Source organism: Amblyomma mixtum, chromosome 8 (genome assembly GCF_055824585.1).
Source record: "Amblyomma mixtum isolate Tamu chromosome 8, ASM5582458v1, whole genome shotgun sequence".
Taxonomy (NCBI): Eukaryota; Metazoa; Arthropoda; class Arachnida; order Ixodida; family Ixodidae; genus Amblyomma; species Amblyomma mixtum.
Window position 1 is genome coordinate 57,710,397 of NC_143019.1, and position 144,179 is coordinate 57,854,575.

The window sequence follows — 144,179 nt, forward strand, 5'->3', positions numbered from 1 at the left end:
AATTCTGCGCTCTCGTGTACGGCGCGAGTTATGGACGAAAACAACTCCGCTTCGATGCGAAAAAGAGTGAGCAGCTCGAACAATCCAAAAATTCCACGGTGATCGTTATTTGCGCAGCGACCACAGTCGTCCGAACGTCGCGCTTGCCACTAAACACGGCTGCAGCAGCCTTCATTCGCGCGTGATTCCGTCGCCCAGCGAGTTCTTAAAAACGCTCATGTAACTGGATCAGGGACGTAGACTTATCCAACGCGTCGGCGCTATCGCGATTTCACGCAGCCTGGTGCCTTGTAAAGGTCCGGCAACTGTTCCTTCTCTTGCTGCTCGTGGTCAGTTATTAAAATATATCCGGCAACTTGCGTGGTGTAACCTATCAGGAACAGTTCGTGCAGTAAATAAGTAGTGAGTAGTCTTGAATCAATGCCTGCATACATAGGCTGGGGACCCCCGTCTGCGAAATCTGTCTCCTGTCCAATGTAGCACACAACAGACGGTATATTTTACTTGCCGAGGCGTCGAGCACGAACTTCCAGTCTTTAGAGTCGAGTGCATTCAATTCTTTCCTCCTATTTTTGCGAGGCGATACAAATATGCCGTTCGGCTGCACTTGTGCCTACGGTGCGGAAACGTAGCGATAGCAGTGACACAAGGCAACGATAAAAAAATAATGCTGCGGGAGTATAAATTCCTGCTTACCTTTTTTCCTTCGGCATTCCTGTTTCCGCTTTGTTTACAGCACGGCACACAACAATATGTAGGCATCGTTGACAGCAAAGAGCGTGAAATAAGCGATGAGCACTTGCGCTAGCGTGCCTGCTGACGCGTGGGTACCCTTCAACATGGCGGACATGCGCGCGGCCGTCACTAGATGGCAGCAGTTTCGAATAAGGACTTTAACCAAGCTAAGCCTGGGCATCTTTTTTATTGCGAAAGCAATACTACTTGCACTTTGCGGGGTGACCACTATCGTGCCGCGGCGGTGACCACCATTGACCTTCATTTGACCTTGAGCTGTTGAACGCTAAACAGACTTGTCTACATTGCTTATCGTTAAATGGAGGGCACCAGGGGTCACCTTCATTTCACCTTGATTGCATTAGATTGGATTACATTAGATTGAATTGGATTGGATAAGAGTGGATTGGATAGGAGTGGATTGGATTGGAATGGATTGGAGTGGATTGTATTGGAGTGGAATGAATTGGATTGCATTGGATTGGATTCCATTGGAATGGATTGCATTGGAATGGATGGGATTGGATTGCATTGGATTAGATTGGATTCAATTGCATTACAATGGATTAGATTGGATTACATTGGACTGGATTGGACTGTATTGGACTGGATTGGAGTGGATTGAATTGGATTGCATTGGATTGGATTAGATTCGATGGGATTGGATTGAATTGTATAACCGATGCATCACCACAAGTCTAACCACAAGCACCACCACCAGCTACACTACCAGCTGTACCATGGCGTAGGTACGGATATTGCTTTCGCAATTACCGGGCTTAACCAAGCTATATAAGCCACAGCGAATTTTATTTCTCTCCCGCCTTCCTCTCTTTATTCGCGGCGCAGTTGAGGGGCCCTCCCAGAAGTGACACAATTACAGCGCCTCACTTCCACGAAAAGCAATCGAGAAGTGTGCCAGTCACGGCGCCTTTAATTTCTCTTCATTGGCAGTCATTTTTTTGCGAAGTTCGCAGTCATTAAGCTTCTAAAATAATTTTATTGGACGTAAGCATACAGAACGGCGACGAGGGAGTACTACCGAAATAGGAAAGCATACCGATGTCCCAAATCCGCTTAAACCGTTCACCTTAACTCCTTGTCATCCAAAAGAGGGCGAAAAGGCGTACAAGCCTTTTCAGTGAACCACGTTTGAATATTTAGGCTATTTCGATCACAAAGAGGTAAAACACAAAAATTCACAACACAGCTCCGCAATCAGTGGAAGTCCTTTATCCGCATTTTTATGAGTAAGCAGCGTAAGATAAAGTAAAAAAATTACCGACGATTACGTTACTTCCTAATGCGAAATTTGAGCGCAGCAAATAAGCTGTTTCACCTTTTCGATAGATTGAGGCAAAGAAATCGAGCAACACATGTATGCGCTATCACAGAATTTTTTTTTATTTTTCACACGTATTCCTTTAACAAAGACTCCACTAACAGTTCTTGACAGTCATGAAGGAAGCTTTGTGGTCGGAGAAATAGACTGATATATGTTCGACTTGGTACACCAATGCTTGATTCTCAAAGACGAGATCTATACAAGTGCCTCGCGAGGTTGTCACAGCCGTGGGACGCGTTACGAGCGAGAGGAACGGTATGTTCTCCCGCATAAGTGTTAAGAAATTGCTGTTTGTCTTTATGTCAACATTAAAGTCCCCCACTACTAACATCGGTGTGGATCGATGGACGGTTAATGCGAGTTGCAGGAAGTGCACGACGTCTTTCGTGAGTGCGGTAGGGGCGAAGTAGGCAGCTACTACCAGCAAGCCGTTGGGCAACTTTGCGGCGCACAGTTCGCCAACTTCATGTGACGTGCCAAACATTTCGACTGGTATTGCAGAGAGACCTGTGCGCAAGTAGATAGCGACTCCCGCCGCTCTGTTGTGGTCTCTGCGAGCACCACAGCAGTATAGGAAATCTATGATTTCGAGAGGCTCTTCGGGATCCATCTAGGTTTCAGCAAAGCAAAGTACAGAGGAATGGCGCAGAATGTGATCGTGGTGTACGTACTTGGCATGTGCGGCAAGGGGGCGTACGTTAAGAATGTGGTTGTGAATGATGAATCAAGTGCTGCCAGCGAATGACGCGTTCATTGGCTGTGTGCGTGTGTTACTGATGTGTGGTTAACATGTTAAGCTTCGCCTGTAAGAGTGGAACGCGACAGCGTCTTGCAACGCTGCCAGGGAGTCCACAGAACGCCATCGGCAATTCGGCTGTACGCCTTGCTGGACGGTAAATTTATTTTTTGAGGAAAGGAAATGTATCTCTCTCGCATATCTGGGTGGACACCTGCACCTCGCCATAAGGGAAAGGGGGAAGATGGGAGTGAACGAAGACGCCGTATTAGCTAGACGCGCCTTTGTTCATTCCAAACCATTCAGCTGGCATTACGGAGTGGCTAGCGTGCTCGTATCGCACTCCGGAGACCCTGGTTCGATTCCCCAACTCGACCAATTTCGTTCTCGGTTTTATTGATTTATGCGGTCTAACTAGAAAGGTTAATTAGGCTATTTCATATTTATATTATTGTATTTCTATCCATCGTGTTCTGTCATTAACCTGTCAATTGTTGGAACTGTCTAGGATGTTCGCCACAACGTATATGAAACGAGCAACGTCTTACTCAGTGGGGAAGTGCGTGGTGGTGGAGGGAACGCGGCTTCGTACTTATCTGTTTTTTTTTCAGCAGCGTCTCCTTCCGCGGACGCTGTTGTCGCTGCGGCGCGCGTCTTTCTTTTCTTTTCTTCTGACCTCTTCATTCTCCTCTATATTAATTAGTCTAATTGATTAATTAAGCAATTAACTAAACTCAGTCCAACTTAGTTGCAGAATCACTATACGACCGCTTTGATTGGTTGCATGGTTACTAGCCAAAGTACAATTGGCCCATTTGAAATTCGTGCACTGTGACGTCACGAGCATTTCGAGCAATTGAAAAGCACGTCTTTCTTTTCTTTTCTTCTGACCTCTTCATTCTCCTCTATATTAATTAGGCTAATTGATTAATTAAGCAATTAACTAAACTCAGTCCAACTTAGTTGCAGCATCACTATACGATCCCTTTGATTGGTTGCATGGTTACTAGCCAAAGTACAATTGGCCCCATTTGAAATTCGCGCACTGTGACGTCACGAGCATTTCGACCAATTGAAAAGCGTGACATTGGAGGCGGAGCTGGTTACGAGGCCGACGCCGACGCCGACGCCGACGCCGACGCGAAACCCAGGAACGGACGCCAAAGAGCTGCGCTCTAAAAATTGGTGGGGGCTTAGCTTTGGTTAAGCCTGGTAGGTTGCGAAAGCGCGCCGCTCCTCCAACTGAAGGAACGCAGTGCGCCGCGTCCACAGGTCACGCGTGGCTACCGGCCGGCGCTGCGCGACGACTGAAAGCGTCTTGGAACGCAGTGCGCCGCGTCTACAGGTCACGCGTGGCTACCGGCTTTTTGATGAAAGGAAATGGCGCAGTAATTCTCTGTCATCTCGGTGGACACCCTAACCGCACCGTAAAAGAAGGGAGGAACGCCACAACCCGTTCGGCGCGATGCCTTCTTGTTGCGACTGAAAGAAAGAGAACTTGTAGAGCGCCGCCGGGCTCGCCATTCTGCGGCATAGGCGCGTTGCTGAGCCAACCGCTCTTGCCTTTCTTCATCTGTCTGCTCGGCACGGCGCCGGCGTTTGCGCGCAGCACGTCGCTCCAGCGACGCCTTGTACAACTCCTCAGACATGACTAAGCGGAGCGCGTCTGCGGCGCCCCGTTTGTCCTCTCCTAGCGAGCGCCCTCACGCGGCGGGCCGAGGAGGCCGTCACGTGGTAGCCGCAGCGCCGAGCGAAGGAACGACTACGGCCGATCAGACGAGTTGGGGCAACACCAAAAGAGTCTAGGTGGTGTTGGTTGGGGCCCCTGCTCTCCTCCGGTCGTGACGTCACGCTGTCACGTGAGCGAAGGAACGACCTCCATCGATGGCAGAAAAGTGCTAGCAGTATTGCTTTCGCAATAAAAATAAAGCGCCGAACTGAGCAGAAACAGGGGTAAGGCACACTCATGACAGGACGGGCGCTGAAAGACAACGTAGCGACCGTCCGGTCCTGTAGTTGGCTTTATTGTGTCTGTGTTTTACTGCACTATTTTTTCGTTTGCTAAAGCTAGCGTACTAGGCGTTTGGAACAAGGCGAATCTAAGTTACTCAATGGATGTAAAATTTTGCGAACTGTTCCAGGTCGTATATCCCAGGATTATTTCTCACACAATTGCTTTCACCTTGCTATTTCTGCCTTTCCTATTACTTCTTTTTTGCTTTCTTTTCCATGTTGCTGTTTTTTGCTTCAGTGACTGTAATACACTGATGCATAGCGGCTTAAAAAATTTTCATAAAAGAACTTAAAAAAAAAAGTTTAATACTGGTCAATTTAAGTTCAACTCCGAACTGAAGAATATGCTTTCTACTTGTTTGGGCAGCCTACACAGGTCGGCCTTCAATGCCTAGTTGGCTATAGAGAGTGAAGAAATTCAGGTTTGACGTTATTTCGGTGTTATGAAAACTTTTGTGGACACCTGTCAGTCATCAAGTCACCAACAACAAAACTGTATGAGTATTTTGAATACGAACTTTTGTTTGCTTATTCACCATATTTTTACTCTGCGTTCTCACACATCAAATCATCCTCATACGCTATTTAGTAATGGCTCCTCCTGACAGGCTACCTTCAGTACCTCCTTCTGTGCTGCTAATTACATACGTAACAAATTACATACGTAACTCAGGACGTTCTACGTCCGCCGCTTATGAACGTGGGTGGCGCTGGTGAACACTCTCAAGGTTAAGTTACTTGTAAACATAAATACCCCCGAAAGCAGAAGAATTGACAGCCGTCGCCGTAGCTCAGAGGTAGAGCACCGGACGCGTAATTCGGAGGTCGTGGGTTCGGATCCCACCGGCGGCATGCGGTTGTTTTTTCTTCTGCTTTTCTAATCAATTAGCTTTAAGCAATAACATATTAAGTAATATTCTAAATTGATCAACACCACAAAGTAGATAAATTAATTAAAAATCCCCTGTGCCCCTTGGTTTATGTGGCTGTTGGCTTCTTTCATATTTATAACGAGCCCCTCATCCTCTTCCCTTTTTTGCTTAAATGTCAGGGAGTACAAGATACAAGTAAAATGTATGATTGACTCTCATATCAAGCAATTCAAAAACGTGCCCCTCCTCGTAAGTTTCTCACCATGAACCATGAAAGCTCTGTCACATGAAGCTATGTAGATTCACTCTGCGTGACCCCTAGGTTCTCCTTCCCTGCACAGAACAGAACCCCGCAGCCGCACCGACCACCCGAACCCCTCCGAGTGGGGGTCCGCCTCTCTCAGTACGCTTGCTGTCGAGCTGGTCGGCCTCCAGGCCTTGCAGCGCGCCCTCTGTCCTCTGCGTGTGTCAAACGCTCCCCTCCTGGGTTTTATGTCCCCGAAAGGCTATGGCGTGCCGCGCCATTTGGCGCTTCGGTCGCCGAGAGGTCCGCGCGCTGCCCGCTGGCCTGCGTCATGATTTTTATGCGATCGAGGAGAAAAGGCAAACATAGACGGAACAATTCTAGGATCGGGTGCGGACTCCGTTCAGTCCCTCCCTCTTTCTCTGTCTCTCTTCTATTTTCTTTTCTGTTTTTCTAATAACATCATGCTTTTTTTCTTTTCCTTCTGCCGTTTCTTTTAGCTCGTCCGCTCGGGCAGGTACTAGAAGTGCTTGTGGGGATCGTTCGGACTACCTCGCTGCCCATGCTTTTTGCTCCCTCTTTCCGGTTCTTCACCTCCAGTAATAATACTGTTGCCTTCAGCTGGTGATGTCACTGCGAGGGATCTCTGGTCATTTTCTTCCGCTCGACTGATTCTGCTGCTGAGAATAGGGGGGGGGGGGGGGATTTGTGGCCTAATGTGCGAAAGAGCAGCACGAAATGAAGACAGGCCGCCAGCCGAAACTCGCATGAAGCACCGGTTTAACGCATGCTCTATACGCCTCGAGGTCGACTTTCCCCCGTAGATGAAGCAGAAGGGCCGCAAGAAATTGCTTTGGGCATTCCATGAAGGCGACGAGTTCGTATTTCTGTTCTTTTCTTGCTCAACAACATAGCAACACCCTCATGGAAGTTGTGGCAAGGCAAAATGAAACTGAGGGCCACTATGGAATATGAAGTTGAGTATCAGAGAGCGAAAATAAGGAGTTTTAGAAAGGTACATTGTATTCTGATAACGCCTTATGCCACAACTTGTTGTACAGCTCCAGGTGGCGATGCTATCTCTACAAGGGCCACTTTAAAAGCTGTGTTGCTGCCCCTTAGAACAAAGCTAGGTTCGCTTGTGATCTTTCCTTATTTTGCTTGATCCCTATCTTTTGAGGTCGAGATTCCACAGCATTGTCTACAGCCAGTTTGCACTTTGGTGCTAGCTACATCAGAGTAGGTTACAGCAGGCTGTCAGAAACAATAAATGAAAAAATTAATTCATTTAATGTTTATGGACCGACCGACCAACCGACCGACCAACCGACCGATTGACTGACTGACTGATTGATATAATTTTTGACTAACTGACTGGCTGATTGATTGATTGGATTGATTTATTGTTTGATTGATTGATTGATTGATTGATCTATCGATAAATCGATCGACTGATTGAAAATGTTTCACAGACTTGCGGCAGAGGCGGTGATAGGAACAAACATGTGCCCTGGGAGGTCTTCGCCGGCAAAAATGCCCAGCTGTCTCGGCAGCGAGCAACTTAAAAGTGACTATATATATTCAAGATCAGGCACCTGTAGCACCTAAGACAATATCGAATATCGAAGAGAGAGAAAGCGATAACAATTTCAGATAAATCTAGTCGCCTCTGGAGTGGCAAGCAAAGTGATAACGCTGCGTCTTGGTGGCTTTATACAAGGAACGTTAAAAAATATTACAAAGACTCCCGGCAATATATTTTTCAAGGTTTATTGCAAGAAACGACTGTTGTGATAAAGTGAGCATGACGCCTTAATACCCCTCGGTTGCACATTGCGTGCCGAAGTGTTTGCAAGAATAGACCAGAAAGAAATCATGCGCGGTCTCTCTTGAGAGCTCACAGAATTTTGCTCTTCGCAAAGAGAAAGAGCGTAGAATTAATATTGGTTGAACTGTATTGAAAAAGTATGTCGCGGGAGGTCGCCGGAGGGTTTACAGAAAGCGGTTATTTAGAAAGTAGTTTCGTCATGCTGACGTATCAACGGCATCTATAAGCGAAGTTTACTGATATTTGATGAGCTAACCAAGAGGGAAAAAGGGAAGGCACCATTTATTGCAGATAAATTGCAGTTTGTGTTGTGAAAATTTTTTTCTGCGCTCTGATTCAAACTTACGATGCTTTTTATAACCTAGAATGCATCGAGAACTCCTTTATTGCGACTGCGAAAAGACAAGCAATGGTGTATGGCCCTCAGAGTTGGAAAAAAAAACATGCCTTGAAATCACAGCTTTTTCATTGCTAAAGCGACCCCTGGTGACGATGACTGTTTTCCATTTTTTTTATGTCTTTCTAACTTATGAAAGATTTGCTTTCCGCTTCATAAAGAATTGTCTCTGTGTCAATAGAACAGGGCTGATCAGTGTATAGAGGCCTACTTCACGAAACCCCCAGCCCCTTTATCAGTCTGCACATCTGCCGCTTAGTACACACTTGTGAATACAACAAATAAAGCAAGAGCAAAGAAGTAAGGCCGTGGTTCGGTCGCTTAGCAACTCCCAGGAAAATCTCTGGGGTCTAACGGGGTTTTCGGATCCAGTCCGGTGATCCGGGAGATTTGCTGAAAACAGATTTTCCCCGGTCGCAGAGGGACTTCCCTCGCTAATCCGTCTGTGATAGGCCAATCGTGAACGGCAGCTTCCTGGAGGGTTAAAGGGGTGGATTGTCAGGGTGCGCGCGAGGCGACAGAGCGGTAGCAAGGCTGTTTCGGCTAACAAGATGAAACGTGTCTTTCCAATCGGATTCGTGGCCGGTAAAATGTGGCTGCTTTAAGCCGGGTCTTCCCAAATTGGGCTTTGAAGTGGCGACTAATACATATCGAAATGATGTAATACGCTAATGGGCAGCGACAAATTTGTTTGTCTTCTTTCGGAGTTAGTGTATCCAGCAAGCTGGCGACGTGTCGCTTCGTCTATCACTTCTAATTCCAATCTAATTTTCCGCATCTCTCAGCGTCTCGAAATAATTTGTCTTCGACACCGCAATATCGAAATGAAGTCTATGTTTTGTGTTCTCTCCCCGAAACACCCGTATGACATTTTTTCAAGCTATGCCAGGTTGTTGAGCACACTTTTGTTCAAGCTGCGTTAATAGTAACCACTTCGGATGATGTCTTACTGAATGTTGCGTCATTAGGGTAATAGTTTTTTTCAATACTTTCGGCCCTAGAACCCCGAGCTCCCACTCTCCAAAGAAATCCTGAACACGGGCGTTTCGTTCAGCCATGTCCCTTGTGCGCTGGCCGGGGGACGATTGCTTCACGACAGCCGTGAATTTAGGAGCAACTGTAGAATAATCTTCCCTAGCTAGAGGCTTAGCAGAGCGCTAAAAAGTTAAAACGGGTCGAATCTGCACTATTATTTGTAACAAGAAGCTAAAGCTATCAGCGCAGACTAAGTTATGCAATTGAAGTGTAAAAGCGGGTGAAAATTCCCACTGTTGACGCAGTATCATATGCCTAATTTAGAGAATAAGATAGGGTTCAGTGGCCATCTCGTTTAGTTCCTGACAGCCACTTGGCGAGATCAAAAATCAAAAACGCACGATCTGGTTTTGTGGGGTTTAACTCCCCAAAGCGACTCAGGCGTTGAGGGACGCCGTAGTACGCATAATTTCAACTCCATGAGGTTCTGCCACGACCTGCAATGCCTTTATGTACGTGTAGGGTAGAAGAAACAAGAAAATTCGGTTTTACAGTAAGCTGTAAATTATGAGGTTTAACGTTCCGAAGCAACACATGGGCTTTGAGGGAGACTGTAGTGTAGAGCATTAGATAAATTTAAACTACCTGCTGTTCTTTAAAGGGACGGTGAGAACAAACTTAGTTTCATCTATATTGATAGAGTGGCAGGTTCTGACCCCGAATAGACCAATCTGACCAAAAAGAGAAAAGGACAAAAAAAAAGAATCCAGCTACATGTCGACATCACTGACCAATTTCGCAAGTAAGATGTATGCGTAGTTACCAATTTTGCGGCGCGGATCCCTGATGCCTGCATATATCGCCATTCAATTCAAAACAGCGGCAACCAGTCTTCAGTGGGGACGGCACGAGTTTTAATTGAGTGGCGGACAAATTTCCAAGCTCACTTTTCTCAGCCCTAAGTGCGGCTTTTGCTGCCAGATAAACGTTTACATACACAAAAAGCTTGAACAATTCCGTTCTTACTGAGACAGTTATTCGATGGAGCTGTCCTAAGTGTCATCACACAGCATGAGGGCGTTTTTCTACACTGCCTGTTTTGAACTGATGCCTCCGCGGCCGGGATCGAACAGGCTGCAGCGGTCATGGATCAGTAACCGATTGTCAATGCCACTGATACATCACGACCAGTTGTAGACGAAAGGAAGCGTTCTACTTCATATTGTTTTTATCCGTCTGCTAACAATGTACTGGATGACCGCAAGGCCTGGAACAGTGAGAAAAATATGTGCACGGCACAGTTCAGTTCAGTTCAGTCCAGTTCATTACCTTAAATGTCCCCCGTAGGGGCATTACATAAGAGGTCAACAAGTTTTCTGCATCTTTTTCGCTTTGTCCCTATGGCTCTTTGCCCACAGTGAGGAGATTTGAAGGCGCAGGCTCCTTTCCCAAACAATGTAGCCCTAGGAAGCCGAGCACCAGGCCGGGGCATAGCTTGTACCCATTTTGAGAAAACCGGTGGGTACCCGACCGGCGGCGGGAGTCGAACCCACCACCTCCCGAAGCCGAGGCGGGCGCTCTGCCACGAGGCCACGGCTGCGGTGGTTCGACCAACGAAGACAGTAGCACAGACTAAGAAATTGCTGTCAGCGCTTGTATCGTACTTTCTCAGTCGATGCAACCTTTTACAGAGTTGTCACCGGCTTGGAGTCCGCTGGTGTACTTTAGAAAAGGGCTTATTCGCTCTCCGAATTCTTCCTTTTCGTACTGCTGACCTAAACAACGCGCTTCCGAGATATAGCGTGCGCATTGGCAGGCCCGAGTGAAACGGCGTGAGAAGCACGACACCCTCCTCCACTCTTAGCAGCATTTCTCATTTCTCGGTGGGAGTCCTCGCTTAATGGTCCGTGGGGTGTTTTATTGCTGGGCTATTCTCCCTCGCACTCTAATCTCTCTCTCTTTCCCTACTTCCAGCTATCCACTGTGACGCTATGCATTTACACCACACACATTTTCCACCACTGTTGTCTTTATTTCGATGCGTCTTTCGCCTCCGCGACGCAGTTCGGCAATGGAGCTGGCGTTATAAGGGAGTTCCCCCCCCCCCCGGCCCCCAAAAGAAAAAAAAAATATTCTCGCCGCTATCCTGCTACCACTCCGAGCTTGTTTATTGTTTTATTGAATTTCCTACGTGTGTTCGCTTCCCGTGTTGCCTCGATCTTTCCTACTGAAGCCATTCTTCAAGCGATGCGGGTGGACGACCATTGAGAGGCTTCCTCCAAGGCGACGACACCATTCACGAGTAGGAATCCCGTCTCCGGTGATACCAACGACCGTTGGGAGGTCGTGTAGCGTCTCTCCGCCCCCTTGCGGGGAACTGCGTGCAAACAATTCCGCTCGTTCACGGTTTCGTGGAACATTGCTAGGCACCCATTCTTTCGGCGAGAAATCAGACACTTTGGTGTACAGAATTCCTCTCAGTAAACGTGTATGTGACTGCTCGCAGTTGTGTGCATTTGCGCATTTCCGACCCATAGGTCTACCTCGTTTCCTTTCCGGCAGAGTGCTGATCTCTAACGGCTGGGAAAAGACGGTCAGCAGCCCTTCCTGCCATTCTGAGGCAAAGCCCTATTGCAGAGGCAGTGAGAATGCGGTGCAAATAATGACAGGAAACTCGTGTAGAATTCGCAGATTTATTTTCACGGCGACAGCCGTTATTGGCAAGGAAAACCAATGGGCACGCATGTTTTCGCTTAGCAACATCCGAGGCATCGGAAAGGGAGAGACATGAAGTGAGCGGACTTCAAGAGACGCTGGCATGGCGGTAGCGAGAAAGAGCGGAGAGGGCCTGAAGGGAAATGGGTAGCGCTAAGCTTCGCTGCTTGGGCAAAAAATGTATTTAAATAAATAAATAAATAAATAAATAAATAAATAAATAAATAAATAAATAAATAAATAAATAAATAAATAAATAAATAAATAAATATCAAACGTATAATTAACTAGCTGCAGGAGAGTTCGTACTGGAAGGTTAGGGTACCAGTGAAATAGGACCAACAAAGTGCGTCCGCTTCGTTCAAACGCTAGGTGGCTGCTGCTGTCGTCAGTTTCAGCTTGCTGCTTCTTTGCCAGCGTCTACAGGCGAGGAACAGGTCCATGCAGAGTCGACAGGTTCAAAGTCATGACTGAGTGGGGACACAAGTTGACGCCACCACTAATCGGGACACTCCCGGGAAAAATGCCGTACTGAGCGCAATATTGATGTGCATGGCACTGACAGCATATGTACTACAGGATGCCACAAAACTAATTAAGAAAAACTGAAGTCCTTAATTTTTTTGTTTGGGAAGGGCCTTCCTAGCATCGATTGTCTGAATTTAGTGACACAGTTCACTTACCGTAAACCTACAGCGTGCTATGTGCGATAATAAATTTAGAATGGTGCATCGATGTATTCAGCAATGTGTGCCGGTATATGATCTGTGATCAGCACAGGTGTCACCGCTGCTCACTGCAGGATACGGCAGTGAAAAGTGAATTTTTAGTCGGTCCCCACCTGTCATTAGTAACGAGAAAGATTTAATCATGTACGCTGATCTAGAATGCTTGAATTTGCTTTTGTACTTTTTATGCTTGATTATTACGGTCTTCTGAGACTACATGCGTGGGGACGACCCGCTGATTCGAAGAAAGCAATCTCGTTCGCAGACAAACATATTTCGGGTAACTTGAACTTGCAACTCTTTACTTGTAGCGTCACCCAGCACTGCAGCTGTGATGAAGCAAGAGCAGGTTCAAGGGCGCGGGGCTCAGTCACTAGCTTCGACAACCACCTCCATTTCTGTTCTTCCACTTCTAAACAAAGAGCTTTCATTCGTACCACATTTAAAAAGAATACGGAAATTACAAGAAGCGGATTTTTAAGGCTGGCTTCGTAAAGGAAGTATGCAGAGTTGAAATAGTTTTGACACCTGTGCTTTTGAAGCTTAAGCATTTCCTGCCAGTTAGTCAACAACTCATTAGATTTTAAATGGGAAATTCTTTGAAAAATAACACACTTGTTAAATGCAAAAACTCAACTAGGGCTGGATAAGAAGCCCCCTTCTATTAACCAATGTACCAGAATTGTCTGCCCTCTGTTTATGCTTTAGATAGTGCTTAACTTTACCCACACGCTTCTGCCACGAATTTTTCTAAATAACCCATGTGAACTGTGTGAAACCATGCATCACCAGCGACCTTACTTTCGTTTCTTTTATCTTCAACTCACGTTTATTCATCAGTACGATTATGGCATGCATAATAGTTGTCATTTAAGCGGTGTCGTGTCTCAGCCGTCTAGATCTGTGTCAGTTTTTTTTTTCGGTGTACCCATTGTGTCATTTTGAATGAGACGCTTACTTAGTTAGCATACCATCGGTATTAGGCCCGAGAACGAACACTGGCGTCGCTGCGGTCGCCATAATGAAACGTCACCGCAAGGATTCCGTCAACCTCGCTGCCTATTGTTTTTTAACTTATTTTAACGACATTTTCTTTTTGTATCCAATCGCATAATTTAAAAGCAAAAATGCAAAAAGCCATTCTTATATACGACGCGCGAGGTCCAAGGAACGTCGTTTCAAGCTCTGCTTCAAGCGTTTAGAAGTCGAATAACCAGGACAAATATCTTCTTCTTCGCCGGGAAAACCAGGCATTCGACACACGCGAGCAATACTCACTGACAACCCCTCATGAATAGGCTGTCCAGTTTCGGAGCTCCAGTCTTAGCAAGCATCCTCAGAATACGCCTCCGAACAGCTTAGTAAGGGCGGCAAAATAAAGCACAAAAAATGGCAGAGAAGAATGGGACTGTTGCCAAACATCCTTCGTGCGAAGGAAGACGGGCATATGCGACAGCCCGTCTAGGGACTGAGGCCGCCATATTTTTTGGGGAATGAAAGCCACGCAGTCCCGAGATATCTCCCACCATGTGTAAACAAAGGAGGGACTCCAAGATCACGTGTCTCGATGAAGAATGAACGATGACTTGTGTAATCAAAAGAATGGGCAAATGCCTTTGTTCCATCCTCTTCCCCTGCTGAGGTCCGTTTAGTTACACCGAGTGCCTGACTGCGAGCACGGTATGGCAGCACACACTCAATGACGAATCTGAGAGGAGTCAATTCTCCCGGACAGCGTCCCTCCGCTTCGGGGCAGCCCACTTCCGGCCAAAGAGAGAGGGGAAACAAGAGGAGCGCAATCGGAAGTGAGCCCCTGCCGTCGTGCACGCGTCAGCTGGCAAGCGAACGTCGGTGGAAGAAACGTTGTACGGAAGCGTTCCCTGTTCTTTGTGCAGAGTTGATTAATCTGACCCAATTTGACTCTGTTTTTTTTTATCCCCTATTACGAGCGCAGGTCCCGATTTGTCCGAAACCGTTCAACATGGTGATGGACTTCCAATGGTCGCATTCACTCTGCGTGGTGTTCATCTCGTGGTAGTAGAGATTAAACAGAAACGTTGTGACTTGGTACATCGTACATCATGAGGCACCTGTGTCAAGTTAGGCCATCGTCAGTAAATTACATGTACGTTTTTGTTAGATAGAAATGCCACAAAAATATTTTAAACCTCGTGCAGTGAAATCTGCTGCGGGTTTGTATACCGTACTGTATCAAGACAAGTGTACTGGACATATTCCGCAACACAGTCAGTCCCGTGAGCCGATGTCGCTGGCTTCTACCATATGCACCGCTCAGTGTGGTTCACTACACGACGAACCGTAAACTAGTTCGGACATTCGCATCAGGACCCCTCATAAAGCGTTATTCTCTTGTGGTACTATGAGTCATTTCTTTAGAACGCCCATTCTTGTCGCTCAGAATTTATACCGACATATTCTGATCATTAAAAGACACAGTATTACTCTATCAGAATTTTCTGCATTCCTTCAGCTCATTCCAACATAATTACAGGTTTTCATAGCAAAAATTAGGCCGTCTTATGCTTTTCTATTATTGCTGCACGAAACTCTAAATACTGTTTTAATCATACGAGTAATTAAGTGCCATAAACGCAGTTTAATCATAGAGATGTGTAATAGGTAAAACTACCACCTAAATTCTAATTAACATCTTCAGTCCTCCCGCCTGCTGAGCATGTCAGAATTCTATAAACTTGAACAGATTACAGTTTTGGTGCTAATCGGTCTATCATTTCGCTAACAGTGATTTCGCTTTAGGTATCAGAAGATAGCGCTATCGACGTCTATAGGAAAACGATGCCGTCCTTAAAAACTTCTACACCCATTAGTATCTTCGGTACTATCTACGCAGAGCACCCACGTATGTAGTTCTAGGCAACTTCTGAAGCAAACCAGTTCTGAACTTTCCCATGGGCCCCCTCCATCAAACCTGGGTATATAGTATATATAATACAATATACAAGATATAATGCCGGCTGAGCTTTCTAGTGCTATCAAAGCCACCGGCACGCGGGCTGATCATATTTATTTTTTGATACGGGAGCCGAAAAGAAAGCCGATAGGGTACAACCTGGTGAGAAACGTCAATAAGTTTTCGGCGGTCTAGTTGGTTGGAGGTCTTAAGAATCCTACAGTTTGAAATGGCGGGAGAGCGAAAGGTTGGCTATTATCTCGTGTATTCTATAACTCACTGAGTGTCGCATGTGGCGCTGTAGGCTTCACGGCGCAAACAAAGAAGTTTGCGTTTATGGACGTCAGCATACTCCTCGCCGGAGTGTTGTTCCAACTTTGTAACAATATCATGGTCGATGACCAAGAGCATAGGTCATGAGCACTGCATAAATCAGTATTTAAACCTTTAATAAAGCGCTTCCCGCATATATCTGTCCTTGCCACTTGGCTCTACATAACTTTGAGGCGGGCTTTCTCAGGAGTCGCCAGCCATGTTTTAAAGCATAGCCGGGATCTCTCTGACCTCGGTCTCCATGCGCTGCAAACTTCGGCGGAAGACACTGCTCTGCAGTTACGAGGAGTGTGGTTGCTTTACCATAGTGTCGAATTTATTGAAGGAATCCTGATCTGAGTCAGATGTGTTTTCTGCTATATGCATAAGTAAGCAACGACTACATCGCAAGAATGAACGGCGCCATGGTCAGTAGCAAAAGAAAACCATCAATTTATGCTAAGCTCTATAAGGCCACCGATGGAGTTACGGCAAGTTGCGGCCCCTTTCGCCGAATTGGTCACTCCAAGCACTTGCAAGGGGCCTGCGAATATTCTCGTAGGAGGTCTTGGCTATCCGCGCCTGTGATGCGTCGGCAGGACTGGATTGGCGCTTAGACTGTGGGGAAATATCCGAGCTGCCTGGCCTAGACACTGATTGGTTTGCTAAAGCGCAACACCGTGATGCTCCTGAGCTAGCGGCCAGTCGCGTTGACGCTGGCTTGCAAAAGACCTCTTTCTGCAGCCGCTTCCCAGCAACATGGCACCTAACTACTGGGACTGGCCGGATATCGCTTTATAAGTAGAGCGAAGAGCCACAGTGTGATTTCTTAAACAACAGAGTGTGTTCTTTCCTGCTATTAGTGCTTGTACAATCCGAACAAATAGAACAAACGAAAAAAATGCCCTTCTTCATAAATAGTGCACTAGAGAGCCACAATAAATAGCTGTGAATAGCTGCACCAAATGCTAGTACACCAAACAAAAAAAGTACTTCAAAGACTACACATCAAAGCTCAAATACAGAGAGAGATTGTTCCGCCGTACTTTCTTTCAGCGGATCGGTTGTTTCTCTTCTCAATATAGAGAAAACACGTCGCCATCTGTTAAACACCAATCCCCAATTCGTTTCTAAAACAATCCCTTCAGCACATTTCTTTCTTCATTAATTTATGAGGCGCTCTGAATCTGGGGTCTAATGAAGCCGTGCCGGGCGTGCGGCACGCATGGATTGCAAAAAGTTTCCGCTGTGTCCAGGCCCTTGTCAGAAATGCAGATTTCAGAGTCAGCGAAGCTACTTTTCCCTTGCAGCTGATCTCGACAGACAATGTTCGAGGAAGGGCACATCGCCGTTCCCTGTCGCCCGCCACACGGGAAACGACAGGGACAATCCCAAACAACTATGACGGTTTCTTAGTCGGGGGGGGGGGGGGGGGGGGGGGGGCGACATGGTTATCGCTTTGAGTCCTGCGATGTCTTACGGGACACATGGGGTTGTGCATTCGCGAAGGAAAGAGCACTTGGGCTGAGAGCAAAGCACAGACACGTAAAAGCTCGAAGAAAATAAACACAAGCTACATAAAGCGAACACCAGACATAGGGGTGCGCCTAGTAACAGGGAAAAGAGCGCTGTTGGACGCTGCCGCGAGTATCGAACAGAACACGCGTATCTACTTGCAGGCTAATTTGAATATATCGGTGCCCGACTCATCTCACGGCAGTGGAGGCGGGACGGCGAGGATCCGAGGTGGAGGGAGGGCCGTTTAGAAGATTGTTTCCGGTGGCTGATTTTGGTCTGCCGAAATACAGGGGACGCGTGGGACGTTCGTGTCGATTTTGGAGGAGCACCCTTTTGGTTATTTACAATTGTGCCTCTCGTCGATAAAAAGAACGGGACGACGCTTCGTACACAGATAATCGATTAGGGAGCGAAGAAGGCGGGGTCTCGAAGCGGACTGAAGTGCACTATGAAGTACGCGGGGGAGAGGAAACATAGAACCGCTGTTCTTTTAGCATCCGCTCAACTTCAGTGTTTGAATTCATGTGTGCAAAGCTCGTCATTCATGAAAATAGCCAAACGTCTGAAGAGGTGAGCTGTAATTTTTGTGAATGATTTGTCCAGCCTTCCTGCAACATCGGTGAGCGTTGGTGAGTGAGTGTGAGTGTGAGTACGAGTGCGAGTGCGACTGAGTGAGTGGGTGAGTGAGTGCGAGTGTGAGTGAGTGTGAGTGAATGTGAGTGAGTGTGAGTGAGTGAGTGTGAGTGAGTGTGAGTGAGTGTGAGTGAGTGAGTCAGTGAGTCAGTGAGCAGCAGTGTGTATTCCCCTCATCAAGGTGGCAGCCATCATGTTCTCTGAAAGATGGCCTCACCGCGCGTTCTCTCGTTAGATTCAAGCCAAGGAAGCCTCAGGCGCGAACGCTAGTTAGGTGAAAGGGCAAAAAAAAATTCTCTCTCTTTCTTTACCTCTCAGGGCATCCTATTAAGCGGCATGGATGACTTTCGTCTACAGCGGTGCAGAAATAAGCCAAGAATGTTGCAAGTGAATGTTGTTATACACACCATTCACGGCCTGCGAAATATCACCATAACCCTACTCAAAAAAAAAAAAATCATCTGATATCAAGAGAAACTAGCCATAAGAGCTTTCGATTCTGAATACTCGCTCCAGCGTAGGAAACAAACGAAATACGTGGAAGACCCATGTCGGCAGCCAACGCCAACCCACTCCCGCCTCCAACCCCTAAGTGTGCGTATGTGTGTGCGGGGGGGGGGGGGGGGGGGGGTGCTAATACATTTCCATTCCTATCGAGCTATGCAGAATGCCCAGAGGGCCCGATTCCTACCGTCGCTCCTCGGACAGTGGGGCGCACACTGGAAGGGCACTGGAGACTCGCCACCAGTTATGACCTCGGAGCCTTGCGACTGAACAGCAACGGTTGTTCTCCCGCACAGGGCTTTTTGTTCACCGGTGGAATGAAAGGCTCCTTCTGTCCGGGGCTGCGGATGGCTGAAATTCGTTCTATCACCAGATCGCGCAGCAAAGGGGCAGAACACAAACGACAGTGATGCGGAACAAAAGGGTTAAGGATTTCGCTCCCAAGTTTCCCTCGCTAATCCGCCACTTCCGCTCCGCCCAACCTTTTGCCCCGCGCTCTCACCCGTTGTGTTTCGCCGTATGCAAATGCGGCGAAATTAAGTGCGAGTCCTCTTCTACTGCCCTACGTGAGCCTACATCCCTCCAGGGGATGCTGGAGGTGACGTTTGCAGTTGGGAAATGATAGAAAGCGATTCAAAGGAGTGGCTGATGGCGTGTTCAGATGTGCCTTCCTGTGTAGGTGTATGAAACAGGCTGTCTTCATTCTTATTTTGAACTCTTATTTTTAGCTCTGCCAAGGGTTGAATACCGGAACTCCAGTTTTATTGTCGCTTTAGCTGTTTGCTTCGTCATTAGTTTCTTTTCCTGCTGTGAAAGACTTCTTTTAGATTCGCAGACATGCGACAGATTGGAAACCAGAACTTTAGTAATTATTTTTCAAGGACAGCAGACGAAATTACGCGGGCAGGGTTTAGTGCCGAACGACAAATCAGGAAATGAAATAACAAAGAAATAAGACATAAACACGAACTATAATCATAGGAAGTAACGGAGCAGGATAACAGTGAGCAATAAAAGCTGCAAACGAAAAGTGTAGTAATAAGCAGTCAGGCCTCAAGTCAAATGTCTAAAAAGAGCGTAAGTTAAAATCTACAATTCCAGGAAAAAATGATGTAGCCAGCGAAATAAATTAAGAACGGTCATGTAAAAAAAAGTTCGCTGCAGTCTGTGTCGAAAGAGACCACAGTAGCGATGTTAAAAATAGCCTCGAAAAGCCTAAATTTATTAGTGGGATAAGACAGCGGTATCAAGAAGAATCAACACGAACTTCATCAACATTACAGCACGTGGCCTGCCTCAACATCAACCTGAAGTAATTACAGCTTCCTCTTCAGTAAAGAAGAAAATGCCCGGCGTGCTCACTGTGCGCGGTGTGCACCACACCTTTCAATTTTTTTTTTACCAATGGGTAAACTTTCGTACCTTAAAATACAAATAAACAAACGCCGTATTTGCAGTGTCTGTGTACGTAGGTTGCTTTACAATTATTGTGTAGCCATTTCTTCAACAAACCCATTTGTAAAAAACAACCCGCGGCCGGTGTTTTGAAGGCACTTAAATCGAAATGGTAAGTTCAGCTACCTTGAGTGATTTATAATCCCATATAATAAATACGCAATTTTTACTAAGAACAGTGCTTGGATTGGCCAGAAAATGACGTAAGACCGAAGGACCTACGGCGACGACCCTAGCGGAATGTATTCTTCACCGGCCACTAGTGGTCATTTCTGCGTCCTCTCGTGCAACACTATTTCTCAGTGAGACAAGCGGCGCTGAAAGTCCTACCGACAGCATAGAATAGAAAGCTTTGCTAGCTTCGCAGCCTGATCCCTGGCCGCAGTGGCCTTATAGATAAAGGCGAAACGGAAAGTCGCTCGCATAATGTGCCATGTTAGCACAAGTCACGACTTTTCTCCCTCTCTCTCTCTGTCGTTGTTGATGTTGAGGTTGCTCTCCTTCGATGTTGATGCGGAGTCGTAGAGGGCGGGTCTCGTGAGTGACCCGGGGGACGTACTTTGCGACTGGTGGGTTCAGACAGGCGTGCAGGTCTTCTGATGGTGAGGCACTTGGAAGGCTTCCATCAAGAAATTATTTAATACAAATATATACAAAACTGATTTACATATGCCGAAAAGATAACGGCCTCTCCGCTTCAACTAAAAGTACAAACTCAAACTTCCACGACTCCGGACCACCGCTGGCCACCCCACGGCCAACCCGTCCGGCCGCCGCTCAACCAACTCGCGTCTCCAACTCTACTCTCTCGGCCCCTGGACCACCACCGGCCACACACGACCGATCTGTCCGGCTGCCTCACACCCAACCCCGGCGCTCTCCTTCGCGCGTACCCATCTCGTCACATTCGCGCCAAAACTCCATCCTCCGCCAATAAACAATCCTCCCGCCAAAACTTACTTCTTAGCCAATAGACGACTTTCCCGCCGTCGTTTAGAAGTAAGAGGTCACAAGGCAAAAGACAAGTAAACAATATAAAACACACACCTCGCTGTAAGCAGCCATGGCTAACTAAAAACTATTACAATAAAAGGAAACAAACACAATTCAAAACACACGCTCCACTGTTAGCCGCTCTGGCCAGCTAGCAAGACGAAAACAAGAACAGCGCCTGTCCTCCCCAGCCGTCCTGTCGTCGTCTCGGGTTTCGGACCGACTTCCTAGAAGAAACCATTCCCCACTCGCTGGGGCCGAGAAGCGCGACCCTCGCACTCTACGCCGTTTTAAGTCTTTCTCCTTTTGTCTGCGCATTCCCCTGCTCCCTTTCGGCGACACTCCTCACACTTTACCACGACGCACGCTAGCTGCGGCGTGACACCTCCCCCCTTCTTCTCAATTCTTTCCCCCGACCCCCCTTTTTTTTTTTCGCCAGTTCCGAACAAAGCATGCTTCTCCTTTAGGCTGCCTCAAGCCGCCGCCTCTCTCTCTAGTGCAAGAAAGCACTAAATCTTCCCGTCGAGACACACCCTGTAATGCTTCGACATTAGCGCGCGAGCGGCGCGAACTTGATTACTTTTGTATTTTGTAAATAGTGTACAAAGCTCTCCCCTGTCCTTTCTTGCTGTCGCTCCCCTCTATACTTCTCCTCACTATCCTCTCCCTTTCCCTTTCGTTTCCGCCGGCTGCAGCTCGGGTGCTTAAGATATTAGATAGCAATTGCCGCGGCCGGCAACACTCTTTTGCTTCACTTTTTTTTTTTTTAAATAAACCACTACCACCACCAGACACACCCTGAGATACACTCCAAAAAAGAATACAGGCATCCAAGTACATGAAAGCAAGGCATACTTCTACACACCACACCATACGCCACAAGATTACATGTTTCAAGTGAACGTTAATGATACAAAAAGCATGCATGCAAATAGAAAGGAAAGCAACCACAACAACAGTCCACCAAGGCGAGCCTCGAACATCGCTGCTCTCATGTTTCGTGCTCAGGGGTTTCACTGCGCACAAGATGCCCACGGCTGAGCCCCCCGGATCGACTCTCAGCGGCACATACGCGAGCTCAGCCTCAATCTGGTGCCCGAAGGCTCCCTTCAATACCACTTTGCCTTGTGTATCTACCCTTTCCTGCGGCAGCAGTGGCTTCCCGACCACAGAGATGTCCGCGCCCGAATCCAGTCGCGCCAAAATGACTGATTCGCCCGAACAGAGAGAAATATCGCCCTGCTTATGTGTCTCCGCCCGCTGAGTGCTCGCTATTGGCTCCTGATCCTGGCACAGAATTTCAGCGTCATGAGTGTTCACCTCTATCACTGTGGCGGTAATTCTCCTTGCCTCTGTCTCTTGGCACTCCCCGTCCATATGCCCTAAACGGCCACAGCGGTAACAGAGAGACGACGCAGTGTTCTTTCCCCTATCCTGCTCCCATTTCTTGCCAGCAGAATGCCCCTCCGTAGCAACGTTACGAACACCTGTATCTCTGTTTCCGCTCGTTACTTCTGCTTCATGACACTCCCTAACCAGGTGACCTGAATGGCCACAACGGTGTCACTGGCGTGCCGTCGTATGTGCTTTAACTGGCGCATACTTCTCCTCCCTCTGTTCTTCCCTGTGAAGTGGCAACGTCCCAGCCACCTCCTCTTTTCTACATCCTTCACCACTGGCCGTATTCATGCGCGGAACGCCAGCCCCCAATGAATTCCCTTCTGACAGATCAGCTGTGCCTTGTCTGCGTAATTTCTCGATCTCGAATTCAATTTTGGCCCGCTCTAACCTCATCTTTTCAATTTCCAATCTCATTAGCATAATGGCTCCAGGTTGGCCTCTTTCCGTGCTTGGCTCGCTCATTCCCCCAGTCGTGCTACTATCCATCTCTGGCGACAGTAGTTTACTCTTTCCCTTCGTAAGCATAAAGCACAAAGTTGAGAGCAGCGCTGTTCGCTCACCGTTTTTCTTTCGCCGCCTTCTCTTCAAAGATCGTCAATCAAACCAAGTTCGAGAGTTCTCTCACAATGAACTTCACGCTGATACGCCACAAGTCTTGTTACGAAACGCCGCCGCACTCTCAAGTGCCCTTCAATTTAAGTCCGTCCTGCTTTCTTCTGTTGGTGTCCACGATTCCTATTCCCACCTACACTGGTGTCGAAGCTGCGATGATCGGTGATGATCGTCGAAGATCCGTCTGCTGTCTCTTGTGCCTTCTTTTTTCTTTCTTGACGTCCGGTTTTCGACTTCTCTTCGCCACCCAAGGGCAAACGTTCCCTGTGAGCTCACCACCTTGATGTCTTCTCAACCTGGGCTGCCTCTGTCTTCATCCTTCCCATCGCAAAGCAGCGGTCCCTTGTCTCGAATCCTGTCGGCTGCGCCAGTCACGACTTTTCTCCCTCTCTCTCTCTGTCGTTGTTGATGTTGAGGTTGCTCTCCTTCGATGTTGATGTGGAGCGGTAGAGGGCGGGTCTCGTGAGTGACCCGGGGGACGTACTTTGCGACTGGTGGGATTAGACAGGTGTGCAGGTCTTCGGATGGTGAGGCGCTTGGAAGGCTTTCTTCAAGAGATTATTTATTACAAATGTATATACAACTTATTTACATATGCCGAAGGATTTCGGCCTCTCCACTTTAACTAAATATAAAACCTCAAAACTTCCACGACTCCGGACCACCGCCGGCCAACACACGGCCAACCCGTCCGGCCGCCGCTCAACTAACTCGCGTCTCCAACTCTACGCTCTCGGCCCCGGGACCACCACCGGCCACACACGACCGATCTGTCCGGCTGCCTCACACCCAACCCCGGCGCTCTCCTTCGCGCGTACCCATCTCGTCACATTCGCGCCAAAACTCCATCCTCCGCCAATAAACAATCCTCCCGCCAAAACTTACTTCTTAGCCAATAGACGACTTTCCCGCCGTCGTTTAGAAGTAAGAGGTCACAAGGCAAAAGACAAGTAAACAATATAAAACACACACCTTGCTGTAAGCAGCCATGGCTAACTAAAAACTATTACAATAAAAGGAAACAAACACAATTCAAAACACACGCTCCACTGTTAGCCGCTCTGGCCAGCTAGCAAGACGAAAACAAGAACAGCGCCTGTCCTCCCCAGCCGTCCTGTCGTCGTCTCGGGTTTCGGACCGACTTCCTAGAAGAAACCATTCCCCACTCGCTGGGGCCGAGAAGCGCGACCCTCGCACTCTACGCCGTTTTAAGTCTTTCTCCTTTTGTCTGCGCATTCCCCTGCTCCCTTTCGGCGACACTCCTCACACTTTACCACGACGCACGCTAGCTGCGGCGTGACAGCACACATTAGAGAAACTCAGGTGGTCGTAATTAACCCCAATCCCGCTGCCATGGCGCCTCCTACAGCCAGCGTGCAGGTTGGGAAGGTCGAACCCCTCATAGGACGCGAAATGATTTTCGTTTAGAGCGGTTGCCCTCTATATGGACACGAGTTGAAGGTTTTTGATGAATAATAAACGTGAGAGCATTTGTCGAAAAAGCGACATGACTTGACTCCTGCAGATAGTGAATTTCGTACGGAAGATTTCGTTGCGCGATGCGGTGCACATAAGCGCGTGTGACCATCTGTGTCATGATGACCAAGCATGCCTTTTCTCGTGCCACCTGTAAATTTCTCGAAAAATTACACGCCAACCACTTTCACATTTACATATTTCGTGATAGATTTAATACTTCTGGAAATGAAGTCTGAGGCCTGAAATCGTTTACAAGACCAATAGTTCGTATTCTCTTCGACAGCAAGCGTCTCATTCATTTGGAGCCTAACCTAGGTGCGTAATGAGGTTCTGGCTTTCCAGTAGAACATCATGCTGCTGCTGTAAAGTAAACAAAAGGCAACGTCGCAGCAAATTCTCCGACAAGGCCAGGAGCCCCGTTAACTCCACCATCAGTTTCAGCCGCCGCAAATTCGCGTTCCGTATAGACTCCGAAACCTTGCTAGCAGGCGCCCTTAATTCGTGCCTTCTGATTCGAGTTAAGAAGGGCTCCCCGGGGACGCATGAAGCGTGCTTCACCGTATAAGACCACAGGGTAATGGCTAGTGTCGGGCACAAAGGGAATGACGACATGGAACGCGAGCGCGAGGACTGGCCGGAAAGCGGACTTGATAAAAGCCTGCCGCCAACCCCCACTTCCTCCCTTTTAATTGGATTTATCGGGTGCATCGTCGACGTCACGTGTGAAGAACGGTTCACGTCGTTGCATTCTCGTAGAGGCTAGATCCCAAAGTGGGGACGCCAGTCGCAGCGCAGAAATACTGACGCTGCACGATCTAATGACCGAGCGCAAGCTGGAAGTTGGGATGGCCCTCGCTTAGACAACTACTGGACAGAAGGTTAGTCGGAGCTCCACAGTGTACGGCTCTTGAACTGAGCTGGCTTCGGGGCAGGCCGACTGGAGTTACTTTATATGGTCGAGGTTAATGAGAAAATGCACACGCGTTTGTATGCGGCAGCATGCGGCTAACTCGAGTCCTCTGCCTCGGGTCAGCGCTCGGATTTGGAGCGCATCTGACATCGTGAAGGGCGCGTTGTTTAACGAGCTAACGAGCCGTTGTGATGGGGACCACTTCGACCCAACCCATCCCATTCGATCCCATCCTATCCCATCCTATCCCATCCTATCCCATCCTATCCCATCCTATCCCATCCTATCCCATCCTATCCCATCCTATCCCATCCTATCCCATCCTATCCTATCCTATCCTATCCTATCCCGTCCTATCCCATCCTATCCTATCCCATTCTCTCCCATCTTATCCCATCTTGTCGTATACGATCCCACCCCATCCCACCCCCTCCCGAGAGTTACCCTGTGCAGTTTTTCGTCACTCACGCAGGGTTGATATGCTGGTATGCCAATGTGGTCGCTTCTATACACACGTCGGGCCGGACATCCAGACGCCAGCTTAAGGTTGGTTTATGGTTTATGGGGTTTAAAGTCCCAAAGCCACTCAGGCTATGAGAGACGCCAGCTTAAGGGAGACTAATTCAATCTGGTCGCGCCAATGCGAATGAATGTCTGACTTTACCGCTAGATACTTATATGAAAATTTGCTTTCTATTAGTAAGTTTGTACTGTGATTTCGGACATCGGTTGCGCCAAGTTATCCTTTTAGAGCGAAATACTTTGTATTTCTGTTGGCTTCCTTCCCGGGTACCGCTATGTATTTGTTTTAACTTTTTGAGTCGCTTTTACTTTTAACTTCGTTCTGTCATATATCACATCACACTTCATATATCATATATCACATCACACATCATATATCACGCTTTTGTCTTCAGCGTACACCACAATACTTGAACAGCCGACCACTTGCGGTAAATCATTAATATACAATGAAAACGATTACAGAACGAACACAGATCCATTTACATAAATTTTATACAACTTCTTTATATAAATTCAGCAATGAAGATGAAATGCTATCTATCACCAGTACCTGTGGAGAGTCATGACCATGAATGTAATAAATATCATTGAATAATCTAATGCTTGTGCAAACTAAACCTATCGCATTACTCGTAGGCAGCTTGCAAATAATCAAGTGTATTTCTTCAAGCTAAATTTTGAACACAGAAATACCATTACGGATGCTAGGCGCATGCCGCTCTGTTTTAGACTTAACTTTTTCCTCCCCAGGAGTCTCTGTCTCGTCTTGGGCGCCTGTTGACTGCGCGACAAACAGCGATCATCTGCCGATTAGTTTCAGGGTTGCGTGTAACTTAACTCTTCCCGAACGACAACAGCGCACCTTCATTAATTACGTTCGCTTTAAAGACACTCTCAAATCAGCTCTCACAATCGATTCGGACCGAAACACCACTACGAGTTCCGAATGTAAAGCTACACATATATGCACAGTGTTGGAACGCGCAAGGCAAAAGTCTGAATTCATTGTCACAGGATCTAAGGATGCCATCACCAATAATTGGTGGAATGCAGTGTGCACGCGTGCCTATAGACGGCGGAAAGCAGCCTGGAAGAAACTCCTCCTAAATCAATGCCCCAAAAATTGGTTGCATTATAAGTATGTCGCAGCAACATTTAAGCGCACTATCTCCCGCGCGAAGGAGGAGTATATTACAAGTCATTATGATTTTCTTTCTCAGTCAGGAAATAAACGGGCCTTGTTTAATTTTATGAGGAGAAGGAAAGTGATTCCTCCGGCTGTCAATATTGAATCCCTCGTTCAATCCCCTGCTGACATCGCTAAGGCCTTAGAGGGAATTGCGGGTGGCCTAGAACGTCGATTCACATCTGCACTTCATTATCCACCTACATTCTCATGCATCTCAAGTGATTTCATTGAGGTCACTATGCCTGAGCTTTCGCAAATTGTTTTGCGCCTATCTCCCGCGGCTCCTGGCCCCGATAAGGTCACTACATCTATGATTAAAATTTTGTTTACCGAATCTCCTGAAGATCTGTTGGCTCTGGTTAACCATTCCCTTAAAGGTCCATGGATTCCCCATGAGTGGCGTCTTGCGGAAATAGTTCCAATACTTAAAAAACAATGGGAGGGTTTCACTTCTGACAACATACGCCCGATTTCATTAACATCGAATTTAGTGAAATTGGTGGAACGGGTCCTGCTTCGTCGTATCATGTATTTCATTTCTGCAAATGATATATTGAATCCTTGTCAAATTGGTTTCAGGCCGGGCTGTTCGATTTGGTGTGCTCATACTGACCTTGAGAGCCGTATTAAATTAGCTCGCAGCACGAAACAGTTTGCCGCGCTTGTCACTCTGGATATCAGTAAAGCCTACGACAGCGTCGAGTACTCGATGCTGTTACACAGATTACAGGTCCTTAATTTCCCAATCTATTTCGTAGCCTGGATCTTTGCTTTCCTGGAAAACAGAGAATTTTATTGCTGCCGAAATGGTGTTTCTTCAAAGAAATTTCGACAGACAAGAGGTGTTCCGCAAGGCTCAGTTCTTTCCCCTGTTCTTTTTAACATCTTTCTAAGCTCCATTCCATGCATCCATAATGTGTCAACTTACGTGTACGCTGACGACATCGCATTTTTTGCTTCTGCAAAAGATATTCACTCTCTGTATCAGATCTTGCAGGATTACCTCAATATTCTTGACAACTGGTTAGGAAGTATTCATCTGTCCCTCAATGTGAACAAATGCGCCTTGTTGGTCTTCCCGGTTTCTCATCCTGTACATATCTGCGTTTCTTATAGAAATCATATAATTCCTCAGGTTCAAACAGTGAAGTATCTTGGAGTGATCTATGACTCTACTCTTTCCTGGCGGCCTCACATTGAGCAAGTTTCTTTAAAAGGAGCTCGGGCCATTGGCATCCTGCGTCGGCTTTGCAGCACTAGGTCAGGGATGAGAAGGCACACACTTCTGCTGATCTATAAAATGTATGTCCGCCCAATTTTGGAGTTCGGATGTGTTTTATTCTCAGGAGCTCCTGCCTATAAACTTCGACCGCTTGTGCTCTTGGAGCGTGAGGCGTTGCGCCTCTGCTTGGGACTTCCAAAGTATGTAGCTAATGTTGTCCTGCACCTTGAGGCGCGAATTCCATCTTTATTAGCCAGATTTCGCCTTTTAACAGTCCAAACCTTTTTAAATTTGTACGACTCTCCTCTCCACACATCCAATGTAATATTTCTTAGTCAGCCCGCAGTCTTTTTAGATGCCACCTGGTCTCGTTCGCATACTCCGCAGATATGTTTCGTGCAGTCTCTCCTCGATCCCTTAAACATTAAGCTCACAGATATCCATCCACTGCATAACATCTCACCTTCAGTCGAGATTGCATTTGATAACATTTTCCCATCGAATGCCAAGCTCCAGCCCTTTCCTCTCCTTCTCGGTTTGTTACAGGACCACCTAAGATCCTTTCCTTTTCATATTCTCATTGCTACCGATGCCTCGCAGGATCGTGAAAAGGCAGGTGTGGGCATTTTTTCACCTGCATTGGGATGGTCCTTTTCTCTCCGTCTCCCTGACTTCACTCCAATTTATCTGGCCGAATTATTAGCTGTCATTCTAGCCTTACGTAAATTAGATCCTGCCGTTTCCAAAGTCATGGTTATGACGGACTCTCTATCTATTTGCTTTTCATTATCATCACCCTCTGAGTCTCGGGCATTACGCCTCTTTAAGCAGCTGATCCCGCTTCATCTAAATTCGGTGAGGTTGCTTTGGGTACCGGGTCACGTGGGCATTCAGTTAAATGAGGTTGCTGATTCATTAGCAAGGGACTCTCTCTGTGGCCCAATAATTGCTGTCCTGCCAACCTGCGCATATACAGCTGCGGTGAGGTTTCGCAGTTACACAATATTTCAGGAATTTTCAGCCTCAGCGCTTACTTCATCCCCCGAATACAAGCATCTTCTGCACCCTTGGAGCAGCAAAGACTGGAGCTCGCGCAGACTGGAGGTCTCTTTCACGCGTTTGCGATGCCGAGTTCCTCTGCTTAATTTCTACCTTCACAGATCTGGTCTGGCGGTTTCTCCACTGTGTCCATTTTGTGCCGAGCCTGAGACAGTGGATCACTTCCTGCTGTTCTGCCGCCGATTCTCTTCTTTGAGGAGGCGCCTATTAGAAAATCCGTTTCACCAGCTGGGTCTGTCTGAGGTTGTTCTTTCCTTTGGCGCTACTTCGCTTGGACGAAGCAACAGGAGTGCGCGCTGTGCAGTTCAAAAATTTCTTTTAGAAACACAGCGACTACCATGCTAATATTATATTTTTTTTCTTTTTCTATTTGTTTTAATTTTTCTGATTCTCAAACTTTTAATTTATTATTATTATTATTATTATTATTATTATTTCTGTCTCTCTTTCAGTCAATACAAAATTGAATCATTCCATATGTTGCATTCAAATTTGCACATAATGCCGTCCTCCCATCTTCGATCTCCCTGCTAACAGGTCCCCTTTCGTTGCGTCGTCCAATCTGTCAGCCTATACCCTATTAATACTCCTTTACCTCTAAAACTCTTAATCATTCAAACAGTTCACCGCCTGTGTCTTGGCCACTCCCCCGTAGTGGGTATGTGCCATTCTACTTGAGGCCAACCAACCAACCAGTCCGCAATCTCTCTGACGATATCTCTTAGTCCTTTGAATTTTCCGTTGGCCCGCTCTGTATGGTATTTGAGAATTCCCTTTTGCAAGCACTCATCATCCCCACAGACTTATTTCGTATCGCCCTAAATTGATATAAGTAAAACTTCGTTGTATCTTTTGGGCATCCATTTATTGTAAAGGTAATCGATAGTTTTTTGGAACTTAAAGGGTGGGTTGGATAATCCAGGGGCAAATCGGTGTGTCGCGAGGACAAACCTTCATTATTTCAGTGCTCTTCGATACCGCACGCATAAACACAATAGTCAAATTTAATAAAAACTCAGTGCCAAATTCTCATGAAAACGCCCGCTAAATAAATTGATGAGACATTTCTTCATGTTGATATCGTTTAAGGTCGGAAAGTCTTTTTCTGGTGTGGGAAAATTATTCGCTGTAAAAAAAAAATGGAAAGATGGTCAGATAGACGTTTTTGAGAAATACGAGCAGTTATTCGAGCAGTGATGTTAACGAGCGCATGATCTAGTACTGCTGCTGCTCAATACCTAACAAGAACTGATTCATGATTCATTTTGAAAACAAAATTACCAACAACCATGCGTAATCACTGCTTGTTCCATTACACATATGAGTGTTTATGGTTCATTGTTAATTTCAGTTCATTGTATAGCTTCAAGTTTTTGGTTTGGCGCTCTCGTCTCTGAATTATCATCTCTGCTAGATTTCCAGCAAAGTCTTCCTTTGTGATCAAAACTCCCCATCTGGTCCTATGCAGAACTAACCGATGGGATGAAAAGGCTAGTTCCAAGGAAACGTATCGATGATCGAAGTTGAAAGCTCATCAATGATACAGCCATTATCTGAAAATGACGATACTGTTACAGTCCGGTTAAGCTGTTTCGTGCTTATTAACCACTGGATAGCAGCTACACACAGCAGGCGTGTCTTCGGTGAGGAAAGCCATGACCGGCATCATGAAGAAGAAAGGATTATTTAGCGTGGCGTTAGTCTTGCTGCTGCTATGCCCACTTACATGACATATGTCACATTGACGTACCATACAATATTAGCTCATTACGTATATAGCAGATATGATTACAAGAGCATGAAGAAGATTTAATCGCATAATGGCTTGCCATCAAGAGGAACACGAAACACACATTTGTAACGCACTGTGGAGATTTCGCGCGTTCATTTACTGATCCCGGGAACACTCACAGTTTCAGTATGTTGTAAATGAAAGCTTTCTTCATTTCTGCCGAATAAATATTGTTATGCAAATAAGATGGGACGGTGCGTTCGCCCGATGAGCGGACGGCGGGTGACACGTGCAGCGGAGACAACCGCGAGCGCTAGGGGCACTCGGTTCCTCATCAATATGCAAATGTGCGCGCAGAAATTGAAGATGAGATTCGAGATACAGCGGTACTTGGAAGCGCTTTTGCGCTATCTGCTTCGAGGTTGCGCATTCACTTCAAGCGCTAAAGACGTGAATCAATCACTGATTAACGATGCGAATATGTAAAAGAGGTTTATTAATGAGAATATTCACAGCGTTGGCTACGCGTGTTTTCCGGCAACAAAGAAACGAGAATGGTTTCCAGGCATGTTTCGTTTGATGAGATGACCGGAGAGCGATGAAGAGGTCCAACAATATCGTAGTTTTTTAGTGGCAATGACTCATTATGATCCCGGCTACTACCATAGGCATTAGAATGCTCCACGTAGCGAATGTAATGAGTGATGAGCAAGTGAGAAGAATGCTAGTTGAGAATATTTCTGGAGCACCAGTCAAGAAAAATGTGCGGGGAAGTACTTTCCACTCAACAACGGAGATCTATGAGCGAACCAAAAAGATATAACATTTTGAATTTCATCTTTCGTGTTCCAGAAAAAAAGTTGGAGTTCCATTACGAGCAATAAAAGAGGTAGTATTAGTATATATCTACTCATGCGTAACAATACCTCTGCGGGCGAAGCCCTCTTAAAGAAGCGGCTTTAATGACGGTTTTATATCACTGTACATTCCCAGCTTCTCGCATACGGGTTCCTTCAAAAGCAAGACGTGTTTTTCGTTTTGATCTTGAAGCTCGAAGAGGTCATTCGCCTGTGATAAAGATGCGCTGGCAAAAATTTCTTAAGAGCTTAAGGGCTTTGTACGTGAGAGCTACAGGGGCTGCTGTGGCTGACACACTTCACCCTGACAGTACCCGATGCTCTCTCTGCTCTCTGCTCTCTCCGATGCTCTCTCTAAGACCAGTTCCGTCTTCTCTGCGGGTGAAAAGCCCGTTAGTCTGAAAAACACGCTAATGGCACCTTAATAATGCGGGAGGCACACCATTTGAAAATGAGTTTCATAAATTAGAGCTTTGTTCATGTTCAGATAAAAAAAATGCGTTGTAGAAACCGACAACCAAAGTTTTGATGGGAGAGGCAAGATAAGAGTCATCTTTACTGTTGATGGCTCATTCAAGCAGAGAACTTTGCTACGAATAGTCGACAAAAATTCCGTTGGTTTTATTTTTTCACCGGGTTATGGCAGTGACATTTAATTACCATATCTAGAGAGCAGCTCTTACTTCTGGACCGGTTGGTACTCGATTTAATTACAGGCGCACCACATTGCCCTATCATTTTTCATCAGGTTTTTTTTTTGTTCTTCCCTGCCATTGTCCTGCCATCACTCAATTCCTCCAGCTGTGCTTTCTGGCGGGTTCGCTCGCTGGAGAGTCTCCCGCCAGCCAGCGAGCTTTTCATTTCATGAGATGAGAAGTTTGCTTTCGCTTTCTTCTCGAGCATACACTGCAGTCCTTCAAGCTGCGTTGTTGAACCAAGAGGTCCTTCGCAAATGATTACTTGACGTAATAAAAAAGAAGGCGCTTTCCAAGGCGGCTCATATAAGGTAGCTGCACTCTGGTATTCACCGAAGGTTGTATTCTGTAAGGTTCTATTTGCCCATTTCCCACTGGGTCATCTGGAAATGGGCAGTACTCGATGAATAAGCCGCGGCTTTCAAGCTCTGAGAGAAAAAAAAAACTGGCTATTGCTCACTTTGCAATCGGACCTGATTATTTTCTGCTTATCCCAACCAGTGACAGCCAACGATGATGAAAGCTTGTTTTTATCTTTGATTGTTTTATTACATTTTATGTCATGTAATTCTTGATTCATTTTATCACTGTTGATTGTTTCTTTACAATTTTTCTGCTTTTATTTTATTTTTGATTTTGGATCTGGATATTTCCTTTCATTTTGAATTCTTCTTGATGAACTCGTCAGCCACCCTCGACGTAGGGACCCGCTACGTTGTGATTTATGCAAATGGCCACTTGCTGCTTTTGCTGGCTGCTGCCGTCTGGCTGCCGCCTCGCTAAATGAAATAAAAATGGACAAATAGATCGTTATATGCATTACGTCCCCAGGCCCTTCGGCTGTTGGACGGGTCACTGCCTCCACCGGCTTCTATTTCTCGCCCGGGGTAACACACGTGACCTCCCTGGCTTGTTTGGAGGCTTGAAGAACTGCCGCCATCAGCTGCCTCTCGTTCCCCTGGAACCGCGCGACTTTGGCGCTGCCACTTGGATGCGGAAAACTAACAGGTGGAAGATGGCAAAGGTTACAGCAGTGGCACGAGGGACGCCGAGTTTGAACAGACAGCGCGTGATGCCGAGCAGGGGCATCTGGAAGCGATTTTTTGTGTGCACCGGCGGTAGTTCGAATACTACTCGGTGCTGAGAGTTTTACCTAGGGATGCCATTTGCACAGAAAAGCTCGGAAGTGTTGCGAATAAGTTCACCTTCAGGTTGAGCCTCGTGCTCGGCTTCAAGTGCACTCGCAGGCAGGGAACAGTTTAAGGAATATGTTGACTTGAATTCATACAGCATGTGTCTAAATGCAATTCATGCTTGATATAGCCTATACGTGCTGATGTGCCGGACACTTTCCGCCTGTTGACATCTTAGGCGAGTCGCGGTAATAATAGCGCCATGAGTGAAGGGGAACAACGACTTCTGGAAGATGCTGCTTATGACGGGGCATATAAGGGAGAGGCAAGAGCGCGAAATCATCAGCAAACTCAGGATGGCGGTGGTGGGACTGCCAGAACAATGGGCTCAATCGCAAAGCAAACACCAACTGAACGAAAAAGCAAATTAAAAAAGCTCGAAACGAAAGCAGGTAGTGGTGACCATTCGCATTGCTACGAGTGTAATCGGCCGTTCAATTTTTACTCACGATGGTGCGCACAGTAAGGATAAAGTACGAAAAGACATTACAGAGATTGGACAGCTGCTCGGAGGAACGCTTACTCAATAGCGAGCATTAGCGTCTCATCGCCTATGTTGGCGGTATCTTCAGTACTGAAAACCTATTGTTGTCTATTAGCATCACCGTCATAGCTGCCCGGTTCGAAATGAGTTTGCCGTCTTTGCTCAGTTTCTCTTCGCAGGTATGTATACCGGGCGTTGCAATGAAAGCCTTTGTTGCTATTAAGCGGTAGTCACGTGTGTCTTACGTGTCTCGATTTTTTGGGCAACTGTGCACGTCATGAACCGTTACCAACATGCTCAACTTTTAGCCCTGCTCCACATGGTTTGTGTTGGACACTGACAGCAGCTCTCTATAAAAGGCGGTGACAACGACTAAGAAACCGTATTGTATTCCTGTTGATTAGGCATGAGTCATCTCTATCAACAGCAGTGACCGTGTCTCCTTATTCAAAAACATAACAGCACTGATAAACAGACTAGAGTTACATCTTGGCTGGCGATGTTGAGGTGACACCCGTATAGGGGGCTCGAGGTGTAAGCGGTTGTTGTTGATTTATGCCCCAGGCCCGTGTTCATTTTTTTCTGCCGGCTCACGAAACAGTTTGTCACAAATGGACTCTCTGTATCAGGGTACTCAAGTTTCTTAATTTATTTCACGTTTCGCATCACTCGCTGGTTAGCGGTTTCTCATTCCCACTCTCTCTGGTCTCTGAAACGTGACCGACAGACCAGGATGCAAATGCGATGCATATCTCTGAGTCCTGCGTAGGAGCGCGAGCGGCAGCTGAAGATCATGAAAGACGATACAACTGTACCACAGAACTAATTAAACTCCGCCGTGTAGTTGTTGGTGTTTATTCGTCTTTTAGACGGTCCCGGTTATTGATGTGTGCTCTGCAGAAACGTGTTATAGGTGCGCGGGAGGCTCGGAATTGCATCATGCATCCCGTGCTCAGCGTTCCGTGCCGCGAACCGCGTGCATCCATCTCCGTGTCCTCCTTTGGTGGGGTGCCGAGGAAAGTAATTAATCTGTTCATTGGGAAGTTCGTTTTGCGGCAGCTTGTACAACTTTTTTATGGTTTGTAGACACTGTACTAAATGCAGTCTGTGACGCTTTTAGCTGTGCTGTAGTTTTCCTGGCCGCATAGAAAAGTTGCGTGTTGAGTCTTGAGAGTTTGATACTAACTTTGCGCAGCTATATTAAAGTGCCCACAGTCATTTTTCTGCAGAGTAACTCTATATGATTTTCTGTGCGAAGCCATGGGTTTAGCGACATATATCGGGTGTCCCAGCTAAAATACAAAAGTTTTCAAAAAGACTGAGTTCTCTAGTCGAGTGGAACCAAGCGACAGCTGTTGAGAGTCACATGACATAATCTGCAGCATTTTTCTCGTTATCAAAACTTAATTTACTCTTATACTACCTACTTTTTCCACATATCAGCTACATATCTGTTCAGAAGTTGTGGCCTTCTTGAAAAACAGGCGGTGGAAAATTTCACCCCGATCTAGCATTCACGTACCTTTATCTACCAACTTTGAAAGAAATCCACAAAATGCAGAAGATACCACGTGACAGTCGATGACGCATATCGCTCCCCCAGCGGCCAGGCAAAGAACCATCGGTGCTTTGAGGCGTATCTGGGGATGCTGAAGTTGCACCGTCACATACCTAATATTTATTCAAATGAGTGTAGTACGTACACGCGATCGTCAGCATGTTGTGTGATCATCCAAGCTGAATTTCTTTCTGCATACCGAGTTGAATTGCCGCAGTAGTCAAAGGAAGACCGAAAGTGCGCTGATATCTCACCGCTATGTAACGGAAAATAAGATGTTTTTTTGGCCGTGTACTTCTCGACCGTCCCTGAATTTTAAATGTGCCGTTAAGAACGTCGATTATTGGCTCGGTGGTGCCCATGTGCCTCTTTTCTTTCTTCACTTAAAATTACAAGTTCTTCCTGCTCGGGAATATGTCAGATACGCAGACGATATTTGAAGACGGTATTTGGCCCTGAACCGCCGTCCTCGAACTTCAGGGAACGACAGTTTTTTGGGCCGCGCCTGTTAGGCACCTTGAAGACTCTTGGGGAACCGAGAAATCATGGCCACATATGATGTCATTCCCTCAAGTTCGTTGTTGCACCTGGTATGCAACGAAACCGCGCAAAATGGATGTGGCCTAAATAGCTGTCGCTGCCGAAAAGGCTTGGTTGGCGCTTCGCTGTAGCAGAGAAAGGCGAAAGGCAGTTGTCTTCACATATGGACATGTGTTATGTACAAATTTACACACGCATTATATGCCAGGTGTTTTACCCAGAGCCTGCTTGATGTGCTGTTCTAATTCGCTATTGGGAAAAATCACCATGTGCACCAATTTCTGTTCAATGTATTCAATTGCTTGTTACCAGTCTGTGGTTAACTGTTGTAGCTGTCTGAGTGCCGCCGTACTAGGACGGTCACTTTCAGAATTAAATGTTATCAAAACATGACGGCAGCGGCGTACGACCTACTAAACAAGCTTAGGATTCTTGAACACAAATTTGAATTGTGAGGCAGCTGTTGAATAGTGTAAGATACTGTTATGGTAATATTGGAGGTAATGGTTCATTCTTGTGATGCGTAGCAAACTCTTTTTAAGTTTGTTCATCACTCGCATGGCGTAGTTAAGTCTGCCATAGAAAAGGATTCATATAAAACGTTATAATATCAAAACAATGCTAGCGTGTGGACGGGAGATTTGCGGCTATATTGATTGTTATAGTGGGATCTTATAGTGGTTATAGTGGTATCTTATGATATTGACACATGCCTTCCTTAGAAGATGAGGAAGAACGCAACGGGCCATCGGAGAAAGACGAAGTGACTCTGCTCCGTCTCGTGCTGACCTGACTGGCTGCCGGTGTTCCTCGGCGCAGGAGACTTCTTTGTAACGTTACGTTACAAATCTGGTGGAGGTGCTGGGTACGCTTCCAGCGCATAATCTACCTCTCACTACGGAGCTTACTCCGGTACATCAGCGCCTCGGCCGCCGCCTACGTGGAGAGCCCCCGGAATTTGGACCCCTTCCGGCCGCTACCAGGACGACGCAGCCACGGGCCCCTGTAACACCTGCGGCAATGACATCTGAGAGTAGGCTTCCCGCAAACATCCTCTGTCATCAGCCGCGAACACCACCGTCTTTTCATGGAGACGTGTTCGAGGACGCCGAGGACTGGCTTGAGGCCTTCGAGCGTGTGGCACGTTATAAGGGGTGGACCGATGAGCGTAAGCTCCACAACGTCTACTTTGCTCTTGAAGAGTCGGCGCGGACATGGTTTGCAAACCATGAGGCTTCCTTGCCATCCTGGGAAGCCTTCTGTCGTGACTTGAAGGCCACTTTTCCAAGCGCCGACCGCCGGTAGCGAGCAGAAGCTGCGCTGCACTCGCGCAACCAGCGCCAAAACGAGAGCGTGCGCATGTTTTATGAGGATATGACGCGTCTTTTCAAGCGCGCAGACCCACAGATGCCAGAAGACAAGAAGCTGCGCCACCTGATGCGGGGCGTGAAGCAAGAACTTTTCGCAGGACTAGTGCGCAGCCCACCGCGCACTGTTGCGGAGTTCCTCAGTGAGGCTACCACCATGGAGACGACGCTGCAACACCGGGCTAGTCAATACAATCGCGACGTGAACATCATTTGGTCCGACGTACTACCTATGCAGGGCGTTAGCGATATGGATGCACTACGCAACCTCGTCCGTTCTGTCGTGCGAGAAGAACTGCAAGCACTCCGGATGCCTTGCAACACGCCGTCCTTTCCATCCCTAGCTGAAGTCGTCCGGGACGAGGTGCGTATGGCAGCTGAGCGAGTTCCTGACGTTTCCTACCAGCTCGACGCGAGACCCACCTACGCGTCCGTCCTACGTAGGGCTCCCACGCAGGACCACAGTATCAACACCGCAGCTCCAGCAATGGAGCCGCAGGGTCCTCCTCGCTACACCCCTCCGCCAACCTATCAGCGACCCCGTAAGAGTCAAGTATGGCGGGCCCGCGACCGTCGGCCCCTCTGCTTCCATTGCGGTGAAGCAGGTCACCTCTACCGGGTGTGCCCGTACCGCCGCGTCGGCCTGCGGGGTTTCGCACCGGACGACCCCTGCCCTCAAAATGGCGAGCGGCCTACTGAAATCGCAAGCCACCTTGCTGCGCAACAGCATCCTGTTACGTCCGGCTACCAAGAGCGTCGGTCTACGTCCCCGACAAGCTACCGCTCCTCAAGTCCGAGCTATCCCCGACGCCGACGCTCTCCCAGCTCTCGCCGGGAAAACTAATGTCAGCGGCCTTCGGAGGCAGGGTCGCTGATGTCGCGAAATGTGAAGATCCTCCGTCCTCGTCACGCCGACTCGACGAGATTTCGCTGGGGTCAAGTAGCAACAGCATCCGACGGGCTACCTTCGACCGATCCGACGACATTCCGCTTGGGACAAGTGGTGACAGCGTCCGACACACTACCTCCGATCTGCGCGTAAAGATTGATGGAGCCGATGTAACGGCGATGAAAAACTTCGTTCATCAGATTCTTTAAAAAAAAAAAAAACCTGGAGTAACGCCCTACATCATACGGGCTCTGCCTGACTTAGGAAACTGCAAGATTTTGAGATATTTTTGAGAGCGCCGGCTTCACCTGTCGAAGAGCCGCAAGGTTGATCACCATGCAAAACCGCCGCTTTTAAGAAAATCTGTGTCCTGTGAACAGTATGGAATAGTGCGGGGAGTATATGCAGCGCAAAGTCGGCCTCCTTACTTTCCACCCTTTCTTGACGCGTGTTTGTGTCTTCCGCAATTGAGATGTGCCGGCGGGGTGACATCGTGATGGACGCGTGAGAGTGTATGACGGCTTCGCAGAATACGACCAAGCTAAGGAGGGCTTGAGGGGAGTTATTACTGTGGTTCTTGCATTCATCAACGACCTTAAAAAAGCTGACTCGAAAGATGAGTGCTATAAAGATTGGCAAAAGAAGCTTCTGTGGTCGCCAGTTGGTTCTATTCGTGCTCGGTGCAAAAGTGCTTTTTTAGAGCGCAGCTCTTTGGCGTCCGTTCCTGGGTTTCGCGTCGTCGTCGGCGTTGTCGTCGGCGTTGTCGTCGGCCTCGTAACCAGCTCCGCCCCCCTTTCATCCCCCCAGCGCTAGCAGCGACCGACTGATAACGACCGACTGATACCGCTGGATGCCGCTGACGCCGCTAGAGAGTCAAGATAACGTGACTGCATAGAACACCGTCGCCGCCATGCAGAAAGAGGAGGAAAGGGTCCCCCCCCCCCCCCCCCCCCCTGTTCTTGTGTGGCGGATAGGGTGCTCTTCAGTTGCCGACGCGCCGGTTATTTCACGTAGGCCCCGGCACGTCGACGAATACGTGACCACCTTCCCACGGCTAGACCTGGTTCTTAGCGCTGCGGAAGCGAGGGTATCATATTGTTTGTGTCGGCATCGGCGGCGTTGTCCCTGAAACCAACTCCGCCGCTGGGGTTGACTCACTATCGAAAAGGTGAAACAGCTTATTTGCTGCGCTCAAATTTCGCATTAGGAAGTAACGTAATCGTCGGTAATTTTTTCTGCTCAATATCGTTCGGGTGCAATATTTCGAATAACTTCGCCCTCATGCTTGACGTCAGGGTTGCCCTCATGTTCAGCTTCAGGATCACCGCAATCTACGGGGGATGCTCGCATAAATTTTCGCGGATAGAAGCTAAAAGCATTTTAGGCCTAATATCCGAAAACAACACATATGTCAGCGGAGAACCACAGACGCTCTGTGCTTTTATTCCGCTCATTGCCTGCACCTCCACATGCGGGGTAGCCTCGCAGATACATGTCTATTCCCCATCCCCCTTCCCCCATTGATTAGTCTATCTTTGTTACCTTTTGCTTAATCTTCAAGCCCCGTGGCCATCGAATCTACTTCCGCTGTTAATTTCCCGAGCCTCCACAAGGAACTGTATGTTCACAAAAGAAAGTGGACGAATACGCCGCTGTGTCGAGCGATAGCGGTGGGTAATTGTGTCTCTGGAGAGCCATCTTGTCACCGTTCCACCAGTGCCCACTGCCGACGACTCTGGACAGAGACACGCAACATGAAAATCACCCAACGCCTCCGGTGCGTCGGAAGCAGGGACCGGAACAGAGCCATAAATGTCAACCACGTCCATCCTAGGAGGGCTGGGATTCCTTAATTTGGTATTGAGGCACTGTACTGTCCGGAGAGCAATCAGGGAACGCGGAAGGGAGCGGAGAAGTCGAAAAAAAAAATGGAGAAACCAACAGTTGCTGAGAAAACAGGAAGAAATTCGGTGTTTTACGCGTTCCCCCGAGTAACAGGTCCAATGGACCAAGGGGTCTGCTGAAACGCACTTCTCCCGACGCATACAATGGATGAGCGCTATAAGCACGGCACAGAGAAAGGGCAAAGTGCGGGAAGTTATCGCGGCACAGTTGGCGGGGCACGAGTCGATCTCGAATCGCCCCGAATAGGGTGAGGCTATGAAGCGAGCGGTGGAAGGCAATAAAGATTTAGGGGAAAGGAACATCAACCACACGGACAAAGTTTTATCGGAGAAGGGATCTCATGCAGGAAGTTCTTTTTCTTATTTTTCTTTTGTCCTTGGTATTGTGGTTGCCGTGTACTTTTTCTTTCTCTTCTTCTGACTCGCCACTGTCGGTTTGTTTCTAAAGGTTCTTGTCGTATTCTGCGCCCATTTAGTTCCTGAGGACATTTACGAATGACCCTCAACTCTCCACTTCCTGGCATCACGTAGAAGATAGAGGATAGCAAAGAACCGGTTACATCTATCTGTGATGTATTATAATAGGGAGTAATAACTCATTGTCATCCACCTATAACATGCTATAAACAATATTTGGATGGATGTTTATTTCATTTCAAGACAATGAGATTGTTTTTATAGCAAAATCAGATTATTATACTCCGTCTATTTGGTTGTAGACTAAATTTAAGTGCGAAAACAGTCGGCGAACTGGTGCACACTCCAACTGTTTTATTTACTGGATCACCATAAACATGCAGTTATACCCTTCAGTGCCGTGCAGCGCCTTCAAGGCGTTTCATTACTTCCACTAGCACTTGCAATAATGTTGACAGTATACAATTGAGCGGTTTAAACGAAGCCACTCTCGGATTGACGGGATGAGAGAAAAGACTGAGAAAAGAGTTAATATTTGCTCGCAAGTTAAACAGAGCTGCTAGTCTAGACCACGCTTTGACTCTTGCTTTTTTTTTTTATCACCGTACACATGAAGGAGCAAATGGCAAGCATCTAAGATAGGTGTATTATGCTCATTTAGATATGCAACCTCTTGCATCTTCTCTCAGAGTAGCAATGACGGATATTTTGCACTTCCCTTCCGAAATGTCCACACAACTTCTAAGTGACCTCATCCTTGCCCTAGATAGCAACTTTGCAGATTTTCTCTGTGTGGCATGCTGACGCTACTCTGTTGAAATGTTCTTCAACGCTCGTAAAGGGCACCGTGTTAAGAATAACGCTCGCAGGTGCGGGTCCTTGACGGTGGGAGTTCTCGAACAATATCTCATTGAAATCCAATTAACGCAGCACTCTGCAGGAACTAACCGAAACTCAAGCTCCACTTTTGTTATTCAGTGCAGCGAAATTTTCAGTTTCAAGAAAGCTGCTATTATTTCTTCGTTATACAGGTACGGACAAATTCTGTGGCCCATCAAGAGAATGCCAGTGGCTGGGATGGAAGCAGAAGTTCTCTTCTGATTTAAGCACTTTTATGAAACAGTATTTTGAAATATGTTTCGTAATGTAAAGTGATACTCAAGATACTAAGGAGGAAGAATAAAATTGATTGCCTTCTGAGATTGTTTCATAAATAAAGAAATTGGACAACGAAATAAACCGACATAAACATCTTACCAAGAATACGTTATGAGGCGTAAACTTCACTTGCGTGTCCGGCAAGGAGAGACGCAAAAAGCCGATGTCTTAAATCATATAACTGTCTTGTCTGGCTGATCAGATGCTCTCGTTTCCTTCCATCGAGGTTCTTGAAGCATTTATTTCCCCGTACGTGGCCACCCTCAAAGACTAACCCATCTACTCCAGCAGCACATCTTAACGAGAGGAACCGCAGAGGGCGGTTACGTGGTAGAAAACAGTGCTATTCATTTGCAGGAAAGGGTCACCAGTGGTTACAATTGCCTGAGCGAGAAATGTTTCGTGCGAAATGAAATAATTTTCTGCATACTCGTAGAAGCATACATATATTACACACAATGAGGTCCCATACTTTAAATGCTGGAATCTATACTGAGACGCAGAAGCTTATAGCCCATATGAGCCAAGAATACATGATATACCCGCTGCAGCATTGTCTAAACTTTAAGGCACAGGCCAACAAGCTAAACAGAACTTTCCTCAGTTGGTTATGAACTAATGCTGCCTTGTATAGCTTGTACTTTGTGAGAGGACATCCCTTCTTGCAGAAGAGGAGGGGAAGGAGGGTAGTGAGAAAGTGAAGGAGACTGCGCAATCCATTAAAACGCATTTTGATTAGGCAGAAAGCAGTATGGAACAACGCCAAGGCAAGAATACAAACATCCCGTGAGTGGGGAAAGTGTTCCCCGCAATGCCTCTACGAAATTTCCATGGCACGGTCATTTCGACCCAACACCTCCTATTTTTCACTCGCAGCTCAGCTCGCAATGAGGACGGGCCATTGCTTTAGCGGGAAGCGTCCGACATACCCTTTCAGCCTCGTTTCAATCATTATATTATTGCACGGTTACCCATCAGCTGCGTCTGCTAGTTCTGTCTTCAAGCTTTAAAGCTGCAGACTGCCCAGGGGAAAGGCAATACAGTGCAAGAGGTTTTCGAGAAATTTATTGAATGCTTATCGCATATCCGTGTGAAATGACGTGACGAGTCACTGGGGCGGTGAAAAGGTAAGCTGAAGATACTCGCAAGCCTTATTTGCGTAATGGGCGTGAGAACTGCCTCGGAAGCCCGGCCGTATCGCCAAACCCCTCGCGCTAAATCCCATCCCATCTCGACCTCAGAAGGGTTGTAATGGTCTCATTTATACCCGCGAAATCGCCGCTGACTCTATTCTCCGAAGCCGGCTCTTCGGGCACATCGTCCCCATTCAAAGGCAGAGTGGCGAGCAGAGGGTATCCCACTGGGCTTTCTCTCCACAGAGCTGGAAAGGCGCGTTTGGAAATCCAGCATGAACTGATGGATTGGAGGCATTTTCAGAAGTGCATGGCTTCGGCCGGATTTGCCGATATTGTTCAGTCTTTTTTAACGTAGCTCCATTTATTTTGAGTGCTGAAAGAGCTGCGAAGCTCTCTCTACCCATCGGGTGAACAATTTGTAGCTCGGAACGGAAGCCGGCCGCGATCACATGACGAATGGAAGCGATCTGGCCCTAACCAATTGCGCCAGTGAGATTCGGGGGTGAAAACAAACGAATCAGTGCTTAACAGAGCCAGTCATGTGAATTCCAGCTTCAGCGTTTTCTCCGCGTCCAAACCATTTCGTGCACTGGTTATGCAATGGTCAGAATCCTGAATATTTGTCTTTTGCTTTCTTTTCGGTCCGTCTGGAGTCGGTCGGTCGGTCGGTCGGTCGGTCGGTCGGTCGGTCGGTCGGTCGGTCGGTCGGTCGGTCGGTCGGTCGGTCGGTCGGTCGGTCGGTCGGTCAGTCAGATTTTATTATCGAATGCCGATACACACATTTATAACATTGTTCAGCAGATGATCCTAAAGCAAATGCTTGGGAGGGGGGGGGGGGGGGGGAATCCTTGGAAGAGCTTCCGACAGAAACGGACTCAGATTACCGAGTGGCCTTCGTGTAATAGTGACCGCTATGCAGCTATGAATCATTGCACTGTACTAGAGCACCCCAATCATAAATAGCTGAAAGAGGATAAATATTCGCATCCTGAACGTAAATTACACTTCCGAGCAACTTTCCAAAGTTGCTCTCGTTCAGATCCCACTCCCTTGATGTGCTCGAAATCATACGGCACAGCTCGTGGCACTTGCAGATAAGTAGCCCAAAAAACGCTTTAGTGGGGTAATGAATGCTGGAAAAAACTTAATGATTGCTTTTTATTCAGTACATAACAAAGTATATAGAAACCTTGTGAAACCAGTGTGACCTATTAACCAGTTCAGCAGTTTGTCTATAAAAGGCCTGACTTTAGGCCATCTAATGATACTATCATTAGGATGGTGGTGTTATGGTTACTGCTTGCGCGACGTGTAGGATGGCCTACCGAACACCGATCACTTTCCGCACCAAGCTTCAAAGCCTCCATAAAGTGTCTATTTTAGCTAATCGCATTGAGCCCCTTCCTCGTCATGATGCGGATCGCATATTTTCGAGACTGTCTCATACAGGCTGTGTCAGAAAAGAATCAAATTTAACACAAACTCGAAATGTTCATTTGATTGTTCATGTTTATAGCTCGATATCGCTAGGTTAAATCCTAAATGCAAGCCGTAAAGATCAGGTATCAAATACAGCATAGCATGCAGCAGCAACACTGCATCGGCGCTCTACCGTTCTGAACGGACATTTCTATTCATACCACAGCAAGGACCCAGAGCTGTGCGTTCATTCGCTCCCTAGGGCAGCGAACCGTAAGGCACTTGGTATTGACTAGCGCGTGCTTTTTTCGGCTACTAATGCTGAATCAGATTACAGTGCGCGACAAGCTCGAAGCCGCAGTCGGAACCAGTGTTTGCGTTTTCTTTTCTTTTTTTTGAGGGGGGGGGGGGGGGGGTTGCTTTCTACTCTGAGATAGCGGCATGTGTTTATAAGCTTGCGGTCTTAAAGAAGCAGCAAAACGGATGTGCAGGGCTGATCTACTCGACCCGTTCATTTTCATCACGCTCCATCTTTGTTCCAGCTTTCAACAAAAGTGCCGGTGACGTTCTAGGCTTCCTCGCCACTTTGTGTGCTTTCCAATAGCCATGGAGTAATCGCATGTCTCTATTCTCCAAACTAAATGAAACAACCGTATAGGCTAGTTGAGACGCGAAGGCTGCGACCGGGAGCGTCTTTGTTTCGTCGAAGTTAGAAGCATTGTTTGCACAGTGCGATCAGAGTAGCCCGCCTTGTCATTTGTGTGGTTTTACGTGCCTGTTTAGTATGCGGGAGAAGCGGGGAGAAAGGTTTGACGTGGTTTTGCATTGTGTGGTGGCGTGTTTGCGGGTAATTTTCCGCCCTGCGCATAGCGTCAGAGATAAAACGGGTGCTTCTCGATGTTTTTGTTTCGCGAACTGTCAACACGCTAGTCCTTCGCCGTTTAATTATAGTGAAGATCGAAGCAGGAGATTGCAGTAGGCCAGCTGTATTTTATTTCTAACGTATACCCCTGCGAAGGAAGGCTTAGATGGATCGCTTGCTGAAATCCAATCGCATAGGAAAGAAACTTCACGTATCGAATACAGATAGCATTGAGAGCTTATATGTGGCGCAGAAGTGCAGTGAGTAGGGAGGTGCAACCTCAATAACGGAGACGGGTCAGACAAACACCTGACAGACAAACAGAGACAGCACATAGCAATAAGGACTGCTAGTCGCCTTGATATGTCGTGCTAAAGCGTTCGACCGCACCACCACCTTTCTGTAGGGGGGCAACTGAACTGCGCGGTTACCTTGTTGTGGCAAGTCTTTTAACAGAAGTCCAGGTGGTACTGGCAGATCAAATGTACTCGCTAAGGACCTCGCGTGCTGCAAGGCAAGATCTGTACCCATTGCTTCAACTTGCCTTATTGATTGGAACTAATAAATGATTCATTCCGCACGAACGCCAGTCAACGTGGGTGGCTGTGGTGAGCATTTGTTCAGATCTAGCTATAGAGGTACCTGCGATGGCGGTACGCTCTAAACAAAAAGGATTAAAAAACTAGTAAACTGACCTCTAGAGCACACCCTCTTTTAGAAAGAGAGTGCACTAAAGGGCAGCTTACTCTCTTTTTATTCCCATATAGGCGTATTAGTGTTTAGAGTGTACTCCTAGGCGTAGCATCTGCAAATCATACCGACAAGCCCTCTAAAAGAAGCAACCCAAAAGATGCAAACTACGTGTGCAGGCAAACGTAGGATATAAGCAAGTATGGAAAACATACGAGGCAAACATGGAGAGGCTGGCGACAGAAGACAGTATCTGAGTCATCGCCGACGCCCACAGTTGAATAGGAGCGTCGTATTGACTGTACTGCCATGGACCGCGGTTGCGCCTGTTACCTAGAGGCAGAATAACTGCAGTGAGAGTCAGCGAGCCTATCGGAACAGAGGATGGGAAACAATGAAAGCATTGCGCTTCCACAATCACGTTGGAAAAACGCCCTCTCACGAAAAAAAAAATGCATACAAGAAATAATGCCTTACCACACGAGGAAATTGATCCGCGACACTTTCATTACTCCTTACGAAAGGGCGAATGTGTTCGTTTTGTATTAACGCAAAACAATCGACGCCCGTTCCATCGACCGCCGCTGAAAGGCTCGGGACAACAGACACCGCGCAGCGTGCGGTAAAAATGTGGGAGTAAATGGAAGCGAAACCTGCGTGTGCAGCCATACCACACGTTTTTTTCCGCAAGCGTCTTTTGTGGTTGTTCAGGCGCGTTGTCAAGCGTTGCGTTCGGTGATTGCAACCTTGGGCAACGACGATAAACATTGCGCGCCTTTAATGCAGAAAAAATGGAGAACATTGAAGAAAAAAAATTAGAGTGAAGCCCGCTTCATTGGGATTATTTTTGTTGTTGCAAGATATGTCGCGTAAAACAATGAATCGAAATGTCGTGGCCTGTCTCCAGCGGTAGCGCAATTTCTTTTCTATTTTGACAAGGACAGGTGCGTTCAGTCCTTTCCATTAAGTAAAGGGCTCGTGCGCTACCGATCTGATGCGTCGAAACGAATAACGCCATCGTACAGACTGTATGATGATGATGATGATGCAATATGATGCAAGATGATGCATTAACCTCATTTGGTTTGTCATGCAAGTGGCATACAATTATCACACTCGTGCAATTGCATACAAACGTCTCTCATTTGTGCATATATTCAAACATTTGTTATACAAATGTAATATATGTCATACAAATTATATGACATTTATGTGACGAAGCATGTATGAGGTTATTGTATCACACAAGTTTTTTTTTCAGCAGTATCGCCATTAAAGGGAGACTGAAGACAACTCCATACGATTATCGTTTTTTAGCAATAACTGATTCTGTTGCATTTTTCGATTATGATGGCATTTGTACGGCAGCAAAACATTGAGTTATGTTTCAGAAAATTGAAAACTTTTACCGGCACTCTATTCAAACTCGTTACGTTCACAATTAGAAGGACTCGTTGCCAGCATGTGCCCATGTGGACTAGGTCAGCTAGCAAGCTCGCTGGTGCCTAAACGACTCACATTTTTTTCTTCTTTTCTTGGCCACACTTGAAAAGACACGAAAGTCTTTATTTTGTTTTACACCTCTGAAGTTTCGTTAGCTTGTTAATACCCTTCATGTATGCGTTGTATACGCTGGAAGAATCAGTGACCGCCAGAAATAGCATCCTCTAGTTTCGCGAAAAAATAAATTTATTGACATTATTTTGTGACATTTCTATTTCCAGTGATGAAAAAAAAAACGGAGAAAGAAGAAAAAGGGGGGGGGGGGGTCTGATTCAGGATGGCACATGCTCCAGAGCTTTATCCTGCTGTCATATGTGACTCTGCATATACATCTAAGCCACAAATAAATCATTATAGAAGCTATTAGTTCTGCCTGTCTTGTATAGTTCCAGGATACGGTTTGTTGATTCGAAAACATGAAAGGCACAGAAAGACAGCAAATGCAAAGCGGCTAACAAAGATGTCGCAAAATCAGGAAACCCAATATGAAGCAGCACATTGATGAAATCGTGGCCGGTAGCTAGCAGGTTTTTCATTTTTCCCTCGGCTCTCTATTAGGCCCGTTAATAAGAGAAAGAACTGAAGCATTAAAGGGACACTGAGGAGAAATTGAAGTTGGCTTGTATCGACAGAATACCAGCTCCTGATTAGAAAAACACCACTCATACTGACAACAAAGCTCTTGTAACGTAGAAAAGAGCAAGAACCAAAATACAGGTATCGCCGCCACAGGCCAAACTCGCAAGTACAAGCGGGATGACGTCATAGGACAAAACAGTGTTGCTAGAACCAATAGTTCTAGCGACACTGGGACACGAGAAGCTACAAACCACTGAGGCGCAGCCAATGCATGCGCAAATCTCCTTGACGTCGCCAGATGGCGCCACGTACCCGACCGCTACGCGAGGGTCTGCAGCATAGGGACCAATCAGCGCCTGCTCACCGGCGGTAGCCGGGCTCCCTGTATTCTGCGAAGGGTAACAAGGTACACGGTATGCTAAAGGTGTCTATTTGCGAGAACTTCGTTGACGACTTCGAGAACGGGATCCATCGTAACGCTGGCAAAACGCCGGTGCAAACGTAAACGAAGCGACGGTAGCGACGGCCGCAATAGCCGATAGATGCCTTCAACGTGCGGCCGGCGGTAGCTTTCTTTTCGGCTGCTGCTAGGCCGCACAGCTGGCCTTCAGAAATCACGGAGTCTGCGTTACGTCATGTTTCACGTCACTTAGTCCTGTGTCGTCATAAGAGAATCCCAAGTTTGAATCAGAGGGGCGGGAAAAACTTTTTCAACTTCGAATCCAAATTTCTTAGAAATAAATGCATCTTTCGCTGCCGGCAAAGTGGCAACAAAGCCATGAAATGCCGAACTATCGAATTTTTGTTTAAAAAAATATCAGTAGAGCTCTCCTCACTGTCGCTTTAAAACACCACTACACGCTAAAAAAATAGCAGAACGAGCAGATTGCCGCAATAACTGTTTTATGATTACGCCAGCCTCTGGGTCACAGCGTGTGTCCAACGGCAAATGTTCAATATAAGTCCAATACAGGCCACGTGCATGCAACCGAATAACAAACAACCTAGTTGCTGAGGCACGCACCCTGTAAAGCTTTGCGGTCGAAAACGGGCAACCTAATTTGCATGAGAGCCGTCGTTTGATAGAGTGCGCTTGTAAAGCTCTGCTCACAACAGTATTAAAAGGAAGAATCTAACCTGCAACAGATTTTTTTTCTGTGAGCAGAAATGCTGCTGCTTTTAGAATCTAAAAGTACAACACAGGAAACATATGTATATCAGCGTGGCGCATTTGTCCTGCGCTTTATTTCAAATATGACGGCATAATCTATCACTTTAAACCAAAGTGATTCCATTGAATTTAAACTGAATCCGTAGATAAAATTTAATACGTCTGGACGGCGGGTATATGAATGCATAAACCTACTGCTGTGTATAGCGCATGCTTGCAGGTTATGTTCTGGTCGCCTGGTTCGTTTTACTTGAAATGATTTTACTTTACATGGTGCCAAAATTTCACCCAGGTTGACCCTAGTAATTGAGGCAGTGAGCGGCGAAGCTCCCCCCCCCATAAAAAATCTTTGCCCAAACGCTCCCTTCCCTCCATTGTCACCCCCCCCCCCCCCCCCTTGAAGCGGTGGTCTTATAATTAATAGGGGTGACCGCCTTGTTAACGTTCTCTATCCGCACGCCCGGGCACCAATCAAGTAGACCAAATTATTGCGTTCGTCCGGGCACACGTGGCCTCCACCTCCTCTCTCTTTCTCGCTCCAGCGATGCGCACAGCATTCCCGCGATAAAGAAGCGCACCACGCTTCCCAATTACGTAACGCCCAAACGCCCGGCAGATTTCGTCGGCGCCGCCCCACAAGCGAAAGCCTGGTGGAAGGTTGGGACCCTGCTCTGGCTCCCTGCATTCTGTGCGGTTCAAAATGAACGTGGACCACATTGGCGCGGACGCTGGTGCCGCTCTGGCCTCAGAGCGCGCGCGCGACACGTGGCTAGCTCGTTAATTTAGGAGTGCGATGCGGGACACACTGGGTCGGGAAGAAACACTTTCATTCGCACGGCAGGCGTACGCAACGCTGCCGCTATTCAACATTGCGAAGATTCACTTAAGGGTTACGAGGCGTGTGGGTACGCGCATCATTTGTACGCTTCTGGCAACAATTGTGCAGTGCTGCAATCAAGGACCTGATGCATGTTTCTATTCTTTTTTGCACCTTGCTTACGCTTTAATCCATATTACTGCTTTATTTGTCCTCGGGGGACGTGATTCAACGTGGGAATCGGACTTGTCGCCAGAGGCGATAAAATGCAGCAGATTACGAGGTGAGCTCCCATCCGCACGTGCTTTCATGCTGCATGTTGGTTGTTGTCACTGACGAATTTGATGTTTCAACTCAATGAGGTCGCAGAGACAAGCACACCTTCCGTGATGTACCGCCGGCCATTGCCGGTGGAGGTCTTGATGCGGATGTAGATGCGGAGAGGCAGAGGGGCTATTATCACTGGCTTCTGGGGAACGGAGGCCTTCTTGGGGGTTGAATGAGGAGCTGGTGTTTTTGGGGGGTGAAGGCTTCATTCCTTTTCTCTCGCCCGCCAACGCTGGAGGCATGACTACTTTGCTCTCATGCGCCGACGCCGGGATTTTGCGGGAAGACTGCACTACTGCTGTCGCAGCAAAAGAAAAAAAAAGTTCGTTTGCTCTTCAAGGACCCATAAAGCCGAAACACTTGCAATGGATGAATGCAAGTCTTTCCAGCGCAGCATACAAGTAGCAACGCATATTGAGACAAGCAAAGGCTGTAATGGCTTCCTGCCCAAACGCAGTACTTTCTCCAGACACAAACAAGCCTCTAATGGCACTCCCCATTAACACCGCATTAGTACACATCGTACACAATGCAGGTTCGTTCAGATGTTCCCAATTTGCCACCACCATTTCAAACTAGACGCCCGCGTATGGCGGCGATTGGTTTGTCTAGTTCTCCAAACAGCCAGAGTGTTTTTTATCGTGACGCAGTGGGTTCGCATTCAGGTGTTTGCTGAAAAGCCGCGCACGAGCGTCTGGTGGAGTGTGCCGCGCGTGTCAACACAAACTCGAGACAGGCGATCAAACCTGAACACGCGAACTAACTTTTAGCTGTCAGATTTTAAGCGGCGGGCTCTTTTGTTGGCGCCGTTATACCCGCATAGCTCGGTGCATGTTTGCCTATGCGGTAGGCACGCAACAAGACACTCACGGCCACAGCGCCACTCACACCCCGAATCGAGGGGGCCGACCCCTGTAAACAATGACTACTGCAATCAAGGAAAGGGCGCTAGTAACACACATATCAATGTGTGTAAATAAGCTTTTCTTCCTCTCCGCAGTCTGAAAATTGCCAAGATGCATTTGGGTGCCGAGGTTCTTAACGTCTGCGTTATTGGAATCCGAGCGCACGTACAAGCAGTTGTACCTGGTGTGAGGTAAGATGAGGCCTGATTCGCAAAGTGCTTAACATGAAAGAATTTCCAGTACCCGAATGGCTACTGCCTTAGCTCTCAAAATGCTGGTTGCCGGTGTCACCATGCCGTCATGGCACAAACCTTACCATCCAATGCTTCGTTTTTTAAACCCACCAAACATAAAGAATGTTTTATATGCCACCATACATATTAGAAGAGAGGAAGGCAGGAAAAAAAAAACTTGCTCGCGGGCAGCTTGATGAGGCCTCAGCCCCTAGTTTGTTCATTCTTCAGAACTAGCCTAGCAGCACATCAAAAGCATACGTAAAACTGACATAATAAATGAAGTGTAACGTATACGGGCTATAGGTCGCTTATCGAACAAAAACTAATTTCAATGACAATACAAACCACGGAATACCATCAAATCGCAAAAATGGAAGTATTGAAAATTAAGAGCTACAAATAAGATGGACATTCTGGCAAGAAAACTAAATTAAATAAAAACCATCTAATTTGTAGGATAAAGGCTGTTGTCCGGTACAAAGAAAAGGAGTAGGAACTGACTAGCTTTCTTCATACCTAGTTAGATAACGAGGTGAACTTTCTGGCAAATTTCTAAAGTTCTGTAAACTACTGAGGTTTTGCTTTATTTCTCATTTGAACTTCAAGCTCTCTTTGCTGATTACTCTATCTCTGTGGAACAGTAGAGCAGTGTTTGATCGGCGTATGATGCATTATAAACATGACGAATGTATTTCTTCGGTAAGCGATGAATGCGTTATAAGCTAGAGGGCCCTTGAGTTCCAGTTCCAGAGGGCCCTTGAGTTCCAGCCCTTGAGTTAGCAGTAGTTCAGGGAAAAAAAAAAAGAGAGTTATATAAGCAATTTGCTTCGCGCAATAGTTCTTTTTTTATTCGGCACAGAAAGCCAGTGATTAGAGGTAGCTTTCTCATCATATAGTTTATTTGATCATCCAAGGAAGCATTTGAGGAGAAAATTACGCCTAGACATTTCAAACTCTCTACAATGCCTATATTACTGGTGCTCAGTACCATGGCATGGTGTGGCGGGAGGATTTTGTTTATTGGCCACAAAAGGATTGCCTTTGTTTCCTGTTCATTTACACGCATGGAGCTTGATGTTGCCCATTTTCCTAGCACTGTCACGGTATGGTTAAATACCGACATTATTTATGAAACAGTTTTGCCAAAGTGCGCGGCACAGTGTGGCGCTTCGGCGCAAAGTAGCGCAGAGCCGAGTATGCGGCGCAGTGTGCTATTGTTGTACTGGAGCAGAAAGTAGGAAAACAAAATAAACATGCTCTATATGTTAGATGAAGCATGCAGAGAAGCCGCTGACGCTCCCAAAGCATTGACAACGGGTTCACGAGCGCCATATGGTAAGCCGGCGATTTCCGTCTAATCAAACGGACCCGCGCATGGGCAACAGCTTCACGGCCCATAAAGCGTGGAACGGGGGGGGGTCTTTGCTATTTTACGGCAGTCGTCAGTGTAGGAACACTGGGGCCCGCTACCCCTCGCAGGTGCGACCGACGCAGGCGCAACCCTTTAATCTGGGCTCGACTCGAGGGGACAGATTAAACCCTGTCGCGTATTTCAGGCTCCCCTTTCTCCTGCTGCCCTCTTTTCGGCTCGTATCGCTGCTGATTTTGTGTGTGCTGTCTTCGGACGAATTTTCGGAGTGTAGGCGAACAGAGAAACAAAGAAGACAACAAAAAGCAAACCCAGACTAGCCTGTGGGCGTTGTTCTCGGCGAAGTTGCATCAAAAGGCAATGGCTGGAAATGACGGTCACACACGACGGGCAAGGTCGCTTTCGCGAGTCTTGGCATGTTACTTACGCACGTATCTAGTAGAATCGTTTTCTAGAAGGTTTAAAAACTTAAGAACCTGTACAACTTGCTGTTTCCTAAGCTGAAAATAATGCCTTCGTTTTAGTGGGCTCGCCTCTATCGTGCCACTTCGCATTGATAGCCAAAATAGGCGCTTCGTGACTTGTTAGGATGGAAAGTTATGCCAGTCGCAGTTCATTGATTGAATACACGGTGATTAACGCTTTAGGAAAACGAAGCGCGAACTTTTTCAACCACTGCGCCAATTTTCATGAAATTTTCAGGGAAGATGTATCCTTACGGCGCTAAAACAGAGCGAATATTTCAATATGCCTTGAGCGTTGATTATTAAAATGCAACCATATATATATATATCGCTGCAGAATATCTTTCGAGATGGTGAACCGTAATATTTAAGCGATGCAGCTTTGAGTAGCCAGTGTCCAATAGATTAGTAAAAAGTAGTTTAATATAGAACGAGTAGATTACTCTCCTCTATTTATTAAAATCTCCAAAGTCAAAGTCAAAAGTCAGTAGATTAGTTGAACATTTAAAGAGACATACCTGTGGACAGCCTGTTGCAAAGTTTAGAATGGTTATCTCGAGCACCCTATAAAGAAAAATGCTCAGGTGCTCATTTATAAACGTGGCGAGTCATTTCCGCGTTTCTGTGGGCGGGAAATCGGTCAGCATTAGGAAAAAGCTTTGAAGTATCCAGGATATTGACAAAAGTTTCAGGTGCAGTTGAATTTCTAGATTGCATAAGATCATTACATTCATAACAAACACACAAATAAGTTTCGTCATGAAGCACTGCACTGTAACGCTTTTAAGGAAATAAAATGGTCTTTAAGATGACAGCAGTGACCAACACGAACTTTTACACAGCAATGATTATATTATGATGGAAAAAATAAATGAGACAATGGTTTGGTTTGGTTTGGTTTATGGTTGGTTGGTTAGTTGGTTTATGGGGTTTAACGTCCCGAAGGGACTAAGGCTATGAGAGACGCCGTGGTGGAGGGCTCCAGAAATTTCGACCACCTGAGGATCTTTAACGTGCACTGACATCGCACAGTACACGGGGGGTTTGGTTTATGGGGTTTAACGTCCCAAAGCTACTCAGGCCATGAGGGCCGTCGAAGTGGAGGGCTCCGGAAATTTCGACCACCTGTAGTTCTTTAACTTGCACTAACATCTCACAGTACACGGGCCTCTAGAATTTCACCTACATCGAAATTCGACCACCGCGGCCGGGATCGAACCCGCGTTTTTCGGGTCAGCAGCTGAGCGCCATAACCACTGAGCCACCGCGGCGGTCAGAGTGGATGGGTTCAAGTCACAAGAAGTCTGTGTGTTTCAAGGTGACTCATTTGAGTTCGAACAACCCTTATGCGCAAGCTTGTGGGCAATTCCTCTGCGCGGGGACGCACAGGCAGTCACTCGAGGCAGGACTTCGTACAAACGTTTATTCTCACATGGCAGGGGGGCCGGTCGTCGTCGTGGCAGCTGGGTCAGGTGGTCCTTTCGGCAGGGCTGGTCCAGGAGCGAGAGACCGCGAGCCTCTCCGGTCTCGCCTTATAAAGGCTTTCTCCTCGCCTCTCTCCCCCCGCCCCACCACTCGGGAAGAAGGGTTCCAGACTACCCGCGGTGAGCGGCGCGGGATTTGACTTGCCCGCGAGCAGACCCTACATCTCCCCCCCCCTCAAACGTCCGTCCCGGGGTCCGCCAGCAGGCGTTCGATGACCTCCGGGTCCGGGTCCATAGAGTCGTCGCAGGGGGGAGGGGTGCTCGCCGGGGGGCCGCTCACCGCTGGCTGGACGGGCTCCTCACGAGCCGCCCGGGGGGGCGAGGCGCCTGGCTCCGCTGGGGGCCCTGCCGGCAGCGCCCTCCACAGCTCCTCGGCCGCCGGGGACAGCAGGTCTGGGCGGCTGGACTGGAGGATGCGGAGGGCCGCCTCCTCCGGGCTGCCCCTCTGCAGTGGCGCAGCGGGGGAAGGCGCTGCAGCCGCCAAGAGCTTCTCCGCCGCCTCCCTGCGCGCTCTATGCAGCGCACCGGCCTCGTGGCGGGGCCGGTGCACAACAAGTGTGCCGCAGAGGGAACACAGGCCGGCCCGCTCCTCGTCACTAAATACGGCCGGGGGCTCCTGGTCCCTCTCCTCCAGGGTCAGGCCGCGGAAAGGCAGCGGCACTTCCTTGAGGTCACCGCCGCGAAGGGGCTGCGCCTGGTCCCGCCACCTGGACCGCGCGCAGTAAGAAATGGCCGCTCCGTTGGCGACCGTGGTCCAGGTGGCCACGTGCCGCAGGACCCTGGGCCGCTTGGGTTGCGGCTGCTCGGCGGCCGAAGCGCCGGCTGGGTGCTGAGGGGGGCCCTGCGCCTGGTCGTCACTGGCCCTCTTGCGTTGTCCTGCACCACTGGGAGGTTCTCTCCAGTGGGCAGGCGCGCGGTTAGACTGGCGATGGGGGCCACCGCAGCCGTGGAACCGGCGCCACTCGCGTGGACCCTGCCGCCGGCCGGGTGGCGCGCCTTGATGGCGGCCACCGTTCGACGGTGGTCTGCCATCCCCTCCGGAGTCCGAGCCCCGGGTGTCGGACCGCTGGAGCTTCCTAGAAGGCATATTGAGAGGGCGAGAGCATTGCGAGTGATAATTGATCGAGAGACACGGGTGCTACCTGGTCCTCAGGTTGTAGCGTCGGTTGCAAACCGCACCGCTACCTGCTCGTCCTCCCGGGGGTGAGATCGCCGCATCGCGCTGATTTTCCACCGCTTCGCAGCCATCGTCCTTGCGAAGGTGGAAAGCCTTCAAATCAGCGACATGCACCGGACCGGCGGTTTCGCCGTTTGTCAACAACCGCAACTGGTAGGTGAGCGGCGTAGTCCGTGCCGTAACTTCGTACGGCCCAGCCCACTTGTGCGCTAGCGACGCGGCGAAACCGCGCGCTGCGTTACTAAGTGGGTGCGTTCTCTTGAGTACTAGGTCGCCCGTGTTGAAAACGACGTGACGGCGACCTTTGTTGTACTGATCCGCCTGCTCCATGCGCGCCACATCGAGGTTTTCGCGGGCTGCGCGCTGCGCTGCATCCAGGCGCTCCCGGAGCCTTGCCGCGTACTGCGAAAGCGGAGGGGGCGCAGGCCCCGCCGCGTCGAGTAGGGCATTCTCTAGCGGAAAAGCGATCTCTCTCCCAAAATTCAAGTAAGCGGGTGTAATACCCACTGACCTGTTCACGGTTGTCCTTGTAGCGAACGCCAGTTCGGACAGCCGCGCGTCCCAATCTCTGTGCTGCTCGGTCGTCGCGACCAGCATGCTCTTCAGATTTCGATTCACCCGCTCGGTTATGTTGCTCTGAGCGTGGTAGGGACTCGTTCTCCTGTGGCGGATTTGAAGCGCCCGACAGGAGTCTACAAAGACTTTGCTTGTGAAATACGAAGCATTGTCTGTAATCAGGTCGGAAGGGAAACCGAAACGAGTGAAAGTCTCCAACAGTTTTTCCCAAATTCGTTCCGACACAAGCTTCCTAAGGGGGAAAACCTCAACCCACTTGGAATAGTGGTCCGTTATTACCAGGATGAATTGGTTTCCGCGCGCGGACCGAGGGAGGGGTCCCATGATATCGCACGCGACCACTTGCCACGGGTAGTTGCTAACTACCGCCTTCATCATGCCAGCGGGCTTGCCCGCCCGCGGCTTGGCTACCTGGCATACCGGGCAGGTACGGGCGTATCCCAGCACATCCTTTCTCATGCCTGGCCAGGTCGCGACACGGCATAACTTGTCGTAAGTCTTACTGCCGCTGCCATGGCCTGCCAGCGCTGAGTCATGGAAGTACTGCAGGAACCGTTTCCGCAACCTTCTCGGGACCACGACTCGGAAAGGGGATGCTATCGCCGCTTCCTCGTCAAGTTGGGGGATGTAGCGGAGCAGCAAGCCATCATCGCCCAGCAGATACGCGTCGTACTTGCCCTCAGCGTTCCCGGTGCAAGCTGCGCTGCTCGCAAGCTCCTTCAGCACCCGCTGGCAAAGACCGTCTGCTTTCTGGGCCTCGATCAGCTCTTCTCTACTGACCGCTACTCCCCAAGACAGATTTCTTTCTGCCTCGCTCCTAGGCAGGCGAGCGGTCGCCGCCACGAGCTGCTGTGTTTCCCTTCCGTCACAGCACCGTGCGGGACCTTTGTCCGTCTCCTCTCTCTCCAAACAGGGCGCGACACTCCCGTCCGCCCTCTCTTCCTCTCCAACAGCGGTGACGCCGCTTTCTACAAAGCTGGGCTGCGCCTCTGAAGCGCTTCCGCCAGCATTCCATGGTGCGCGCGATAAAGCATCGGCCACCTTGTTCAAGCTGCCCCGGCGGTACTCGATGGCGTACGCGTAACGTTGCAACGTCAGCGCCCATCTCGCGAGTCTGCCTGCGGGGTTCTTGAGCTTCTTTAACCAAGACAATGCCTGATGATCTGTCTGCACGGTGAAGACCGCTCCGTCTAGGTACATGTCGAACTTCGACAATGCGAACATGATCGCCAGGCATTCCTTTTCGGTCACGGAGTAATTCCGCTCCGCCGATGTGAGCGTGCGACTAGCGAACGCGACAGGGCGCAGTTTGCCCTCGTGTTCCTGCAACAAAACAGCTCCAACACCGTAGTCACTAGCGTCTGTCTGCAAGACAAACTGCTTGTTCAGGTCGGGAAGGCGCAGACTAGCGGTATTCGCTATCGCGCGAGCCAAGGCAACAAATGCGTCACTCTGTTCCTTGCCCCAGACCCACTTCGAGCCTTTACGCAACAGCAGGTTCAGCGGCCTTGCAAGCTCCGAACAGCGCGGGATGAATTGCCTGTAGAACGCAACCATCCCCAAAAACCTCTGCAAGCTTTTCACATCCATGGGGCAGGGGTAGTTCAGAATTGCCTGCAGTTTGTCATCATTCGGTCTCAGTGTGCCATCATCCACGACAAAGCCCAAGAGGTTCACTCTCTTCGATGCCAACTGCACTTTCTTTGGATTTATGGTTAGACCGGCACGTCTCATTCTATCGAGAACGGAATTCAGGTGAATGAGGTGCTCCTCGAACGACTGTGAGAATATCACAACGTCGTCAAGGTACGCCATGGCGTAGTTGAACCTTGCATCGCCCAGCACGATGTCCATCAGTCGCATGAACGTGCTCGGGGCGTTAGACAAACCAAACGGGAGTCGAGTAAATTCGAAGAGCCCGCGGTGGCAGGTGAATGCGGTTTTCTCAATGTCACCTTCGGCCACCTCAATCTGCAGGTACCCTCTGCTTGCATCTAGGACTGTGAAGAACCTCGCGTTCCCTAACGCGTACATCACAGCCTCGATCGACTGAAAAGGGTACGCAACCGTAGGCGTCAGTGAGTTGAGCTTACGATAATCAACACACAGCCTGACCGACCCATCTTTCTTCGGCGCTAGAACCACTGGGGACGCCCAGGGACTTTGTGAGGGTCTCACCGCACCGGTGTCAATCATCTCGTCTAGGGCACAGTCGAGAAGCTGCCTCTTATGCGCACTTAACGGCCTCGGGTTACACCTGAAAGGGCGTGTATCACCCGTCTGAATCTCGTGCTGAAGCAGGTCGGTTCTGCCCGGTTTCTCCGTGAAGCAATCCGAAAACGGGAGTAAAGTTGCCGCGAGCCTTCGGCGCTGACTACTGGGTCCTGAGAAAGACGCAATAATCGCTTCCAACGGGCCACCGTCTCTCAGCGTCTCGAGGGAGCTCACCTGCCTTCCTGTCGCACAGGTGTGGACACCCACCTTTTGTGCAGGACAGCCGGGCAAGGATGCGCTTTCGAAGGGAATGAGGGGGGCGAGCTGGCTGTAACGATAGCCATTCTCCCCCATGTCGAGCACAATGCCTTCGCTCGAGAGAAAATCCCTTCCCAGAATTACTGGTATTGACAAGCCAGGCAGATAGACGAAGCGATGTCTCCGCTTTCTGCCGTCAAAACGCATCGTAAGACGCACTGCTCCCTTTGCCTTTGCCGCCCCAGCTGCTAAGCTTAACGGGGTTTCGGCCGGTCTGACACGGATGTTACCTATCCGGCAGGCCTCGTACACCTCGTCACCGACCAGTGACAGCGTTGAGCCCGTGTCTACGAGTGCAGAGTAGCATCGACCCGCTAACTGCACTAGCACAAAAGGGCTTGAGCGCGGAACGACTCCCTGAGTTCTACAGGCGAGCGGGACAAAGGCCTCCCCGTCGCCGGCGCGGGAGTTCTTTTCCTGACTAGCGCCTTGACAACCATGAAATTCTCCCGCTGACGGTGAAAGGCCGCTGCCACCAGACATCACCGCCAGCGCCTGGCGTTTCCCTGCATACGCCTAGCTTGGCATTCGCGTGCCACGTGGCCGGGCTGGTTGCAATTCCAGCAAAGCCGGTCATTCACCCGCCGCGTAGACGGAGGACCCCTCGTTCCACGAAGCGGTTGGGGACGGCTCTCCCCTTTCTCCGCGCATTCCTGACGCTCGCTCCGCGCGTGGCCTGTGAGACCGGCACGACGCCGCTGCTCGAATGCGTACGGGTCAAGCGCACGAGGGACAACAGGGGGTTCCGCCTGATTTTCCACGGCCATTACCTCGGCGCGCCGAGCCCTCATCGCGCATTCTCGGCCTCCATCCCATGCGCATCCCGGTTCCAGCGATTCGGCCGGCCTGGGGGGCGGCCGGTAGCGCAGTTCGGCGAGTAAATCCGCCTGCACGGTCTTGGCCTCCTGCGATAGGGCCTCGAGGTTTGTAAAACTGCGGCCCCGCAGATACGGCTTGAAGCGTGGATGGCACTGCCTGATCACACGCGCAACCTGATCTCGGTCGGTTGCCGTCGGGTCTGCCCTCTTGTACAGCTCTTGCATTGCGCGTACGTACTCGAGGAGGCTTTCCTCTGGGTGTTGGGTGCGCAACGCGAGCTCATCCAGCATCCGGCGCTCATAATCAGGCGGCAAGAACTCGGCGCGGAAACGATCTTTGAAGTCCGCCAGCGACTGGAAAGTCGGCTGGCAGCGCCTCCATCGCGCCGCGCTCTCGACGAGTGCTACAGGCAGGACCTGCCCTAGCATTACGTCATCTGGGGCGCCCAGAGCCGTCTGGTAGTCCTCGAGTTGTTGCAAAAACTCGTGGACTGATTTCGCGTCCGTGTACCCGGAAAAGGAGGGGACCTCCATATTTATCCGCGGGCGCGATGCTGTCGCCGATGCTACCGATGCTGCGGCCTGGTTGGCGGCAGCCACCGAGCCGAGCTGACGGGCCAATGCGGCAAACATCTCAGTCACCTGCCCCATTACGGCCGCCGCGTCGGCCGTCTCACTACCGGCTGCCCCGCCATCCAAAGCCGTGGCTGAAACATCCTTTCTGGGAGGCATAGTTCGCGCTAACTGTCCGGCCGCACCGGCTAACTGCTCATGGCAACAAGAACATTCACATGCACAACAATCTATCTACAAACACGCGGAAATACACAACAGAAAACGCCCGAAAACTACATAAATAACACAAGACCCCTAACAAATTTACAAGACTACACAAGTCGCTACGCTACCCCGCGAACATTCCGCCTGACCCGCTCCTTAACCCTATCGGTCCGGCGTGGCCCCGAACAAAGAGGGCCTGCCACGAGTCTGGCTGCACATCCCAAAATCGGCAGAGAAATCGTCCACAAGGTGTTAATTAAAGCCGCACGTTGGGCGCCATTATTTGTGGGCAATTCCTCTGCGCGGGGACGCACAGGCAGTCACTCGAGGCAGGACTTCGTACAAACGTTTATTCTCACATGGCAGGGGGGCCGGTCGTCGTCGTGGCAGCTGGGTCAGGTGGTCCTTTCGGCAGGGCTGGTCCAGGAGCGAGAGACCGCGAGCCTCTCCGGTCTCGCCTTATAAAGGCTTTCTCCTCGCCTCTCTCCCCCCGCCCCACCACTCGGGAAGAAGGGTTCCAGACTACCCGCGGTGAGCGGCGCGGGATTTGACTTGCCCGCGAGCAGACCCTACAAGCTGCAGATCACATTGTATCCACCGAGTATCTCCACAGGCGAAAACCATGGAGTCTCGTTTTATTGTGTGCATATTAATCGCATAACTTCATGCCGTGCCACTTAAGCCAGCGCTCCTTTAATACTCGTGGAACGTGCGCGTAAGGGTTTTTGTTTGATCAGAAGCCCATTGTGTACCAATCAGTGCCGATGAAATCCTTGCCACAAGCTCCTTAATAGGCTGCAACCCGTCCTGTTGTCCGCCACTACTGAACAAGACGCTCATTCTGTCTTCCGTTTCCCACTGCCAACCGAGAATTACTTTTTCTGCTTCCCATGTTGATAACGGTTCAAGGCATTCAGGATTATTTATGCCCCTTGTGCTCTAAAGTAAAGACCAGCCATTCGAGGCTTGAATTGTTCGACGAGTTATTAAAACCAATTGAAAGCGCTAACTCTGAATGTGGCCACCTAACCCTCTTCCCGATGACGTCACTGAAAAAGTGGAACTTATAGCGCGGTGGAGCAGGTCACCCGTTCAGCCCTATTAAAGCCAATTGCGATGTGGATGATGAATCACCCTTCCATCTCCAACAACGTACACGCTAACCGCTCTTGCTCCATATACATACGCAGCTGTGCGAGTGTCGGAGAAATTTCAAAATAATGGCCGCCGTGATGGCTGAGTGGTTATGGTGCTCAGCTAATGACTCGAAAGACGTGGATTCGATCCAGGCTCCGGCGATTGTACTCGATGCAGGCTAAGTTCAAGAGCCAAGTGTTCTGTACGATATCAGCGCGCGTTGAAGAATCCCAGGTGGTCGAAATTATCAGGAGCCCTCTATTACGGCGTCCCTTATAGCGTGAGATGCTTTCGGATGTTAAATTTAACAATTGCTGTGTTTTTTTTTAGGTTGTTCAACATTTGGAACAAGCACGTGCATTGGCGATGCACCAAGGGCGGCAGGTTCACTGCCTCTACCCACAGCTCGAACGTGCCCGCTATTAGTGCGATAGCATTATTCCGATGAATGCATAAACTCCAAGCAATGTTTTGCGTTGTTTGTGGGTTTTTGCCAAGTGACATCAATAAAAATCACCAAACATTGCCCCGTATGGGAGTCGAACCCGCGAGAGCGCGGCGAAAGGATCAGCTTCGCTGTCCACTGCACGATAGCATTAGGCTCCGCAGCCGATCACGCCTGGTGTTAACTGAAGCACACTCTCGCGGTGTGCATTGCACATCGTCGCCTTTTATTTTTTTAAAGTGATGTTTATTACCTCAGGAAATTAAAGGGTATGCAATTATGGATGACGAGGATGCTTATATAAATGAAAAAAAGTTCGCTGATGTAAAGAAGTTGAGCAGCGTCGCCTTCATCAACTTCCATCTCCGGCGCGAATAAATAGACAATTTTCTGTCTTCTTCTTTGTCGTAATCGTTCATGCAATTATTTCGCACGCTTACAGAATTAAGGCATAAATTCTATAACACTTTTTTTTCTCCTTGCCTTTGTTAGTAGACCACTGCGTTACTTGCTCTCAGCCCCTTTCACGACTCAACCATGGTGCTTTACTCTCACTCATGCTGCGACGTCAGTCTTTTCAATTTTATTTTTTTGTACTGTTATTCTAAGCAAAAAGAAATCCACGAGAAGGGTGACAACTAAGGCGTCGCGACCAATGGCCGTCAATAGAATTCAGCGCACTTAGTGCATCAGGAAGTGAAGTCAGCAGACCCGGCCACACGTGGACAAGAGAGGAGTGACGGGGTGGCACTGCGTTACGCAAGTGCTTGCACCGACCGGTGGCCCCAAGGTTTGGGGAAGTCACGTGACCAGGGCAGTGGAGATTGTTTCGTGAGGAGTACGAGCTTCACACAGTGGCATTTTGTATCACTCAGTATTTTATTACACTAAAATAATGAAGAACTAGAAGAACAAATTATAAGCTTCCATATTAGAAGTATAAGCATATAGACAAAAAAAAAAAAGGCCACTAAACTTTATCATTTTCCAAAATGACTGCAACCCGTTTTCAAAATTCGCAAGAAATTTATATGAAGAGGAGCCGAAGCCTTTATAAAGACATCAAAAGTGCTCACTGCATATTTGCGTCGACCACGAAACTTTGGATGCGCCGTAGAAAAAATTCCACGAATTGGAACTTCATGAAGAAAGTTAGCCGGCGAAATCCTATAATCACATGTTTATGCATCATGCACTTTTTCCGCGCCTTTAAAACTGTTAACTGTTAACCGCATAACGCCTGAATTGATACTAAATTGTGCCTCTCGAAGCTGCGCGAGGACTCTGTCGACCGTGAGAAAACAAATTTTCGCGTTTAAAACGTAGTGAAAGGAATCTGTCGTTCCCCTGTGCCGCACTCACCTTCGACCCCCCCCCCCCCCCCCCCCTTTTTTTTTTCGCAGCATTCAGCACCAAAACTGGTGCCATAGGGTCACCACAGAATAAAAAGAGAAGAGGGGGAGGGGAGGGGGGAGGGGGGAGGAGGCAGAGCGATAGTGTCGTTTCACAAAAGACTAATGACTTTTCAAACTGCGACAAGAATAAAAAAAGACGAACATAAGAGAACGGCGTACCCCACCCGCCCTGCCTTTGTTCACCGAATCCTATCCCTCGCGGTCTCTTTAAAACGCGTTGTGCCCTTCCGTTTCCATTTTTTTTTCACTGCACTTCCAAAGAAAAGGAAGGCAGTCAAAAGTGCTGAACGCTGCTCCATTTCTTTAATGGTTCATGAATGCTTTTCTGAATGCTTTTGAATGTACACGCGGCCCCGGAGGACCAAACAGGGCACGCGACCTCATCCCGAATTTTTCAAAGCTTTTAAAAAGAGATTAAGTGGCTGGTCGACAGGGCGACACGGACACGATGTCTGGGGTGTCGATGAAGCGATACCAGCGAAGAGCAGCGTTTCGGAGTGGGCGGGGGTGTTTTGTTTTATTCGCCTTAGTTGACTCGTCGCCTGTGAGAGAGTACAACCCGCAAGAGCGCGTTGCCAGCAGCAAATGGAACTTGAGTGATCGCGATGCTAGCCAGTGCGTGTCAGAGGCCCGCCGTTACAGATGGATCGCTGCGCGCTTCTCGTCGAAATTCGAACGCGCCTCTGCCAAACTCCTTCCGGTGCATGCTTTATTTAAAACTGGAACCTGTTCTTTGTTTACTTTAAACGAATTTGGGGCAGGCTCTACTTCCTGCACTCGCTATTGTGCAACCAAGTTTCCTATTTTTGTGCAGACTACAAGAACATGCCTTGAGTCATGGCTGGTGACGTGTCACCGAGCGCTTTAGTACATCGGGTGAAGGAATCACAGTTGGAGGAGCCCGTCGCACTAAACAAATTCTAAATAATTTCACTAGAAACCTCTCCTTCGGCAATTTCACCCACATTCCTATCCGCAATGTGTATGGTGAGCGTTTAGTGCAGTCTGCTGGAGTAAAAATCAGGAACGCGATACCGATTTCTCTGAATGACTCACACAGTTTTGCTGGTACGTTTAAGAAACAATAATTGATTTAATCTCAAATTTTTTTTCCCTAATCATTTTCTGTTATTATGTACTTCGTATGTAACACGTTAGTTTGTACTCACACTCAATGTCCGAAAGTTCTCTTTGCATATCATGTTTCAAAGCTATTTTATTTTTTGTGTTGACTAATGTTATCTACTAGTGTTATTTATACTGCTTTGCTTTTATTCTTGTTTGTACATTTACGCTATTCTAATTAAGTCGCTGTTTTTTAATTTTCTTTTACGTATTTTGTGTACTTGGACCCGAACTAGCCGTTGGCTGTGGGTCCAAAAACTGTTTTGTATTTTTTGTAAAAGAAATGAAAAAAAAATTGAGTGAGAATTAAAACCTCGGTGTCTCTCATAGCCTTCTGCTGCTTGGGGACGAAAAATCCCTTAAATGAAGTGTAATCCGTTACCGCGATCCAATCGGTCCAAACAGTTTCTTGCTGGTCCCACCGTTGACATTTCATATTTGACTTTTTTTTTTCTCATTCGACTTCTTATTTAATCAAGAAATTGTACAAAAGAAGAGCAAACAAATATATGTTCGGCCAGCAGCCGAAGCTATAGTGCACGCCCACGAGGGAATATTAAGGTACCTTGCGTACGGCACTGTCGACTCATGCACGGGAAAGATCCAATATGCCTTCCACGTCGAGTACCAGGCACACCGCTACTATGCTCACCAGCACACCAGTCGGGGGAGCACAGCGATGTTGCGCTTCCAGGATCGCTTCCCCCGCTTGTTCCTACTGGCCCCGAAGCCCCCTTGCATAGACGCGGACAGTCGCGTGCCACTTATGCCGCGACTCCTGCTCGCTTCACAGGAGTGGCTGCGCCTGCGGGGGATGGCGAACCCAGCCGTATCAAACTTTCGGACGCCACCCCGCACACGTGAATCCGAAACGCAGCGCCCCTTCCCCGGCCTGCACAACTAACTGCTCGCAGTCAACGCCGGAACCTTTTGGCGTGCTGCCACAGCTTACGGGAGCACCATCGTATTCTCACCCCTCCAACCGTTCCTTCTTCTGTCCCTCATTTTTTTTATCGCTTTTTAGTTTTTAAGAATCTTTGATTTAAAAAAATAATAATCGTTATCAAACACTGACTGCGATACGATGTGAATGCTGTGCACTGATTTGTGGAGCACTGCGATCTTATCGTGACTCTGCTTCTCATCGAATAGCGGAAACACTCGCAAGCGCTCCTGTTGACGGTGGCATTGAGGCTTCGACTTACTACCTCGCCAGCTTTTCTATCCGATGAAAATTATGCCAAGTCGCGCGATTCATATTTCAGTAGGTATTTCAGTGCTATAACCAGAGGGGAGTGGAAATCGTTTTCACTGGTGGCCCTCTGTATCTGCCATTTCGCTGTCTGTATTTGTTGGGCACGTGGTTCTGATTTTGTGACAACGGTGTTGGTGGGTCATTTTCGCAGGGAGCTGCTAACGAACAATTTCATGGCACAAGCTGGCTCGACATTTTTTTTTTGAGTGTAATAATTTGCAGGCAAAGAAAGAGCATAAAAATGGAGCTAAAACATTACAATGAGAACGATGGAGTCGAAAGTCTAAACATTAAATGAAGATTAGGGAGAAGTCCATGTGGCACATCTATTCTGGAAGACGAATACCCGGTGGTTTTGGAGGCGGTTGTAATTTGTTAAATTCAAAATTTTGCTTTCCTTTTGTGTACCTTTTTTCCAGTTTATCAGCCAGTGCTACTAATGTGAAGAGGAAAGGTATATATGCTACTGTATTTTTAGACCTTAGGACAATGACGACGATGTCTGCTGCTTGAGAACAGATCAGAATCATCGGATTCAGATCTCGCGAAAATGCCCATACCAAGCCGACACTGCGAAGTATGATGTGGAAAGGACTAAGTTTTTTAAGTCCGCTTCCAAAACTCGTGACTGAATACAGGTTTGTCATTACGGTCGAAAAATTAGGAATCAGCCTCAAGAAAACAGGCTGACACTCTTTTAAAAAGGGTGCCCTACTTCCTGAAGCCTTCTTTTGCTGTCCAAAATCATACAGAGAAACTGGACCTTCGCCATTATCTTGCTCGTAAACACATCGAAAGGGGACCCGTAGTTCGCATTTTCCCGTAGACAGTGGTTAAACTGCCTCCTCTCTCAATTCTCTCCATCCGTCTTCCGTTCTTCCCATCCCAAGACCACCTAATCCAGAGACCTCATCAGGGACACAAACCTCCCGCCTTCTTTCCACTTGAAGTTCCACCCTCACCGGTTCGTGCAAGGAAGAAATTTAACACGGCTGCGGCTTCCAACTTGGCTGTTTTCCCACTTGGGCCAAGGGCCTATATCTGGAATGTGTGAGGGTGTAGGGCGAAGGTGTGGGGCCCACGGGTGGGGTGCGGATGGTGCATGAGAGAGGTTGCGCTTTGCGAGGAGAGTATAATAGAGTAAGCTAAACATTCGTCTCCGGACGACCTGCGGCTCGCACGGCAGGCATGCACGGGGACCGTGTCACTTGTTCCCCCAAACAGAAGATAAATTGTTCTCAAAGTCATTTTTCCTGAACGTCGTTGTAAAGGGAAATAAAAGGGAACGCGGTACCCGTGTTCGTGAACGCTGACGTGAAGTTGACGGAAAACAGCAAAGAAAAAAAAAACGAAAGTAGCTTCACGCTGGCAGAAGGGCTACGCTGGGCCCGGAACAACCTGGTTGGCACGTGTTTCCTCTCTCAAGTGCGCCAGTCGTACAGAGACGCATGGCTATTGTTTTCTCGTGCGCGCTCCCTGTGCAGTCGGGCAACTTATACGCTTGTTAGGGTCAAAATGATCAGGGGCTGTCCGTTATTTTTTTTTCATGCACTTATGCATTGAGGCTTGCGGAGAGCAAGGGTGGCCTGTCCGCCTCTTTAAGAGCGGGTGGTTGCTGTTTTATTACGCGGATTCAGGGTAACTAATGATTTTAGGAAGTGAGTCGTTTCGTTAATGTTCTTTGGACTATAGGTCTTCATAACATTCAGAGGCGAGACTGATGAGCTTATTGTGCAGGCGTTTGTATGGATCATACCCAACAATTCCAGACAAAAGCATTTTTGAGCGAAAACTGTTTATGAACGCATTTGTTTCTTATAATGCAAGGTTTTTACTCTAACAATTAATAAAGCCACAGATCACCTGATGGCAGTCTCGCATCTTTTTTTCTATTAACATTTTTTGCTATCGCTAAAAGTGTTTCCCATTGGTTTTTTTATGGCATTCTTCATTGTTCGATGCGATCGATGGAAACACTTTAAAAGAAATATTTTGCCACATATCAGAAGAATGAGCCATTACCTTCAGTGTTTCTATAAGAGTATCGAACATTTTTTTCAAAATGTTGGACATGCTGTGTATGTAAATGTGTGCGTGCAAGCATGCGTACAGCAATGCGGCATGCAGCGCCAACCCACTTTTTTACACAATGCGAAACATGCGACTTAGGAAATTTATTGATGCTCATGAAATAACGCTATAAAAGCAATCTCCTTCAAAAATAAGACCGCACCTGCAGTTTTTTACAATGTGATGACAAGTTACCCGGTAGAATGGCTTGCTGGCCCCGGAATCTATGCTCACGTGACTGCCATCCGGGCAACGTTCAGATTAACTTATGTATGCACAATGAAATATTAATGCGATTCTATGCGCTGTTACTGACACGGAGCATCAAACTTAAGCGCACACCTGAGAACCCGAAAAATGGTGCCAAATTTTTAAATTGATGCCATTAACGGAGAACGAAATTTGCTTTGCGGTCACCAAAGATCGCAGCTTGCAGTACCGGCTGCTCCCCGGGATAACAATGGGACACACGCCAAATGGGGACAGTGATAGGTTTAACGGCCGTTCCCCACCAGATGTGGTCAAAACGGACGGCAGCCCTAGGGTGACCCCAGTACGCCTGCGTGCGGTCATTTTTGTTTTCTCGCGAAGAAAACAAGAAGAAAAAGCAGATTTCAAGAGAAGGGGAAAAAAAAGTCTGGACATTTCATGAACGAACGACAAGCTCAGTCCACACACTCACAAACTTCACCGCACTTGTGAACAGAGATGATCGATGGAGCTCATTGTTGTAAATCCTCGGACAACTGGACCTCTCAGCGACAGGGTCAAAATTCATCGACACGACCCAGTGGTCGTTGTTTGAGCAGCACAGCTACGGCTAACGTGCAGGTGGGGCCACGGAACGGAAAGATATGAAAGCGCTGCAATATCAAGACATCCGTTGCAACTGCACTGTAAAGGGCCATAGATGACCACAAATACGTATCAGCGGATATTCGCGAAAAATGCAGAGAAGCAAACGAGAATCATATCGTAAACCTGCCTTCCTCTTTGTCGTTTCTTTATTCCATCTCTTTCACTTCACAAACATACTCAGATCGAATAGACACAATCTTACACACTTGTGCAGCCCAAATTTCAACTAAACTACGTTGCTTGTAAACTGACGAAACCTAGACGAGCGAACGGAAGGATGCGGGTCACTTTTTCGGATGCTGGAGGGGTGTGTGCGTTCTGTATGTTTTTCTCGAACCAAGGAGAGCGTTAAAGAGTGCTAAATAAGATGTTTGACGAGTTATGTAACAGTTAAATTTAATCTGCGCGTCATAAATCACAAGCAAGTGGGACACAAACAGATGGTACTCGGCTAGAGCTGGGTGAGCCGGTTCTACTATCTGGCAACAATCGCAGCAATGGAGACGCGGCCGATGCATGGCGAAGTAGGGGAACTTTAAGATTCGTCGTGTTGAGTAACGTTGCGGTGAACATCCTCAGGTGTATTGCAGACTCTGTGGGGACCTTTTCTCATTCCGGCTGTTTATCTTCCCAGATTAGCATTGCTACATGTGGCAACTTGAACTGTCGCGGGGTTTAGAAGCGACTAGACGAAAAAAGCACAAAGTAATTCAACGCGTATAGATGGGTTCGGCTAGCTGGCTGTGCCAACAGTAATTTGATAAGACCCCATTTCGGCCACGGCTTCCCGCAGACCGAGCTCTGACCGAGAGGGTGAGGGAGGGTGAAGGGCAAGAGAGGCGATCAATATGCCCCTCAACAACGGATAATGTGCAAAGGGCATTCGTTCGCAGTGGTCTGTTTCACTATTGGCGAAACACGGTGTGGGACGAATCCGCAATATCTATCTCGACTAAGAAGCTCCCGCGGCACGCAGCGATATCATGGAGTTTCTCACTCATGCTCTAATTACGTCTGCGACGCCTGGATTTCAACTAGACTACGCAGAAGTTCGAACCAATGCTGTCACTACAACAAGCACTGTTACAATATAGTCAGGTTCCTTTACGTGGCGACCTACTTGAACGCTCTCGGCGAATTATTTGGGTTGGTTTATGGGGGTTTAACGTCTCAAACCGACTCAGGCTACGAGGGACGCCGTAGTGAAGGGCCTCAGAAATTTCGGGCACCTCAACGAATCATTTTTAGACCTAAGCCACACGGCACAAGAAACTGGGAGAAATGGCTGCCGGGTTAACACCATACGAAAGTCGTTAAGCAGCATCGACGCCTCTCGAAAACAACAGCTTGTGCGTTTCAGTTCTGCCTATCAAAACTAGAGACTTCAAAACAGAACCGAGAGTCGTTCAAACGTTTTTTTTTTCTTTACGCTAGTACAAGATTTTATCAAGACAATCTCCTCCCTCTCCTTCGTTCCCAATTTAAGTACGGCCAGAAACGACATAACACCATGGGCATACTGCAAGATGTCTTTAGTGCATTAGGTTACAGACTGCTCTGTTTCTCTTTACTTTTTACCAGGCCCTATGTAAAGCTTGGAGGGGAGGGGGGGGGGGGGGGTAGCGTTACTTGGCTGCTTGTTCCTCCCACATCGTAATGCACTCCCGGTCCGTGTGAGACTATTCTCGTCCAAATATGCTCGTATTACACTACTTGATACTTAGACGGTGCTTGAAGAATAACCGTCGTGACAAATGCGCCCCAGTGGGCGCTGCAGTCTCACTTTTGTATTTTTCATCGCTGGCAACTGTGGCGCCCCCTCTCGGCCAACGAAAGATACGGCAGTCACCGCGCGTTCGCGCCCTTTACCCCGATCTGTCCGCTCCGCGGCGTTGTGCCGCGCAGGGGAAAGCCGGCTTCTCGCGTGAGAACCCCATGGCGGTGCCGCAAAACACACGTGGTGCTGCCCGGGTACGGTTCGCGCTCTCCTCGATACCGACTGCGGCGAGTGCGGACGGCTAGTCGCAACTGCGAAGGCATGGTGTATTTGTTCGTGCGGCGTGCTATGGACACGAAAGACTTTGTGAAAGCCTGTGAATCTTGTCTCGCGACCACCCAGCTCTGTGGGGTTGTCAATCCGCTGCTGCTTCCCATGGATAACAGCCGCGTGTTAGGTCACCTGCATAAAGGTGAGCAGTCAGGTTTCTTGCACATATCACTAATGCGGCGAGGAAAGCGCGGACTGTTCTCATCGCACGTAAGTTTCCAAGGGATAGAGTACACTCACCAGATTGAAGAAGTGAATGTCGTTTCGAAAGCTGCAGTGAAGTTCGCTTTTCTAGTCCGGTTTTGACTGACGTTCAGAGTGAATAGTGGAGATTTGTCTTAACTACGTAAATGATATGCTGCTGCCTGACGGGAGGACTGACCATAGAACCTCTGGTAGTTGAGCAAGATTCAGAAATATGGAACATTAATATTTTGTGGAATCGAACATTAATGCTTATTATGTACAGAACTACCTTTCTTCGAACTCTTCGTTCGTTAGTTAATAGTAAAGTACTTTGTTCGATATCGCAGATATTTTCGACTTCGACGGTAATGTATTTCCGAAGTAAAAGACACGAAAAGTTTGCCATGGTGGCTTTGGTTAAGTTTTAATTGTTTTGAAAGTCTCTCTTTGATGATCAAGTTCAGCTGCCTAAACTTTCTATTAGCTATGCTCGCACCTTTCAATTAGCAATGCTCATTTCTTCAATGCGCTTGTAGTTGTCATACAACGCAATGCGTGAGGAAGGGGGGGGGGGGGCAGTGAGTGAGACGAAGATTTCTTTCTCTTCTACAGCAGGTTAACAATCCAAGAGTTGTTCGCACCCTTACAAAGGCTTGGTCTGCGCTTTGTGAAGGAAAAACTTTCTGATCAGAAAAATCTTCGTCTTTTACATTCGATGTCTAGACCTTGTGTAGTCTAGGCCGCATTAAATTTCTTCTTGTGGCCATTCGAGTACAGTGATTAAAGTAGCACTTCATCGTTCATCTTGTGCCTGATTAGGACACGGTCTTATAATCTGATATTGGGAATAGTTTTGAGATCAGATTTCATGGCTCATGTCTGCCAGTTTACATAGGTAATCGCTATTTTGAAACTGCTTGCCAAAAAACACTGCATCGATTATATATCCTGTTCTCACAAAATATTCTACCTAAAATTGATCCACTGGTAAAGAAAGAAGGAAAAAAAAGTTTGCGCGGCGCTATCGTTCAAATTATTGCGCTCAAGTAGCAGCAAGGCGGAATAAAAGACCTAAATAAAAATTTATCTTAGTGTTTTTGTTTCTTCGCATTGTGAAGAAATTTCCTCCGTTTTGCAAGTTTCGAGGCTTATATGTATATATATGATTGAGTGATTTGAGCGATGAAACTTCACCCAAAAGAACACGCTTCCCTATACTTTAAAGAGCGCCATTCTTGAAGCATAAGTCCGAAGGGAACTTCAAATGCATAAGCGGTCACAAACACAGAAGTTACCATAATTTGCGGCAACTCAGAGAGAGAGTGAGAGAGAAAGAGACATTAATGAAGAAAAGAGAGGCCTGCCTGCGGTAGCTCAGGTGTCCTTACATCATTTGTTGCTGCAATTCTGCTCCTTCTACGCCGCCTCCATTTATTATAATCACTTTAAAACTTCCTGCTGCGGACAGTCATGTTTTATGGCACATGAGCTACTTAAGGCTATCTTTTTGCAAATTTATTTTGGATATAAGATTTATTACTTTTGTTAAACTCTGTTCAAATCAAAGTATTAAAAGTGGAAAAATTGCTCTAGGTGTTTTAAAACTCACAAACAATTTTATAGTTCATCGATGCATCCTGAGGAATACTTGGCGTGTAAAAATCGGCAAAATGTCTCCGCATCGTCGTAAATGAACATACAAGCCAAAATGTGCCCCCGCGGACACCTCTATGCGACCTCCATCTAACTTTTTTTGTTGCGCTCCTCACGTTCTCCCCAATGGAAAGGTGTGTCCTGGACCTGTGCAGCCCATTAGGCGTTGATACGTATTTGCTCTGTAAGCATGATTTATTTTTCTTGCCATATGACTCCACCATCATAACTTACAAGCCGCGTAAATAACTCGGCGTGCAGGTGCTTCGACGCCCTCATCGCTTCCGGACCTGGTGACGTCCTGCGGCCGTAACAAAGACGAGTCCACCGTGGTGGCTGACGTCACGACGTGCTCAGCGACGACGGGTCGAGGCGGAGCCAAACATGTCGGCCGAAGGCTCCGGTACCTCTCCGACGAACTGGAAGCGGAGACTTCGGTGCGTGTCCTCTCAAGTCCTCTCCGCAACTGACCGATCTGCACGCTATACACCACAGTATAGCAATTTTGGGAAAGGACCTGGAATCGGCGTTGCCTCCACGCAGTAGTGCCTATGGCTTGGAACATCCGGACTGCTTACTAACTTCAGCTTTGAAAGCAATCGTACTTTTTCAGCGAAACGAACGAGATGGCTGTCTAGACAGGCCTTCCGTGATGAACGGATTTTTAAGATGGTGTGCCACTCAAGAGAGGAGATGCATTCCAGAAGACGAGGCGTAGACGTTACATTACCGTAACGCGAAATCTGGCCAGAATAATGAGAGAGCCTTGCACAGGTGACAGCCGTGGCCTGTGGAAGGCTCGCACCATGCAACCTGGTCATTTAGGGCAGCAGAGTTACGCCAGCGTCAAAGCCGCTGCAAAGGTACGCCAGCCTTACTTCCGCTGAAGCGCGCAACACAGAGCCCGCTCTCATCACCACTTAACGGCGTCAGTGACGCGCTTCTCGCAAGATGAGCTCACCGCAAAGCTTTATGTACTTTGTTTGCAACCATGGCAGTGAAAAACCGTCGCTTTAATTAGGAGAAAAGAAAATGGCTGTAACTCTCAGCAAAAAATTGGCGGAAATGCAAAAAAAAAAAATAACATAACAAGCTTGAGCGTTTTTGTTACCGAGGTTATAGATGACTTATTCTGCAACTGCGCTATCGTCGGTTACATCACGTGAGGATAAAAACAAGACATCTTCTTCCCAAAGGAACAGCTTAGAGTGTTACGCAACGGTTCTGTAAGGATCGAAACAGCAACACACAGCGTCGTACTAGACCGTGAATAATTCCTCCGGGCTACACTATCGGTGAATATTTTAGACGACCAAACCCCACGATTTCGCCTGCCCACGACACGCTTCCAGAGCAATGTAAGAGAATTGGGCGATGGAGGTGGCCGGACAGTCGCGGCTAGCGTGCAACAACCCACTTCGACGCGACAAAGCTCCCCCCGCGTTCAGTGGTCGGCCAGTATGGTGATCATGCGAAGGCGGGAGCTCTATCATAGCCTTACATACGATGGCGTTCACGCTTACGTGCGTGTGTTTGTGTGCGTGTGTCGGTGAAAGAGAAGAGACACGTAAAGCTAAAACATCTGTCCATCGCTCATAATTCGCACGAAGGTGTCTCGCCACATGCGTGAAACGACCAGGTGCTCATCCATCGCTTAATCGAGTTTGAAGCGAAGTGGCTCAATCACGCCAACCTCTAGTGTGATACGCGGCATAGAAAGAGCTACAGCATTAGTTTGTCTTTTTAGGGTGCACTCGGTTGCTGCTCTCGCGTCGGCAATCTCGCCGCCATGACAGTTGGCCCTTTGAGAAGGAGATGCGCTCTTAGCCACGCGACCGACTATGTCTGGCGAGAAGTTCGAAAAGCAAGCCTTGGGTGATTGACTAACTTTTTGCTAATGGTTCTACGTGGAGCTGCAAGGGTAACGATTAGCGCTAATAGGAAGGCATGACCGCAACTGTGTACGGACTTCACTAACTCGTTAAATTTCAGGATTGGAATTTAATTCAGGCAATATGCGTGGCTATTTTATTAGCGTACTTTGTGTAGAAGTATATCGAGTAAGTTCGCTGAGACGCGCCGCAAAGGCTTTCATCTTGTTTCGTTTTGAAGGAAAAGCACTTGTGCAATACTCGAGGCTGTCACTTTAGTTTTCTTTTAAAAAAGGCAATCCCGACTAGTTCTCCTTGAGATTTGTCTAAGGAACTTGCTTTTTCTCGCAGTGCCTGGAGAACTAAGAAAAAAAGATCATCGAAACACTTGGTAAGGGTTGACAGCTTATAGTTGTATCAATCTTGTTTGTGGAATAAGCATTCAATATAACGAGCAGGCCTTAGCATTAAGCGCTCCAGTTCTGAGTGAAGGCTTGTCAGCGTGGATTTCGTTTTCACTACGATGAGCACCACACCCGAAGGGGCTTTGATATCCGATAGCTCCCTCGTAAAGGAAATTCACAAAGAAACAGTGAAGAGGGGGGCTTGCTGAAGGCTGTCAAGAAATAAAAAAAAACGCACACCAGAGACATCACCACTCAGCCGAGCATGCATAGCGCTTGACAGCCAGCCGAAGCACTCAGAATATATGCGTGGAGATATCGTAGTCTATCGCCGCCCATGTGGCCAGGTTCCCACACTTCTCTGAGCGGAGAACAGCGTCACGGCGTGCTCCAGGAGAGCTGAACTGGGCGCTGTGGGCGTGAATGGTAATACCGCCGCCTACCTCAAACGAGGAGAGCGTGATGAGAATGAAAGGGCTGGAAACCGTCTGAGCCATGCCAGGGATGGTAGCAAAGGCGAAACAAAATTTGTGAGCGGGCAACGCGTGAGCGACTCTCTGCAAGGAGAGTGTGACGTGAACTAGAAAATAACTGCACTGAATAACTGAACTAAAAAATGCACTGTATGGAACCAACAGGAGATGTCAGGAAGCAAGCAAGGAGCATGGCTTTATATGACAGCGTTGGCGTAAAAGGGAGGTTCACCCTGCGTGTGTAGTTTTCTAAATAGTTTTTGTGTTGCAAGAATTCTTTTTATAGATGAAATGAAATTTAAGCGCACACGAAAAACGCACACAAGAGGAGGATACACACAGGACAGGCGCTAACTTCATCTGATTTATTCGCAGGTAAGAGAGCGAAAATATACACATAAAACGAGGCATGCGCAGTAAAGAAACAGATCGTCATATCACAATGCGTGCTCAAGGTATCTGTATTCTGCCTGCAAAAGATTAACTGATGTGTCACTCACACAGTCATGCCCCCTCTTCCTGATGTGAAATGCTTCTAATAATTCACGTGCCGTCTTATCACCGCTCCTGCCAAGTAACTTTATCTCCTTCAGCCGCGGCTCGCACGCTCTGCAGTTCGCGCAATGGTCTGCCAAATGTGTCCGTCCACCCCTTAATGCCCGCAAATGTTCCCCCGCAAATGTTCTTTTCACGACCTCAAAAAGACCAGCTGCATAGCGCTTTCTCTTAACAGCAATTCCTCATGCATCTGGCAACAAAGCAAAAGCGCATTAGTGCTGGTCGCTTCATCCAGAAGGAAACTATTGCGAGGTCTTTATTTTTGTGCCCAAAGCTGCTGCCTCCGCAAGAAACTTCAACAAAAGCCTGATCGTAAACCGCTGAACTTTCCTGACGGTTTGAACACGCACAGTTTTCTCTTGACGAAGATTACGTGCAGTGCTTTCGAAAGTTGCAAAGTCACTGGGCGTAATATGGCTTCTGTTAGTGAGCTGTGACAGGACGTAGCCTGGCTTTCTGCCTGAAAAGTAAAGGGGATGTCTTTTTTCAGCGTTTAAATTGTTATGAGCGCAAGGAGTTCAAAAGTCCGATTGATTGCCAGCGCGAGAGCCAAAATTGTCTCCTAGAACACGCACGGGAGACCTATTATGAGACCACACGGGACGGTGCGGTGAACTCCTTACGAGAACAAGTTATTTTGCCTGCGCGGCAGCCCAGCCTGGTCACAAAACAAATGGCGAAGCCTTTTTAGTCAAATGTAGATGTGCCAGATCGGGTTGTGCCTCACTCCAACTGTCTTTCAAATTCAGACTGCTCGGAGTAAGAGAGCGAGCTTTGTTACTAATGCAGCCAAGTGCCGGCGAGCGCGTAAAATAACCGAAAAGGTTCCCCCTAAGAAAGACTGCTGCCGCAGAAGCCAGTAATGGAACGAAAAAGCAGATCTCCTGCTGGCACACATGATGCGTACGAAAGTACACAGCGCGCGAAACACGAACAAATGCATCACATCCCAAGCAGCGGCCACGAAGCCCCTTACTTCGCAAAGAGCCGAAAAAAAAAAAGTTGAATGGAGCTAAGGAACGTTAAGAGTAGTGTACCGCTTGTACATACCTTAGCTGTTCATCCTGAGAAGATGGTGCAAGTGCTGACCCGCTGATGACGCAGGCAGAACTAGCTACCTTATCACGCAGTGCTTGTCAGCGGGTCCTCGAACAGTGATACATATCCACGTAAAACGCATCCTCCTGCCGTCAACCCCACAATAGCTAACCGCCAATCTTTGTACAAGTAAACAATGGGCAGCGCAAGCGTATCCGACGTAAAGAATGAAGCATATAATACATGCACTCAATACGAGTAGATTTAAAATGCATTCTTTACTAACAGCTTCTTTGCAATGAACACTCGTATCACTGAGGTGCGTAGTAGGACGAAGAGCCGACCTAACCCTCTACCCACAATGACACCTAACGGCCCGGCCTGAGCAAACCCGCGTAATTGATGCGTGAATGGCCCGCGTCCAGAATGACTTAACTGTGGAAAAAAAAACATGACAGCCTAGACCGCAACAACAAACGAGGGTTAAAAGTGTGGGATTCGTTATCCGGCGCTTTTATAAGAGCAGATAATGCGACTGAACACACCGATTTACCCTCCACTTCCGTCAACAATGCGCATTCAGATGCTCCCTTCATAACCCACTGCGGGACACGAAAGTGTTAATGCACTTGTGTGGTTCTAAAAAACCGGTCTTACCCTGACCCTTTTCTCAAAGAGTACTTAATGTTTCCGCCTTATCGAGAAAAGCCGGTTTTAGGAGCATCGAGATGTTACGGTCTCTCTTTGAAAGGCAGGTGGAGAGATGGGCCGATGCGGCGAGGTCTAATTAGACCAAGAGGAGGGAAGTTTTTCCCGACAAAATGTCCGCACATACGCACTAGAGACACGGCTCGGTTGAAGGAAGGCTCACTCGGCGGACGCCGCCACCAACACGACCCTAACCAAAGCCAAGCGGAACAAATGGGGAAGTAACGAGAAAGTAAGGAAGAACAGGATTCCAGTGCACAATGGCGGCATTTCGTGAAAAGCGCGGGAAAAACAACTGAAAGCAGAGAAGAGCGCTTCTTTATTTTTTTTTCCTTCAAACGAAACGGGTGCTCCCTCATTTGCCGAGGCTGCGAGTCATCGAGAAAGTGTTTGAGCCAGTTACACGATGGTTGCTCAAAAGAGCGGTAAAAAACCAAAAAGCAAAACAGGAAAGGGACATTGAGGATGAAAGACGCGCTCGAGTCGAGAGTCATCAAGCGCTGACACCCCGACGATGAGCCGCGTTGGACGGCGGCAGTCGGCTGACCCGCCGGGGCTGCTCTAGCTATACGGCGGTCTCACTCGGGCTGGGGAGGGAGCAGTTAGAGAGCATGGCCGCCGAACTGCGGGCTGGGCTTCTCTTTTTTATTTTTGCTAGCAGGCCGGGAAAGAGTCGTCCTTATTGTGACGAGGGCGTCCCCATTGCTTCGCCGCACTCTCCGTTGAAGTGGTAACTGGTTTTGTTCACTCCCACCCTCCGATTTCCATTTCCGTGCGTCGGGCACTGCGTGCGTTTCTGGCAAACCTGCGCATTTGGTTTTGATTTTGCTTCTACGCTCTGCTCTCTCCTATCGCCGCGTTCAGACGAGCCAAGTGTGTAATCAAAACACAAGAGCCTGTGTAGTTGGGAGACGGGTAAGGGAGGGTGGCGAGGAAAAGAATAAAACGAATAAGAAACATTCTAAAACAGCGCACACAAGACACGGACAACAGGAAGAGACGTACAAACAAGCGCTGTTTGTACAGCGCCTGTTTGTACGTCTCCTCCTGTTGTCCGTGTCTTTTATGCGCTGTTTTAGAATGAACACCCACCAACTCGCCCAAGCTTTCACCTTAGAATAAAAAACGTAAGGAATAAAGGAAAGAAAAGGAATAAGAAATGTACGCTCTTCGAGGTTGTGCAGCAAACAGACTGCAATGTTCGCAGCGGCGATTTAGCAGGAAAACTTGAACACGCTCTTAGCGATGCTTGGGTATTACCTCTGTGGAAAAAAAATATCAACTGGAGGAGGAGGATAGAGATTCAAGGCATATCTGGCTGCCGAAGATATCCTGATAGCTCCAGCTTACCTAAGGAACCACAGGATTTCGTGGCATACAAAGCTTGAAATGCCATGAGGAGGTCTCTTTCTCTGTTCTAATCAAAAAATCTTTAACGTACAGACATGGACAAATGCTTGCGGATGCAGGTTCGAAAAAAAAATATTCATTTCTGTGTGATTCAGCAGAGTAAGTCAATAAAAAGCAGTGAAGCATGAGAGAACATGCACGTTCCATGTTCCATATTCCAGAAAAACACCCCCTGAATAAGGCAACACAGAAACGTTTTCTTTTTCTCCGAATGCGAATTCCGCAAACTTTTGTCCATTTATGTACAGGAGCAATTCGACTAGGCATTGGAGTAAAAAAGGAAACTAGTAAGCGATGAATGAAGGCAAGCTGACATATATGTCGCCATCTATGCTACAGAGTTAAATGGCTCGCAATAGAACCACAAACTGGCTGTGATCACGACGCTCTGCGGTACTTCTCTCAGGTTGAAAACCATGTTCTACGCATTTTTATTCCTTCCCTCTGAATGACAGAGCTCAGCAAATTCTTCCGTAGGGTAAAACTCGGTACTGCTGCATTAAGTGTTATTAGTTGGAAAAACACCAGCTGATTTTTTTGCCGCCCTAATAGGGTGCTCTGCACTGCATGGTTTCAGGTATCAAAGACAGTTCAGACACGCTTCACGACAAAGAAAATGAGTAATAAAAATGAAAACAAAAAGAAGCGAAAGACGAAACAGGCAACACTTGCCCAAGTGCCAGAGTAAGCGAAGTACGGTTCATTCATGATTGATAACGCAAATATGATGAATTGTGCAGCGCTCTTTTTTCTTCATCAGTTGCGTTGAGTTGAACTGCGGCACTAAGCGCTGCTTTAGGTCTCGGTTTGCTGAGACCGTCGCGAGCACCGCCGGAATCTCCCACGTGAGCCCATTCGGCGAGCGCATCCATGCATGAAGCCCGGCAGAGCAGCTGGAGTCGATCGAGGCGCCCACTTGCGGCGGGGTCGGATGCCGCGGCTACCGCACGCATGGGCGCACGCAGTGATGAACTTCGGAACTTAAACACACCTTACGAGACAAGAAATGAAGTCGTAAAATAGGTGTGGCTTCACCCAGTGCATCGCCCCTTCCACATGCTATGTACGTAGTTTTGTACACAGTGAACTCACAGCTTTTTTCTGAAAATGTGCTGTAGCTAGCAGATATTTCTTTCTTTCAAACTAATCTCTTCATACTGAAACTGGGGTGCAGATCTTTAGGTGTTGTATTCCAGGAGTATAATATGATAGTATTCTGACAGAAAAATTTGCAGTTTGTGTTTTGCGGCAGCAGTGATTAGCGTTTCTTGTAATAGTGGTACCTTTGTCCTATACGCTTTGGAAACGGGAAAGTGAATGTAGCGGCTGAATACCAGCATTGATGAGTGTTGACATTAAAGGCTCGCTCTCACCCTAGATAACCTGAAATACTCGAATTGTCACTTGGATAAAATTAATAGTATCCCTAACGCTCAATTCACCCCTGCTTACGAGAAGTTGGGATCAACAGTTGTGACGAGGTCCTCCTCTTATAGCTGACCTTACAGTTCGGCGTGTTTCAGTGTTGTTCATTCATTGACTATCCATTGGCTACTCAACTAGCGATTTCAAAATCTACATTTTTTTTTTACCGCTTCCCAAGTAAGAAGACCACCTGTACTCTGCCTCGCAGAAATGTCAGTTCCTTATTCACCCAGCCTCCCTTCAGCCTTCAGCAACGCCTGCTTATTCCCACGTGGATGTTCTCACGTATGCCGACTCAAGCGAGTGGTCGGTTGAGCGATCGTACAATTTAGCCTTCTCACGGCGACCGCACGAGAGGAAGCGATGACCCTCCTTTCAGGCTCGGTTGCGCCGCTACCTGGACCACGCGATGAAACGCTCTGTGAGAAGCGCCGTGTAACGCCCACTCAGCACGATGAATGTGGAAAGCAAAGTGTACATACCCAGGCCTTCCCATCGCCGCGATCAGTAATAAGCGGTTGAATTAAGGGTGGCGGTTTGATGACGGCCTCTACCCCACGTCGTCTCCCTCAAACAGCCACATTTAGTTTGCAGCTTTATTCTTCTTCGTTCGATGCTGAAGCAAGTCAGCATCACTCGAATGAGCTTTCTCAGTGCGTCGATGTGAGTGAGACTTTCTGCAGCATTCCGTACCTTTATCTCTCTCCTGAATAAATTGCTTTGATTTGATTTTGATTTGATGTTTCTAGTGTTCAACACAACTCGTCCGCACAGAATATCTCGACGTGCACATCCTCTTTTCTAAGAAATTCAGATGAAAAAAAAACGAAGTCGTGTAGGTTTTAAAAGAATAGGAGAAGTGCTATAAAACTACTTATTTCCAATAGAATATATTACTGGTGTCCTAAAAGGACTACTCACGCTTGCCCACCACATCTGCAAGATAAAGCGGTGAGTCTCAAAAAGTTTCTTAACGTTTGTAATGGTGCCTCGAGGAAAAAAATGCCACAACTAATAATTTTCAGTTGTTATTCAGAAGGCTTTTTTTTTTTACTATTCGGTTACCTTTTTTCGCTGTTTGTTGACTGTCGCCATCTCCGCTACAAAGGTTTACCTCTTAAGCTTGCTCTTCAGTCGTTAAAAAAGTTCCTTTTTTTGCTCATCTGTTCTACCTCTCTTTGTCGCATCCCAAACCTTTATCTTATATCGGCTTCTACGCCTCAGTGTTGTGGTCTGTCCATTAAAAAAGGGCTAAGCCTATACGCGAAGAAAGCAACACTTAATAATTTGAGATTATTTGCATGTTCCGTGGCCCTGTATGACGTCGATGAACAGAACGCTTACTGGAGCATAGGTTCGATCCCGGCCGCGGCGGTCAAACTCAGATGCAGGCGAAACTCTAGAGGCCCGTGTACTGTGCGATGTCAGTGCACGTTAAAGAACCCCATGGGGTCGAAACATCCAGAGCCCGTCACTACGGCGCCCCTCATAGCTTGAGTCGCGTTGAGACGTTAAAGCCCCGTAGAATACATTAAACTGATGGAAACAAAACTTGGAGAACGTAGTGTGTTTGCGAGCTGGTTGTAATTCATGCCTCTTCCTCGGTCGTGGTACCTGCTGACTCATAACACCCCGCGACAAGGCACCCAGAGGAAAAAGCAAGCGTGCCAAACGATGAGCGTGAATTATGCTGCCCCCCCCCCCCCCCCCCCTCCTTCCTCCTTCCTCCCTCCCCATTCCTACCGCCTGGACTCCGAACGGGTTAGAACAAGCACCGTACACACCATCCTGCTAATTCGCCTGGGGTATGAACGCTTGGCGCTCCAGACACTGTCTCTCAGCCTGCCACGTAGCGTCAGTACCGCACCCAACGCTTCGCGCCTGCTTGCGTTTTACGGCTGTTAAACCTTTGAGCGCACGCTCTAATGGGCGCGAAAGGAAGGACCCGCCGAGCCCACCAGATGGCGCCTTCCCTCGCGCCGTTTCGGACAACCTCCGCGCTCTCCGTAGTACGCACATACCCCACTCGTTCTTTCTTTCTAAAACAGCGGAGCATCCACCACGACGTGCATGTGCCACAGTGACAGAAGATGTGTCACCGCATTGTTTCAAACTTCGGAGAGGGGATGCTGGGAGGGCAGCTTCCTCCCGGAGTCTCGTTAACGGGTGCACCTTTGCGGGATACGAATAACGGAAGCAGGAAGCGCATATCACCGTGAGACGCGATACTGCCACCTGGTGTCACGTTTCGGCGCAAGTTTTCAAGTGGCCACAGACGCTGTGATGATCCATCATGAAGCTCGCAGAGATGCATGAGCGTTGTCACTTTGCTTGACGGCATCCTATCCTGTTCAGACATGGTGAAGTTTTGCGGAAAGCACACACGAAAGACGGGACATGGCAGGAGTGCATCTGTTATTTTTGCCATAAAAATAGACCTAAAGAGTTCGCTTTACACTTTCCGATCACCTTAGCCTCTGGTCAGAGGGAGAGCATCTTTGCTTCTGGAAGACGCGTGATCGCACATAAAAAAAAAGAAAGATCATAGTATGCTACAGCATTCGTAAACAAGTCGATACAAATATTTCACTTGACATTCATGCCCTGTTCATAGGTTTCCCTAAGAAATTTTTTGTAAGGCAGATGCGACGAGAAACTGCGAGGTAGGGATGAGATGAATTTCATTACTGGCAAATCTTGTATAAATCCGTTTCGCTTATGGCTAAATTACTTATGAAGTGTTTACAACTAAAGCACGTGTGTGCTTTCTAAAGAAATCGAACTGAAAAACTGCAAGGCTTTGTGAGAGAAGCGTAACCACATGTTGGATCAAAATGTGAGGCAATCCCAATGAGACGTCATGCAATTAGATAAGCAGGCGTAGTGCAGTTTACAAATATCGCTTGGAATGAGTAGCACGAGAATTGGAGTGAGACACACCGGTAGCACACACTGAGATTGAAATCTCTCACGAAACTTACATCAGTCTTCCTAATTTTTTCTTCGACATGCCCTGAAAAACACCAGCCCTGGTCTTTATACATGGTGTTCTACTAAATTTCATTTGTTTATTCGCTTTCTTCATAATGCCGGCCACAGTACTATTATTATAGGAACGGTAAAGATCTCGAGTTTCCCTTGGTATGTTTTCTTTTCTCCTACAAAAGGCTTCTGAATCACAACTGGCCATGTTTTCCGGTGTCGCTTTGCTCCGTTGGGGGTGCTTCCCCATCACACAAGGATGTTTTTCCTTTAAGTGCAAGGCTTCGAGGGAAGATCGGCTCGCAGCAGGCGAGATCAACGTGAATTCTCCCCACCGCACTTGTCGGGGCAGTCGGATGTTGTCGGGGCGCGCCGCCTACTGTCAAAATATGGCCATAGGTAATCCATCAGGACACCCGGGTGGTGTCTGGGATCCCTTGCTTCGGAAGAGCAAAATTAGGGAGAGGGCGACGCAGGCAAAGAGGCGACGACAGCACCGAAAGGCAGTCGAGTTGTTTCGACTACACGGAAGTGTGATGCAAGGAGCTTTATCGTGGTGGCCATAGAGAACTCACATTCTTCGATCTGCTGTGGACGCTTCGACCTCGATGTGATGGTCTCGAAATGGGCCCTGTTGCCAGGCGCTAGCGAGGTCGCCACACAGTACCGAAGGCAGCCACTAGGCTTTCGAAATGTGCCGCTTTAAATTCTTCAATTCTTTTAACTAATATAAAGCACGACTACGCAACTCAAAAAAAGAATTGTTGTTGTCAGAAATCGAGCTATGCGCTGTATTGAAAGCCTTGAGCGGCTGGATCCCAAGGTGCTGGTCTACCTGAGACATAATTTTGCTTTATGTAAACCAGCTATGCGAACTAAAACTTGCGGTGCATATTAAGAATAAAATTATAGGACATCCGTAAGGATTGTGTCTCACTTGAGGTTGCCCATTAGTACATGTTATAGCCTGAAGCGTTTCTTCAAACTACCTCTCGTAAGAAGAAATTAAAGAACCCAAACACTGATTCAAAGAGATGCGACCGAGTGGCTATAAGATCGTTAGAACAACAGTAATTGTTCCTGTGAAATATTTACTACTCCAGTGCCGTCCATACAGGCGTAATAAAGACAGCATGTGCGCAGATGCTGGGAATGAATGGTGGCACGTTTTCTTATCTTAAACAAAACCGTCGCTGTTCTACTAATTTCAATGCTTTTTTTTTTAACGGATTATTCCCCAGACGCCCGTCGCCGCTGTGTATTGAACTTGCGGGCCCGGTCTCATTACTACTCCTTTTATTTACGGTCGTCGCGGTCCATTAGCGAGGCCATTCTCAAATAGCTTGCCTCGCTCAAAAAAAAGAAACACTTTAATTTTCGATCGCCTTTAAAAAATAAATCACCCAGGCCAGAAGGAATTATAAATGGATAGGGACTAAAGGTAGATTAAAGTTAGGAAATCATTCCAAGCGGAAACGCGGTAGATCTCTTGACGCGGAAGAAATATGGGTTGCTCGGCCGAGCACAGCTCATTTCCATCCCCGATTACAAACCCACACATGCAGGCGAGGATTTCGAAGTTGCGTGACGTAATTAATGTAAGTGCATTCACCGCTTCGTTAAGAGCGATGCGTGAAGCTCAGTGTCTCGGGGAGAACGAGTGGTGGCGGGCGGAGCCCAAGAAACCTGCACAAAGGGGGTACCTCTTCGTCGGCTTAGGTCTCAGTTATAGGCGGTGGCATTTGGACGAGGTTCGGTCCGTGCGTTCATTTTACGCGCGGAGCTAATTAGGGAGGTGCTCGCCGGCGAGGCCCGGGAATTCTGTTTCACGCCTCGATGGAGGCTGCAGGGAGGCACTAGCTCAAAGCGAACCGCCTGTCAACGAGTGTTAAATGTTGCCATGAAGCGCAGGCGGACTACAAGAACTGCTACGTTACCGACAGATGGCAGCACATACAGGAGATGGAAAAGCGTCGGGAATGGAGAGTAGTGTCGTTTTGAGGCAGTAGCAGAGCACAGAAACTCACAGGAGCGATGAATATTATGCGCAATGAACAAGAACCGTGCAAAAGAGAGTGCAGGGCTAATCTGTTACATGTAAGGTTAATTAAAATTTCAAGGAAGTTATCGCATCTCCCTGTTACGGGATTTTGATCGCAGAATGACGCCAGTAAATCAAGCGTATTTTGATCACGAATCAAGAGAACGTTTTGATCACAAGTCAAGAGATCACGAGTCAAGAGGGTGAAATCTATGCTTATCTCCCGGCTCCTCAATGGTCACCTTTCGCTTCAATTGATGTTTGTATCGTTCTGGGAAAGTTGCTGGAAGTCATAGATGTATCAAACAGTTGATGTCGCAGCCAGCCTTTGTCGGTTTGAAAAGTTACATACTACGTGACTTGCCACCGGTTCTTAAGTGTAGAGAGAAAGACAGTTACTATGTGTTTGTGTGTTGAGTGAGTTAAATATGTCAATCATAGAGCAAATGCACCGGACAGCGTGTCTCCCGTCCCAGTAGTGCACTCCACTGTCAGCATGGGCATTGAAGCATTCGACGTTTTCTGGATGCTCCATTACAGTGTCCACCAGTCGGAATACGCTCTTTTATTTCACTCAGGCTTTACACTGCGTCTTTGCTTAATAAGCTACAAGTAGCAAGCGGAAATAAGGGGACCAGTTATTGCATGAACATTTATGACTCTCTCAGATTACTTGAAGCCGAATTTCCTGTATATCCTTCCATATCTGACATCTAGTACATCAGGCACATCCATATGACATCGCCAACTTGAAATGTACACTGCCACTGTCATCCCAGATGTGCAAAATATTTTACTCAGGACTGAGAATTCAGCTAGTGCGCACGTTGAATTTCTAGCGTCGCCGAGGCAACCAAGGCGCTTTTGATAGCGCCCATATGTTGCAATGAGAATATCTTTTGCTAACTTTTTGTTTCTGCCCCCAAATATCTCAGCGAGGGCCTCTAAGCTATAAAACGTGAATACGGGGGTGCCACCTTCTAATAGAATAGGGCTACCGGATCAGCCCCGACCAGAATGGTTGATCACCTGACAAGGGGGCATCATGCCACAGGTGTCTGAACATAATTAAGTGGCCTCGCGTGACCATCAGCTTAATTGAGAGGCAACGGGGAAACACTGCAGATAAGCTGCCGCCCTCTAGATTAAAGCCGCAGTGCGAACTTTACTGCAGCGGAAAGGGACTCAACCCCAGATTGAATTTGACGACGCGCTTTTTAGCTAGATCGATTTGCGAGCCTCTCTAGCCTGCCATCGCCGCACAGGCACTCCGCTGCGTTTACTACGGCCCACCTTTTTAAAACCATGCACTACTGTAAAAGCTAAAGCCGCAGGTCATTTCACTTCTCCTCCAACCGAAATGGCTTTGCCACGTTGCAATGTTTCGTGATCGGCTGGTTCCCTGGCTGCTGTAAGACATACTGATTGGTCGGCTCCAATCGCGGACTTTTCATGTTGGCGAGTGCATTTATAGATTTGGCAGAAGCTATAAATCCATATGTGGGCCTCGCAAACACTTACACCTACTCCAGCGTCAACACCACTGCCTTCTTTTACTGAGAGAGAATAACGTAGATCTCGTTCGGACGGGCAGGCTAGCGATGCCAAGCGGTGACCTGGTAAAGCGGGTCGTGTCATACATGAGCGCAATTTTATTATTATTATACGCAGCGACGACGACACAACGTTGAATCAGTGGAAACCCTACCGAGAGCCCGCATTCCGCCTCAGTTCTTAGCAAGCGGGGCGGCTCGGCTTTTGCCGTGAATGAGCCGCAATCTAATTATCTCTGCCTTGGGCAGCAGGTGTTAACTAGCTTGTTGCCCGTGATTGATATGTAAGCGCGGCAGTTTTAAGCTCCTGCATTATGATGGCATACAGACAAGCACATGGTTTGAAATAATGGGCTGTGTCAAAGTAACTAATAAAAACATGAACTTCATACACTAGGCGTTTCAAGCTTTAAGATGCGGACAAAGCACTAATGGAAGAGGATTGGATAACGTGGTCCTTATCTTGGTACGCCGTGACGGAATTAGTCTGAGAAGAAAGACCTTGGCCAAACATGACGGCTTTTTTTTTTTCATCTGCATTCATATATTCGAGCGGTTCTGCTACAAGACAGTGTCCTGTGTTATTCTGTTTTCTTGTTTTGCGAGCTGCTAGTTTTAGTTTAAGTGGTGACGTAGAAGTAAAATATGCGGCGAGACCGCACATTAATTTAACTGCCGAGATGTATTCATAGAACTTTCCCGTTTTTCATATCTGGCTGTGAGAGTTGCGTAAGGAAGCCCACTGGATTGTATATTTATTTATTTCTTTCAGAGTACTCTAACAGCCCAACAGGGCATTACATAAGGGGAAGAGGTACTGATGAAAAAGCTGGATCATTAGAGGCTCCTTACCGTATCATTTTCTCTTCATATACGCAGCGCAAGCGATGCAAGCCAAGAGAACCCATCGCTCACGACTGGCTCACGGACCTGTTGGCGGCGTGCGTGTCTTCGGTGATGTGGTGGAGGAACACCACGTAAAGAAGACAGAAAAACAGAAGCGTGCCTGCGATGCTTGAGCGCATCAGACTAGAGGACCGAGAGCACGAACTCCTGCCTGTTTTGGACCCTGGAAGCATTTGTGCCTCAAGCCCTTCAAATGATTCTTTGCGTTTTAGTTTTCAAGCGTAATCACTGCCATGTACAGCTACTTTTTTTTTTTTTTACCAATCACCGGGGTGTGGCTTTCTGTACACCCTCACCAAACGGGAGACTGGAAACTTTAAAATGGGTGGTCCAGCAGCATACTGGCAGGTCAGCGGCATGTCAGCGGCATACTGGAAATGCTTGAGCTTAACTCTTATAAAAATGGTATATAGACAGTTTATAGAGACCTTATAGACTCTGTTGCCTTCCTATAGATATTTCTTTTTGTCTATTCATGGTCTATAGACAAAAGTCTACTAAAAGTCTATGGATAGATTGTCTGTACACTGTCTATCTCATTTGTATTGCCTATAGACTAGTGCATAGGATTTGTCTATAGAGAGTCTATAGACTTTACAGACAGAAATCTGTGGACAGTCTGCAGACTGTCTAAAAATTTTTTTTGTAAGAGAAATGTCCTCTGCATGGAAAGTGTCCTCTGCATGAAGCAAGCGCACTGATGAGTGCGGTTTTCGCCCTTTAATAGCGCAGTGTTTCATTGTTCCTTCTAGAATGCCTGAGGATAACTGGCACTCATAAAAACAATCCTGCCATTCTTTCGGCCGTGCAAAGTGCGCGGAGACTTTACAGTATGCTACCAGGTGCCGCTTGTTCTTACGCTGCATCCGCCCACTAGTGTTTTGTGGTGTTATCACGAAGAACGCATAGAGGTTCAAGTCAGTTGAAAGCTTCTGCTGCTGTATATGTTCCCAACGTTGTGATCACAAAGCCATATTGTTAAAACAGGAGCGCAGAGGATGGGAAACGTTGTGTTCAAGTGCATTTACATGTGCGAAATCAGCTCACGTGGTCTAGGGCAATATAACATTTTCAGGAACGTGACAATGGAAGCTCATTAATAATGTGTCCGGACGATTTCAGTTTCCAGCATTTCAGTTCCTCACATTAACTTAAATCTCATCTCGTATCAACAGGCTGCTCTCCGATATCGGCTGTTTTGGGGTTGACCACTGTTGGACCGTGGGCCCACAATTAACCAAGGTACCCTGTGTGTGCATTCACTATTATCGTACTGTAAGCCTAGTCTGATAAGAGATACAGTACTGCAGCTTACGGTTACCATACTAAATTTGGAGACAACTTACGAACAAATAAATTCGCACACCATGGAACTTTGTTGGCTTCCTTCACAATAAGCTGTGCTCGATATGGTTCTCATGAGGCATGTCAAAAAATAAAACATGCATAAAATTTTGTCGCCTATCTTATTCCTTATCATCTGTTTCTGAACACATCGCCTGCTCTGTGCTATACTTCTAATGTTGATGCCGAACACTTACACTTCCATAAAAAAAAAACCAAAAAGAAGGAATGGAAAGCAAGAACTCCGGCATGGTAGCGGGAATGTAACTCGAAGTTCAGTGACAGCTCGTGTAGGACGGGAATGTAGTAAGGTCAGCAGTCGGAAACACATTGTAGCGTATAGTGGGGTTAACTGACAGCAATGCCGTCAGACACTTGCGGAACTACAAATGATCACACTCGAAGAAGCTACAACCAATCAGGTTGTCTCGGCATTGACTGCAGAAAGCGTTCCTCGAGCTTCTGCTTTGCGTCTGACAACTCAGACACCGTCCTTCCTTCACTTGGGCGCCACGCATTGTGGGGTCTTGACGCTGTATCCGGCTTGCCTGAACACCGGCGGCACGCACTGCAGGGTGTTCACACCACATCGTTTCTGTGATATTAAGGGGGGGGGGGGGGGGGGGGGGGAGTCTTCATGCGAACACCTATTAGCCACACTATCTACGCTGAACGAAGTGCGAGCCACTTCATTTTTCGGTCTCGAGTGCGTCTTTAATCCTATTGTCGTCTTTAATCCTATTTAATCCTAATCCATCTGAAAGAGAGAACATAGCCTCCACGACCTACTCTAGCTTATCGACATACTTTTCGTACGCCACATGGCAAGTGTACAAAAAAAAAAAAAAAACGTTGCGCAGGTTAGAGGTCAGCGTGCATTACTTGGGCGAGCCTGCACGCGTGTGCAAAGGTGTTCACGGGCAAGTCGTCCCATGAGCTCGCGGCCACGTAAAGAATCTGAGCGCGATTGTATTTGGGATTTTTTTTTTATGCCACGCGTTCGGCACGCATGTGCCGACGATCTCGAGAGTTCCGGCAATCACAACGTTCGCTGCAAATAACGGCATTAAGACTTCAGGATCTCTAGACCTCTAAAGGAAGGAAACGTCCTAAATTTTACGCTTGGGCTTCGCAGAAATGATACCGGCGAAACCAGGGCTCTTGCAGTGCTCGAGCTCGTTTATATCGCATGGTGCAAGAATTTTCACAGGGAAAAAAAGTATGTCGAGTAGTATTCAATATCACAGGTTCCATAAGGAAAGAATACCGGTTTAATATTTTAACGTAGACAGGTCCTGGTTGTTTCATTGCAGAAAGCAGGTAACCGCTACATGCGGAAAGACATGTGGAGGGACTAAGAGCTAAGTGCCATAGAAGGCAGATTATACACAAGTGTAAAAAAAGCAGCCTTGCATTCCATAACCTCACAATTCCTCACTGAACCGAGGAAGCAGCGCTGAAGATTCGTTTTTGCACTTTCGGTGCACCACAACAATGGAGACAAAATGCAAGCACCTGGTAAGTGAACCCTGCACAAGCAAACAGCAAGGCTTCTTCCCTGCTCCCGTACAGTCGATGCATCCTAAATTAGTGCCGCCGCAATCCCCTTATTTATGGAATCAGAAATGCGAACGTGAGACCCACGACGCTGACCAATCCGCACGTGGCCTTTGTCCAAAGCACGACCGGCGTCACTGGGTCCAAACTAAAGACCCTTCTCTCGGGAAAGTCGGGGGCCGCCCTCGCCCTTCTGCAATTTGGGAGGCCGATCACGTACACTCACTTCCCCCCATGCTGCGCACACCTGCATGAGGAGACAGGAGCGTGCTTCTCGCGTGCACGGTGCTTATGCTGAGGAGAAACCGATGACCGGGATGATGCAGAGTCGTGTTTATTCTGGGTCCCCGGTGAAGAAGGGTCCTTTTCACGGCCTACGCCTTGCTTGTGTAGTTTCATGCACCGTTAGTCAACTTTACAGAACACGCAAGTGTTGCTGTTGCCAGGAAAACAGCGAAACAATGTCGACGGATATCTGCGGGCACACGAAATACACTACGCTCTGCGCTTTTTAATCAGTCACAGTTGTACTCTTGTTGCTCTAGCTTGTTAACGTGTTTCTCCCGTGCCAGGATGAGATGCAGTATCTGCCCGAGCTGGCTAACAACAACGTGTCAGGGAAAACGTTGCGCGCTGGAAAAAATTATGGAATTCGAGCACTATTCAGACATGGGCTCCTCACGACCTGGTTATAGGCTATAGGGATTGAAATATGAAAAATTTGTAACTGTTGCTGATGCTGGAGAGAGGAAGGGAGCGACAATGTCGGTCAGACAAATTTTCACATGTGACACTTCTTAACTGGGAAAGCACGCGGAAGGAAAACGGGAATTTGAATGTCCACTGCTTAAGACGAATAGAGCTGTAGCGAACTCCTCATGAAACAGAGGTATAAAGTTTATACTTCGCTGTAGGGCAGAAGACAATGGCACTATTTTCGTAGCGAGTGTGCATTTTTAAGACTACGTTCACGAAGGGTGTCTGAATTTTATGGCTACGCTTTCTACTGTATCTCCATGGCTATACTTTTTTTTTTTGCAGCAACTCTATGGTTGTAACAGGATCCTGCTAAGAGCGCCATGGCAAGGCTTAGCCGCACCGCCTCTAGGGATTCCGTAATTCCTTCCTCGTCCTTTTAATCGCGTACGGGCCACTCCATGCATGCGCTTTCAGACTGCCCCAGAATTGATAAGACCAACTTTTGAATCGGCGGCAAGTGGAGCACCTGGTCCGGGTATGACCTCAAGGCTTCGCGTGACCTCTGGACGAGGGTCAGCCGGGAGGGGCTCTTCGAACCTAATAAAGGATGCCCCGGTCAGCGGTGAATCCACATTAGGTAGCTCTTATCGGCAATTTTGCTGGAAACAGCCGAGCTTACAATGACTTCAGATCTCGATACGCGACAGGGTACACATTGCCATGGTAGCCCTAATGGGGAGGCACAGTGGTTGCCTTTGTTTTTCCCAGCCGCTCGAAACATGCCGTGTGCAGGATTTCTTGGAAGCTCTAGATCTGGCCTTAAATAGTTGTCCATGCCATCTTCTTCCTCCTCCTGACAGTGGATTCAATATGCGTGAATCGCGCAGGTGATCATAACGGAGCATCTGCTGTTCGAACAACAAGAGGATAGCTTTGTGTATCTGTGGGCATTTACCCTACTAAGGAACTAGCTCTAGTACTACTTGACCATCGATTAGTACCTCACGAGTGCATCACGTCAAATTCTTGCAAAAAGCTGAAGGATACTACACAGAAAACGAAGACATGTACAGGATATCTACAGAGTTGAAATGCTAATTGAAAACAAAAATGTGAGATGCCGTATTTAATGAAGAATACGATCAGAACCGATTTGGTTTTCAAGTCTCTTTAAAAGTTGCCAGCAGCTGCAGGTAGTTAGTCTATTTGCGAGAGGCCGCCGCGGTGGCTCAGTGGCTATGGTGCTCGGCTGCTGTCCCGAAAGACGCGGGTTCGATCCCGGTCGCGGCGGTTGAATTTCTTTGGAGGAGAAATTCTAGAGGCCCGTGTACTGTGCGATGTCAGTGCACGTTAAAGAACCCCAGGTGGTAGAAATTTCCGGAGCCCTTCACTACGGCGTCTCTCATAGCCTTAGTCGCTTTGGGACGTTAAACCCAATAAACCAAACCATCTATTTGCGAGAGACACTAAGTAATTCTCATGGTCGGTCTGGGAGCGGCAAGACATGTAGCAGACACCCAAAAACTGCGACGCGCTGCGCAACTGGGACCTGCGCTGATCAGTTACTCGCACCTGCTCTTAACTCTTTCGCTACCGTGCTATAGGCCATCGATCGCATATGATCGATTCAAATCGCCCGCGCAAAAAAGCTCATTTTGGAGAGTCGTGTACGTGCTCCGCCATCTAGCTAGCGAGCTCAACAACTGCTCTTTCGATTGCATCCTAGGTTTCAGTGTTTTGACATGAGGGGGCGCCGTGAAAAATAAAACTTTGAACGGCCGCAGCGGCGTCAGCCAGAGAAAATGGCGTCCGCGTCGCCGCGCGCTCCTCGAAAACGAAAGCTGACACCGAGTCCGTCGGCCGGTTTCGGTTTCGTTTTTTGCGACGAAAGCAGTGGTTATTAGTCGGGCAACAATGTACAAACGTTGGATTTTGGTTTCGACAGCGAGACTTCGCCTCTGGAGCCTGGAACGTCAGCGCGTACTTGCATGCAAGTTCTGTTTTCGTTCGATGTGGGTTTTCTGCGGTTCATACGGTTTGTAATTGATGAGAGTGGTTTATTTTTGTGCTTCAGGGTCTTGACAACGTATGGCAATAGCAGTTTGCCAAATGCTCAAGGTCGCGTCACGTTTTTCAACCAAGACGACAGCTAGGTGTCCATATCGGCACATCGCTGCGGAGCGGCGCTCGGAGATTAGCTCGATTTCTCGACTTTTTTTACGCTCTTCACGGCCGAAATGATGAAGACCGTGTGCGGAAACACTAATAAGTATGCATGGATGAAGATTTTCAGCAAGTTCGGCGCGACGGCTCATGGGAAGACGTGAATCTGTTGGAGATGCTGATGTTCATTATAATGATCATATACATTGGAATTGTTGACCTGCCGCGACTTTATTTCTACTGAAATACCAGAATAATCTATTCTGGCCCTCTGCCATCAAAAATCATTTCTCAAAATTGGTTTTTCGCTTTTTTGATTTTTTTTTTGCACGTAACGGACCCGGATGATTCGGTGGCGGCAGCATCTATTGTCAAGATTTGGAAAGTGTCCTGGCTTTCGAACCACATCGCTAAAACTTATTTCATTGATTCTGATGTTTTAGAGCTTGCCTAAAATGCCAAATTTTATCAGCTGGCTTTCAGGGAGCAGCTCTTTCAAGAAATCTTCGGGTGTGATGAGGGAAATGAAGTCCACGCCCCTAATCCTCCCATAGAATGCATTCAACACCAACCGAAAAAAATTAAAAAAAGAAGAAACTGCAAGCTCGGCTATCAGAGAACAACGGAGGAACAAAGATAAAACTTTATGTGAAGCACCTGTCAGTCTACCTCTGCTTCACATCTTCACCCCTGATTACTCTTCACAGTGGCACCACAGTCATGACCCCTGACCTGACAGGCCATGGAAAGTGCAGTAAATTTTTCTCATAGCTGAAACTGTGAATAATGACAGCTATAAACATGTGCAACAGTTTGTATATTCCAGTTTTCCTCTAATCAAGTTCTGGCTTAGTGCAGCCGGTAATTTTTGTTTTTGCTATATACTTTTTTTGTGTTTTTAGCAAATTTCACAAATAAATGTTCATTTACTTTCGCACACACAACTCTTCTGTTTGTTTCATTCAGAAGTGTAACTATTAAGCTACAATTTCATACATTGCAATATGTGCTGGGTGTATTAGTTCTTGTGAAAAAAATTTTTCTTTTCGTACACTCCAAATCGTCCATTTTTCTGCGGTAGCGAAAGAGTTAAACTGCTCATCTGTTTAATAACAAACTATTCCGTATTTCTAACGCCATTGCGTTAGGAAGGCGTTGATGGCGAAAGCTCTCCGGCGGTGGCGTAGGTGTCCGTGGGAAGCCTCTGCCTGCCAACCGAGGCAGGTGTTGTTAAGGGGGATTTTCTCTCTCCATCTCACACCTGCCAACCACCCCCCTCTCTTTTCTCTCCACTTGTAGCGACCCAAGGGAGACGCCGAACGAATAATGACTCAGCGAAAACTAAAATGACTGAGAAGAAAATTACACGGACAACAGCAGTCCTACGGGCAAAATAGACAGCCTCCCGAAGATCTATCTGTGAAAATATGAGGCAATTGCGGGCGCCATTCCTTCTCGCATTGCTCGGGAAGAGCAACTTGAGTCTCATAAACCCCCTTGGTGGCTGTTTGAATCAGCCATCTGTCGAGGCAGTGGCGCATAGCTTAATGACTGCGCCAGAACTAGATCACAGTCACAACTGGAAAAGAATGGCGAGTGAAAGAAGAATACTATAGCTTTTCCTCCGCATCAACACAATTGACCGCAGAAATATTTAGATATAGCATTTGGGCAACATGGATTAATTAACGCAATAGACGCACAGTATACACAAAGCAAGTGGCTGCTAGGCAGAGCTTCGAATTTAGTCGCTTTGGGACGTTAAACCGTATAAACCAAACCAAACCAAACCAATGTTTCTCTAGGCTGTTCGAGCAAGCGTACTAATTACCATGCACTACAGCAATAGAAAAACGGCTGTCTGTTGGTGCCAGAGTCCAGAATTTAGATGTTTAGATCCTTGAACGCCTTGATTTCCGTAAACTGCATGCCCTCTAACCATTTAATCCCAGGTAAAACTATGACAACGATAAACACCTGTTTTTTCTCTATGGTGATTAAATCGGTTTCCTTATAATTATTATTGGGTCAGCGTTCTCGTAAACACGGTTTCACTCTACGGTCTAAGTCGGATGTCTTATTTGTACGTGTCGTTTTATGATTGATTGATTGATTGATTGATTGATTGATTGATTGATTGATTGATTGATTGATTTTACCCAGCCCTACAGGTCATTCGATGCAAAACTTTGCGCCCATGTTCTGTGCATCAGTTACTAAGGGAGCACTGCCCTGCCCTGTCCTCTCCCCGCGTGGATTCCCCCATAATTTGGGCGTGTTCGCGTGCCCATCTCGCTCACCTCGTTTTCCACCGAACCCGCCTCACAAAGGACGAGGCTTTCGTTGTTCCGCGCTTTGGGGTGCTTTACCACCCGCCGCCGCCGTGTCCTCTGCATTCGCCCATTGATCGTACTCAAAGTGGCGTACACATGGTGTCACGTCTATTCGGCGTCGATATGCACACACGCGATGGAGCAAACGGTGGCGTGAGCGGCCCACGGGACGCGGAACCTGCGTGATTTGGGGTTGGTGGAACTAATCATGAAAATGCATTAGCGGGGATAGCATCGCTGCGGCGAGGGAAAAGACGGCAAAAGAGCGCCCTGGCTGAAGACATCCGATGGTTGAGAGTGGTGCTTTTGTACATTTTATCCGAGCAGTATGCTATTAAGAGGAGGTGAATAAGTACCTTAATTTATGTTACCCTAATGAATTCGGAGTGTCAGTACTCTATCCTTTGATGTTCAGGAAGCCATCAGTAAGGCTTTACGGGCTTTCTCTTGCTTTCCCGCTGGAGTAAATGGATTTCCTTTGCAAAGCGTCTCCCGGCAGGGAGACACGATCTCGCCAATGCTCTTCACTGCCTGCTTAAAGGAGGTATACCGGGGACTGGAATGGGAACAGTTGGGGATAAGAGTTAATGGAGAATACCTGAGTAATTTGCGATTCGCTGATGACATTGCCTTGCTAAGCCACTCAGGACAAGAACTGCAAAGCATGATCAATCAGTTAGACAGGCAGAACAGAACGGTGGAGCTAAGAATCAACATGCAGAAAACCAAAGTAATGTTCAAAAACCTAGCAAGGGAACAGCAGTTCGCAATTGGTAGCGAGGTGCTGGAAGTAGCAATAGAATATGTCTATTTAGGGCAGGTAGTGACCGCTGATCCGGATCATGAGAAGGAAATAACTAGAAGAATAAGAATGGGGTGGAGTGCATATGGCAGGTTCTCTCAGATCATTAATGGTAGCTTACCAATATCCCTGAAGAGAAAAGTATACAACAGGTGTATCTTACCGGTACTCACCTATGGGGCAGAAACGTGGAGGCTAACAAAGAGGGTTCGGCTTAAGTTGAGGACAACGCAGCGAGCTATGGAAAGAAAAATGATAGGTGTAACGTTAAGAGATCGGAAGCGGGCGGAGTGGGTGAGAGAACAAACGCGCGTTAGTGATATCCTAGTTGAAATCAAGAGGAAGAAGTGGGCTTGGGCAGGGCGTGTAATGCGAAGGCCAGGTAGGTAACCGCTGGTCCTTAAGGGTAACGGAGTGGATTCCAAGAGAAAGCAAACGTAGCAGGGGACGGCAGAAAGTTAGGTGGGCGGATGAGATTAAGAAGTTTGCGGGGATACAGTGGCGGCAGCTGGCAAAGGACAGGGTTAATTGGAGAGACATGGGAGAGGCCTTTGCCCTGCAGTGGGTGTAGTCAGGCTGATGATGATGATGAATTAGAAGCGGCGATTGTCCTAAAGCGTTCGATTCGCATCAGAGTATTTTCCTGACATTAGTTCTCGGACTATAAGTCTAAAAGCGGAAAATTTCGAGTGATGCGGACTATCTATGTGCGCGAACTATATACGATTTAATTTTTTAAGGTCATCTGACAGAGCATATGAAGCCTAGCGTGGCATTCGAAGCTAAAAAAAAAAAGAACCTGGTCCTGCTGCGCTTGCGGCGTTTTGCCGCGTTCAATCAAGCAACGAAGCCAACTTCCACGCAGTCCTTATGGCCAATGGACGTCACTGGAGCTAAGCACCACATGTGATGGTATTTCACGACTAACTATCCGTTATTTTTTTCTTTCCCTTTATCATGCTTTTTGCTGGTGGTTGTAAGCTTGCTCCCCTGGAGGGCAAACCCCCGGCTGCAATGAGGCGAAGAGGATTAAGATATAGAAGCAGTGGCGGCCTGTGAAACGCTGAAGTGCCCAAAGAAAAACATCGATGCTCAAAAGTGCTTACCCTGGATAACCAGACAGAGCGTTTTCGTCGAAAACCCCATTAGCAAAGAAAAAGGCAGGAAATGACTAGCAGAACCCATGCGGTTATTAGGAAAGCAAGGTGATAATGTATATTGAACAAAAACGGTATAATGGTTTAGGTGTAAATGAAGCTGGAATGGCCAACTTGTTTTCTGTCTGTATAAGGGTAAAATAACGTTTCAGTCATTTATCATGACACAACATTAATACAGAAAAAACATGCCATACTTATTGATAAAAATGTAAAGAGATATGCTCCCATAAGAATGTAAACTTTAAACAGAAGCTTGCTGCTTGTGGGCAGCAAATTTCAGGGCCGAACAAACCCTGCGTTAACTTTACTACGCTTTCCGGCTGCCATTCATCAGGCTCGGGACCAGCACTGGCAGTCAAGCTAGCTGAATTGTAGAGGTGTTTGTGTGACCGCTTTCCAATTAATGTAAGGAAAATGTTCCTTAAGTTTTCTTCAATTACTCCAGCCGGTAGCCAACCATGACCACCCTCTCTCGACAGTCTGCCGATTTTATGACCCTGCCTGAATCCCCGCTGACATCAGCTAAGTTTCAGTTCATTTCGAATCCACTTAATCTCCGTACCGCCTATGCGTTCCATGTCCTTAAAAAGTGTATTTTCTCTTTTTTATTTGCGCTGGGATATCGTACCTTCAGTTATTTTTTTTTTATTCATACTACTGTGTTTGCGCCACTAAGTTAAGTTGCCCAATTCATTTTCCTCTCAACAGCTCATGATCGGGTTGTTATCACTTTAAGCCTTTTCGTGTTCTTTCGAGTTTCGGCAATCCCAAAAAACATGGCAGAATACGAATCGCAGTGCGAAAATTGCATTATACAGTGTAGTGCACTTTTCTTTCGGCCGTATCCCTGTACCCCGTGTCCCTTTCCCTGGTATCCATAAGTTGCCGGATATAAATAACTGAAAAATTCCCGCGAAATGCACTTCAGTTAGTTACTACTTTTGGTAATTTATTTCTTACTGTGAGAACTGGTTGCCAGTGCATGATGTCAGTACCTACACTTTCAATTGCAAATCATCACCCAAGTTAGCAGCACAATGTCAAGAACAAATGAAGGTTTTCTACATTTATAGTAACTCAGAATAAACTCTCACATCTATTCCTTCGCAGTTTACCGCATAAACACCTTTTGTAAACATATAGCAAATAAAAGTGTAGAGGATCTGTCCTCTTACTTGACATCCTTTTTGAATGATTCTGACTGACTAAACTCTGTCATTCATGCTATGAATGACGATGGTCATTGTGCAATAATGTAGCTATTTTCAAGTCTAAACATGTGCGTTCTCGCCACGCCCTGATTGCGTTACGCTTGCGTAATTGTTGACGTTCCTAGTAAATCAAATGTTTTTTCATGCCCTCTGAATACGCTATAGAAGCGTTCGCCATATTCTGAATAGCCAGTCTTTATCTTTCGATTACCGGAGTCTCGAGTTGATTAGATTGCGTTAGCGATCACGTCAGGAAATATACTGTAAGCTGCATACATTACCCTATTTTGTCAATACGTTATGTTACGGGGCACATCATGGGGTAAATTTCATGGTTTCCTCACACGTCAGTGTTCTTCTGAAATAAGTACATTTGCTTGGCGGTCCCTAAACGCTTGGCTCATGTGGATTGTTTGCGCTGCTTTCCGAGCTTCCTCTTCGTTAAAAGCCCCATTACTATTCCTTCGGCACCTATTTCATTACTAGTGCCGTGATCACTCTGGTTACTGTACAAATCCGTGCCGAATCCCTTTGCTGGTTTAGTCATCTTGCTGAAATTCTTTTTAGCAATGCGATCATTGTCTTACAAAGTGCACCTAGATGTGATTTCTCTTCATTTGAATAATATCGGCTAGAGTTGTTTCCAGGCAGGCTTCCGTGTTTTATTTTGCATCTACGTATAAAGTATTGTCTGCTTCATCTCTTTAAATATGCTATACGGCAATTCATATTAATCACATACATTTCCGGCAGTTCCTTCAACGCTTTCCATTTCCATAAGACAGATAATGTCGCGCTATTGGTGTTCTCTTACCTAATTTTGTTTAGTTCTCAGCGCATGTTTTACATTTTCCAGCAGCAAAAAGATTGTGGTTTTGAATTTCGTTACGATTTGAAAGGTCATTCGTAACTGCATCATAATGCAGGTGGCAGGGGAGTCCGTATGCCCTTTAAACGATCCACTTTACCTTTCTTTAGTCTTTCCCCGCAGAGGTGATTCACTGAATTCGTTTTTTTTTTTTATGAAATGACACGTGCGTTCTTTTGCTTGTTATGGAGAAGGCTTACTCCGATTACCCGCCAGGGAGGGAAGGGGGGGGGGGGGGCAGTGAAGGGGTTGGCCGCGATGCTTTCACCTCATTAACTCCATTAAGACCCCATTTCTCCTGTCGCGCACATCAAGCGGGGGCGAAGTGCTGTCTCCGCACACGCTTCTGTGCTATCCATTGTCTCACTTTGCAGCGCTTCGTAAGACTCTGCGGCACTCATCGGAGGCTGATTGGCGAGTAGAGGGAGCCCTTCGCATTTGGTAAGCTCTGATGCCGTCGTTGAGGGGACCCGAAGGCGGACTCGTGGAGTCAGCGTAACAAGGCGTGCTTAATGACGACCAAAGTCTCTCCGGCTAATTCATTTTGCTGAGGATGAAGCTCCGGAACGCCCATGCATGCAGTTTCGACCTGAATCTTCTAGTTACTCGCTCACATCATTAAATTACGCTCGACCCGAGACACTCCTGGCCAACACCCAGAATGGAAGATCGCGTTTAGCTGAGTGCGAGTATATTTCCATGCTACGTGTTGTCTGCGGCTTATTTAATGACGCTTCAAAAGTCTGCAATCCCGGACTGACATCTGAGTGCCTTCGAGCAAGTGAACTTAGGTGGATCTGCTAAATGGGAACAAAGTGTGGTCAGTTTTACTCGATGGTATCACTTCACTATGACGTGCGACTTTGCTTAAGGTTTGGCTCTGGTAATGGCTGTAATGGTGTGTTAGAGGTTCTCAGGAAGAATTTTTGGCAAAAATTGCATAATCGCAACTCTCGATTAAAAAGAATGTGAAAGAAAAAAAATCAGTCCCTTACGGAACACTGAGAATCCCCTGCCCTTTTTAAATATGTTTGCCAAAAGTTTCATTTGGATGAGACCAAAGCATAATTTTTCAACGCTCCTGAGATATGATCAAAATGTCACAGAATTATGGAAATCCACAAATAAAATGCCAATATTATATCCGCACGCTTTTTTATTTTAAAGCAGAGACTCTAACAAAGCGAAATCAATTGACATTTGACTTTCAGGACGCATGGTAGAATCATTCGAAAGCAGCATTAACAAATATTGTCTTGTTTGAAAAACCTTGCATATTCATAATCAGCGAACCAGGAAAACAGAAGCAAGAGATGTATCAAACCGTAAAGGATTCACAAAAGGCGCATTATGAAATGTGGAAATTGCTCCTTGTTTTCTCTATCATGTTCTTGAGGCATATTCCTCCTCTACCTCTCAGAGCGGCTAAATGCTACTAAGGCGAGAACTCAGAGTGTAAAAAAAGCCTCTTGCACAACGCTCCTTTTCCTGAAATAAACACGATAATATCGACTCAGTGCTTTTTGCTGACATTGCTGTATGTTTGGGGCACCTTAGTATTGACCGGACGGCCATGTTGCCGCTTTGGCGTGCCGTCCACCAATAACACTGCGAGGAGAAATTAACCTCAGCGCTTTGCCGAAAATGCCTTTTCCATTCTTATCTTTTGAAATCGATCGCATGGCGACCAAACTGCTATCCCATTCATTGAGGCCGATGGCCCTGGCGTGCCCAGCAGCTTTCTGTCTCAAGCGGCGAGGACATGTCACGGGAGCGAGTGCAGATTGCTACGGTCGCTGCATCCTGATCCCGGAAAGAAATAAAATGAAGGGTGCGCGTAGGTTGTCATTTGTGTTTAGTTTTGTTTGGTATCACGCTTAGTTTTTTTTTTCTATCACGCTGTCTACTTTCCTGGTGTGCTTTTTTTTCTTTGTTATACAGCGTGTTTAAGCGTAATTCATTTCTTTGTGGTGTTCTTAGATATGCGTTGCTTTTTCACCCTCGATTTTACTTAACTCTGCTTTTGATCACTTTTAATCGTCAGGTAGTTTTATGTTTCTTCCATTCTCTATCGATCTGTTGTAAAGTGGTCCAATTTGATAGGCCCCTTGACTGCACAGAAGGAAACAATTAAAACCTCAAGGACAAAATAAAAATGATTTCAAGATGTCAATGTTCGCAGATATCTAATGTCTGTCTCTTAGCACCAATGCACTTAACATTTCCGTTTTGTAATATGTTGAAAAAACAATAGGAAATGGGGATGAATTATTTCAGACGCATTTATTAACCTAGAAATGGGTTTGTCGTTTTTCTCATTATTTAAAGCATTTTTCCCTACGGGAGGCAGCCGTTCCTCTGCAGCTCCTTTACTTGTTCTTGTGCGTTTATTTAATAACAATGCTTTATTTATGTACTTCTTTTAAAGGAACAGCGTAAGCATACTTTCGTTATTGTTGCAGCATCACTTGCGCGCTACATTTTGTTTAGTCAGTGGCATAATTAATTTATTTATTGTGTTTGACATTGTATTCTATTTGCCGGAACCTACGCATTTTACTGACGAGAGCTAACCACAAATTGTTTGCTTCACAACTTTTTCACTATTACTTGGAGGGTAAAGAGCGTCTATGCGCAACTGTCTATTGCAATAAAGAACGCTCCCTGTAGCGCGAAAATTCCGAGAAAAGTAAACTTAAGGTTTGCCTTCACTACTGCTTGGTCCAAAACTTTGACTTGGGCTCAGAAGTATGGCTGTACCCCGGGTGATATGCATAGATCTTTGTTATGCAGCAATCAGTAAAGATTCAGTTGTAGAAGGACACTGCAAATTGTAGTAAAAAGACGTCGCTGCGGTCTTAATGTTGTTGCGAACACAATTATTCGAAACTGCTGTTTTCTCTTCAGTATATTATGCCCACATAAACGTTGCGTCTCCAGGTTGTGAGGAAATAAATTATGAACGTTCCGTTATGCTGAATCAACAAAAAACCTGCATTTCTGCAGAAAAATAAGCATTTTCAGGCAAACAAAAGACAAGCAGAACGCAAAATCTACAATCTCCAACATTTCTGGTGTGGACGAACGATCGTTACGCCAGTTTTCCTAAAGGACACTCTGCGAAACTGTGCTTTTCAAACGAGAGCACATATCTATTTTCTAAGCCACAGCGCTAGGTGTTCTTAAAAGCTGTTTTTCTCCTTTGGATGGAGTCCCTAGTTCTTTGGAAGAACAAAGCGGTTGAAATTCTTGAAACTGTACAAAGACTCTTCGTTGAAGTGACATCAAAGAGAGCGCAGCTGCTACATGCTAATAGGAGAGTCACTCTGTTCTCTTTGTTCACCGGCATAGGCGCCAGCGAGATCCACCGGTGTATGTCTACATATTACAGAATCAAGGGGGAAAGCAAAGTCGTCAGATTACTTTTCTTTGTTTCTGGGCATGAGTGAGGCCTATCAAGGGATGTCCGCAATTATTTCAAGGATCCATTGCGGCCATTCGTTTACCATTTTTTCCTCCGGCGGTTCCTTATGAAGGGTCCTCAAATGTTTAAATTTCCTATAAATGCAGATTTACGTCGGTGAATGCGGATTGCTGTCAGGAATATTCGTTTCAAAATGGTCTTATGAAGGGGTGCGTAGAAATGAAAATGGTACTTTGTTTTATTGTGTACAGGAAGATTATACTGAGCGTAGTGTCACTGTATTAGAGCGGACGTAATAAGATGTAACGACAAAACGCATACTTGAAGCACAGAATAAAGAAGCATATACATTTTTTGACCATGACAACAAGTATATGGAAAAACGCATAATCTCAAGATTCTTTCTTTAGACTCCTTTCACAAAAATACAGGAAATGTGATTATTTGTTAGAATTGCAGCAGTTGTTTTTCTGACAACGGCACGAACAAGTGTTACCTAGCTGCGTTGACGTATGCCATGGTTTCAGCCCAGTTTTATTGCTAGCTAAGACACTTTACTTGGCAGAACAATGTTCCTAGTAAAGTATCTTCTTTGCAGAGTGCCGGCTCGTGCTGTGTTCCACTGTGTTCCACTCAAGCTTCATCATGAGTGAAGGCCCATCTTAGCAGAATTCATTCGAGAACCTAATCTCATCGTTGGCCTGCCACCGGATTACCGGCACCCAGACCTTCCCGGGAGAATAGCGGGAGAACCCCTTTTTCGTTTGTCTCAAGCCACTTCCGTTGGCCATCGAAAACGTGCCGGCTCTGCCGAAAGAGAGCGAAGCTTCGGTCTTGATAAATGACCGCGTCTCTCGCGCATGACTACTTCTTGCCATAGACCAACACTTTCTCCCCGAGTCGACTACGTGATGTGGATCGCGCCGCGGTTCCACACCTACCGAAGACGCTACCACTCTCGGGCTTCCGTCCATTAGAGCTTCCTCCCGGGACAGCGGCGTCATTCTCTTCGTTGAGCGCAATTGAGCCCGTGGTGATGAGGATCTCGCGTGCGCTGGTTCTGTGGCTCCAGGACGGGGTGACGGCGGCCTGATTGTAAGCACGCGGTCCCTTTGGAACTCTGGCTCCAGCTTCTCACTTACGGCTCCTTATTGTTGCTCCAGTATACTTCACGAGTCACCACCTCTTTCCGACGCAGGAAGAGGGCAGGGTGACACTTCTTGCTAGGCGGATCTGGGCTGGCTAGAGAGAGACTCCTTGTCTTCAGACCTTAAAACGAATACGCTAACCCGTAACACTGGGGGCGACCACACAAGTACTTGGGCTCAGGTCAATGGAAAAAGCAAGGCGCCAGCAGTTGCAAACAGAGCAGAGGATGAGAATCATTTAATTTAGACTACGGCAGGCAATTTTTGGCGGTATGAGAAAAAAATGCAAAAAAGCACAGAAAGTATTTGTAGGGACAGAATTCATCACTCGAAGCAGTTGGGTATAGTGATTTTTTTTAATGCTTTCGCCGGCAGGTTACGGCGCCCGACGTCTCGTGTCATTTCCATTATCTGAAGCCACTCTAGCATGCGCACCCCTGTTTGGTCCTTTTATCTATAACGAAAAAAATGTCCCTAATATAATTAGCATGCCACCTGGTTTTCAAGCACCTTGACTACATTTTAATGTAACATATTAAACCAGCGTTTATTATTGATTCACTTCTAGAAAGTTTCGCATCACCGTTCGTATGTTCATTCTCTACGATTCCTTCTTAGCTAATTAGTGAACATGTAAGTTTTTAAGTTTTTTCTTAAAAATGAAAAAAAAAACGCAGCACATAATTTTAGTGCTTTCCTGGTTCATACGCCGTTAATACGTCCGAATAAGATGAGGTTAGAGCTTCATTTATTCGTCTAAAAATTGTTTTCTTGTATGCTTCTTCATACTAAAGTAGTCGGGCAAATAATTTGCTCTGGTGCACGTCCATTGAATTGTCCGTCGGTTGCCTGTGCCCCTCTCAGTCATATGTGCCTTTTTACGAGAACCCAAAAGAACCGTTAGCCATGAATGAAAAAAAAAAAAAAACGCCACACCTAGCCGCTAGAAAAAGATAAAAAACAGCGAATTATTTTATCATACGCTGACATAGTGTTCACCGATGTTCAGTAGTCCCCAGACCTTCTCAAATTGCACCACGCACGCTAGTGAAGAGCCACGGCTAAATGCATTATGGCCTCGTTCGTCATTGTTTGCGCTCGTGTACGTTGACGCGCACGGCTGATACATGCGCACAAAGATCTAGGCACTGCTTCTGTGGCGCCGACAGGTATTTCAACCGCCGCTTCTGAGCAAATAGAGCGTGACTTTCTGCCATCAGCGACGATGCCGTTCTTTTGCTAGCGGATCACCCGCGTGATGCCGCGGCGGGATGACTTTGTAACGATGTTTCACTTGAGCGTCCCATGGTCGGCGTTCAGAACACCAAATAACTTGGTGCGAGACCGGTTTTTCCTCTTGCTTATATTGAGTTAACTGCGACTGCTTTCAGAAATTGGTCTCATATAGGCTTCCTATGGGAACCACACCCAGCGTAATTGATTCGCGCACGCTAACGTCCAATAGTGGTCACTTTCTTTTGCTTACTTCTTATTGATGCAGAAGTGGATTATCCTATACCAGCTCGAATGTATATTGAAACCTCAGCACTCATCGTTAAAGCGGTAGGGTAGCTTCATCCCGAAAGTGCACCTGAAGTTGGCATTTACTGAGCGCATCGCTTCCATTTTACCTTTCATTTTCCTTGCGCTGTGAGAGCACTTAATTGTTTTGGCACATCTCGGTAATAAAATCTTATAGCAGGTTATAATGCACAGACCGCGTTTGCGTAAGGAGCTGGGATAACACACTTTATTAGCAGTGCAGACAAGCGACTTTCAACCTCAATATCTGCGTTCTACGCGCTGGAAGCGCAATGTCATGAAAAAAAAAAACTAAGCAAAACTTCTCAATGCTTAGGACGCATCTAGTAGTCACGATAATGTTACCTAGACCAGTGCGTTCCGGAAATTATTGATTCTCGGCTATGTGGTCGCTGCAGCAATTTAACCGTCAAGAGTTGCTCTTATGAGAACTCCAAGCGTCCATGGTTACCACCCGCTTCTATGACCATCTATGTAAAAAACGATAAAACGACAAACAAGTGAAGGCACTAATTATATTACCTGTTCCGAACTTCGGAAGTGGAAACTGCTTCCTAATGCTTTTGAGCATAAACTGCACATTCGGTGTTTTGGATGGTTCACCCAACGCTTTGGTGTTAATAGAAAAGCTAGCTTTATAGGCAGCATGTTCCATGGGGCAGTTTTGATTTCTACTTGCAGTAGACTACTGCGACAACAAAAGTGTTAAGAACCGGAGACAGCAAGCGTGAAAGCGATCTCGAGAGAGTCCGCGGCACGACGTATACAGCAGCATGAGCAAAGTGATCTCGTAGGCGAGAGGCTAATTGAAACACTCAACTCATTGTTTTTTCCCTCTGCAACGTGGCTTGCCGGAGTGCGATATTACCGCCTTCTGACAAGCATTGTGACCGATTATCAGGAAAAAATCGAAAATTTGTTTGCATATAACCAGTAGCCGATGTTTCACAAAGACAGCATGAATGGCTTAAAATCTTTAGGAGCTCTCACGCGCACATAGCCGTGGCATTTTTCTTCGACCAAACTAATTATCGCAGAAATAGCCTTTAGTGTGATAGCTTTAGAGTTGTGTCACACCAAAAGCCCGCCGATGTCTGCTGTCACAAAACTAGCTGATTGGTCGAAAGAGATCACGTGACCTTGTTATATTATCACAACCTGTTCACTGTGGCTGGGGGAAACCGGGAAACAGGATGGTGAGCAACTTAGCCACTGTGGCAGGTGGCATTTAAATTAATGATTGGCCGAGAGAGGTTACATCTTTGGATGGCATTGGGTGAGATCATCACAACCTGTCTGCCGGGTTACGAGCAATATAGTTTCTAGACAGGAACCAAGAAAAAGAATCGAAACTAAAAAAAATTGAAAAAATTAGAAAATGTTTACTACATTCGAATCGGAGCGAGAGCACGGATTTGTGCTATGTAGAAGACGACGGCGAGCAGGCAGTGCCGCGGGACGGAGCAGATGGAAGTTGATGAAGACGACGCTCTCCAGTGCACAGCGCGAGAGTGTGGTGCAGTTTAACACGAGGCGTGTTGGCAGCGGCGCTTTCTGTACATAGCCATGTAGAATAAATACCCTGAAAGAAAAAAAAATAGTCTAGTGGTCTCACCGAACGACCCTTAAAGGAGATCTGTTCGCGCTGCCACGGGATCGACTCCCGGTCATGGATATTGATTCAATTTCTTTTTATATTTTTCATGGCTTGACCTCTAACTCAGCTAAAGGTCAAGCCTAGGCACCCGGATATCGAAGCACGAGGTCCCGTAGTGAAGCTTTCGCCTCTATAGTCCAACAGAATAAGGGCTTTGAAAACAAGAACGTTGGCTAAGCTGATTGGGGCGGTTAGTTGATAGTAGAAGTAGACCGAAGCGATCAACTACTCGATGCGGAATAATCTTGGACCCTTTCCTTTAGGTGGATTCGAATCCCCCACTGTGGACAAGAGTTGTGGTGGCCCGCAGATGGATGCGAATGCGAACAGAACACGGGGCGATCGCGCACGCTGTGCTGTGCATTATTCTGAATTCGACGTTTTTTGTTCATTAAACTGAACAGGTTACGCGCTTGGAACGAAGAGAAACAGAATTTGTGAGCGGATTCAGTGTTTTGCAAGGTGTAAATCTATTCTATCAGCTAGGATCGTTATTTGTGCCTGCGCTTTCGTTCTCCTTAGTATATTGCTGAAACTGAAATAGAAAAAAATAGAAAACCAGTCAGTCTTTGGGCGTTTTCTCGTCATGTGAATGACAACATAAGTGGCACAAGAAATAAAAAAAGCCACACGAAAGAGCGACAACACCGTGTGCATGTGCACCTGACTGATCTTCCCTGCACAAAACAGAGTCCCGACCAGCTCAGCCACCAACCGGTCCCCTACGAGTGGGATTCGGTTCCTCGCACTGCGAGTGCTATCGACCGCGTTCGGCTTCCAAGCCATCCTGGAGCGTGAGGCACGCGCTTTGCTCTCTTCTCCGTGTGCCAGCCGCTCCCCTTCTGGGTTTTATATCTCCGAAAGGATACCGTGCCTCGTCAGTCGCGCGTTGGTCGCCGAGCGCACCACGTGCGGCTGCAGCTGTGTTATGGTTTTTATGTCATCGAGGAGAAAAGGGAAGCATGAACGCAACAGTTCGAGGATTGGATATGGACAGCAGCGTTGTTCCTCTCTTTTCTGCCTCTCCTCTGTTTTTTATTATCATTTTATAAATGTTCTATCCCTCTTTTTTAGTTTATTTTGGGAATATCGTTCATTCTGCCAGGAATTATAAGGGCTTGTCGATGGAATGTTGGACTTCTGAGTGAGTGAGAAAAACATTTTATGTACAGAACAAATCGAGGTTATTTGGGTAGGCCCTAATTCCAGGATCCCAGTGGCTTTTGCCATCAGTTTTGTTCGGTTCTGCAGCCAAGGCTGGTTGTCCGGGTGCGAGCTGGACCACGCTGTGTCTCAGTCTTTGGTTGTTTGGTTATTGATTGTCTCAGTATTTGGACTGTTCTTGTGTACCCGTACCATAGAGCATAATTTAGACACATTCATCTCGGTGCTCGTGCCTTTTGCCTCTTGGGCTTCTTCAGATCTCGAAATAATTGCGTGCTTCTTGCTTCTTGAGGGATCACTGGTAGTTTTCTTTGGCCGGACCTACCCTGTTTCTGACGATGAGCGGCGGTAAATTGTGGTCAGCATGTCCAAGCGCAGCATGAAATGAAGCCATGTCGCATGGCGGAGATCACACGGAGCGGTGGCTTAACGCGCGTTCCGTGCGCCACAAAGCCGGTTTTTCCGCAACATGAAGCGGAAGGGCTGCAAGCACTTATTTTGGACTTTCAACGCAAGGATATTGTTTCATTTTTTCTTGTATTTTCTCTGTCGCACCGCATTACATTCATGGGAGCTGCCGTTAAGAAAACAAAAACGGGGGGCCATTGCAGGATACTAAATTTAGAGTGAGCCCTATTTAAGTAAAGTTTCAAAATATGCAGTTTTCGGCTAGAAAAGAGGTCGCAACATTATCATATATTCGCTACAGCTGCTTCTACAAAAATTTTATAGTTGCACCTAAAAAGGCTCCTGGCCACCCTCTTGTCCAAAGTTTGTATACTCCAGTGGCTGCGACGCTTTATTTTACAACGTTGTTTATCGCCAATGGCATAAAGGGAGTTGTTAACGTACAAAAAAGGAGGGTTAAATGAATGGGAAAAGGCTGGCCGATCTAATGAAGGCGAAGGGGGAGCTGTGATGTGGACCTTGCGTCCAAGCATTATATGAGGACGGGTTGTTCGGCGGGAGCCCACGTGGAAGTCCAGAAAAATAAGGGGGAATTATTGAAGCCTTTCAGATTCATGAGACATGCGACATGTGTGTTAACACCCCTTCCCTGGTATTGGCAGTGAAAAAACTTCATTATCTACGCAATCGCATGTCATGCAGGAGGGAGGAGGGTGAAGGTAGCCCTGTTGAAAATTCTGAGGCACCTGAGTGGGCTCAGTGAAAGCTCTATGTGTCATGTATGCGTCCACTAAAAGTTAGTTGAAGTCTAGGAGTTGTCCCTTGTGTGTTTGTCGTAGAGGTAGTGTGTATGGCTTTAAACTACAGAGAAAATGATTCCAGCAAGCATCAGCTAGCCCAACTGAATGTTTTAACTAAGCTCACACTACTAACTAGAACAGACAAACCGAGAGCGATGGAAGACGGTCACTGGTCGCTTAGCAACTCGCGGAGAGTACTCGCCAGCTGAATCTCTGGGGTCTAACGGAGTTTCGGGCTATAATCCGGCAATCCGGGCAATTTTCTGAGCTGAGCTCTCCCTCAGTCGCCGTGGGACGCCTCCGGCTAATCCGGTTGTGAGAGGCCAATTGGGAACGACAGCCCTCTGGGGGTTGAAAGGGGTGGATCCTTGCGCCGCTGACGAGGTGTCAGCAGGGCAGCTAAGTCGCGACTGCTAACAAGATCAAACTTGTCTTTCCGTCGGAGTTTTGGTCGGCTAAGTGAGATTGCTTTCAGCTGGGCCTTCGCAGATCTGTCTTTGAAAGGAGCCGTGAAGTAACAACGAGTGAATACGACTGCCTTGATATGTTAAGTGGTTCTGACAGATTTGTTTCGTCTGCCACGCAAGGATCACCCTATCATTTTGATCCCCTCCCAATCGGCCTTGGATTCCTTAGGTTTCGACTCAATGCTATCGAACTTTCACAATGCCTTGTGTACTTTCAATCCATGCTAGGCTTCTGAACACTATAGTTGTCATCCTGAGTAATCTAAACCATGTTTTTGTTAATCTCCTGCTATATTTTGCCGTATGATGTTGGTAGTCATTTAAACATCACGTAAGCTTCTATTTGAGCGGATCCACTGTGTGTCCACTCAAAAAGTTTAGTTCACGCAGCAAACCTGCATTTAGCGACAACTGCTGGTTGATTTCGCCTCACCACGGACACAGCGCAACCCCAAAGTGGTAAGACATGTCGAGACTCTCTCAGTATCATCTTCGAGATGCCGAAAATTTGGAGTGTGCATTGAGAATCCATGTTGCACCTCGCACACCCATTAGAGAAGTGTTTTGAAATGGTAGTCTTAAAGTGTGAATGCATAATTTTGATGCGTGGCCTGGTCTATTGACAGACAGACTGAGCCAATGGACAGTGTGCTCAGTCGCATACGTTCTGAAAAGAGAGGATATTAACGCTAAAGCGTTAAGGCAATTCTGCAGAAATCTGGCTCCGTCTTTGGTGTTGTGAGCGAAAAATCGGCCGGGGTAGGGTAGCCCACGCGTCCACCTTATCCAACCAGGGTGGCAACAATACGGCCAACCTGAGATGCAAGATTCTGCTCGTCCTTGCGCAACCAACGATGGTCGAAAAGTGGGTGGTCATGTCACCTTGTCACGCCATCCTAGGTTACGTGACTTTGTAGCGTCATCACGACCTACCAACCAGGTTGATATCAAACTGCTCACTGTGACTGATGGCAGTTAAATTAATAATTGGGCGCGAGAGGTCGCTCGGGCACAGCAACCTGTACGTCATAAGCACCGTCCATCAGAGTATTATAGTGCACCACCGCATCGCTCCACCGCTGCCACATTTCATGCTATCGCTTTAAAACTGGAAGACCTTTTGCAGATGCATCATTGGAAGTCGGGCTTGAAAATCGCCGTGCCCGCAATTCAACAATCGGCGTTTCTGTTTCGGCGCAAGTCTTATCTCAAGAACCGGTGACTGCCACTCATTGCAGTCAGCCGGGTCACTGACCCACCTGAGTAGCTCAGTGGCGGAGCACGAACGAAGTGGCAAGTTGGACTTCCCGCTGTTGGGGCCGCGGAGTGCGCTGATATTTTAGTGAATATTACAGGAATTACGAGAATTATCTGACACAGTTTGCTATACGCTACCTAATAGTAGACGTGTTTTGGTACGTGAAAGCACAGGTCGATTAAAAACGAAAGGCAACACTTCATCTTCAACTATTCAGTGATTACACCCCGTAAAGGTCAACAACCAATCAACTTTGGCGAAGCGATGTTCTTCTGGACCTAACATTGCTTAGATGTCTTCTCAAGTGTCACGCAGAGATGAAATGTCATTCAACTTTTTAATGCGAGTAAACAGCGCACTTTTATTTTGTTCCTGTTTGTGCATTATCCACTCACTGAATGACTGGGAAGGGCCTAGCACCACATAATGGGTCGAACGGTCCACTTCGGCTCACGGTGAGAATAGCGCATGAGGCAACGTTTATAGATACTTTTTTAGTTCCATAACTCCTCCTCTGAAAGCGGGCGCCGCTTGTACCCGGGCGGTGAGAGGGCGCTGCAGTTGAGGCTTGCGCGTCGCCGGCGCGCGCGCGGCCCCTCTCCCGCCGTTACTACTTAGCCCGTGCTCGTGTTTTTCGTTGCCTTTTTTTTGTCCATTTGTGTTCCTGTGCGCTCTGCGAACACGTGGTCCCCATCGTACACTCAGAACAACAGACGATGCTGGCCGTGAAGCAGCTTTCGATCGAAGCGCGACGATGCCAACTTGCTTCGTGCCTGGCTGTACCTGTCAACGCGGCCCCTGCTGTTGCCACATTTGCGAAGTCTCACCTAGAAATTCCTTAAGCATTGTCTGATCCCGTGCAAGGGATTGATTTCGCACAGATTGTGGAAAAGAGCTCGTCGATACAGCTTCCGAGAAACTGGAGAATGGCGGCCCTTGAGGAGGAGGCGGGAAAATACAAAGAGGTTGTCCTTTACGACGCTGGGATGAAGGAAGGCGTTTACACCATTCTGAAAAGTGTCCCATTTCGTGAAGACCTGACCTATGCTGTCCAAGCAAATGGAAGGCTATTGGACAAGTGGGATACTGACATTCAGGTTTTTTCTGTGAAAGATGTAGAGGCAATTTTGCAGATCGTGCACACAAAGCAATTTTGCCGCTGTTGCTCTGACTTCGATGTCGCCAGCTGCAGTAGCGTGGCCCAAAATGCTAGAAGTACGCTCTATCACAAAGACTGCGCTGCTTTGACAAGTGCAGACAAAGAAATATGTGCTATGTGCACCAGCTTGGCAAAATGTTTGAAGCGGAGGGCATCATCGACACGACCGAAGTAAAAGGTGCCTGTGGCAGTAAGTGTGCTGAGAAAGCAGCTGATCCGTGCCACTGCATCACGAGGACGAAAAGATGTACCATTCCGAAAAGATGTTTGCCTGTGTAAGCGCAGTAGAGGGCACTATAAAACAGGCTAGAAAGGACGAGTTGTTCGGCGACCTGTTTTGGAACGTGCTGGGTTCTCTTGTAAAAAAAAAAGGCACGGATGGTGTTGGTTGACCACAGCATGCTGAGGTGTTCACAGCTCAATTAATTTACTTTTATTTAGTGACGCGCATGCACTTCTTTGCGCGAGCAAAGTGCTTGGAAAATAGCAGCGTCGTTAGAGCTCAAAGAGAGCGAAAGAAGGCGAAGCTTGTCTGACAAATTAGTTGACAGCAAATTTGTCAACAACGATGTTTAGTTGGTTTGCGAATAATATTTTTCTATTTAAATGCCAAGGGCCTTGAGTTACTCTTGCGTTTCGCCGACACCGGTACCGAACTCGCGGCTTTCGGGAAAGCAGCCGTAGCCACTGAGACAGCGGCGGGTTTTATTTGCGCCAGTATTGCTGTAATAAAACGTAAAAGTAACTTTGCGCTAAATGCGTAACACAACAGCCAGCCGCTAAAAACTGGTTCGGCGCATAATCCGAATCTATCGAAGTACCAAGGTTCATCTCACGAGAAGCAGAATCGAAGCATGCATTTCGTCATTGCCCGTACAAAACGGCCGCTCGTGACACTGCTCAGAATACCACTCATAAGTTCGAAAACGCGCTAAGCACACATATGTTATGTAATACCTCCGGGCAAGAGCCGCAAACAAACAACAGCCGTCGCGCAGCGATGATTCGAATCCGAGTGCTCGTGCTAGCACGCTGCACGCTAGCAGACGACTCTCGCTCTCCCCGCTCAACCCGCGATTGCAGCGCCGCGGTGGAGGGGACGGCGACAGGCCGCCTGCTCCCTACGGGCGCTGCGAGGAGTTATGGAACTAAAAAAGTATCTATAAACGTTGGCATGAGGGGCATGCTACCATGGCTTATGTTGTTCGTTCTCCTCGATGGAGCTTTTTACTGAGTTGCGACCCAATCAGCGCAATGGCATGGTTCAGTTTTAGAAATATATGCTTACCCCCATTCCAAGATACCTCTTGTGTAGGCATCGGCAGTAGAAACAGCGCGCTTACGAGGCCTCCTAGCATCGCCAGTTTTTTTTTTCAATCCCTGAATCAAACAGCGTGAGAAGTACGACGCTCTGCGAAGGCGTTTGGCGGTGGGAGGTGTCGCTTAATGGCCCGCGGGGTGTTTTATTGCTCCGCAATTCTCTTGTTGAATTCCGATCACCCCCTTACTTTTTTTTCTAGCTTTACATGCACTGTCATTCTGTATCTACGCCACCCCTGTTGTCGTTATTTGGACATTTCATGTGCTTCTGCGACATCATTCGGCAATTGAGCTGGCGCTGTAAGGGTGTCCAAAGAAGGAAAAAATAGAGAAATATTGGGGTGATCGTGTTCCCGTTCCGAGGTCGTTTATTGTTTTCTATGTTTTCTGTGGAAGTTCGCATTCCATGATGCTTTGGCTGCTCTTGCACTGGCGCTATTCTTCAAGCAATGTGGGGAGGAGAACAATTGCGAGTCTGCCACCAAGGCGACGATCACCGTCCACGACTCCCTCTCCCGCCATTGGTACTCCCGACTGCCGACTTCGTGGCGGAAAATTGCATGTAAACAATTCCTGTCGTTTAACGATTGTACGGAGCATTGCTTTGTTCACAGGCTTTGTACGGGGAAGCTGGTGCTCGTGTACACAGAATTCTTTCGAGTACTTGCGATTGCAGGCTCGCCTGTGGATTTGAGTCTTTCTGGCCAACAAATCTGCCTCACTTCCTTTCGGCGTAGTGTCGAATATTATCTAACGGTGCGCCAAATACGCTGAACTGACTTTTCTGTCCTTCAGCCATAAAGCGAAATTTCAGCGGCAGTGAAACTACGATGCAAAAGGCAAAAAAAAAAAAAGGTGTTTAGAGCTCGCAGAATTACTTTTCTTGCACACCGCTAGCTGTCATTAGGAGTGGGAAAAATCTGAGCAATACCACAATATTCACAATTATTAAATCTATTTCTAACCGAATTCGGCATGATTATTACATGCTTTAGAGAGGAAATGGACGTGGATGAGCCATTGTTATGAAAGAGCCGATCTTATTCGCGATTAAACATTGCTGTATGATTGAGAATGCCCACATATGGGCTAACTTCTACTGTCGCGTATCGCTGCTGTGAGGAAGGAAGAGGATTTTGAAATGCGGTAGGCTTAATCACTAGCTTCATATCGACCAAATGACTTTCCTTTCGCCTATTTTGTAAACAAACCCTCTTCATTCGTCTTAACTTGTTTGATACCAAAAGGTATATACAAAATGCAGCAAGCGAACTTACAAGAGCGGCTTCCTACAAGACGCGTGATATGTTGACAAGGCCTTAACACCTCCGGTTTTGAAACGAGAACACTTCCTGCCAGTTAGCCAGCAGGACATCAGATTATAAATGGGAAATTGATTCTAAAGTCATATACAGCTTAACTGCTCAAAATATGGTGCACTCTGGACAGAAAGGAGTAAAAAAGGGTGTAACGTCTCCAATAGAGCACACTTTTTCATAAAAGAGAGTGCGCTAGAGGACAGATTACTCTCTTTTTACTCCCATATAGGCGTATTCCTTAGAATACAAAGGCAGGAGGGAAGTTTCGGTCCGGTAGCCATATTAGCAACCTTCTCTGCCTTTTGTCTACTGTGGATGCTACTTAACTGTACTGCCATGCACTGACAACGAAGTTCTGCAAATGGCCGCCTTAAAATTTCTTTTAGAAGGAGTTTACAGCGACTTCACTTTTCTCTTTTTCATCGTCTGCGCGAGATAATTGATTAATAGGATGCTACCAATGCTAATAGGCGCTAGTTCACTGCAGTGTATACTTAACCTTCTATCTAGGCTCTTATTAATATTATTGGTGCATCGGACGTGGTGATCAGGCCATTATAGCATACTGCCAGATCAAGAACGTAATATAGTTCTGGGCGCAAAGAGCGATTTTTTTTTTACTCTGTACAGTGAACAACTATAATATTTTGTGCCCGACCCGGATGTGAAAATGGAGGCCGGTTGTGTAATGACTCTGTTTACGTTCATTTTTGCACAATTATTAATGATGAAGCTGTACAACTTAACTCAGATGAGTGCTTTACACGGTCCGTTGTGCAAGCTATTCAAGCAGAGGAATCACTGACTTGCCCTGCGAACGACATATGCTACGTGACATCACCTTACGCATTCATGCTACTCGTGTCCGAAGACGGAAAAACAGGGTACCTTTAATAAAAGCCACGAAACGCTTTAGAAGAACACCTACCCATTTTCGTTCCCCGCATCTTTCTTTAGAGCGGGCAGTACACGAAAGTGGCCATACATTTTCGCAAAATCGAGAGACGATGTATACGTGATGCCAGAGCAAGTCAAGTTCGGGCACCATGACTGGCGCTCCTGTTTGTGGCAGCCCCGATATTGAGAGCATGACCCCTCAGCCGGCCGCTTTTATGTTGCGCCGTGAAGATGCTTTCGACATTCAAACGTACTGACCCCTCTTGACACAAATTCACCCGTGAGCTTAGCCATGCTGCGAATCTATCCTTATACCGAAAGCTCGTCCCCTGCGTCAGAAGAGGCAATCGAAATTGAATGTGTTATCTGTCATTATTTCGACGCGCGAGCCACAATAGACACTTTAGGTGCTACGTTAAAAGGGGAATAAGGACGAATACTTACTTTTCCGCCTGTAACAGCTGCCATTCGACAGATGGTAGCAGTTTAACTGAACTGCCGTGAGGGACGGTCTCTGAACTTTCGCACTGCCAGCCTTGGTAAGCAGCTACTCGAGTACAGACTAGACACACTTGTCTAGATGGTTCCGACGGGCGCTCCTAACTGCGCGTGGGACACCTAGCGGCAGCCACCGGATTCGAGATCGCCCTGTTAAAAGCGCCACGAGCGTGGATGCTGCGGCCTTCATGGCCGACCAAGATACAGGCATAGAGTAACATAAAAGTAAAGAGCGGACACTCGGGCCCTTTCGCGGCCGAGTTTGGCGCTTCCCCGTTTCCGCCAGATGGCACTGAACGTGCAAATAAAAAAAAAGAAAAAGAGCATGGTCTTGGCATGTCTTGGCTTCCTTCTGCGGAGTGACTGATGCGCTCATTGTCACCCTGACAGAATGCACGTAGTAGGTTCACTGCCGCTTGCCAAGCGCACGCGATGCGTGGCATAACGCCTTTGCGGCTTGTGGGTGACGTGTTCGCCGCGCCGTCCAGGCAAGCGATCAAAGCCAAACGCTTTTGACGAGCGTTGCACGTCGAAACCTGGATAATCGTTGCGTGCTCCGTAATCGTCACGCTGGTGGCCGGCTGCTTAGCTGGGCAATGTGACACCGCCTCCTCCGCGAGAGTGGAGAACGCACAAGACGCAATGAAAGTAGAGCCTCCAAGATTTCTGTTATGGCCTATCATCTCTGAGGCCAGTGCGTTTCCCCGGGTCCGCTAGGTGCGCTGTGCACAAAAGTCGGCCGCTGGGGCCTACGGGAGTGTCCGCTCTTTACTTCTATATTACTCTATGATACAGGCCTGCGTGATCTGCGAGTCGCAAGTGGAGGCTCTGTATCGCTCTGATAACGCTGATGGCGACTGAGCCGCGAACACTCATGACAAAACACGCATACATGCTCACGGCGTTAACGCGTCGGGCAAGGCCAAGGTGAACTGCGAGGTATGCTGGCGGCAGCCTGACTTGTTCTCGGTTCGGCCGGGAGCGCTATTTCAAAGATAAAGAGCCAGTGCTCACGACCCGCAAATCACACAGGCCTGTATCTCGGTCGGCCGCGAATGCCGCAGTGTCCGTGCTCGAGGAACAATTTGCTAATTTATGCCGAATCCGGTGATTGCCGCCAGGCGTCGCAGGCACAGTTCTCAGGGCCCTTCAGACCACTCTAGACAAGTGCCGTCGACTTCGAGCGTCACCGAATAGCTTGCGCATAACGACAGAAAAAAAAACGAACTCAGAACAAGTTTTTGTTCTCATAAAAGAGAACAAATAATCAGATATTCCCCTAGCATCCGCAAACATTCAGGCAATCGATGATCCCGTGTCTGGATTAGGAGTGAGAGATGACTTGTGCCATAAAAATAAGGATAGACGTTCCTGCTTCGTGCTCCTGATTTACCGGGGTCTGTTTAGTTTCAGCGAGCGACCAACTTCGATCACGGTACGGTAGCAGACACTCAATGGCAAATTGGAGAGAAGGCAATTCTCCCGGACGGCGCCCCTCCGCTTCCGGGCAGCCGACTTCCGGCCCAAGAGACAGAGGAAACAAGAGAAGCGCGATCGGAAGTAAGCCTCTGCAGTCGTGCACGCGTCTGATGGCAGACGAATGCCGGGGAAAGAAATGTTGCACGGAAATGCTTTGTGTTCTTTGAGCACAGAGTTCATTAATCTCACCAGGTTTTCCACTTTTTTTGCCGCCTTTTGAGAGCTCGAGTTTTGATTTGTATCGAAGCAGTCAGTGATGTGAGTGACATCGAATAAGGGCATACACTAAACGTGCAATTCACCTCGCGTTAGCTCTTTGAAAACCGATGCGGGAACTGGACACAGCAGCGGAATCGATGTCAAGTCACTTAGCCTGTCTTTTAGGCTTAGCGTGTTCGATAGGTTCAGTTGCCACAGAAAGATTTTATAAGTTTTCGTAGAGCGAACTACACTGCCTGATTACAGATGCTCGCTAGATGCAAATCGCTCTTTCTCCGGAGTCTTCACAGCAACTTAGCACTTGAGAACATGGACAGGCCAGATATCGACTTCCGAGGAGGCTGTGGTCGGAAACGTCTTAATATTTTCTGGTATACCGTTTCTGAAAGAACGAAAGTACATTTTCACTAGAACTGCATGAAATCAAGAATAAGCGGAGAGCAAGCAGAAATATTGCTTCAGTAGCATACTGCCTTTGAGACCCACGAAAATTATATGCAATAGTCATCATAACTAAGCATTTCCGTATTTCCAACACTATACTCGCCCAAGATCCACTACTAAGCAAGATTACTCCCCCTTGTGTTCTTGCATGATTTGAGTCATTCCCTTGTCATATCTCGATAAAACCCGTTGCCATCTGTCAACTACCCACGCCCACTTCCCTCCTAAACAATCCCCTCAGCCAATATCTGTCTCCATTATTTTATGAGGGGCTACAAATTTGGGACCCGATGCGGTCGTGCCGGCTCTGTCACACGCATGGACTGTGGACCCCTTTCTCTTCTTCCTGGTTCGTGTCAGATATGCAAATTTTCGAGACAGCGAAACTCGTTGTCGCCTGCAGCTGTTCTCGACTGCCAATGTTCGAAGGACGGCACATCTACGTCTCCGATCGCCAGCCACAAGGGCCACGCCGGGAAGAATTCCATTCAACGAGGGAGCTTTCTCACTCGGTGGTCGAAATGGTTATCTCTTTCTGCCCTGCGATGCCCTATGGGAAGGATGGGGTTATCCTCTCACGCAGGAAAGGCAAACAGGCTAAGAACAATGCAGAGACAAAAAAAAGAGATAAAAATTGTTTAAACCACGTGAAGCGAATAACAGCGACATCGGTGCGCGCAGCAACGCAGTTGAACGCTGCCGCGAGTATCGATCACGCGTATCCTCTCTCAGCCTAATTTAAATATATTGGAGCTCGACAAAGCGCCACTACGTTGGCTGCAGGACGGGCGATATTTCCTGGCGAAGGGCCGTTCCAGAAGATTGTTTCCGGTGCCTATTTTGGTCTGCCGAAATACAAGCGATGCATCGAGCGCTGAGGTCCGTTTTTTTTTTTTGGCAAGATGCCCTTTCGGTTATTTACAATTCTGCCTTCATCGAAACCAGGCAGAGGAGGAAGCTTCGGGTGCGGTTAACAGAGAAGGGTCAAAGAAGGGGAGGTTCGTGGCAGAGGCAGGGAAACGCTCTCATACTTGAAGCACGGTGAATGATGCGATGAAGTACGGGTTCGCGTGAAAATGTAGAACTGCTGTTCTTTGAACTTCTGCGAGGTTTACGTGTTTTTATTCATAAAGATAATTTGTGCGTGGCTTCATAACTTTCAAATTCAGAACATACAGATGTTCGAAGAGCCTTTTCTGCGATTCTATTTTAGAATATCTTAGCAGGCGTTCCTACAACACTTTCTAATCTTGCTGAGTGAGCAAGTGGGCGAATGAGTGAGTACGTACGTGAGTGAATGAGCGATGGGCGAATGAGTGAGTGAATGAGCGAGTGGGCCAATTAGTGAGTACGTACGTGAGCGAGAGAGAGAGAGAGAGAGAGAGAGTGTGTGCGTGTGTGTGTGTGTGTGTGTGCGTGCGCGTGCGTGCGCGTGCGTGCGTGCGCGTGCGTGCGTGTGTGTGTGTGTGTGTGTGTGTGTGTGTGTGTGTGTGTGTGTGTGTGTGTGTGTGTGTGTGTGTGTGTGTGTGTGTGTGTGTGTGTGTGTGTGTGTGTGTTGTGTGTGCGCGCGCGCGCGCGCGTGTGCTCCGGTGGTCATGCGTCATAAAAAAGCGTTTCAGGAATTTCGTTTTGTGCTTTTCTCAGAAATCCAGCCATCTCTTTCTCAGAAAAATGTTGGCAGCGTTTCCGAGCAATAAATATATCTAGATTTTTTAGTGTGCCATTTCCGTTTAAGGTCCCTTTAAGCTTTTCACCCCCAAGTTTTACCCTCTCATGCGCCGTGTTCATCTCTCCCGCGCTCCCCAGCTCCAAAACTTATTCCTTGACAGCTGTATAGCGTCAGTTGCTCACGGAGTAATGATTTGCAGGAAGCAATGCACACCAGCGCGAGTAGCCGTATACATTATAGTAAAGCATGCGTTTTTGTGAGCCGTGTATATGTTCTTCGAAAAGTCGAATGCCAATCCATTTCGCATTTGAATCTTCTGGGTTCGATGTTACAGATGGAGAATTAAAATCAGAAATATGTCCGGTCATGGAGCTGCAAGATTCGGTTAGTGTGTATACGCTGCCACAGCAAGCATTGCATTATTTTGCACGTCAGTTAGGTGCGCACAGAAGTTCATGCTTTCGAGTAGGAATTCGTGCTTTCGTTCTTAGAGACACATTAGGGCGAAGCCGTTTTGCAACAACGCTGTCAAGCCTACTAAATGCAATGACAGACGCTGCAGCATCCACGTGATCTATTGCCGCTCTGCCAAACTCTACCCTATGTCTCCCAGCCGTTGCCGTATAGTCTTCGAAACTTTCCTAGCGGTCGACCGTAATTCGAGACTTCTAATTAGGGTTCAAAAAGGCTCCCCCGGGAAGCATATCAGGCGTGCTTCTCTGGCTGAGACCGCAGGGCCGGAGGTATACGGTGAGTGCTGGCCGCAAAGGGGACGGTGATCTGGAACGCTTGCACTAATGTAGCCTTAAACGCGGTCAGTACGAAAATGCCTGGATCCCCTTACCTCTACCCACACGCACATACGCATCCTCTATCTTAACTTGATTTATAGAGTGCTTCGGAAGCGTCACGTTATAACGACGGCTCGCGTTTCTGCATTCTCGCAGAATCTAGATCCCAAACAGGGGACGCCGCTGAAATACCGACGACGCTCGCCTGAATGGCCGAATGCAGGTTGGAAGTTTGGATGGACCTCGCCTCGACGGTGACCGGGAGGAAGGCGAGGCGGGGTTCCGCAGGATATGGTTCTTGGCTTCAGTTAGCCTTGGGGTGGGCGCACTAATGTTATTGTAGCCCAGGGTAATGAGGAATTCACGCGAGTGCATGGTCACGACGGTCGTGTCTGTGCATACGAGGAAGGAGGCACGATTCATACGCACGGCGCGCACTTATAATGCAGCTCGTTTGAATGCGGCAGCTCGCGCCTGACTGGAACCATAGAGAAAGCTGGAATCCTCTGCTTCGGGTCAGCGTTGGGATTTGGAGCGGCGGTGACATCCTGGCACTGCGAAGGTGTACCGTTCGCGAACGAGCAAATCATCCGCGGTGGTTGCGACTAGCCTGCCTCTTTCGACATCTAGCAATGGAGGAACAAGCTTCAGGGTGACTCCTTGTCTGAAGTCTTTGTTCGGCAGGGTAGGGTTCATAAGCGAGCCTGAACCCGTACTTGACCTAAATCTTCATAGGACGTTCTCCTTGGTCCAGATTTAGGCGCCCCAAGCACGTTTTTCATGCTGGCATTGAAACAAAAAGTTTGTGCGTATATGCGTGCTTACGCGCTTACATGCATGCTTGCACGTAGTACGTGCATGTGTGTGCGTGCGTGTGTGTCCTGGCTGGATACTTTCCCTTGCAATGTGCCTGCATTATTAATGCCTAAGCACTAACGCGATGAGTACGAACCTCGAACAAATTTTACTGTTGTGTTTTGGCTTAGCTCGAGCGCTCCGTACCGAGGAACTTAGGTGGGCGGGTGAGATAAAGAAGTTTGCGAGGATACGGTGGCCGAAAGTGGCGAAGGACAGGATTAATTCGAGAGACATGGAGAGGCCTTTGCCCTGCCGTGGGCGTGATCAGGCTGATGATGATGATGATTTGGGTCTCTCGCCAGTAGTTTTCAAGTATGTATCTAAGAGAGGCTTGCAGTAGTGCAGCTTAAGGAATGCGGTTCTCTGAATGACTAACGAGTATAAACTGCTCGATTTGGAGTGGCTATGGTGTCTAAGGAGAAGACGACAAAGGCAGTCATATTGATGGCTGAATAATGTCTGTGAACAAACTGTAGGAATTGCACGGCTTGGTCTATGCCATAGTTGCTGTGGGTCTTGTGAATAATCTGCGGAAAATGCTCCTGGTGTGCAATCCATTCCGGATCAGAATACGCACTGCCTTCTGGGGGACCATGACATCTTGCGGCAGACACCAGGCTTCAGCCTGGTGTCTGCCGCTATATGTCATGTCTATAGCAGAATTCCGCTACAGTTATTATATACCAGATCCATATTCTAGTTTTGACCTAATAATCTATTTACGCAAGACGATGTAGTAGCCGTTGATAGCAGTAAATATGCGCTTTGTAACTAAGCTTAATGGTTTTCTAACTATCCTTGCGGTGAAAGTAAACCTTTGCAAGTAGATGTGCCATTGTACCCTTTAACGCATGATGCTCATAGAGGCCATCCAAGCTGACATGTAGTAAAGTGCGAAACACTATACCTTCCTTCTGAAAAAGAAAGCAAACTTCTCAGAAACTCAGAATAGCTCTACATTCTCCATAGGACGAGACGCGAAAAGACTGGAGACATCGCGAACGACGGATATGTCCGCCTTCCTCGACTCGGCTGCTTCCGAAGTGAACAAAAGCCCTCCCGCCACTTCCGCTAATTTTTCCTTATCCACCGATGCTCCTTAGATGCTGCACAGGGGTCCTCTGTGCCACACTTCGCCACATAAACTTGGCTCGATGGAGCTGGCACGAAAATGGCGGGCCGGCTTCAGAAACGTCCCTTTCTGCGAGTGTGACCGGAAAGGGCGCATTTCAGCGTTGAGGGAAAATGGAAACCAGAAAAGGGCGCGGAAATGGATGGAGGGAGATTTGCCCCAGACATAATACACCGGACTTGAGGTGTTATGAAAGGAGGCAAGGCGATGCCGCAGAAAGGAGTACACTGGGTTGCAACAGAAGGTTTAGCTGCTAACGGGAGCCTGAGAAGAGGCGCACGTCACGTGTGTACCGAGTGTGAGGGCGAAGCGCTGAAGCTTCCTGTATAATCTACCGGGAACAAAAGTAATTGCTTCACTCCCTTTCATGTTTCCAACAGGGCCGCACATGCTGCAGTGCAAGCGGCGCCACCTGACGATGCAACGCTGCACTGTTCGGAACTTGGAGGGGGTTGGGTACTTTTGTCCCCTATATTACGTACGTGGAAAAAGGTCTGCGCGCATGTGCAAGTGTGTGAACTCAAATACACGGCTGTAACGGAGAAAGCTGGAATCACATTCTGCGCCATTATCGTGTGATGCAGAAGGAATAAGGAGCACACATGTCCCATTGCGCATAAAATAAAAAGCCGTTGCGTTAGTGAGTTGCACGTGGTCTATATTATAGAAGACGAAAGAATTTCAGAAGCACTCCATCTGCAAGTTGCCAGGCAACAGGAAAAGTGCACAAAACAATTGTTGGTTTTCCCCGGGCACATGTAGCAGAAATAAAACCACTTTTATGAGACAAAGCGCGAGCAAACGGCACATATATGTGCCGTTCTTTTCAAACATTTTAAATGCTGTCACAAAGTTCTGCTAACTTGCGATTGTTAAAAGTAAAGTGCTGCAAGTTAGCCATCTAGATGCACCATCCTTGCTTGAGGTGGTGATACGCAGCAAGAACAAACGACGGTGCACTGCGTTGTTTCGTATTAGAAATAGTAGAAAGCAAATTATACAGAGGCGCACAGAGGATGCGCACTGGAGGAAATGAAAGAGCCTTGCGAATATTTCTGCAGAAGTACGAACGTCTGTGAAAGAACCGTGAAAAAAAGCTTTTAGACTCTTAATCCTTCGCGCTTAAAGTGAAAATTTGGTGTTCCATGAAGAGTAGCAAAAGAAATAATATTAGTTTTCATCTACTCATGCTGATCTGTGTCTCTGTAGAATATGACCTGTAAAGGCATAATTGTCTTACCGATTGATTTGTCTCTGCTACATTTCCTAGCCCCTCAAGGAGGAGTCCTTCAAAAGGAAGACGTATGATTTATTTTATTTTTTGACGTGTCATAGCTCGTTTATCTGTGATGGAAATGTCCCGGACAAATTCTGCTAAGTGTTCAAAGGCTTCGGACATGGAAGCTACATGAGATGTAAGAGCCAAGGCAGCTGAAATAGACTGCCCAAGACATTTTCTTTAATTCCATGCTTAAATCTTCCAAGTTCCCCTTTATTTGCTAATGAGACGCCCACCAGTCCAGAGACCCGTTGCTGACAGCTGAATAAGTTAAGAGGCGTAAGTATTACCGCATGAAAAGGAGTTCCGTCCCAAAGTTGGGCTCTTTTCGTCTTCAGAAATAAAAAGGAAAAAGGCAGGGCGAAAACCATAGGGCGTTTAAGAGACGCGAGATAAGAGCAATTCATAATGATAATGACTGATTCCAGCCGTGAACATAGCCAAAAGAATTTCTCAAAATTTTCTAGCTTTTTTTTCTGCGCCAGGTGGTGCTCGTGACATGCAATTACCATATTTAAAGAGAAGCTATTATTTCCTTGGTGGTTTGCACTTCAGTTAATTACCATGCGACCTCTCTGTCCTATCATTCTTCCTCGTTTTTTTTTAAATTTTTAATGGCTATTTACATGCATTCACCCAATTCCTCAATCTGTGCTTGCTTGCGGCTTCGTTCAGTGGAGAGTCTCTTACAAGTCAGCAGATTGTTCATTTCATTAAAAGGGAAGTTCACCCGTCTCCGCTATAGCATGCTCCAGTACTTAAGGTTGGGTTGGAACCAGTGCTTTTTCACGAATAATTGCTCGACATAAAGATACAGATGCTTCTTAGAATCGTGCTGAAATTTAGGCCCTGCTTTCATAGGAAATCACTCTATCCAGACAGCTATCTAATTCTTATTTTATCACGAGTGCTGTTTTGTTATTATTGGCTCATATTTTTTCGGTTACAGCGGCAGCTCTGTGGCTGATTTTTCCATCGTGAAGTGCGTAGGCGTGCTGGCCGATATAACTCACATGCTGACGCCTGTTGGCCAATAAAAGCGCGCCCCAGGAAGCTCAAAGACGGCCTGGTTGGTTGGTTTATTCGTCAGGTTGGGAAGGTGCTCTGCGCAGTCACCCGATCTAGGGGAACCTGAGCGTACAAGATAAGTTTGATCATTGCGGATATAATGAAAATACGATTAACAAATTGTTGCGGAGTGCCCTCGGTTTAGTTCGGGGTTGGCACTATGCGCTTTGCATGTAAGCACGTACTGAGCCACCCGGAGGTTTACAATCTCGTGACAGAACATCAAGGCTTTCTTTCAGAACTGAGCGCAGTGATTTCAGTTTCTATGTAACCCCCCTCAGCTCTCCCTCCCCTCGAAAAGTTGCCTCGAGACTCTGAATTCAATTTTCGACTCGCAGCTACTTCTCTGAAGCGTTGGTGTCGCGCTTTCATGACCTTCTTAGCATAGGAATTCGTTCGTTTGACTCCTTTCTCTTTCTCGTTACCTGTAGAATATAGGCGCAGATGATGCGCCCGTCATTAACTTCGCTTTGAGGCTCATTCATTAGCCCAATATTTTTGAGGTTCTAGTTGCCGAAATTATAACTGAGAAAGCAAAGAACGGGAGTTTTCGTAGAAGGCAAGGAACAATTGTGAATGGTAGTGGGTCTGGAGCCATTGCATAACTTAAGAAAAAGAAAACAGCATTTTTTAAGGAAGGCGTGAGGCTGGCATCAACACTCGAAGCACAGAAAGACAGGCTGAGCTATCTTTCTTTTATTTTATTGATCAAATAAGGCGCTAGGGGCAAGCGTACGCCTTCACCGCACGATTACCCTTCGCGGACGCTCAGCTACCGGGCTTTGGATTCCTAAAAACCACTTCGCAGGTTAAACTAAGCCGACACTTGCACGTCGCAATTATTCGAAACTCCGACATCTGGAAAAGCGATGCAGAGGGATTCACAGCTTCTTGATTGAGTGCTCGATGGCAGCTTTCGCAGGTGAAACGCATTCGTTCTACGCGGACAAAAAATACTTCCATTAAAGTAGTTAAGCACCTGTTTTCACATTCCTTTGGGCATTATTATGTTACCTAGGCCAGCAAAAGGATGTACACAGACACAAGCGCAACTATATTTACCTAATTCAATGGATAAAAGAGGGAGGGGTGCTGAAATTCTCGCGCCGCATTAGAGAGTCTACTTAAAAGGCATTCATCAACGCCAACGCATCGCTTCCAGAAGAAACTTGATAAGAGTTCGCACTTCGTATAATGATGCTAATCACTAAAAAATAGCAGATAAAATCAGTTGCAGCTGGTGGGGGTAAGAACGAGAAACCGAGCTCTAAGCGCAAAACACTTCACTCCTGAATCTTTGCTTACGCATGGAGAGTGGTAATTAAAATGCTGTTAACGGCGTGCCTCATCCTTCAACCAGCGGCGCGCTCCTCGGTAATTATATGATGCGAGAAAAGAAGTTTTCGGGCTGCTTGATGGAGAAGATCTCGAGTTCTTGGAAACAAGAGGTACGCAATTTGATCTACCGGCTGGCAGTGCAAGGGCAGCTAAGTGTCACCTGCCCAGGAAGGGTGCCACTGCTTCGCTCTACTCGGATTTCCTTCAGAAGAGTGAGTCGAGGAGCGCATCTTGCCTGAGATGTAATTACGTCAGGCTATCCCTGGCACAAGAACGCATATAACGTACACGCACTGAAACACATAGACGAAAACACTGGCTTTCTTTTTTTTTTTTTTGCTTTCAAGAGCACTCTAAAGCTTTAACGCTTATACCACAACTGTAAGCTGAACTTGTAAGGGAAACTTGCCCATTGAGAGTTAATTAATATGCTACATCTTAAAAGTTGTCAGACGACGCACTTGTAGAACACCGCTTGCGTTGATGCTGTTCATACTTGTCACGTCCTCTTACCGTTAACTTTCACGTTCGACTTCTCGTCTCCCTGGCTGTTGGGATCGAACAGCAGAGCTTTTATTCCCATTGTAATCCGATAGCCAGAACTTCCTTGAGTCTGTTGACGTTTGTTCAATAGCAAAAGGTGCTCAACTGCTCAGCAACGCGGTAAACTATTGCCTTTAGATTTTGACTCTGTCGAGTGTCGTGGGGTTTGCTTCGCTTTTTTTATGCATAGTTTTACTGCGTAAGCAGTATGAGTTCAAATAGGCGAAAATAGGGGCGTGTGTCTCTGCGTGGATCCCGAGTGAAGCCTGCGGAGCCTGCTTGGAAGAGAACACGAGTACTGCCCCCTGAGAAGAGGTAAGAGGGAAAGTCTGCATCGATGGAGGCGTCACCACAAGCTGCCCACCAGATTGTCTGAAAACTGCGCACCGTGGCAGGTGGAAGTTGAAAGATGATTGTTTCCGAGAGGTTGCTGGCCAATAGCAACCTGGTTCGCACAAGCCCCCCCTAACCCACACCCATTTTTTATTCACCAGCATGGAGAATATGATACCCTATCCCAAATCATGGAAAAGGACTATTTCGGATGCCGAAGAAAAAGTCGAACTACGGATTTGGGTCCAGCGTATCAGCAGCCCTAGACCAGCGAGGATACACTGCAAACAACCAGTAACTCTCAGGCTGGACCCTCCTGTGCCCGATTCCGCAAAAAGGGGATCTGGTAACAATTGCCGCCGACCCTCCGCTCGTTAAAGAACTTTTTAACTCAGTATTTGCAATGTGGCTGGGACGTCAGAGACGCTCCGAATCCGAGCGCTGACTCCGGGCAGAGGGTTCCAGTCATGCGCGAGCTGCCGCATACAAACTAGCCACATTATCACTGGATGCCGCGCTCCCGAACACTGCCTGTTTGCCTACATACGCAGCCACGAACGTCGTGAGCGTGCGCCCCCTTGCGTGCATTTTCTCATTAACCTTGACTATAATAGTGGACTTGCCCCGAGGCGAACTGAGACCAATTGCTGTACTCTGTGGAGCCCCGTATTACCTTCCTGCCGGTCGACGTCGATGCGAAGACCACCCCAACTTCCGACGTGCACTGGGGCATTGGAGCGAGCGGCGTCAGTATTTTGGAGCTCCGACTGGCGTCCTAAGTTTGGGATCTAGCCGCTGCGATAATGCAGCAGCGCGAAAGGTCCTGAAAACGTGACGATGGCAAAACACGCCATAAATCCAATTCAGAGCCAGGATAGAGATGGGAAAAAGGGGTAGGGGGTGGGGCGGCTTTTAGAGCTGACCGTTATCCGCCGGGCAGTCCTCGCGCACGGGCTCCATATCACCGTACCCTTTGTGCCCGGCACGAGCCATTCCCGCGTGGTCTTAGCCCGCGGAGCACGCGTCATCGTTCCCCGGATAGCCTTTGCAAAACCTCGCCCCTAATTAAGGGCAGTTGCTCACAGAGTTTCAGAGCCCGTACTGAAACAGCTGAAGGACACTGGAAGAAGTTTGGCGAAACAGCAAAGGGCACGTGTAGTTAAGGCGTCCGGGACTCGTGATGGAGTTAATGGGGCTGTCAGCGTTGGTCGCCATCTGCTTGTATGTTTTCATTCTGTTCGTTTTACAGGGGAAGACCAAAGTCCTGTAGGAAAGCACGAGCTACTTTACAGGTAAGGCAATGTAGGCTGTGGCAGCATGTAGTACATATGAAACTTTGTCTTCTAACTTTCTCGTCTTACATATTTGAAATGATGATTGCATAGGCTTTACACCGACCTCAAAAGATGTAACGTCGATGTTATTGGCCCATTACTTCTGAAATAATATATGCTGGGTGCGTTAGAATTAATGCTTAACCACATGCATAATCAGACACAGATGGTAGATGACCCGACGAGATGTCTGGTTGGGTGGAGGCAGACGTCTAGAGGTCCGCAAACACAGAATTAAAATAATGACACAAAAATCGATGTGAAAACATAAAAAGATACTGATGCTATCACGGAGCCAGCACGTAGTGTAAATATGCGTCCCTGTGAATTGGTTATTTTGAATTTTATGAGCGAATTAACTTTCGTTTTTATTATGCGATTTTAATCATTCTTTCTGCCTTGGTGTTACGAAAGAATGGGCAATCCGCTGAACTAGAATAATCAGCAGCTGCAAAAAATGTTTCTGTGCCCAGTTAAGCGCTAAAAAGATCAATATAATTTTTAAACAAACAATGCAGGCGTACTAAAGGGGGACAGAGGTAAAAGCGTAACTTATGATCAAGTCAAAAGAGCTTCTACTGGGGCTAGTTGGAAATCCATTCTTGAAGGTATTGGTTAGCGCCATCACCACACGGAAAGGGACGAACACATAGTACGAAGTACTTCTAACAACTGTTTATTCTCTGAAGAAACATGACTATATACACATATTGACGTCATATACACAGAAGAGGGAAGGGCGTGGCGCTATTATATCATATCATATTACTCTCCGCGCCCGGCGCCGTTCCCTCTTTTGTGTATTATATGACGTCAATATGTGTATATAGTCATATTTCTTCAGAGAATAAACAGTTGTTAGAAGCGCTTCTTCCTGTGTGTTCGTCCCTTTCCGTATGGTGATGGCGCTAACCAACACCTTCAAAATTATGATCAAGCTTGCGATAATCCTGCTATACCAGCTGGTCCTAACTTTCTAGAAAAACGTAAGAATTTTCGCAGTACCACAACCGATGATTTTGGGCAAACGCAGTTTTAAGTGTGAAACACTTTATGAATGAAATTTCTTTGTATAATCTAAGATTTCAGTGTAGCAATCAATATATCCGCCGACCACCGGATGGCGATTTAGCATTTTTTCTGCAATTAGTGTTTTTGCTATCGTCAAAAGCGTTCACCACTGGTTTACTCTGGAAGTCTTAATTGCTCGATGCGATCGATGGAAACACGTGAAAAGAAAAATTTTGTTACACATCAGACGAATGGACCTTTACCTCCAATATTTCCATAAGAATGTGTTACAATTTCTGAATATTCAAAATTTTTGTCAGAGAATGTTTTACATGACAAAGACACGCTCTTGGGATCCTGTCGGCAACTAAATCTGTCTTGCAGCGGAGACCAGTGCTGAGCTCTCCGCTATGTAAAGGGAAGCACGAAGAAAAAAGGAGGCTTATCGCTCTTTGGTCACCCTCCATCTTCTGCTTGCCCACATTTCTGTCCGCGACCATTTAGCGCGAAAAAGAACCCGTCGGGCCAATGGCGAGGAGCAGCACAATTTGTTCCCGCAATTCATAAGACAGTGATTTACGACCGACAGTTTTGTGCCCCGCACTAACAGACTCACCACTCCCCTTGCCTTGTATGCTTGTACGCAGCACCGAATGAATTCGCTTTCAGTTTTTTTTTTTCCTGTGGTCCGGTAGCTCGCTTCTCGTTTCTGAAACCGCAATCGGTGTGCTACTGCAGACCGCCCTGAATGTATCGCTGGGCGCGACTCGCGGATTACGAGTGTGCCCGCTGGTTCCGGAAACCGCTGTGTCATGGTCGTAAAATAAAGCAGCGCCCAGCGCCGCGCTCGTAAAACGTTCAACACCGAAAGCACGCTCTAGGCACGCGACCGCTACAGCGATGGACGCTTAAAAAAAAAAAAAGAAAGAAAAACCCTCTTCACATCATGCTCGCTGTCCGCTTCGCTGGTGATTTTGTTTTTGTTCCTCTTTTGTCTGCGCGCGCGCTGCCAATTGAGCGCCTCTTGTGGTGCGCGGTTCCCAAAACCGCGAAGCGTGCGGTCCATGGAGAAAAAAAAAACTGAGGAGGGAGCGTCCGGCGACAACCTTGAAGCCTAGTCTTAACAAGTAAAGATAAAGCAAAAAAAAAAGTGTGTCCCCCCCCCCCGTGATCGCACCACGTGATAGCGTGCGGTAAAGTCTAGCCCCGCTGCGCGCGCGCATGCGCCGATTAGCGCGGCAGACTAACTGTAGATCAACTTCCTTGCTGTAGACGCCCGCGCCGCGGGTCGCGCATACGTGCGCACTAAAACATACCGGAATCAAAACATAAAGGACCGGCTCGGAGAGCGAAAAACTGAGGGAGAAAACGACTTCAAAACACTCGGCTTGCGAACGCTGGCCGCGTGACGTCATGCTCCCTCCTTAGTTTTTTTTCCTCCATGGTGCGGTCATTCGGGCGCTGTGGTTTCGTGATTGGATGACATGGAGAGATAAAAGGAAAAGCGAGTGCAAGACGTCTGTATGTCCGACAGTTTGCGTACCTCAAAGCAATGCGTAGCCCGGAGAGGAACGAGCGCATTCTCTCCAGTCGTAACGTGGAGTTGTCTCATTCATTTTTTTTTCCCCTTCTTCTAGAGCAGACTGTCGTTTGCAGCGAGAAGAAACTAGCGGAAGCTGCTTCGGGTCCGTCCGCCTCCACGGAATTGCTTTACGGTATACTCGTATGTAGCCGTGGTAGACGTCGGAAACGCTGCCGTTCAGTTTTGGTATACCTCCAGATGCAAGACAATCAAGCAATAGAGGCTGAAAAAAAAAAAAAAAAACACTCCTGGGATTCCTTTCCCCTCTCTTTCTGCCGCGTTGCGAACAAGCAGGACATGATTTTGCCTCTCCCTTATCACTGATGGAGCCCACTTTGCGGTTCGCATGGACCAGACCCATTCGGATCGCGGACTATTCAACTTCGAGCCCCCGACGGGGATATTACGAAGATAAGTTGAGGATGAATTGAAGTCGGGCTAAATTCGAGGGAAGGGGGAGGGGGGGGGGGGGGGGGGGCAGATGCGCAGTAGCTGTGCTTTCGCAAAAAAAGAAAAGAAAAAGGTAGCAAACATTGGAAGGAGGCGAGTGCATTTCCGAGAAAACGTCAGGAAGATATATAGGTCTGTTATAGGTCTGTTAGAAAAGTATCCGACTTTATTTTTTTTGCGAACACCTGATGGATATGAAACAAGCGCGCTTACAGCAGCCGACCTTGAACCCTCGTGCACATGCACGAATTTTTTTCCTCCCTGCCGATAGCGTCAGTCGCTGGGAAGCAGCGTTTGAGTGAGTCAGTGCGCAGTGCTCTCGTCAGTTTTTTGTTGCAAGGAAAATGGCGGAGCGAGAGGAGCAGCGCTACTACATCAAATTTTGCCAGAAACTTGGCGACAGCCAAGTGGAAATCATTCGAAATGTTCAGACGGCTTTCGGTGATGATGCTATGAGCAGCACACATATTAAGCAGTGGTGCAACTGGTTTAAAGACGGCCGCACATCCGTGGAGGGAGAGCCATGCTTCGGTCGGCCATCAACATGCCGAAATGACCAGGTAATTGCCGAAGTGAACGCTGTGGTGATGCGGGACTGTTGTGTGACTATCCGAGAAATTGCGGAAGAGATGGACATCAGCAATTTTTCTTCACATTCCATTATCACCGAAGATTTGGCCATGGAGAGAGTTGCGGCGAAATTCGTGCCGAAGCTGCTGACGATGGAGAAAAAGCAGCTGCGTGTTGAAGTCTCACAGGAGATGCTGGATTCCACAAACAGTTACCTTGACTTCACCGACGCCGTAATCACTAGTGACGAGTCTTGGGTGTACGGGTACGACCCGGAAACCAAATCCCAGTCGTCACAGAGGAAGCATTCCACGTCACCAAGACCAAAGAAGGCCCGCCAAGTGCGCAGCAATGTCGAAGTGATGCTGACTGCTTTTTTGACAGGGTCAAAGAATGACTAAACAGTACTACAGGGATGTCCTCCATCGCCTACGTGGTGCTGTGCGGCGCAAGAGACCGGAATTGAGGTCAACAAGAAATTGGCGCATCCCTCGCGGCATTGCTCCTGCACATTCCTCGCATTTGATTCAGACTTTTCTGCCGAAAAACCAGACTCCTGTAGTTCAACAGGCTCCTTACTCTCCTGATATGTCCCCCTTCGGCTTCTGGCTGTTTCCTAAAATCAACAAGTCATTGAAAGGAGCGCGATTTCAGAAAAGAATGGACATTATGGCTGCTATGACAGCAGAGCTAAATTCCATTCCGAAAAGGGCCTTTTCGGAATACTTCCAACAATGGCAGCACCGCTGGGAGATGTATATGGAGCCCCAAGGAGACTAGTTTGAAGGTTATTAGGTTTCTAACACTCCAGTTATGCCAGTTTTTTTTCTTCGGCCAAAGGTCGGATACTTTTCTAACAGACCACGTATATATATATATATATATATATATATATATATATATATAGAGAGAGAGAGAGAGAGTTAAAGTGGGTAAGCATTTCTCAGTGACACTTTTATTGTCAACGTTCCGATCACTCACTCACTCGCTCAGTTTTCTTGCCTACTCAGCTAGACACGACAATGTTGCAGAGACGCTGGACAAAAAACATTTCTAGAAATAACACCACCTTTTTAAACCCTTGCATGTTTCAATTTTTAATTTTGAAATACATGTTCCGCACACCTTATTTTTACCAACACTTTAACTGCACAAACGTTAAAAGAACGCCCTTTTAAATTTTTACAATTAATTTTGCAGTTCGACTCGATGCTCCTCGTAAGCGAGAGCGGTTCCCTCCCTGTGCCCGATCTTCTCTTTCTTCACTCCCTGCTTTATTAGCCGTGCACGGAACGTCGTCTCCGTCTCTTTTTGACGCGGGGCACAATTGTAAATAACCGAAAGGCTGCCCCGCTGAGAAAGACTCAAACGCTTGACGCGCCCCTTGGATTCGGCCAGAACAGAATCAAGCACCGGAAGCAATCTCCCCAAAATGGCCCTGCTCCTCGAAACATCGCCGTCCCACCGGCCGCGCGTGCGGTTGAGTCGGGCGCCGATGTATTTATATTGGGCTGGGAGGGCATACGCATGCTTTGTTCGATGCTCGAGGCAGCGTTCGACTGTGAGCTCTCCCGTCTTACTAGGACCATTCCTAACGCTAGTATCCGCTTCACGTGGCCTAAAGTTAATTTTTTTCTCGACATTTTCCGTGTCTGTGCTTTGTTCTTAGCCCGGCTCCCTTCCCCTTCGCGAAGGCACAGCCCCATGCGTGCCGTAAGGCATCGCGGGACTCAAAGCGATAACCATCTAGGCCTCCAGCCAGGAAAGCGTCAAAGCTGTTTGGGATCGCCCCTGTCGTTCTCCGTGAGGCGGGCGACGGGAGACTTCGATGCGCCCTTCCTGGAAGACTTGTTGCCCAGATCAGCTGCATTGGAAAGCGAGCTTCGCTCTCTCGGAAATTTGCATACCTGACACGGGCCAAGCAGCACCAGAAGGGGTGCGCAACTGATTCGTGTGAGAGGGCCGACACGGCTAAATGGATCTCATATTCGAAGTGCCTTATAAATCAATGGAGATAGAAGTGGTTTGAGGGTTTTGTTTAAGAACCAAAGTGAGCAATCGTGGGCTGTTGCCAAATGTCAACAGATTTTTGGATCTGACAACGAAGCAACAGAACTGCTGGAAGAACATACCGAGACAAATTCTGTATATTGCAGTTTTGGTGTGTACTATTTGGAGTGCTTGTTTTTAGTACATCTTTTGGCAGGTATTATTCGTGACCGTCGAGCGCAATATTCTGACGAAGGTAGTTCCTTGCTTTTGTTCTATGGATCAGCTCTGTACACGCTATAAAAGAATATATTAACATTGTGTTTTTTTGTGAAAATACTCCGAGGTTCTTCGTCACATCATGACCAGCAGTACCTTGCCTGTCCTCCTTCTTAGGAGTCAAGCTGCTGGAAGGCGGTGATAAACAGGCCATTTTCTAACGCCTTGCCGATTCTGCTTCGCGCGATGAAAAAACTGGAGACGCACATAATTGGCTCCCTGGATCACTGGACACCTCAATCGCGCCTTAAGATATTTGGCGGTGCTGTCTTCGTGCTAAAAAGTCCGATTTCACACGATGTTTCGCGCTTAGCAAGCCTAAACCACCAGCAATTTTTTATATGTTGTATTGTACCTATCTTATAGCAAGTTTTTGATAACGAGCCCATGGGCACACTCACAGCTAGTATGATCGAGACGTTCTTTTAACAACGATATTCATGCATGTTCTGCGTAAACAGTAGAGAAGGTTTTAACAGATGTCAAGGATGTTGTCATATCATACATGATTAATGAGGCAGCCCTAAAACTGTGTAATCAGTGCAAGTTCATAGATCGCACTTCCTTAGCAAGCGGAAAGGCGAGATGCCTTAATTGGAAGTAATGTGGTAGTTTTCACTGATTGCACTTTGGGTGTTAGTTTAGTCGCACGCACTTAAATCTAATTGGTTTACTGTATTTTGAGTTTGGTGCAGCAAGAAAGGCAAAGCATTAGCTGACCCGATTTTGACTTACGAAAAGATGGTAAACATGCAGGAATCAGGTGCGGAGAACGCAAATAGTTATAATTGAGTAATGGTGCGTCCTATATTGTGTGAGAATTCCTCGCTACTTATTCTGAGAATTTTAGAAGTTATTTATAGCGCAGAATGACGCACGTTAGAAAACAAAACGTAGGTTTACGGACGCTTCTACTGGCGACTAAACATTCTTGTTTAGCACAGACCTTCCGGTAGCCCACAACGCAGTGAGCTTTATAAACAGCATCCACAATAAAAAGATGGCAAAGAAGACTGTTAATTTGCCTGGCGAACTGAGGCTTCTCGTCCGCTGCTATTTCATTCTTGGTAGTTAAGAATACTTACTTCTCAATTAATGTCCCATTTATATAAAAAGAAATTGGTTGTAGACTTACTCGCGGGAACTCTCAGGTTTCAAGACCTCATATTGCAAAGCTTTGGCGAACTTTGCATGCGTCCTATGAGATGGTAGCTTTAATAATTTACTTTTTTTATTTTCTCTGCTCTTTTTCCTTTTAAACATGTTGCAAATGACAGTGGTTTATTCACTAGATGAGAAAGGAGACACTCAGCGGGTCAATTTCAAACCAGCAATCTAGGTTCGTGTCCTTTGACCTCATTTCTTCATCAAAGCTTCAGCGCTGCGCAGCGGCACGAGTTCTATGTCGGGAGGGAACGAAGCAGACTTGAGGGTCAGGAATGCTGAAATGCACACCCGAGCTTGCAGTAGCACCTACTAGAAGGAATTCTGTGTACAAAAGCGTAAGCCTCTTCGCTCAAACCCCGGGAACTACCCAATGTTCTAAGCCACCTTAAACGACGGAAATTGTATGCACACAGTTCCCCGCAAGGAGCCGGGAGAGATTCCACTGCCCCCCAGCGGTAGTTGTGCGAACTAGAGACGGGCGAGCGATTCGTAGACGCATTGTAGCTTTAGTGGCAGCCTTGCGACGGCTGTCCTCCCGCATCGCTAGAAAAATGGCGTCAATAAGAGCGACCGAAGCACCCCGGGCAGGATACTCGGGTAGAAAAAGTTGGAGACAGCGACCTGAAAGCGGGAGTGGCATAGCAGCGAGGTCAGTTTTTGTTGCCTTTTTTCAACTCTCATAGCGCCAACTGAACTGCCGACTGGGGGCGGGGAGGCAGATACATCGAAATAAAGACGACAAGAAAGCAGAAAGACAGAAAATAATAGCTCAGCGAGATTGCGCTGCAATAAGACTCCCCATGGGCCATTAAGCGAGGCCTCCCAACACCAAACGCAGTTAACAGTGGTAGAGAGTGCCGGGCTTCTCGCACGATTTCACCCAGTGACGCGAACAGGTGTTGCGAGAATGTGTGTAAGCGAGATATTTCAGTCGTGAAAAGCGTTCAACAGAAACACCTTGGAGAAGACTAAGTCCATTTCACTAGCAAACACTTTCAAAGTCAATCGCGACTTTTTCAGACAACATTCAATGGCCAACACATAACGATTTAAGCACTGGCAGCTATTGCTTTGTCAGCGTTATTTTCTACGAGAGTTTAACTGCATCGTTCGCCCAGTCTCGAGGTATCATGCAGGTCCCAATCAGCCAACCACTATTAGTTATGCAGTTAAAAGCGATATAAAAAGCCACACAAGTTGACTCTAAAGAATACAAAACATTATGCAGGTATCAATATTATAATGCCGAAAGCAAAAAATTCCTTGACGTTGACTAATGAAGATGAGGACCTAAATTAAAGCAGATTGAGAACTGATACATGAACCGGCCTGTTTAGAGACTGCGTGGTTAACGTAATCATGATCAACCTAACTAAGCCCAGTGCAGTACAAAAATATCTCTCTGGCTCTTATTCCCTTTGTGCTATGCCTTATCCCCGCAAACTTCCTACCCTCTATCCTCCCACCTGACTCCTTGACGCCGCCTGCTATTCTTGCCTTTTCTTGGAATCCTTTCCGCCTTCCTTAACCATCACCTGTTATCCTGCCTTCGCATTCCATGCCGCCACCCATGTCCATTTATTCTTCTTGATCTCAATTAGAACGCCATTAACTCGTGTTTTTCCTCCGACCCATTCTGCTCTCTCCCTGTCTCTTAAAGTTACACCTGCTATTTTCCCACAGCTCGCTGCGTTGTCCTCAATTTAAACCAACCGTTTTCGTTAGCCCTCATGTTTCGATCCCATAAATTCTTTTTTTTTTTTCGTGAGGGATACTGATAAACTGCTCGATATGATCTGAGAATGCCTGCGAAATGCACGCCACCCTGTTTTTATTCGTCTGGTCATTACTCTCTCGGGATCCCAGTGGGCAGTCTTTACCTGCCCTAAGCATCTATTCCCGTACCATTTCCAATGCTTCACTCCCTATAGTAAACAAGTGTTCCTTTCCGAGAACATTGACCATTACTTTAGTTTCCTGCATTTCGATACTTAGACCCATCGTTCTGCTTTGCTTTTCTAGATCCTCGATCATGATTGGCAGTTCGTCCTCTGATTTCTTAGTAAAACGATGTCATCAGCGAACTAGGGATTAATAAGGTATTCGCCATCGGCTTGTAGCCCCAATTCTTCCCAATCCATATCTCCGAACACCTCTCGTAACTGCGCGGTGAATCCCTGACTGACGTCTTTTCTTTTTGCGATTTTATGGTTTAAATTCAAAGTTTTTCACCGCCAGTTAGAGTACCGAATCAGTCCTATATTTAATCGTCGTCACTTAACGCACTGCTTCAAGAGCCGATTTTCTGAAGTTCCATCTCAAAGCACGGATACTTCACCAGCCAGAAATTCGACACAAATACACGCCCGATCTTAGCATTCGCGGCCTGGTTGCGTCAAAACTTTTCAAACGGCCCTTGTGTGGTCGACAAATAACCCACTGGAGCTATATAGTTATCTTGCGGCGTAAGACACTAGCTCAAAACTATACATATTTCGACAAATAATTTCAGCACTGTCAACTCTCAACTTTTTGTTCTACAAAGGAACCAGTTTATTTTTCCTTATCGCAACTATCATAAGGCTAACGCTGTGTTGCCGAAAAAAAAAGGAAGAAAGAAAAGAACTCATTGCCTTCACGGAATGCGAAAATAATTTCCTGCAGCCCTTCGGCTTCATCTCGCGGGAACGACTTCATGGAGCATGAAACACGCGTTAAGCCACAGCTTCATGCCAGCTTCGGGCGACGACACGTCTTCATTTCGCGGGTTCTCGTTCAGGCAGTTGCCAGAATTTACCGCCGGCCGTTGTCAGGCGCAAAGTCAGTCGAGCGGACGAAAACGACCAATGGTCCCCGCTGCAGCATTGCAAGCTCAAGGCAACCGCATTATTACCGGAGCTGAAGAAGCGGAAGGGGCAAAGGACAGGAACAGCGCGAAATGCTCATCCGCCCTCGGCAAGCCCTTCTAATTCTTGACAAGGAGTACGAGTTACCCGAAGAGAAATAAATAAAAGGAACAATAAGAAAAGCATGAGTGGAAATGTAAGAAAGGATGGGAGAAGGAGGGACAGACTGTTGCGTCAATGGTGCCTTTTCCTCCTTGATCGCATAAAAATCATGACGCACGCCAGCGACCGACGCGCCAATGACGCGGGCACGCCAGCCTTTCGGGCTCATAAAACCCAGCGGTGGAGCGGCTGACACACGCAGAATAGGAAACACCGCGCACCCGCGCTCTTGTCGGGGACGGCCTGGAGGCACACCACGGTCGATAGAACGCGGACGGCGAGCGACCGAGTCCCATTCTGAGGGGTTCGACGCGATGGCTGAGCTGCACGACTCTCTTCCGTGCAGTTAAAAGGAACCGGGGGACCAAGCGCAGTGGATCTTCTTTGCTTCGTGTGATCACCTTTTCCTTGTCTATTTGAGCAGTCCATCCTTGCCTTCACGTGACCAAGTTCCTAAGAAGTGGCTTGCTTTCTAGTTGTTTTACTTCAGTCTCAACATTATGTTTGGAATTTATTTTTGTATGCTGGTACATTTCTTACCTAGGCAGAACTGCTCGAAAAGAGGAATGAATAGACAAAAATACAATGACACCGCACACAGTGCAACCAGCCCGCTAGAATATACTGCCAACTATAGAGACCGTGGTCCTGAAGCTACCCTATCGAGATGACCCTCTGTTAAAAAACGCATAAGGACTACTTTATATATTATGCAGTACAAAAATAATAATGCAAATATAAAACTTAGGGCTCACTTTCAAAATACGAAGGAATACAAATTTATTTTTTGTTGCGGGAATTTCGATCAGTGATAAGAGTAACTGGCTCAAAAACTTACACACAATAGGTGACTGCTTGCAAAAGTTTACATCCATTCAGTAAGTCGGGTTTGGTTCGTTTCAAACGCCTAACACTTGAATGAAAGAAAAAGAGTTCAATTAAATCGAGACAGGGTAAAAAGGCAGACACAGGACGGCAGCTGCCGTGGGTGTCAGCACCGCACTGTGTTATACATGTCTTCTTGTTATTGTTTAATTGGGCTATTCTTTCGTACGTCATGCTTCGGGATGAAAGAACTAGCCTTAACTAATATTTTCTTCCAAGGTGTTAAGCTTGTCCACAGGGGTGCCATGTTACTGTGAAAAAAAAAGAAGAAAAAACATACTGTAACACAGTTTCCATGCTCCTCTTTTGTAGGTTCACAGGCACTGAACGGAGGCCTTTTAAGTGAACTATTCAGCGAATTTCCATCTACGCAATCATGTAAGCCAGCAAAATCCTGCCATCCTGCCAAAAAAAAAAAAAACTTTCGACCACTCGGCCTTAGGTGATCACACTGTATCAAAAAGCAATCGCTGAACTCAGCTGAGCGCTGCCATATGGTAACAAATGAGAACTGGTGTACCATTGGGAGTACCGCCTTAATTAATCGATCTAACGCTATTCCCGGTTCGAGCTGTTGATCTATTCGGACTCACCCAGCCATCGGCTGCACGTAATAATTAGCTGTTGGTAGAGTGGCTGCTCTGGCCAGGTTGTGGTTCCGGGTTCGAGGCCTGGGCCAGGATTAATTTTTTGTCAACAGTGATGTTTTCCAGAAAGCTGTGTAGCTCTCCTCTATAGTCGTATGGCTGCCCATTGGTAGGTGCGTATGAGTTATCATTTCCTAATTGTAATCTAGTCCATTTGACGGATTCCCTTTAAAAAATACATTGGAGAAAATGCTCTATGAACCCTTAACTGAGCTTTTGCGCTTTGAAGACTTGTAAGTCCACGTGAAGCTCCACTGCAAGCGACTAGCTTCACTGCAGACAATTCGTCCCACCGGGGCCGCGTGTGTCGCCCATGCAGACCGATGGACACGCGTTGGGAGCCATCGGGCCCCACCGTTACTCGGGCGAATTATAATCCGGTCGGTCGCTCCACACAGACTCCCACCACGGTCGGTGGGCGACTGCAGTCCGGTAGCGACACGCGCTCCTTTGAGCAGCGCTAGCTGTCGGCTGAGGCCCATAAAAGTCGGCATCGCGCGGCGTTGTGCCATCGGGGCGCCTCTTTCAAACCTGCTGGACTGGAGGCGTACGCTAGCGGCGCTAAAGCACGACCCTCAGAAATGGAGCGTTTATTGCCTGTGACCGCTGATATATTTGTCGATGCTAGAAGCGTGTCCCACCAGGCATCGGGTCCAGGAGCACCGCCGCAGCGCCGAAGGTGGAAGGAACGTGGGCCGGTGACGGGGAGTAGGGGAAGAGAAGGAAAAACTGTATTCACATATTTACATTATTTACATAGAGCGGGACTGAGAATGGCTCTCAGTGGAAGGGCAACGTCTTCGTCAACCGTAGTCGACTGGAGCTAGCAGGCTTCTCTCGGCCACACTCACGGCCGAGTTAAAAAATCGTCCGGTTTCCCCAGATCCCTGGCTGGGGAAAAATGGTCGACGAGCACTGTCCAATCGGATGGACCGAAGGGGACCTCCTTGTTACCGCCCACGGCTGGGCAGGTGCGAGCTTGTCCACTCTGTCGCAGCTGGGTCGAAGAGAGGGGAAGATTGCTGACTCATCCAGCCCCGCGGGGAAAGGAATCTCCTGAAGTCTTTCAGCAGGGGAATGAACTTGCCTCCCCGCCGATTGCCCAGAACGCGAGTCGGGGACACAGAATTCTTCAATTATCCGCCAGCGTGACGGCGCCGCCAGGTCGCCTCCGCATTCACGGTGGTTGCTCGGACAATAGCTCCTGGGCCTCGCCTGCCTTCGTCGCCGCTGCACTCCGTTCAAGGAATTTCGCTGGGGTTTTGGCTGACAATGGCCTTTGACATCCCTGCCACACTAATCCGCTGAGGCTCGGATGGGCATTCCAAGCTTCTCACTTCCCATGGTCGTCGCGAGGTTGTCGACCTTGGCGATTGTTCACGGTAGCGGCTTGATCGGGCCCACGTGGTCCGAAGTGGACACAGGTGTGACGGGAACACACAAAGAGAACCGTCATTTTTCATTTCTTGACTTGGTCAGTGACCCAACTTTCCTTTGTGAATAAATAACACAAAGGGAGTTAAAGGGGGGGGGGGGGGGTAGAAACACAACAGCACGTCCGCCGCCCGAAGAGGTCTCGCAGTGGTTGCAGCCAACGCTGCTGCGCGCAGAGACCTGGAGTTGTGTCCGTTCGGCCTTTGGTCACAGCTGGGCCCAAAGGTTCTTCTTGCTTCGTTGACAGCTGTAACGAGCTCAACCAGCAAAGTCCAAAGCCCAACAAGCAGAAAGCGCCAAACTGACTTCAAGAACTGCCAAGCTGTTTTCGGTCGACAAAGTCTGTTTAGAAAAAATGAGCTGTCGCGTGAAATTTACGTCCTCCTCCGAAAGTTTCCAAGTTTGACCAAACCAGAATACACAGAGCTTGATTAGTCAAAAGGGAAAAATTTTCTAAAATTTTGGGGGGGGTGCCGTAGCACGGTGTATGTCACAGAAAGCCACCGCCCGTGAGAGCACAAAGGGAAGGTGGAGCTGCTGAACACACATACAAACAGACAAAAATGATTCTCGCTAAAGCAAAAGAACAATACAAATTTGCATAGCGGAATAACGTCTGGGGAGTCATGAAAGGGCATTACACGGGAAAGCTTCGGCTGAGGCCATCAGCGTTTCCATTACCTCGCACTTTACTGCAACGCATGTAAACTGAGTCCCGCAATGCCAAGCTCCAAAATTTCACTCTCATTTCGCATAGGAGAGTGTAATGAACAAAAGACAAAAACAAGCATTAAACTCAATATGAGATTATGCGTCATATCCGCCCCTTGCGCGGCCGTGGTCCGACAGCTGCTTTAGCAGATAAGACATTACATAATGCTAGGAATTTCAGCTTGCATTTCTGTACAGGAGAGTTAAATGAACAAAAGAGACAAGCAATA

At 47.4% G+C, this 144,179-nt stretch overlaps 2 protein-coding genes across 2 annotated transcripts in view; one reads left to right on the forward strand and one right to left on the reverse strand.

Moving 5' to 3' along the window:
• The window catches only part of LOC149332577 (uncharacterized), a 2,775-nt gene extending 1,949 nt beyond the window's left edge, over positions 1 to 826 (reverse strand). The window contains exon 1 of the mRNA XM_089558215.1: positions 1 to 826. This exon is cut by the window's left edge and continues 1,949 nt beyond it. The gene's annotated coding sequence lies outside the window, so the exon portion shown is untranslated.
• Positions 827 to 24,301: 23,475 nt separating this feature from the next.
• Positions 24,302 to 89,074, forward strand: LOC149332578 (uncharacterized). Its single transcript, XM_089557529.1, has 4 exons — positions 24,302 to 24,328; positions 25,200 to 25,305; positions 73,424 to 73,599; positions 88,505 to 89,074. Exons 1-4 carry the CDS (start codon positions 24,302 to 24,304, stop codon positions 88,604 to 88,606), a joined length of 411 nt encoding a protein of 136 aa, XP_089413655.1. The 3' UTR covers positions 88,607 to 89,074.
• The last annotated feature ends 55,105 nt before the right edge of the window (positions 89,075 to 144,179 follow it).

Bases quoted from the DNA above. Each gene is read 5' to 3' on its own strand.
- LOC149332578 (XM_089557529.1), top strand. From the start codon at position 24,302: ATGGCGCCTCCTACAGCCAGCGTGCAG. The intron at 24,329-25,199 runs GTTGGGAAGGTC...TAGATCCCAAAG, and splicing joins CTCCTACAGCCAGCGTGCAG to TGGGGACGCCAGTCGCAGCG. The intron at 25,306-73,423 runs GTTAGTCGGAGC...CTCGGCGTGCAG, and splicing joins AGACAACTACTGGACAGAAG to GTGCTTCGACGCCCTCATCG.